The following is a 142,121-nucleotide window of genomic DNA, read 5'->3' as shown; positions in this document are numbered from 1 at the left end:
GGTGTATTCTTTGGGGGTGCAGGGAAGCTAGCCAGGGGTCAGCAGCCACTGGGGCTCATTCGGATCACCAGATAAGCTGCTACTTGATAACAGGAGCTGCCAGAAAGAGCCTCCAGTTTTCCACCTTTTTGAAGTCTGGCTGGTGAAGTTTTGCAGAACTTTGTATTTTTGCCAAAGTAACCAACCTCCAGCCCAGGGTTTTTGCTTCCCTCATCCCCTCCCCTCTTCCTCCGGCTCCGCTCAGCACGCACCTCTGTGCGGGGCTGATACGGGTGTTGGGTCACACAGATGATGTCATCTATTTTTGGTGCTGTGGAGGAGAAGGCCCGGATTAGACACGTCTGCCTCTACCCAGCCCGGCGCCGGGAACAACTGCGAGCCTTCCTCTCACAGCCCCTTCTGTACCTTATCACGGTGGAGATGACATCTTCGGGCGTGCTGCGCAGATGAGACCGACCGGACGAGGGGGGTAGGCTGCCTGGGACGGGGGCTGACGCTGGGAACCCATGAATGGGATCCTTGTGAAAAACACACACGCATTTGCTGAGGCTCATTCCTGGCACAGAACAGAAAGGGGAATCTCGTCCAGCCGGATAAAGCCGGACGTCTGCCGGAGTGAAGGGGAAACTATGTGTATGCCAGAGCAAAGGAAAATCAATGTGCGTAAGGCTGGGGTGTGCTAAAGAGCATTGGCCTAACTCTGTTTCCATTGCATCAGCACCCTGCTATTGAACCCAGGTCCGTGAGGTCCCTATCCGGCATCCTGAGACTCAGTACCACCACTGCATGCTGAGGCACCAGCCCTGACCTACAGCCTTAGTGCTAAAGGCCTGCAGCCCCACTGCAGCCCCGCCCCAGGCCCCTGATTGGCTGGACAGCAGCTTTCTCATTGGGTACCTGGGCTATATAAAAACCGCAACAGGCAGAGGAAGCCATTGCCTGCTGGTTGCTGCCCAGGCTGCCCCGTCCGACCTTGGGCCCTGACCCACTGACTTGGCCCCTTAGATTGGCTCTTTCAGCTACTGGTCCCTGAGAGAACTCTGACCATTGCCTCGGACTGCCTCTGATCCCGATTGACCTCTTGGAGATCCCAACACCTGCACACGCTTGACCACTGCTCTGGACTGCCCCCAGCACGCCTTGGCTGCCGGGCATTACACATTGAAATCTATGGGAATTTCACTGTTAACGTCACCACGACAAGATGAAACAACAGCCTGGAAAGGGTTAAACAACAGCCTGGAAAGGGTTAGGGATGGCTGGGCAGAGCACGTCAGGAGGAGGAACCTAGGCCTAGGAGCAGAGGGGAGGGATGTGTCATGTCCCAGTCTCTCTCTCTTTTCTCCTGCTGCTGGCTGATGGGGATAAAGAAAAAGTCTGTACGGCAGGGCTGTGGAACCTGTGGAACTCATTGCCAGGGGATATTGTGAAGACCAAAAGTATAACGGTTCAAAAAACAATTAGATAAGTTCCTGGAGGATAGGTCCATCAACAGCTATTAGCCAAGATGATCAGGGATGCAACTCCATGCAGTATGTGTCCCTAAGCCTCTGACTGCCAGAAGCTGGGACTGGACAACAGGGGATGGACCACGGGATAATTGCCCTGTTCAGTTCATTTCCTCTGAAGCCTCTGGCATTGGCCACTGTGTATAGGAAGATAGTATAGGGGGCTAGATGGCCCATTGGTCTGATGCAGTATGGCCATTCTTATGTTCTTATGTAAATGCATGCTGCTGGGAAATGTTCAGACAACACTGTTTTTAGATAAAAAAAATTGGGTTTTGATTAAATGAAATTTTTGGTGAAAAGTGCCTGCTTTCCATGGAAAATATAAATTTCCCTCCCCCCCACACAGCAAAAAACTGAACACTCAAAAAACAAAAAAAAACAGGTTTTGGCCAAAAACAGAAATGAACCAGATTTCATCTCCCAGAATGCACCAGGGACATACAACTGCCATGAGGCAGTCTCCCCTCACTAAGAGGACAGACCATGGTGAACCATGGGAGATGTAGTCTGACCATGGAGTCCAGCCCATAGAGGAGAACAGGAGCATGCGGCATCAGAACTACAACTCCCATGAGGCACCCTGGACACATATCAGAATGGAAGTATTTCAGTTTTCAGATGAAAAACTTTTATTTTTGAATTTTTACTGAAAACTTTATCATTTTCCCATTTTCTCTAGTCTGGAGACTGTAGCCAGTATTGGCCAGCTGAGCTATTCTTTTATTCTGTATCTATCTATGCCGTTTGTGTTGAGACAATGGGCTTTGGAGCAAGGGCCTCTAAAGGGTTTGGGTGTGGTGTTTGCTTCCCTTCCCAGGCTGGAGAAGCTGCCGACCAGCTTACCCCTGCCTTTAAGCGCTATGGGAAATGGTTTGGAGCATCTGGGTAAAAGCACAGAGATCGTTGAAATGGATGCAACAATTGGATCAACTAAGGATTTTTGTTGGTTTGCAGGAACGAGGTCGTACATGGCTGGTGACACGCTTCAAACTATGGTGTCTCGTCTTTTTGTGGTAGATAATTGAATAATGATATTACAGGAAAGACATCGGACCCAATTGCAGTTTAGCTCCACTGACTTCAGTGTGATTATTCTAGATTTACACAGGCATCATGAACAGAATTTGGCTCGTTGTCTGGGATTTGTGAGGGAGTCTAATGGAGGTAGGTGCCCAAATTCCACTGAAATTGAGGATGCCTAACTCCCAGAGGCGCCTCTCTAGACTCACAGACATTATCTACTGATGGGCAAAACTCAAAAGGTTGAGAGTAGAAATGGGTTCAAGCAACAACCTTTGAATCAGGATCTGGACCGGGATGCTGGTACTCCTAAATTCAGGGATTTCAGATGCAGGGGGGGGTTTTTTGTTTGCTTCATTATAAAAAGAGGGGCTAGGTCTAAAATTTGGATCTGAATTTGGGTTCAGGGTTCACTCAGAAAAGTTCAAGCAAGCTTAGTGTCCTGTGGAATTAGATGTGCTCTGAGCCCAATTCGCAGGGAGAGTTGTTACAAATAATAATAATAAATAGTTATATTACCACAGCATCCGCAAGCCCTAGTCATGGGCCAGGACACTATGGTGCTAGCAGTGAACACAGGAGCTTACAATCTAAGTACTGGACAAGAAGTAACAGATGAATACAGACAGATGGGGGAGTGCAAGGAAACAGAGATACAATACTGGTCAGCATGATAGGCAGCTGTCTCTGCTCACCTGCAGACTGACCATTGTCAAGTTTTTTGTAGGCATCTCGGCAAAGGACAGTTTTGAGGAGGAATTCCAAGACGATCAGGGACGTCAGTTTGTGGGTCTTTTGGGAAGCTCTGCCCGAGCAGTAGGGGCAGCATGAGAGGAAGCATGACAATGCTTGGTGTAAAATGTAATCAGTGGGCAGTAGAGACTGGCCTCATGGGCCAATCGGAGGTGAGCATGGAGAGCAAACAAGACTTAGTGTCTGCCTCAAGCAATGAGCATCCTACTTGGGAATCTCAGCGGAGAAACCAAAGAAATGGCCCTGGAGACAGAACTAACCTCTCCCCAATGTAAGAAAGGAATTGGCGGCTGTGATTGCAGAGCCATTGGCCATTATCTTTGAAAACTCGTGGTGAACGGGGGAAGTCCCAGATGACTGGAAAAAGGCTAATGTAGTGCCAATCTTTAAAAAAGGGAAGAAGGAGGATCCTGGGAACTACAGGCTAGTCAGCCTCGCCTCAGTCCCCAGGAAAAATCATGGAGCAGGTCCTCAAGGAATCAATCCTGAAGCACTTACATGAGAGGAAAGTGATCAGGAACAGTCAGCATGGATTCACCAAGGGAAGGTCATGCCTGACTAATCTAATCGCCTTCTATGATGAGATTACTGGTTCTGTGGATGAAGGGAAAGCAGTGGATGTATTGTTTCTTGACTTTAGCAAAGCTTTTGACACGGTCTCCCACAGTATTCTTGTCAGCAAGTTAAAGAAGTATGGGCTGGATGAATGCACTATAAGGTGGGTAGAAAGTTGGCTAGATTGTCGGGATCAACGGGTAGTGATGAATGGCTCCATGTCTAGTTGGCAGCCAGTATCAAGTGGAGTGCCCCAAGGTCCTGGGGCCGGTTTTGTTCAATATCTTCATAAATGATCTGGAGGATGGTGTGGATTGCACTCTCAGCAAATTTGCGGACGATACTAAACTAGGAGGAGTGGTAGATATGGTGGCAGGTAGGGATAGGATACAGAGGGACCTAGACAAATTGGAGGATTGGTCCAAAAGAAATCTGTTGAGGTTCAACAAGGATAAGTGCAGTGTTCTGCACTTAGGACGGAAGAATCCAATGCACCGCTACAGACTAGGGACCGAATGGCTAGGCAGCAGTTCTGTGGAAAAGGACCTAGGGGTGACAGTGAACGAGAAGCTGGATATGAGTCAACAGTGTGCCTTGTTGCCAAGAAGGCCAATGGCATTTTGGGATGTATAAGTAGGGGCATACCCAGCAGATCGAGGGACGTGATCGTTCCCCTCTATTCAACATTGGTGAGGCCTCATCTGGAGTACTGTGTCCAGTTTTGGGCCCCACATTACAAGAAGGATGTGGATAAATTGGAGAGAGTCCAGCGAAGGGCAACAAAAATGATTAGGGGTCTGGAACACATGAGTTATGAGGAGAGGCTGAGGGAACTGGGATTGTTTAGTCTGCAGAAGAGAAGAATGAGGGGGGATTTGATAGCTGCTTTCAACTACCTGAGAGGTGGTTCCAAAGAGGATGGTTCTAGACTATTCTCAGTGGTAGAAGATGACAGGACAAGGAGTAATGGTCTCAAGTTGCAGTGGGGGAGGTTTAGGTTGCATATTAGGAAAAACTTTTTCACTAGGAGGGTGGTGAAACACTGGAATGCGTTACCTAGGGAGGTGGTAGAATCTCCTTCCTTAGAAGTTATTAAGGTCAGGCTTGACAAAGCCCTGGCTGGCATGATTTAATTGGGGATTGGTCCTGCTTTGAGCAGGGGTTTGGACTGGATGACCTCCTGAGGTCCCTTCCAACCCTGATATTCTATGATTCTATGACTCTATGATTAAGAGCATCAGTCCAGGTCAGAGAGAAGTCCCTCTGGTAGGTCACTGTGGGGAGAGTGGCAGGAATGCTGCACTGTGCTGCACCAATTCTATGCATAAATGAATGTCTCTGAACTCTTCCATGAACACTAAATGGACTAATAACAAAAATGTAGAGGAGAAAAATGTAGAGACATGTACCCCATGTCTCCTGGAATAACCACTCTGTGGGGAAGCATCCATTGCAAACCTGTGGGAAAGCAGATGCAGAAACGTCCCCTGAGGTGTCTGCAGAACTGGAGTGTCACTCACTGGTGATCGTTCAACTTCATTTTAAACACTGATCGTGAACACGTTACATTCCTAAGGAAGGGGATTTCATTCTGGTAGCAGTCTGTCCTGAGGGCCCCAGAGAACAAAATCTTGTACTCAGCGATATGTAGTGGGGTTTGCAGGTGAGGAGTAGGCTGGTGATAGATTTTGTGCCCCTCCCTGACTTCCAGCTCCACTGTAGAAGAGACACAGGGCCACTCTCTGAGATTCACAAATTGCTTAGGACATTCGTGGGAGTCCCCACGAAGAGCAAGGTGCCCAACTAGCTTCTTGTTTTTCCTGTTGTGACCAGACCAGGCCACTGTATTGCACGGAGCAAGCCTAGGTCTGAGAAGGGACAATCCTGTCAATCAGCAGTTTTATAGCCCTTTCAAGTTCAACCCCAGGGTGCTTCTTAGCAGGAGCCTTCCTCAAGTACCTGCTCAGCACCCTGGATGCTTTGATCCTATGTCAGGCCGCTTACGCGCGGCCCCAGATCCCTGTGTCTGGGACTGACGTGAAAGCTGTCATGAGGTTTTATTGTCCAGATCTGCATCCTCTCCCCCTTTATCAGCGACTCCCACACACTGGAAATGAGATATGCGTGACAGCATTTTTTCCATTGGCTGACTTACGCTGTGAAGAAGAGAAGGGGCTAGAGAGTGGCACGTTGTTCGGGTGGGAAGGATGTACACCCATCACTTCCCCTCACCTGCTCTGAGGTCCCCTCCCCTGCCAAAGAAAAAGTAGTGAGAAGGGATCAGAGTAATTCCATGGTCATTTAGTGAGTTAGCTCAGACAGCTGGCCTGGTGGCTAACCAGACACAGATGCCTCTCTCCTGAACTGCTACGTGACTTAATGAGCTTCTAAAAACCAATCAGGAGCCCATGTAAATGAGGATAGCCTCTGCAAATTACAAGGCTGATCGACCCTCAAGCTTTGGGGCAGCAAGCTAACACCTGCTGGGGTCAGGAAGAAAGTTCTTGGCATGGCAGTGGGAGGAAGAAAACCTCTGCAGGATTGTGGAAGAAAAGGAGGTGATGGCAACAAAAACAACTGAATCAATGGCCCAAAAGCAATAGCATGCACAGCACACAGACACAATGCACAGCCATTTGCTGTTGTTAAAGTGGCCCGGCCTGTCTAGCAATTTATATTCCTCCTCATGCTTAGCATCATAGCATCTGAAGCAGGGGTCACCCAATGAAATTCATAGGCAGCAGATTCAAAACAAACAAAAGGAAGTACTTCTTCACATGACGTACAATCAACCTGTGGAACTCCTTGCCAGGGGATGTTGTGAAGGCCAAAATAGTAACAGCTCCATCAATGGCTATCAGCCAAGATGGTCAGGGATGCAACCCCATGCTCTGGGTCTCCCAAGCCTCTGACTGCCAGAAGCTGGGACTGGACGACAGGGGATGGATCACCCAATGATTGCCTGTTCTGTTCATTCCCTTTGAAGCACCTGGCATTGGCCACTGTCAAAAGACAGGATACGGGGCTAGATGGACCTTTGGTCTGACTCTGTATGGCCGTTCTTATGTTCTTATGAGCATCTTGCAGATGTCCATAAGTCTTTTCTCCACACCCCTGAGAAGTAGACAAGTGTTGTTATCCCCATTTTGCAGATGAGGATCAGATGCACACAGGGTAAGTGGGTTCTGCCTGCCTTTCTCTGAATAAATCTAGTCATCTACACCAGTCATGACGTCGTTTGAGGGTACACAGAACACAGAAGAAGACTCCCGTCAAGCCTAGCCTTAAGTCCTTCATGTGTGAAGTGCCTGATGCACTAAGCTCCAGCCACCAGAAGGTGTCACAATTCTCATGATTACCAACTGCACGTCGGCTGCAGTCTGGACTCAGTAATTTTAAGTCTGCTGCCTGGCAAAGAGAAGTCGTCCACTTTTGTGTAAAGTGTTACTGTAGCCTATGTCAGTCCCAGGATATTAGAGAGACAAGGTGGGTGAGGTAATTTTATTTATTGGACCAACTTCTGTCAGTGACAAGCTTTCGAGCTTGCACGGACCTGGAGAAGGAGCTCTGCGTGAGTTGAAAGTGTGTCTCTCTCCCTAGCAGAAGTTGGTCCAGTAAATGCTATTACCTCACCCACCTGGTCTCTCTAAAGAGAAGTCAGTCATGTCAGGGGTCCTGTGCAGTATTGCCAATCCTGAGTGTTCACATCTCACGAGTTAGCCCCCCACCCAAAACCATGAGACTGGCTTAAAAAGAATGAAATCATAATTATGATAACGATTAATAATGATAACAGAAGATCGACAGCTCACAATAGGAAAGATTTGCCTTTCTGCTGCATTTTTGGTGCCTCAATAGAAAACATTGCCTCCGGCGCTGTGAACCTTGTGTCGGAGCAAATCGTGGAGTGGGGGTTGAGAGGTGGTGGTTGTTTTTGTCGTAGCACCTCGAGGCTCCAGCCACATCCCCAGCGACTGGCACTGGACAAACACAATCCCTGCCCTGAGCAGCTTTTCATTTAAATACACCAGACAGACAAAGCATGGAGGGGAAACTGAGGCACAGAGAGCGTGAAGTGACTTGCCCAGGGTCACGCCGCAGAGCCAGGAATAGAACAATCTCCTGACCCGCAAACAAAAGCTCTAGCCACAGGACCATGCTGTGGTGGACACATTTGGATGGGTTCCCTACACTGCTGAATAACTGCAGCCATAATAGTGAAGTTGGGGGCATTTTCCGATATCTGTTCCCTTCCCTTCAGAGTGAGGGTGCAGCCAGCCTCGGGGCGAGAGCTTCAGATGGCTGACAGGAGTGTTTGAGGCCGCTATAACCGAGCCCCTTTCAAGCAAGCGATGGTTTCTAAATAAAGCAGAAATCCCAGCCCCAGAGGCTGCTTCTCACCAGGAAAGATAGCGAGGAAGCCCCCCACCCCCTCTGGTTTACTTCACAGCAAGCGGTTTGGCTGCACTATCTCGGGGTAATTTGTGAGGGAATCACAGAAATAAATAACCTCTTTGAGAGCAGAGGGGAGAGCTGGGATGCTCCCTGCTGGAATGTTAAGAGGCTTATCTCCCTCAGGAGGACAGTTATGAATATGCTGCCCTGGGAATCCTGAAGCGGGCTAGCTGGAGAGAGGGCTATGCATAGGGCCTGCCTGGGTTTGTAAGGACAGGGGCATGTGCTGGTGGGTGGGGGATGCAGGCTGGGCTCCTCTGACAAGGCAATCGCTCACATATTACCCACAGTCAAAGGGCATCTGAACCTGAGCAGCAGACATCTCCTCGCTCCAAGCACATGGGAGGGGAGGTCCTTTGTGCAGGCCAATAGGATGACTTGGTTATTTCTAGTGGCGAGTGTGGGGAGGGCTAATGGCTGGGGAAGGCGGCAGGGGTCACGCCTGTGCTTCGGTGATGGATGGGTGGTTTGCTCCACATGCCGCAACGCAGCTCCAGGGACTGCACAGGGACAGCGCCTGGGCCCCTGCTATCTGCTGGGAGCTGATGGACTTCAGGCACAGTTCATTAACAGTGTCTCCTGCGGGTGACTGCCTGCCTGAGGGTTGAGCACAGCTGTACAGTGGTAGTTAATCACCTGACCTAGATTTAAGGTTAGAACAGGGGCGCATTTCACACTTAAGACAAACAGCAGGGAAACGTGTATGCATGTGGGTATCTTCATGTGGTGGCCACCAGCTTGGCTGACACTGTGGGGTTTGCACTGGGGACCTCCAGAGCTAAAAGCATGAGAAGTTATAGCTTGAGCTAACACTTCGTACTGGTGTAGGTTGACGTTTTTCACATGCTGCACCCAACTGTTTGCAAGAAGCTGGGAATGGGCTACAGGGGATGAATCACTTGATGATTCCCTGTTCTGTTCATTCCCTCTGGGGCACCTGGCACTGGCCACTGTCGGAAGACAGGAGTCTGGGCTTGATGGCCCTTTGGTCTGACCCAGTATGGCCATTCTTACGTTCTTATGAACCATTCTCACTTTAACTTAACATGGCACCACTCAGGCTTGGCCTGCCAGCTCCTCTGTCATGATGGCCCATCCACCAGGCCAAATTTCAGTGTGTGGGCCTGTGACCAGGTGTGCCAGATTGCAATTCTATTCGGTGGGGGACCCTCTCAAACAGGGGGCCCCGGGCACTGACTAATACCAGTGGTATGCAGTGTGCATGACGTGCATAGGGCTGCAGGTCTACAAGACTCATATCTTCAGTGGATCAGGCACAGAAGGGTGGACCTGTAACACACACTGACCAGTGGGCTAGGTATGCACCCATGTGTGATAGAGATTCTAAGACCAGAAGGGACCATTTTGATCATCGAGTCTGGCCTCCTGCATAGCACAGGCCATAGGGCTGCGTGCAGATGTGCATGTATTCCATGCCATTCTTTGAGAGTGAAGGTAAGAAAAAGAGCCTGCAAGCTGGACTAGGCCTATGGAAATAATACATTGCTTAGCTGGTACCACAAGCATAGGCAGTGTAATGGGTAAAGAGTCCCCATTCACTCCAAAGGAATGCCATTTGGCCTGCCTGATTGACAGGCCAGATTTGAGCTCTGATATCTAAGATCATTAGATAAAAGGCACCAAGTCTAGCAGTGCAAAGCACTCTAATATTATTACAAATCATGGAATCATAGAAATGTAGGGCTGAAAGGGACGTCGAGAAGTTAGCTAGTTCAGACCCCCCATGCCGAGGCAAGACCAAGTAAACTTAGACCACCCCTGATGGGTGTTTGTCCAACCCGTTCTTTAAAATCGCCAATGACAGGGATTCCACCACCACCCTTGGTAACTAATTCCAGTACTTAACTATCCTTACAGTTACAAAGTTTCTCCAAATAGCTAACTGAAATCTCCCTTGTTTCAGATTAAGCCAATACTTCTTGTCCTACCTTCAGTAGACCTGGAGAACAATTGTAAGAGCCCTGAACATATTTGATGAGTGTTATCTGGTCCCCAATCAGTCTCCTTTTCTCAAGACTAAACATGCCCCATTTTTTTAACCTTTCCTCATAGGTCATGTTTTCTAAACCTGTTATCCCTTACATTGCTCTCCTCTGGACTCTCTCCAGTTTGTCCACATTTTCCCAAAAGTGTGCCATCCAGAACTGGACACAGTACTCCAGCTGAGGCTTCACCAGTGCCAAGTACCGCTGGACAGTTACCTCACATGTCAAACCACACTCCTGTTAATACACCCCAAAATGATATTAGCCTTTTTCACAACTGCATAACCTTGTTGGCTCATATTCCGTTTGTGATCCTCCATAACCCCAAATCCTTTTCAGTAGTACTACGCCCTAGCCAGTTATTCCCCATTTCATAGCTGTATATTTTTAATTTTTCCTTCTTTAGTGAAGTACTTTGCACTTGTCTTTATTGACTTTCATTGTGTCGATTTCAGACCGATTCTCCAATTTGTCAAGGTCATTCTAATCTTATCTTCCAACTAGCAACCCCTTCTATCTTGGGGTCATCCTCAGACTTTATACACATACTGTCCACTCCATGATCCAAGTCATTAATGAAAATATTGACTAGTACAAAAGCCAGGATTGACCCCTGCAGGACCCCACTAGATCCGCCCTCCTAGTTTGACAGTGAACCATTGGGAACTACTCTTTGAGTACAGTCTTTCAACCAGTTGTGTGCCCGTCTTATAGTGATTTCATCTAGACCACATTTCCCTAGTTTAATTATGAGACTGTCATGTGGGACTGTGTCAAAAGCCTGACTAAAACCAAGATATATCATGTCTACTGCTTCCTCCCTCTCCACAAGGCCAGTAACCCTGTCAAAGAAGGAAATTAGGTTGGTCTGTCATGATTTGTTCTTGACAAATCCATGTTGGCTATTATTTATTACCTGTTCTCCTCTAGGTGCTTACAGATTGATTGTCATGGGATAGCAGGAGAACACGCCTGCTGACTGGAGGCAGCTTGCATTTGTTCTGCAGCAGCTCTCCCACCTTCCTGTGGAGAGGAGAGATTAATACAGAGATCATGGGCAGTTCGTGAACCACCGGTTGAGGGAGCCCCATCCCTTTCGCCCAAGGCTCCACCCCTTCCATGCCCCCTGCCCCCCCCGCCAGATCCCAGAGGCCCCCCCCGCACTGCAGCCGCTGGCCCCTACCTGAGGCTAGTGCCCCCAGTCCCAGAGCACCCCTAGCCTCTTCCCTCCGCCAGCCACAGAGCACAAGGAGAGCGGGTGGCACGGCCCAAGCCGGGGCCACCCCGGGAGACTGGAGCCACGCCAAGCGGAAGCAGGGGACGGGCTGTGGATGGAGCGTTGGCAGGGCCATGCCTGGCTGTTTGGGGTGGCACAGCCTTCCACAGCCTATGATACCTGCCGCCCATGCCAGAGATGCTGTAGAGTCACATGGCCCTACTTTAAAGAGTTTCCAGGATGTGATGTACAAGCTGGGATAAAATTCTCTTCAACACAAAGGAACCGCTGAGCCATAATGCGATATCTACGTTAGGGAAACACAGAGTGAGAAAAAGGTGGTGAACCTGTGGACCCCATGCTCTGAGCCATTTTCCAAAAGTCCTGGATCATATGAAATTCACTGGAAAGTGTTTGTTGCATCCCTCTTCAGTGGTTTGGCTTCTAGAGGATAACAGCCTACTACTGCTTGTGGCTAACAAAATTATTCCTTTAGTGCAAGAATAAGTATTGGTGCTGCAGTACTAAAGATCTCAGGTTCATATCTGACAACCCATCTCGTCTGGAGTGTTACAAATGTACTAGAGACATGCTGTGGGGAGAGAATTCTGGACTACAGGGGAATGGAATGGATGAGCGAAAAAGTCTTTCCCACCTCATACTTCTATTCCAACACAGAAAATTATGTTAAGGTTGAGAGTGTGTATCAGTGACTGAAGGATAAAAATCGTTACAAGGTGCTGTAATTATCCCAAAATCAAGCATTACAAAGCCAGAAAATTCACAGCTAAGGTTACACTTAAATAAAATCAAAACATATTAAGGGACGGAAATGCAGAGATAAGGCATCCAAACAACCTTAACTCTGCCCTGTCATGATGCCATGCAATGACCATACATTTTGGAGTATGGCATTCTAGTGTGTGGTCTTAGATTAGATTTCACTGATTTTGAAGGACCTTTTTACATACTTGTTCCCCTCTGAGCTTTCAGAGCTTCCCCTGTGCTCTTGTCTCAGGTCCCCTAGCAATGCTGACTTGGTGGGCTTCGGAACAACGGCAGAGTGCCGCAGGGAGTCTTTCGAGAACGGATGCCCAAGCTAGCAAGCACCCCTGGAACCTCTAAACGCAGTGACAACTGGGGTCAGTCATCTACCGTTGAGAACTCGTGACATGTGTCCAGTCCCCCTCATATCACTGACTCATCACAGCCAATAATATTGTTGCATGCAAATTAGTTATACAGGAGGTGTGGTGATTGGTTGAGTTGCCTCTCATATCAGAATGGCTCCATTTAAGAGTTACATGAGCTGTTGACATGACCCTCTCTATAGCCTGTTTAATACAATTAAAACAATTAGATACAACCATAACTTAATTGCAACTGTATTTCTTCAGATGTAGACTGCGGACAAGATTTCAGTTACTTTTTGCTATGTGAAAAAATCGGAAGAGTTTGTGTTATTCTGTTATTGAGATCAATGAAATGCCCAATACAGATGCTCAGTTTCTTAAAGGGCCCATTAATAACATGAAAGGAACCACTAATATGAGCACATGAGCTAAGCAACAGATGTATTTGTACATTTTCAGAAAATTCATTCTGTTCTCAGAGAGTACTTGCTGCAAACTTGGGCAGGGGACCCTGTATTTTTCATGCATAACAAAGGGGTTGGATTCATGCTGGGGGTCCAAAGTGGAATTCGACACTAGCTATGGAACTGTGACTGGTGTCTCCCCAATGTTTCTAGCACAAATTATAGGAGATGCCTTTAGGCATGTTGTGTTCTCATGCCACATAGATGTGAAGAAGGTGGGTTCTCTCTTTATCCACCAGACTCCTTGGAGCAGCAAAACTATCCTCCTGTGTCCCAGAACAGTATTATTAATTATAACCAGGGCTTAAATTCAGCTGGAGCAGTCTGGAGCGGAGCTCTGGTAAATATTTTCAAACGCCCTGGAGTTTTTATAGCATGTTGGGGGCGTCTGGGGTGCATGGAGTGCTCCGGGAAATACTCTGTAAGAATTTAAGCCCTGATTATAATTACAGTAGCACCTAGAGGCCCCAGCTGAGATCCAGCCCTAGAGACATGCCCTGTCCCTCACAATTTAAATAGACAGGACAGATAAAGGGTGGGAGACAGGGAGTATGATCCTCTCTTTACTAGAGGAAAACTGAGCGGTTAGGGCCCAGATCCTCAAAAGTATTTAGGCACCTAACTCCCACTGAAATTAATAGGAGTTAGGTGCCTAAATACCTACAGGGAGTGTGCATCCTATCTGAGAATTTAATCCAGGTTGCCTAAATCCCAGGCCTTAATCACAAACACCTCCCTTTTAAAATAATCCCATCCATTCACTCAACACTAGTGCAAACTAGCTGTGGATAATACGTGCTTTCCACATAGACCCTTCAGCTTTGGGAACACAATGGGTGACTTTACTACATGAGCAGACCAGGAATACCCCAGGGTAATGCGTGTGGCCCAGAAAATGATCCTAACACTAGAGGCAGATTTGCTCAGTTCATTCCTGCCTGGGCTGAGCCTGTCTGAGTGGACTGTGCATAACAGGAACACAACGGGACAATCAGTGCCAGCTGTGTGATCGCAATGGTAAAGGATCAAACAGCCTGGACAACTTTTTTTTAAATGTACGACATGGATTCAGAATTATTTGCTAGTTGGGGGGAGTAAAGATGTTCTTAAAGCACAGGGCCAGGAGTGACTCTATTCCAAGCTCTGTCACTGATCTGCAGCGTGATCTTTGGCAAGCCACCTAATTACTCTGTGACTCCACTCAGCCATCTCTCAGACAAGGCTCATGAGCTTCCACTCCACACAGAGATGAGGCGAAGCTAAATTCACTAATGTTTGGGGAAAGCTTTAAGATCCTCTGATGGAAGGTTGCAACAAAAATGCCAAATGGTTTTATTATTTGCACTCCCCAGCAGTTTGGCCTGATCTACCGCTATATGAGGAATTAGGCTGGTCGAAACATTTGCTGTCAAAAGATTTTGTCGACAGAAAACTGGGCTTTCAACCAAACAGACGTCTCTGCTTTTGTCAGAAAACTGAAACCTGGGGTGGGGGAAACGTTGGCTGAAAATTTGACAGCTCCTGGCCAAAAGTCAAAAGTTTTCAGTTTTCATGGCAAAAAAAAAAGGGGGGGGAGTGGGAGGGGGAGGTTGAGCTTTCATTTGCTACTGAAAATGTTAATGAAAATCAAATAATATTAATTTACAGCAACATTTGCCAGTGGATTAAACACCTGTTTTCTAAGCAGTCCTAACTAGGAGGTACCTTCCCTCCCCACCAGGCATGGAAGCCCTTTGGAAGATAAATAGGTAGACTAGAATTAGCAGGTCTGGGACAGGATCTGTAATGACAGCACCCATAGACTGGCTGCCTGGCGCTCCCCCTCTCCTTTCCCTCATCTCTAATGGGCCTGAGCGATGCCTGAAGGGGCCGTGGGAGTTTGACTACCGTTATCCGGCCCTTATCACCACTAATGTGCAGCTGGTCACTGATCCCACTTTGCTCAATGACCAAGATGTGACCCCGAGGTCAGGCCCGTCTCCAGAGAACCAGCGCTATCTCCGTGACCGGCTGAAACCTTGGCAGGAGCTCAAGTTTTCTGACGACAGAGAGCTTCCCACCGCCACCCGCTTTATTCCCCCCGACTCCTCTCCGGTGTCTGGCACGGACCTGGGGAAGGCTCCACTCATACCTACTGAAATAGCAACACAGATAACTGCCCCAGACAGAAACACGCTGACAAATGTCCATTCAGAAAACAGCCCTCCCCCACCCCCGGTCTGCTCACGCCAGAGTTTGACTCGTCCCAGCTGTCTGTCAACCTCCTGAAGGAAAACACGGCTGGCTGTGTGATCTGGATGTCACTGCCGTCCCCCACCATTGACTCCAGGGAGGCAGGATCAAGCCCATGCTGCAACCTTTATTCATCACAAACATCCACCCTTGGCATCCCTGCAGGGAAGGCTCATCATCACATGGGGAAACTGAGGCACAGCAATTTCGCCAAGCTGGGAAGAAAACCAGAGACTCCATGGCCCCCTGCTATAACAATGAGGCCACCCAGCCTCGTGTGGCTTTCCATAGGGATAAGACACTCTCCCAGAAAGCCAGCCTGCCATTCGCAATCCTTCCCTGTGGCAACTAGAGTCAGGTGACATTAAAACAGAGGCAGCATTGAAAGAGAGAGGAAGAAAGCCAACCTGCTTTAGTGAACAGGATGTTTCATCTGGGATTCACCCCAACACGGTGCCTCAGCTGGTTATTTCCTGCCTCTGGGTGACATTCACCCCTCTGCCGAGGGCCTGCTTGCACAAGGCTATACACTACCTACATCCACACAGAGGGATAGAAACCTCGCCTGCTTCAGGGCATCACACTTAGCGGTAAACTTCCCTGGGGGCAGTTTATCTCAACACTGGGCCACAAACCAGCATGCCAGAGCTCCCAAACTAAGCAAGTGCATGCACCACCCTTGGAGGCCAGGCTGGGGCTGGGGTGTGGTGTGGTGAAGGCTTCCTGTTTTTTGCTGTGAGTCAAGAGCTGGGTGCCAGGCAGAGCGGAGCCCAGGCAGACTGCTTCTCTGTCAAGCCTGAGGCCTGCTGTTAGCCCAAGGGCTCAGTGAGAGCTCACTAAGAACGTGCTTGGATCCAGCTACCCCGTGCGCAAGCGTACTGTCCCTGAGCGCTGCGGAGCCAGCGAATCGGCCGGGTTCACGGATCTCTGCCCTGCCGACTCCGCTGTCTGTGTTTGCCGTATTGCCAACCCCAAATGTTCAAAAAATCATCAGGCCCTAAAACTCATGAGATTGCCTTAAAAATACTGAGATTTACTTACAGAATGAAGGTTCCTTTCCTTTGCCGTCTGGTTTTTGAGCTTTCAGGGTGCACCCTGGTCACATTTTCAAGCTTTTCTCCATAGCCGTGCGGAGCATAGGCGCCAACTCTGTGGGTGTTCTGATCAGCTGTTTGGTGGCGGGTGAGAGGCATTGGTGGGCGGGGCAAAGCGGGGGCGGGAAGAGGTGGAGTGAGGGTGGGACGTTGGGGGGAAGGGGCAAAGTGGGGGTGGGGCCTTGGGGTAAAGTGAGGGTGGCGCACCCACCCGGAAAGAAGAAAGTCAGAGCCTGTGAGAGGAGTAGAAATTTTTTTTTTAATTAATGTTTTCATTTATTGACACATCCGCAGCCGCTGGGACTTCGAGTAACATGTTGCATATCTTGAAAGTTGGCAATACGGTAACCACCATGGAGCTTGCCGATCTGTCACAGCTAGACAGCCAGCTCAGGGGTGTTTCACAGCTCACTGTGTCGCTCCCGGAGCACACAACTTCACCAGAGCGCACCCTTCCTTCCTGACAGCCCTCTAGTTCTGAGCCGTGTATACTGCAGTGCGCTTAAGGTGGGGATCCTGCCCTACTGCAGCCAATGGGCGTGTTGCTAGTGTTTCAGTGTGCGCAGGTTCAAGCCCTCAGTATGCCTGCAGGATGTTATGTGGAGCCAGGGAGTCTGCATCCACCCCAGTTCCCTCTATCATGAAACTGGGCAGCACTAGGTGTGACCACAATCCACTCAAGCAGTAATGGGGACCCCACTGGCACAGTGTTTGAGCACCTCACAAATTGTAATTAAGTTTAAATACATGGGAAACTGAGGCACAGACCAACTTGTGTCACAAAAGACGTCTCTGGTAGAGCTAGGAATTGAACCCAAGGTTTCCAATCCTAGGTCAGCACCCTAACCACACAGACCATGTGCCACAGGGTAAGTGGCCTCTTTAAGGGGGAGATAAGGCCAGCCACACTTGTGCTATTATTAATTAGCTGCTTCCAGCCTGACGGGTCAGGACTAAGGAGGGTTAGGTGCTAGCTCTCAAAGGTAGCCACAGCACAGGCTAGGAAGAGGACCCCAAGGGTGGGCTGAAGAAAAGCTCTGAAGGGCAGAGGAACCGCTTTGTTTGTTTGAGATGCTTTAACTGGGCATTTTCTACTCTGGAAGGGGTTACATTTTTTTAACAGTTAGCCAGAGGGGGACCAACTTCATGGAGGAAAACTGAGTCAGGGGGCCAGCTGTGCCACACCTGGCCTGCAGGAGGTGCTGTGGGGCAGCCATGTCCTAGGACACCATCCTTCCTCTTCTCCAGAAAACCTAGAGTAATGTCATGGTGGCTGGGTAATGAAAAAAGGTCCGTTCACTCCTGGAGCTTCCAGTGTGATTCGTTTAAATTTTTGGACACTTATTAATCAGGATGGGCCCCTATCAAAATCTGGGATTGCAATACCCCAATTTGGGGAAAGTTCAGACCCAGAGCTGGGTCCAAACTTTGAGCATCAGGACCATCTCCACTGCTTAAGCCGGCATTTGGATTTAATATTAGTACCTTACAATTGCATGCAGGTAAAGCTTGATTCTGGGTCTGACGTTTTTGGGAGCCTTTTACAAGCATCCCAGGGGAACCTCCAAATATCTGTAAAAGCAAGGTGTTGATTTTTCATATGAATTTTGGAGGATGTGGGTATTTGGGGTTCATAGATCCATATTTACCAAACACCCATTGAGTGCGGTGGCTTCTCTCAGTGTTTCCCATCCAGAAAGACACCGACGCGCACAGGTGCCAACTTTTCCCAGAGCCGGTGGGTGCTCAAGCCCCCCTACTCCCCCACCGCACCCCCTGCACGCGGCCCTACCCCTGCCCCGACTCCACCCCTTCCCGCTCCCATTCCACCCTCTTTCCTAAAGTCCCCACCCCAACTCCACCCCCACCCTGCCCCTATTGGACCCCTTCCCCAAAATGCCACCCCGGCCCCGCCTCTTCCCCACCTCCTCCTCTGAGCGCACCGCGTTCCTACTCCTTCCCCTTCCCTCCTAGCGCTTGCTGCGTGAAACAGCTGTTTTGCGGCAGCAAGCACTGGGAGGGAGGTGGGAGAAGAGGGTTGCGGCGTGCTCAGGGGAGGAGGCGGAGGTGAGCTGGGGTGGGGCAGGGAGCTGCCGGTGGGTGCTCCAGAGAGTTTACACTTGATGACAAGAGACGACAGAGGGATACAGACAGAGGGGAGGGGCACATGGAAACAATGGGACAACAGTGGTCAGCATGACAGGCTGTGGTCTCGGCACACCGCCGGCTGTCCTCAAGGGTTTCGTAGGTGTCTGGGCAAAGGAGAGTTTTAACAAGGGCTTTGGGGTGACTGGTTATGGGGAGGTCCCCCAAGCATGAGGGGCAGCCTGGGAGAAAGCATAAAGATGGAGGCTGGCATCATGGGCCAGTTGGAGGTGGGAGTCGACATCTTGATAGTGAATGAGAGGTGGCAGCTAGGGTGGGCAGCCGCCGTGAAGGGCCTTCAAAGTGACGACAAATAGCTTAGGTTTGAAGCAGGGGCAGCACCAGCTTCTTCCCAGTGGGGAGGCTTAGGTGGGCCAGACAGAAAAATGGGGAAGCTGCACTTCCCCCGGCCGTAAGGCCCTGCCCCCTCTGTGGCCCAGTCCCCCTCCATAGCCAGACCAGAAGCCGGAGCCAGCTAATGCAGGGTGCTGGCTGCTCACAGTCGGTAAGAGCTGCCTAGGTGGGGGAACCTGGCTCCGGGAATGGCAGAGCCCTCAGGGAGCAGCGTTTGCGAGAGGTGAGGCTTAGGAGCCTGGGCTGAAGTGGGTCAGTCCAGACTGCTGTGGGGAGCCCTGGACCTTTCACCTGCCCTGGGCAGGGCACCCCGGTGAGCGGGGACACGAGCTGGGGACTGCTCTCAGGCCCCCCACCCTCCTGTCTGGACTTACTTCTCCACTACTGCTGGATCTAGGCACCCAGCCAGCAGCTGCCCCTCTCTCCGCTCTGCCTTCACAGCTGGGTGGCTGGAGAGCGGCAGCTGCTATGGGGTGGCTACGGGCGGGCGGGGGGGTTAAGACAAATTTCGGGGTGGCTATAACCCCTGCAATCCCCCTACAGCCATCCCTGGTTTGATGTGAGAGAGAAGGGAGAGCCTGTGGAGGGATGCAGAGAGAGGGGTGACATGGTCAGAGCAACGGGCCAGGAACACGATCTTGGCAGCCGTATTCTGAACGGAGATGAGCAGGGCAAGGCTGTGTTTGTCGAGGCCAGAGAGAAGGACGTGGCAGTAACTGAGACGCAAGCTGACGAGGGCCCGGACGAGAGTTTTAGCTGTGTGGATGGACAGGAAAAGCCATATCTTAGAGAGGTCATGCAGCAAGAACCTGCAAGATTTAGAGAGAGCTGGGTTGTGAGGACCTAGAGAGAGGAATAGATTGAAAATGACGCCCAGCTTACAGGTCTGAGCAACAGGCAGGATGCTGGTGTTGCCCACGGCGATGGAGAAATGAGGCAGGTAATTCAAATAATCTGGGGACTTGCAGCAGGAACAGTGGAAGGCAGAGTAGAGTTACCCAGGATGGAAGATGGAAGTTACCAAGAGCCCCTGGGATATTTAATTAGCACAAGCAGGGAGGCCCTGGGGTTTACACACCGTCTCATGCACCCAATGGCACCTCCATGGAATGATCGCCATGCTGTGGCCATGGCTCGGTGCAAAGGGCACCACCTACTGACTCATCACCACCATTTCACCCCAGGCTATTCTCTGAGGTCTCTTCTCCAAGCACCGTGGGTGCTGACGAGATCCCAACCGCGGGGGGGCTGCCTCAGCATCCCCAGACCCCCTCCCGTGCCATGGAAGTAGAGCCCTGAGCACTTTGTTGTTTGGGGTTTGTTGTTCTGACCCGCCAAGGAAGACGGTTTTGGAGCTGTCTTTGTCTTGGCTGCTTCCTCCAGCGGCACGATGTCTGCTGTGCAAGAAGCCAGGATTTCCATTGCCCCTTTTCCCCTTTATTCTTATACATTCTCTTCCCTGTGCTTTTCCTTATCTCCTGCCATTTTCCTGTTTTCCCTCCTGACCTGACACCCTCCGGTCTCCCAGGCAGCTCCACCATTGGCCACTGTCGAAATGTTTCCTCCTCGGACAAATGGCTTCCCTGATATAGCTACAAACGGCGTCTCAGGACAGGCGTTCAGGGGTAGCTCTGGCCCTCCACTGTGCAAGAATGCAACCAACCGGACCCCCTAGGAAGAAGTGACCCACCTCACTCAGAAGCCAAGACTGAGGAGGTCAAAGGCTTTTGAGTCCTAGAATATCTCTGCAAAGAGAGGCTACACTGTGTCTACATATATGCGGAGATAAGCAAAAATCCTGACATGTTGGGCAGGGTCAGGGCTGCTCCTTTCAGATGTGTATTCATTTTCTGGCATAAACAACTTGCCTTTCTTTCCCGGCACGTCCCAGTGTCTTCGTCTGGTTCTCTCACATTGTTTTTCAGGCTGTGATCACCTTTGTCTGGGAAGGTTAGTGGGGCAGAGCAGGGGAAAGGGAGCTATGTTACTAAAGTGCCTTGCAAACAGTCAGGGATAAGATTCTGCAACCTTCCCTCCTACTAATTAGCACTTTGCCATACATATCAGTGGGACCACATATGAAGTAAAGTAATCCTTGGTGGAAGTGAGGGAGGAAGGGGAAATCTGGGCCTTAATAGTTAATCTGACTCCACCTGTGAGGTATGCAAGATTCATTTTACAATTTTTTCTTGACAAAATGAAAAACAAACAAAAGCATCCGTTCAAATTGAAAAAAAACCCCACAAAATGAAAAACCAAAACTTTTTTTTTTCCAGTTTTTGTTCATTTAGTCTTTGGGCAGTTTCACCTTTTAGGCTTTTGGGGGGGGGGGGTTAAAGAAATGTAGCTAAATGTCTAAACGAATCATCAACTTGAAATGAAAAGTCAAAGCATTTCATTTTAAAAGGGTGAAAACGAACCTTTTTGACTTTTTCAAGGGAAAAAAATCCATTTTTTGGCTGAAACTTTTCACCGAATACGCAAATTGTTTGGTTGCCCTCAAAAATGCATTTTTCAACTAATATACTATTGCTGAAAAAAAATCGTCCACGTCTGCTTGCTACCCACATGCCTAAAGTTAAGCACATGCTTAAGTGCTTTGCTGAATCAGTGATTGATTCAGCCTTTCTTTTCAAGTCTCATCTGAATGCCTCTTAATTTTTCTTTCCTTATCCTAATATAAGATATAATATATCCTTAACAGAGCTGCAGAGTATTTAAGGTTTCAGAGTAGCAGCCGTGTTAGTCTGTATTCGCAAAAAGAACAGGAGGACTTGTGGCACCTTAGAGACTAAGAAATTTATTTGAGCACAAGCTTTCGTGAGCTACAGCCCACTTCATCGGATGCATCTGATGTAGCTCACGAAAGCTTTTGCTCAAATAAATTTCTTAGTCTCTAAGGTGCCACAAGTCCTCCTGTTCTTTTTGAGAGTATTTCAGGATGCGGTTGGGAAACCACAACATAAAATCAAACCTATGAAAGTACCTTATCTTGAACTGGCTCCCTCTGCTGACCAAATCTAGCAGTTGCAGACCTCCATTATTTCTTCCTAGCCAGTTCCACATGGAAGCAGTTTTTGGCTGTCTGTGTTTACACTTATTCATTGAATGAATCATTTCTTCTTTGCAGGTGACGTTGAATTTTTTGGCACCTAGGAAAGGGATGGGAGTATTTGCATGATCGGGGTAGGGTATTTTTCTGTGTGCAAGTGACTTATTCCACTATCAAGGCTGCAGGTATCTTGGTACTGAGGGCCTAAAAACGAAACAAGTCCCGTCAGGCTGAGTTGGTGCCACTCTTTCTGCTTGGTGGAATTGACTCCAGTTGCTCCTGGCACCTCACGGTGCAGAACTCCGAGTTAGACGTCCTTTCCCTGCACAGACGTGTAGGCATCACACCTTCAGTTGCACTTGTAGGGGATCTCATCAAAACATAGGGTATGTCTGCACTGCAAAGAAAAACCCCTGGTACCCTGTCTGAGAGCCCAAGTCAATTGACTCAGGTTTGCGGATCTCAGGCTGCAGGGCTAAGAATAGCAGTGTAGATATTCAGGCTCTGGCTAGAGCCTGCACTCTGAAACCCAACGGGCTGGTGGGGAGAGTCTTGTAGCCCGGGCTCCAGCCCGAGCCAAAACATCTGTACTGCTATTTTTAGCCCTGCAGCCTGAGCCCTGCAAGCCCACGTCAGTTGCCCTGAGCTCTGAGGGGGGGTTTCTTTGCAGTGTAGGCATACCCATAGAAATTGTGGTCCTTCTAGCCCAGCATCTGATCTCTGACAGTGACCAGCACTAGATACTAAAGAGGAAGTCATACTTCCCCCCCCATCCCATGCCCAAGTGCTCTGAACTGTGGAGTACTGGACTACAGGGGAAATTTGTTCCTGACCCCAGAAGGACTCCAGCTTGTGCCAAACAATGAAATGGATTGCCCTTGTAAATGGAGTCCTGGCTAATGAAATTTCAGACGTTATTCTCGTTCATTTAAATGTCTAATACTTTTTTGAAACTGCCTAACTGAGCTGCCTCCTGTGGCAATGAGTTCCACAGGTTAGTTACATAATAAATATATCACTAATTACACATATTTCTATGGAAGGAAGCCACCCTATGGGAGAAGGAAACCTGATCATAGAATCATAGAATATCAGGGTTGGAAGGGACCCCAGAAGGTCATCTAGTCCAACCCCCTGCTCAAAGCAGGACCAATTCCCAGTTAAATCATCCCAGCCAGGGCTTTGTCAAGCCTGACCTTAAAAACCTCTAAGGAAGGAGATTCTACCACCTCCCTAGGTAACGCATTCCAGTGTTTCACCACCCTCTTAGTGAAAAAGTTTTTCCTAATATCCAATCTAAACCTCCCCCACTGCAACTTGAGACCATTACTCCTCGTTCTGTCATCTGCTACCATTGAGAACAGTCTAGAGCCATCCTCTTTGGAACCCCCTTTCAGGTAGTTGAAAGCAGCTATCAAATCCCCCCTCATTCTTCTCTTCTGCAGGCTAAACAAGCCCAGCTCCCTCAGCCTCTCCTCATAACTCATGTGTTCCAGTCCCCTAATCATTTTTGTTGCCCTTCGCTGGACTCTCTCCAATTTATCCACATCCTTCTTGAAGTGTGGGGCCCAAAACTGGACACAGTACTCCAGATGAGGCCTCACCAATGTCGAATAGAGGGGAACGATCACGTCCCTCGATCTGCTCGCTATGCCCCTACTTATACATCCCAAAATGCCATTGGCCTTCTTGGCAACAAGGGCACACTGCTGACTCATATCCAGCTTCTCGTCCACTGTCACCCCTAGGTCCTTTTCCGCAGAACTGCTGCCTAGCCATTCGGTCCCTAGTCTGTAGCTGTGCATTGGGTTCTTCCGTCCTAAGTGCAGGACCCTGCACTTATCCTTATTGAACCTCATCAGATTCCTTTTGGCCCAATCTTCCAATTGGTCTAGGTCCTTCTGTATCCTATCCCTCCCCTCCAGCGTATCTACCACTCCTCCCAGTTTAGTATCATCCGCAAATTTGCTGAGAGTGCAATCCACACCATCCTCCAGATCATTTATGAAGATATTGAATAAAACCGGCCCCAGGACTGACCCTTGGGGCACTCCACTTGATACTGGCTGCCAACTAGACATGGAGCCATTGAGCCCGACAATCTAGCCAGCTTTCTACCCACCTTATAGTGCATTCATCCAGCCCATACTTCTTTAACTTGCTGACAAGAATACTATGGGAGACCGTGTCAAAAGCTTTGCTAAAGTCAAGAAACAATACATCCACTGCTTTCCCTTCATCCACAGAACCAGTAATCTCATCATAAAAGGCGATTAGATTAGTCAGGCATGACCTTCCCTTGGTGAATCCATGCTGGCTGTTCCTGATCACTTTCCTCTCATGCAAGTGCTTCAGGATTGATTCTTTGAGGACCTGCTCCATGATTTTTCCAGGGACTGAGGTGAGGCTGACTGGCCTGTAGTTCCCAGGATCTTCCTTCTTCCCTTTTTTAAAGATTGGCACTACATTAGCCATGATGACCCCTTGCTGCAGGTATTTCTCTGCTACCTCCGCACAGACCTTTTCTCAGCAGGAAACCCTGATTTCATTGGCTGATCGGTAACAGGAGCACCACTTGTCCGTTACTGATGCCTTGCGCACTGTAACTAAAAGTGAACTGGCTTTGCAAGCAATTAGGTCTTCCACTCCACATGCACTGGGACCATTGCTACCTCCAAGTAATGCACCATGTGCAGCACCCCTGCAGGAACTCCCTCAGATACACGAGCTCTGGCACCATGCTGAGAGGGTGGCTGATCCTGTGAATGGGAGGATGGTCCAATATTTAGAGCATTAGCCTGGGACTTGGGGGGACGCGGGATCAGCTCCCTACTATACCACAGACTTCCTGTGTGATGTTGGACAAGTCACCTAGGTCCAGATTGTCAAAGGTAATTAGGAAATCAGTGGGAGTTAGGCACCGAGGACCCCTTTGAGGATCTGTGCCTCAGTTTCCCTTTAGTAAAATGGGAATAGTCACACTTCCCTACCTCCCTGGGGTGTTGGGAGGACAAATCCAGTACAGACTGTGAGATGCACAGATACAAAAGGGCCATATTAGTACCTTAGGTTAAATCAAAACTTTGTTTCGTGACTCCATTCTCATAATGAGGGCTTTAACTCGGTCGGGAATGTGCTTGCAGCATGGTTCCTCAAGCACACTGGGTGAAATCCTGGCATCACTGAACCTCGGAACATCACGTGGAAACAAGCCACGCTAGCTGGTTTCAAACCAGCCGGGCTGGATTCCGATTCCACTTACATTAGTAAAAAGAAAAGGAGTACTTGTGGCACCTTAGAGACTAAATAAATGGGTTAGTCTCTAAGGTGCCACAAGTACTCCTTTTCTTTTTGCGAATACAGACTAACACGGCTGTTACTCTGAAACTTACATTAGTGTAAATCAGGAGTAACTGCATGGAAGTCACTGGTGTGAGAGTGGGGTGAATCTGCTCTGGTGTAAGCGAGAGCACAGTGAGGTCTGCAGTGTAAACTAAGGTTTCTCTGGGGTTTGTTTTCCATCCAGGCAAGAGGGATTCATTCTATTATAGTACTGGAAATCCCAGCCTGGCCACCAGATGGTGCAATGTAATTCCTGAGAGCTCTTTTCTCTAGTACTGGCTGAACACATGATGCAACCAGCATCAAGAAAAAGCTTCCAGAGCAGATGCTACCTTCCCTTTTACCCTGTGGTATCCCAATGGGTATATGTCAGAGCAGAATCATTCCCTGGATGTCTTTCTTTGCGCCTGCGGAAGATTTCTCGTTCATTTTCACCTCTATCAATGTCACTTACAAAAAAAAAAGAACCCTCTGGATAGTCCATGAAACCTGCTTGGGGTATCCCACGGAGTGTGGAGCCTTGCCCACCTTTTTAAAGGGACAGGGCATTAATGCTTGAATGGACAGTGCTTTATGATTGGAAAATATTTGGCAAGCAATTCCTGGCAGAGTAAAAGGATCAAGGGACAGGAGCAGTAGTTAGTTTCTGTTTGTCACTCACCTAACTCAGAGCACGGACAGGCGAGAACATTCTTACCCCAGCCTTCCCTGTGTCTGCTGACGTCCCTGCTTCTGTCTTTCGTTTCCTCTTCTCACTTGATTTTCTCCTCCAGCGCTGGCCTGAGGTTTTATTTTTAACCACAGCAGCGAACTTTCTGCTTTTGTGTTGTTTTCTCATGTTAGCATATGGCTTTTGTTACACAACTTTGTCACCTGAGCAGGGGCTGACTGTGATGGAGCAAGAGGAGAAGAGCTTTTAACCACAAGTGCAGAGATAAAGACAGTGATTTCAGGCCACAGCATCTGCTACAGAACTGGAAGTTGAATCAACAAGCTCTGTGAATGGGAAGGTGGGGGCCAGAGAGAAGGTGAACCATGCATTTGACTGAACTGCATCTCGGGCTCAGCAAATTATCATCGCTATTCTCTGCTAAGGCACAGGACCTGATTTTCCTCTTACACGGGTGTAAATCAGGAGTACAAGTCAGCGGCGTAAAGCTGGTGTCTGTGGGACTAAGATCAGGCCCTGAGTCTCTGCCCCGAGGATTGTACAGTCTAACGCCGACGTACAGAAACATGCCAGACGCAGAGGCCCAGATCCCCAGAGGTATTTAGGCATCTAACTCTCATGAGCATCAGCAAGGGAGATCCTCAAAGGTCGCTGGGGGGCCTAACTCCCAGGGACATGGATGGGAGTTAGGCACTTCAATGCCTTTGAGGATCTGGGCCAAATCGAGCGTGGGTGGCACTGTGAGGGGGATGTCAGAGCAAGGTGTCGGCTTTGTGGAAGGAACGTGCTTTTATTAGAGGGAGGCACTGCAGCTCCTGGATGCAGGAGTTGGGGATTGTCCCCAAAGGAAGCAGCGGCAAGGGGAAAGATGCGACTGGAGTGGGAGAAGGATACAAAGGGGGCTGGGTAGAGGGTGGCTTGGTTGGGGGGCACATTTCAGGCCAAGTCCCTACCATTTTTCGAGTCACATAGGCCTCGGAGGTCCCGTCTGTGGTGGGAATGCAGCGTAGATGGAGTGAGGAGAGCAAGAGAGGGAGCAGGCAGGGCCGAGAGCAGAGAAGGGAAGCCAGTGAAGGGGTCCTGGTGGGCGGGATGTGGTGAGGGGGACGAGGGAGTCAGCAGCAGCATTTTGGACACTCTACAGGGGAGTGAGGTAGGTGTCTGGGAAGCCAGAGTGGAGGGGATGGACATCAAGGGTTATGATGACCAAAAACCAGTCGGAGAACACTTCAACCTCCCTGGTCACTCAATAACAGACTTAAAAGTGGCAATTCTTCAACAAAAAAACTTCAGAAACACACTCCAACATGAAATTGCAGAACTGGAATTAATTTGCAAGCTGGACACCATCAAATTAGGCCTGAATAAAGACTGGGAGTGAATGGGTCATTACAAAAACTAATTTTACCATACTAATTTCTCCCTACTGTTACTCACACCTTCTTGTCAACTGTTTGAAATGGGCCACCCTCATTACCACTACAAAAGTGATTTTTCCTCCCTTGGTATTCTACTGTTAATTGAATTGTCTCATTAGACTGACCCCCCGACTTGGTAAGGCAACTCCCATCTTTTCATGTACTGTGTATATATATACCTGCTACTGTATTTTCCACTCCATGCATCTGATGAAGTGGGTTCTAGCCCATGAAAGCTTATGCCCAAATAAATTTGTTAGTCTCTAAGGTGCCACAAGGACTCCTTGTTGTTTTCACACTGGGGACAGCACTTTTAGCCAGAGCAATGGGGAGGGAAGGACAGAGGCACCAACCTGCTCTGGAGGGAGAAAGAGAGAGAGGAGCCCCCAGGGACAGGTGACGGGGGAGTGGGAGGGGAGAGCTGTTGTCAGCAGTGATGGAGAAGGGAAGGCTGGAGGGGGCAGAGGAGAGGTCCTGGCTTTGCCCCGTTGAGTTCAAGCTGGTAGCAGGGCATCCATGGCTTGATGCCATGGAGACAGTCAGAGGTGGGAGAAGGAACAGGCTGGGGTTGGAGGGGCAGATCTGGGATTCGCACTGCGGAGATGACAGCTGAAGTCCTGAGAGCAGACGAGATGACCCAGAGAGGAAAGAGAGAAGACGGCCCAGGGGAGATGCCAGCAGGAGAGAAGAGGATGAGCAGCCACTGAAGGAGCAGCTGGAGAGGATGGAGGAGAATGAAAAGAGACAGAACCAGGAAAGCTCCAGGAGGGAGGAGATCAGAGGAAGAAGGGCCATCCGACGAGCCCTGGAGTTTGGCCATGTGGAGATCACTGGTGACCATGGCAAGAGCTGGTGTCCGAGAAGAGAAGGCGGGAGCAAAAACAGTACAGTAAGGGAGCTCAGAGCACATCGAGCAGTGGAAGGAAGGCCGCCAGGAAGAGCAGGTCTCAGGGAGGGAGGAAAGTGGAGCATGGTCCAGACTGACTACATCTGCAGGGCCCCACACCCACTGGTTGATGGAGTCTCAAGACGCAGGGTCTCCACTGAGCGATGCATGGTCCCCGCTGGATAATTGTGGGTCCCTTTGAAAAGCCGAGGTCCCCTACAGAAGACCGGGGAGCCCCTTTGAGAATATATGGCAGAGGCCCCTTTGGAGTATATGGCCAGGCTCAGCTGATCTGTTCTCTCCTGTCCTGCCCAACCTGAGACACGTGCTGTCTGTTAAGTTAACAACATGCTCCCTGGATCACTGCACTTCGTAGCACTGGAAGAAAGAAGGCATCCCCGTTTGGAAACAGACAGGGCGCTCCATTTCCCGGCTTAGGGACGTCAGTTCCATTGACCAGGCAACTTGTACTTAGAAGTAACTTGAAGCCGGTCTCCGCTGGCCACAATGCTCACTAAGCCAAGCCAAGCCCTGAGAATCCAGCTAACCTGGCTGCCTGTCCTTGTATTTACATTGTGCTGTCAGTGCCGTATCAGAAGGCCTGATCCAATGCCCGCTGAAGAAAAATGACAGGCTCCCATTGATGGATCTAGCTCTGAGCAAGCACACGAAGGACTTCAGGAGAGGATCCTTGCAGATAAGGGCATGGATGGCGCTCGTGGTGTCTCTCACTGCATCTGACCTGGAACAGGAAGCTTCCTCTGTGCGGCTGTAACCCACAGACCTTCTGGGTGTGGTGCTCTGTCCCATCTAGGGGCACCAAGACCATTCAGCGAGCAATTAATAAGTCTGCTCTACAGCCTTAGCTAACAGCAAGTTGGCTTTTAGCTCATGCAGTAGAAGCTCATGCACTAAGCTCCAGAGAGGTCCCAGGTTCGATCCCGGCAACTGGAGTCTGTTGGCATTACAGGGTCAGCCTGTAAAGTTGACATCACAGCGTGTGAAGGCACATAACAAACACCCACCTGTTTCACACACACGACTGCATAGAGAGAGCAGAAACTTATAACGTACATTTTTTGCTTTTAATTTCCCAGGGAATGAGAAATGAGGGAATTTACCTTCCAGAAGCTATTTCCAATCCGTGCCTATATGGAACAGGGTTTCATATTCAGTGGAACGTGGGTTCAGTGCTTGCCACCTGTCGTTCTTTCAGCTATGGATCAGCCAGGTCTTGGATGGACTGATTAAATATGTCAAACAGTGACAATAAGACCGCACCATTAGCCTGTCTAATTTGGTTCAGTCACAGAACACATTTGCTTTCCCTTTCTTCTGCTGACAGTGGAATTCTTGCTATAAGGACTGAGTTGATTATTCTGTGCGACCCCTTGTAACACCTCCCCCCACCCACCCCTCACCCCTCCACACACACATTAGGCACAGACTACATCTGAAGGGTGGCAAAATCTGCCCTCAAGTTATTTCTTGGGCATCTGCTCCAGAGTGAAGTTGTACCAATAACCGCCGAGCAACTTTGGACAGTGCTGTGGAGATGGCCCTTGTCAATACTACAAAAGCAAGAAAGGGCTGAAAGGTTTCTGCCCCGGAGGAGAAAATAACGTTTGGACTTTGAGGTTTTAAAGTTATTTTTCAAACCAGAGGGGGCCAAATGTTGCTCGCAGCTGCACGGACGCAGCCCTTCTCCTGTCCTTGAGGTTTCACCAGCTGAGCTGAGAAAAGAATTTGGCTCATGGACTTTTGTACAGCTCAGACGTGGAGTGGCTGACTGCATTGGCTCTAAGTCTGAGATGCTCCAGAGAAGGGGAGTAGCCTGTGAGGAAAATTAGATTGGATGGACCAAAAAGATCCCTCATCTGGTACAATGAATGATGCAAAGGTACTAAAAAGAGCTTTTGTGGAAAAGAGAGAAAATACCATCATGGATGGAAAAGAGCCTAACTGAAGCAAGCTGAGGCCCTGATTCCACAACTGATCCACATTTGTACCTGCATGGAAACCCATGGACTTTGGTGATGCTCCGCACAGGTGTAGCGGTTTATCTGAGCAGATCAGACTGCAGGAGCGTGACCTTGAATGTTATTCCTATAAAGAATTTGCATTGCCAACTGTTGTGTTTTTCCACCCACGCAGAGCAAAGCATCTGCTTTCAGTTTGATTTCCTTTTATTTCAGAGTCAGGAAAACAGCCAGGAAAGAAAGAACAAAAGTAAATCTCCAGGAGCGGGCACAAGGGGTGTGTCTCCTCTGTGACAGGGCTGCAGTGACTGGAAGGACAAAATGGAAGCTGCCTGTGCACACAGAAAGAGCTGGTAGGAAAAGAGAGACTGTGATTTCATAGCTGCACAGACTGTCTGAAGTGCATGAGGGTAATTATAATAGTAATTAGAAATGGGCTTCAGTTTCCAGAGGCGGTATCATTTCCAGCACCCCCTTGTACCTACTGAGTAGAGGCTGTGTGGGCTAGTGGACAGGACACTGGCCTGGAACTCAAGAGACCTGGTTCTATTCCCAGCTCGGCCACTAGCCTGCTGGGTGATGTGGGGCAAGCCACATCACTGCTCTGTGCCTCAGTTTCCCCATCTGTAAAATGGGAATAATGCAGCTGCCCTCCTTTGGAGAGCACTTTCAGATCTCCCGATGAACCCCTCTTTGAGGTAATGGAGTGGGAGCCAAAGGAGGCCAGAGCTACTGTGGAAGCACAGAGCCTCCACACAGCTGGCCCTGTGGATCCCCGAGATATCTCAGGCTATCTACAGGGCTTGTGGGCCAGACCCTCACTTTCTTCTTCAGGGGGCAAACCTTGCCTTCTAACAGAAGAATGCAGGGGGACCTTGTGCCACCTTCTGCCCTCAGTAGCACCACTTTGTACAGGTACAATCTGCCCTCGCCTGTAGAGACCATCAGAGACAAGGGGCTCGGGCTCTGCCGCATGCGGTAAGGAGGGCCTGGCGAATGCATGCTGATCTCGGGCTGAGCCCAGCGGCTGGTAGAGACTGAAGTGGTGCCTTCTGTTGCTGAGGATATCGGAGAGCTCTGGGCTGAGATGATGCAGGGAAGTCGCTGCTGTGAGCGGCCCCAAGAGGAGATCCCAGGAGACCATGCAGTACAGAGGCCACTAGAGTAACAAGGTTAGCGCGTCACTGAGTGCTTTCCTCCTGTGCCCCCTTCCCGCCCCGGAGCTGGCGCTTGTATTAAAACAGAGGAAAAGTTGGTGATGCCGTGGTGAACGTCACCACAATACACGACTGGTATTTTTGACCACCAGAGCTTTGCCCTCCCTGCCCTTCTGCTGATCTGAAGCCGGAGCCAAACGCTTAGCTGCTCTTTTCCCGTCCATGCTTGTTGGAGCAGATTCTTGCTTCGGTCATCGGTTCCTCATTCGTCTTCTCATAAAATAGCCAACTTCCCTGAATCATGTGAGTGTCACCAGAGAGCTGCCCAGCCAGTTCCCTGTACACAGCAAATCAGGGACAAAGGCAGCTGATCAGCTTCCTGAATTATGAAGGGGTCCCCAAATTTCCCCAAGAGGGGGTCCCGCTTGGCACCTGTCTACTACAGTGATAGGCACAGCTCAGATACTTCTTCTCAGGTCTCTCCTCAGACGGGAAGCGTCTCTGTCCCTCTCCTGCCTGCTTGCTCAGCACGCTTTCTCTTTTCTGCAACAAAGCAAAACAACCAACCCCAAATCCTAGCTGAATTTTGTAGCTTCCACTTTCTACCTGTTGCTCAGCTTGTGCAGAGAAGCTGATTTTCTGACTGGACAGCAGGGGTTAGTTAGTCAATAATACGGTGGCTGTTACTGGGCAAGCCCAAATTCTGAGGCTTTTGCCATTGTCCGGTAGGAAATATTACATCATTGGCTAGTTTCTTAAAGGTACAGGGGCAGCATGGGCTCTAGTAATAATACTTAGCGCTTATATAGAGTTTTCCTAATCAATTCCCTCAAGAAGGTATTTCCTTCATTTCACAGACAGAGAAACTGAGGCAGGGTGACTTGGCCAAAGTCAGCATCAGAGGCAGGACTTGAACTCGGGATTTCCCAGCACTGCACTGGGATAACTAGGCCCCTGTAAAGTTATTATAGTGCTGGATCATCAGACAGATTAACAGGCTTGCAAAATTCTCCTTTTACGTTGCCCATGGCAAGGACATTTTGTGTTGGCAGGTGTTTAAATCATAATTACTGTTAATGTTGGCGTTAATCAGCATGGGACTAGACAGGGAGGTGTTTCGCCAAGGCTGGAAAATGTCCGTGACAGTTTTGCAAGATGCAGATAAATGAGAGACAGATTATGACCTGTCTAAGGTACTTGTGTAGCCCACATTGCCATAGTATTTGAATGCTGCACAATCACTTAATGTGTTAATTCTTGCCACACCCTAGTGAAGCACAGATCTTCCTGGGTGGGCTCATGTAGCCTGTCCTTAAGCAGCGTCAGTGCTACTAATGTCCAAGCTTGCTAGGGAATATGTCTACATGCTGCAGTCACTCCCTCCCAACTGCAGTGTAGACATACCCAAATCACAGTGGGAGCTCGTGGTAGAGCAGGGAATTGAATCTGGGTTTTCCAAGTCTCAGGCTTGTACCCGGGCCACTAGTCTGCTCTTCCTTCGGTGCTGAGCTGCGTTAGCCCACTGCTTTGGGGCTGCGGTAATCACTGCATTTTTGCCTTGGGATCAAGTTCTTGCATTTAATGTGTCAGCAAGTCCCATGATAAGCCCTGATCCTGCAACCTGTCTACACAGGCAGCTACGTGGACCCACCCAGAACCCCACTGAAATCAGCAGGGTTCTGCCCAGGAAGAGGGGGTCTGCTGGTGCCGTACAAATTGCAGGATCATGAGGCTTTGTGGCTTGTCTAGATGAACAGTTAGTGTCTGGCAAGCTGGGGTGTCTATCTCACACTAGCCTGCTGCACACTGGAAGTTCCCTGGTGCGCTTTGATCTGCTCCCGTTTCAAAGCAGGCAGCGCAAAGTGCACTAAGGGAACTTCTAATGCACAGCAGAGGGGTCCACACACCTCGTTCAGTGCACAGAATGGTCCTGCCGTGGAGATGAATCAGTGTTGTGCGGTAAGGAGACTTGTTTCCGATGGGCTCCAGGAGGTCCCTCTGTTTTCTACAGCACTCATCACTGTTGTATCTGAGCACCTCACAGACATGAAGAAATTCAGCCTCCCAAGATCCCGGTGAGGAATGGGAGTATTACTGTCCCAACTTTAAAGAGGGGGTAACTGCGGCACCGAAAGGCTAAGGCCAAAATGTCATGGTTCTGCTGCGTTTGGACGCCCCTGTTTCAACACCAAAATCCAACACTTCAAAAGAGTCACTGCGAGTGGCTGTCCAAGTTGAAAATATGTGGGGGCTGCAGTTCAGAGGCACTGAGCCCCCACAGCTCCCCCTGACTTCAGCTGGAGATTGGGATGCTCAGTGGTTCTTAAAAGCAAACCCAGAGGTCTCAAAGCTGAGGCATCCTGAACCAGTGCCCACTTTTGACCCGCACGACTTGTCCACAATTATATAGCAGCTCAGCTGGGAAGAGAGCCCAGGTGTTCTGACCTGCGAGACCAGTGACCCCAGTGGTGGTGGTCAGCCATTATACGGGAACTCCACACTTAACGTTGTCATTCTGTTCCTGAAAAATGAGACCTTAAGCGAAACGATGTGAAGCGAATCCAATTTCCCCATAAGAATTAATGTAAATGGGGATCAGATTTCAGAGGAACAGCCGTGTTAGTCTGTATTCGCAAAAAGAAAAGGAGTACTTGTGGCACCTTAGAGACTAACCAATTTATTTGAGCATGAGCTTTCGTGAGCTACAGCTCACTTCATCAGATGTTTACCGTGGAAACTGCAGCAGACTTTATATACACACAGAAATCATGAAACAATACCTCCTCCCACCCCACGGAGGTTAGAGTCCAGGGAAATTTTTTTTTGCCGGACAAAAGGCATTATATACATTGTAAACAATTTTAAACAAGCAATTTAATATAGGTATTAAACAGGCTGGCAGCCCCCCTATCAGCTCTCCTACGCCCCCCCCCAGCGCCTCCCACCCACCAGCGGAGCCCACGGATCGGCGCCTTCCCCCTGCTCCTCCCGCCTCCTGCCCACGGCAATCAGCTGGTTTGCGGCGTTCAGGAGGCGGGGGGGGAGGGGGACCTTGCGCACCACGTCCTCGCTCCTTCCCCTCCCCCCCGCCTCCTGAACACCGCAAACCAGCTGATTGCCGTGGGCAGGAGGCGGGGGGAGCAGGGGGAAGGTGCCGATCCGTGGGGTCCGCTGGCGGGCTGGAGGCGATGGCGGGGGGCGTAGGGGAGCTGATAGAGGGGCTGCTAACCATGGACAAAGCAGGCCCCCAAATGATGTTATAACAGAGCATTGCACAACTTTAAACGAGCATGTTCTGTAAGGGAGCAGGGATGTAAGATCGAAACAATGTTAAGTGAGAGGACATTAAGTGGGGAGTTACTGTACAGTGCTTAAGATACTTGCAAGAGCTCTGCTTTATTCCATGTCTGTTCAAACTGGCTGTGCATAGCAACAAGAGCTTCACAGTGTCCTGTCCAGACTCTCTTTCTGGGAAGATCAGCCCTCAAAGGCCAGGACATCATTTGCTGCTGAGCAGCTAACCTCCCCCCAACTTTTTCTAGGTCTGTATGCTCCATTATGTCTTCCACTCCTCTGGCCCCAACTTTGCCGGTTATGCTATGATCACTGTACTGTACATATGCTGATACATTCTTGCCTCCTACACCCCCTCAATTTTCCTGTGCTTAAAGGCAGAGTCCCCACTACCCCCTCTTCCCTGCCAAGCCAAAAATTAATAATAGTAACACTTTAAAAACCACACCATTAATATAACACAATTACAAATACCTATAAACAAGACTGTGAGTGAAAACAAACATTCGAGGTAAATATCAGTTATGAGCAAACAGCTGTTACTGAGTTTTGTATCTGGCAGGATTCCTGTTGCTTTGTCCACACCAGATAAGCAATCGTCTAGCTGGTTTTCTTCATGGGCCCCTTTACTCCCACTTCATCAGACCCTGCATTCTGCCTGGCGTGTGTAGAATTTTAAAGTGAGATATATACATTTAGAAGACCGACTTTGATTGTTTTACATGTATAGATTGCTTTTCTTTTCTGGGTGTTTCTAACACATGTACCTACACACATAATTACCTTTTTTAATAACTAAAACAAGTTGAGTTAAAAATGTTAGTTTCAAAAGTGACATCCTTGCTTAGAGAGACAAGGGGGGGCGAGGTAATATTTTTTATTGGCCCAGCTTCTGTTGGTGAAAGAGACAAGCACAGGCCCAGATCCTCCAAAGTATTTAGGTGCCTAAATCCATTTGAGTATCCGAGCCAGCCCCTAATACCGCATTCTACACATTGAGCGGCCTCAGGGGTGGGCCACCCGGACGACCGCCCAGGGTGCCGTGATCAGGGGGCACCATGCAGCAGCGCAGAGGTGTATGCTGCCAGTTGTGTGAGAAACTGCTTCCAGCTCCGGGGGGTGGGGGTGGGGGGCAGATTTCTCCCTGCTTCTCCCTGCCTGGGGCAGAGCACGAGCAGTGATGCATAGATACTGCTTGTTTTCCCCCCCTCCCCCAATGTTCCTCCACGTCCCTGTATGGGGCTGTGAGGGCAGGAGCAAGGAGCAACGCCAGGGCTCCCTGCATCCAGGTCCCTTTCCCCACCTGGGCTGTGCTGTGAGGTGAGCATCAGGAGCTGCTGCTCTCCGGTCCTGCCCTCCCCTTAAATAGCCTAGGTGGGGAAAGTGACCTGGATGAAGGGAGCCCTGAGGTTGCTCCTCACTCCCCCACCCCGCACAGCCCTCTAGGATCCAGGTGTTATGCAGACAAAACCACACAGGATCGTTTCAGGGGACAAGACAAGATGTCACGTTTATTATAACACAATTTGATTTATGACCAAGAACTAATATTTAATACCTATGTATACATACACACACACATCAAATGTTGTACAGCTGCTTGAGTTAGTGGCCTGGGTTCGTAGCTTGTGGCAGCTAACTGGCCAGGAAAGCCGGGCACAAGGAAAAGCTGGGTCTCTGTTGGGCATGCACCGATGTCCTTCCATGTTGACACCATAACGTTACTCTCCAAAGTCTTCCATCTCCCCCATCCTTTTTGTAGGGTTGAGTTTGAATCCAGAGTCTATCGGTCTTGCAGTGTCACGCTGCCTCTGGGTTCGGTGTGACTGATCACCCGTCAATTGCAGACATGACTTTCAGCCTAGGACCTGGCTTTGATGTTTCTTCAATTGTACTTTTGTTCTTTTCTTTTGAGGGTGGACTCCTCTTACTTTGTCAGGGCTGTTATCTGCATCTTCAGCTGTTGGGTGTTTACACTTTATTTCAAAAGGACAGGCCGGGGCTGGAGGCTGATTCCATCATCCATACAAACCTCATTCACACATCTAAACTAAACGAATAAGATTACAGCAGGGATTTGCAAAAATGAAGGTTGCAGCAAGCTTTTACAAAATGGAGTGAGCATTTTAAAATGGAGTTTGAGTTAAAATATGGACAAGTGTAAGGAATGGCAAACTGTGAGCAGAAGTTACAATATCGCAGCACGATAAGCTATTACCAGCAGGAGAGTGAGTGTGTGCGTGGTTTTTGGAAAAAAAAAAAAGGGGGGGGGGTGCGAGAAAACCTGGATTTGTGCTGGAAATGGCCACCTTGATTATCATACACATGTCTCTAAGGTGCCACAAGTACTCCTTTTCTTATTGTAAGGAGAGTGATCACTTTACATAAGCTATTACCAGCAGGAGAGTGGGGTGGGAGGAGGTATTGTTTCATGGTCTCTGTGTATATAATGTTTTCTGCAGTTTCCACAGTATGCATCCGATGAAGTGAGCTGTAGCTCACGAAAGCTCATGCTCAAATAAATTGGTTAGTCTCTAAGGTGCCACAAGTCCTCCTTTTCTTTTTGCGAATGCAGACTAACACGGCTGTTACTCTGAAACCTGTCTTTTTGCAGAGATGCATCCTTGCAATGCCTGGCAGGGGAGGGGGGCACGGCTCTGCAGGGATGCATCCTTGCAATGCCCAGAGAAGGGGGGCGGCTCGGCAGGGATGCACCCTCGCAATGCCTGGCAGGGGAGGGGGGCGGCTCAGCAGGGATGCATCCTTGCAATGCCTGGAGAAGGGGGGCCGCTCTGCAGGGATGCACCCTCGCAATGCCTGGCAGGGGAGGGGGGCGGCTCTGCAGGGGTGCATCTTTGCAATGCCTGGAGAAGGGGGGCGCCTCGGCAGTGATGCACCCTCGCAATGCCTGGCAGGGGAGGGGGGCGGCTCTGCAGGGGTGCATCTTTGCAATGCCTGGAGAAGGGGGGCGCCTCGGCAGCGATGCACCCTCGCAATGCCTGGCAGGGGAGGGGGGCGGCTCTGCAGGGGTGCATCTTTGCAATGCCTGGAGAAGGGGGGCGCCTCGGCAGCGATGCACCCTCGCAATGCCTGGCAGGGGAGGGGGGCGGCTCAGCAGGGATGCATCCTTGCAATGCCTGGAGAAGGGGGGCGGCTCTGCAGGGATGCACCCTCGCAATGCCTGGCAGGGGAGGGGGGCGGCTCAGCAGGGGTGCATCTTTGCAATGCCTGGAGAAGGGGGGCGCCTCGGCAGCGATGCACCCTCGCAATGCCTGGCAGGGGAGGGGGGCGGCTCAGCAGGGGTGCATCTTTGCAATGCCTGGAGAAGGGGGGCGCCTCGGCAGCGATGCACCCTCGCAATGCCTGGCAGGGGAGGGGGGCGGCTCAGCAGGGGTGCATCTTTGCAATGCCCGGAGAAGGGGGGGGCTTTGCGGGCCCCAGAAGGGACGCTGGGAGCTGGGGCTGTGCTGCCAGCAGGGGTGCAGGATCCCCTAGATGCCAGGCCGGGGTGAGGCACCCGGGAAAGGCCTAGCTGAGCTTGACTGCCCGCCCGCTCCCCCCAGCCCCAGCCCCAGCCCCAGCCCCAGCCCCAGGGCGGCACGCGCCGCGGCGAGGGGCGGGACAGTGCCGTCACCGGGTGGTTGCCCAACGCAGTCACATGACGCGCCCCCCCCCCGCGGGCGCAGTCACGTGACGCGTGAGCAGGGTCAGGCGCTGCTGTTGCGGGCCGCCTCGGGGGAGCCACGTGGGGTGAGTCAGCGCCGGGCGGGGGCCGCCGGCAGATAAAGAGGGAGGCGCCGCGGGGGTGCGGCGCTTGCGCGCAGGGGCCGGCGGAGCGAGGGGTTCCTCGGGTAAGTGTGGGGCGGCCGCTGTGCCGGGGAGAGGGAGAGCTGGGGCAGGACGGGTGGGGCAGGGGGCAGTTTGTCTGGGGCCTGGGGGGGAAGAGCTGGGGCAGGACGGGTGGGGGGAGGGGCAGTTTATATGGGGCTGGGGGGGAAGAGCTGGGGCAGGGTGGATGGGGGGAGGGGCAGTTTATATGGGGCTGGGGGGGAAGAGCTGGGGCAGGGTGGATGGGGGGAGGGGCAGTTTATATGGGGCTGGGGGGGAGAGCTGGGGCAGGGTGGATGGGGGAGGGGCAGTTTATATGGGGCTGGGGGGGAAGAGCTGGGGCAGGATGGATGGGGGGAGGGGCAGTTTATATGGGGCTGGGGGGGAAGAGCTGGGGCAGGACGGGTGAGGGAGGGGGCAGTTTGTATGGGGCCTGGGGGGGAAGAGATGGGGCAGGATGGATGGGGGGAGGGGCAGTTTGTATGGGGCCTGGGGGGGGAGAGCTGGGGCAGGACGGGTGAGGGAGGGGGCAGTTTGTATGGGGCCTGGGGGGGAAGAGCTGGGGCAGGATGGATGGGGGGAGGGGCAGTTTGTATGGGGCCTGGGGGGGAAGAGCTGGGGCAGGACGAGTGAGGGAGGGGGCAGTTTGTCTGGGGGGGGAGAGCTGGGGCAGGACGCCTGGGGGAGGGGGCAGTTTGTCTGGGGGGGGGAGAGCTGGGGCAGGATGGATGAGGGAGGGGGCAGTTTGTATGGGGCTGGGGGAGGGAGAGCTGGGGCAGGACACATGGGGGAGGGGGCAGTTTGGCACGGGGGGGGGGGGGTAGGAGCCGGGGCAGCTCATTGAGGGAGGTTTTGCAGGGATTCCCTTGCAGGCTGTGGACAGGATTTCTGGGTGGTGATGGTGGTGAGGGGAAGTCTCTGGGCAGCCAGGCATGTAGGATGGGGGGTGCTGGGGGATGTGGAGGGAGGGATGGTTGGCTGTTGTCCCATGCCATAGAGAGCTGTTGGGGGCTGGGAGCAGGGAGGAGCATGTTTGGAAGGTGCAGGGGGATGGGTAAGGGCTCTCCCTGTCCCCAAGCAGGGGACTGTCCTTTCCCGGGTGGGTAAGGGAAGCAAGGAGACTGGGGGGAGTTGGCTCAAATTGTGCAACCATCTTGAAGTGCTAGGAAATGTAAAGCGGGATTTTCTTGCCCTGTTTAATCTTCCCCGCAAGGGCACAGGTCTAGCCTCTCAGAGGTGTCTGTATTAGCAAATGGACACTGTATCCCATGAACACACCGCGTCTGCTACTGCCTCTTCCCCTTCCAGCTTCTGATCTGTGAGTCCAGATTCCTGCTGGTGGCCGGGTAGTGACTGCGGACCTGGGGTAGCCCCTCTGCTTCAGAGCTTGCATCTGACATTGACAGCCATTTCCCTTTGCTGGCAGCTGAGCTGCCTTCTGTGTGCTGAGGCATAGCCAAGGTCCATGTTGTGTTGTTTACAGGAGGTGACTTTCTAGCTGCAGGCTTGATCGGTGGCAGTGAACATGTAACCGGGTACCTCTGAGGATGTGTGAACAAGTCAGGGCTTCTAGGGAGCCCCAAATGAGTGATCTTGTTTCTGGGGAGACCATTCCCCTTGTGAATTCTGTGTTGGCCTGTTGCATCTTTTTTTCTTTAGGTGCAGCTGTCAGCAAAAAGAGAGATTCTGTAGATTTGACCCGTGAACTGCAGAATTTAAGTATCTTGATCCTTGTCTGGAGGGGATGAGGATTGTACAGTTGCTATGCAGCTACAATTCTGGGCCTCAGTAAGATCTCTGCTAATGCTGGGGTTTTGCAGAAATTTTGCACCCTGTGGTATTGTTGGTAATATCTATGGTGTAGTGCAGGGATCTCAAACTCAGATCACCACGAGGGCCACATAAGCACTAGTATATTGGCCCGAGGGCCACATCACTGAAACCTTTACATACAGCGGTACGAAAGGATAGTCAAAAATGAAAAAAACGGAAGAGTAAGAGAGTATGCTATTAAAAGTCAAAGTATTAACTTTTTTAAAACTGTAATGCGAAGAGGGGCTTTAATAAAATATAAACACTCAGTAATGCGCCTCACTCAAATGACAAAGCACACATTTACTTTTAGAATTACTTCAGTTAAAGCCCCCTCTGCCTCCGGCCCTGCCCCCACTCCATCCCCTCATGAGGCCCCGCCCCTGCCCTGCCCCCTTTCCAACCCCTTCCCCAAATCCCTGCCCCAGCCCCACCTCTTCTCCGCCTTGTCCCCGCTCCTTCACCCCCCCCCCCCAAAGTCCTGAGCACTGGGAGGTAGGCGGAGGAGTGGGAGGGGAGCTTGGCTGCCGGTGGAGTTGGCGCCTGTGGCGGGCCACGTGGTTGAGACCCCTAGTGTAGTGGATGGATAAACAGTCAGTACACAGGGAGGAAAGATGCTCTTGTGGTTAAGGCACTGAACTGGAATTCTGCAGATGTGGGTTTAATCCCTTTTTTCTGCTGGGAGCTTCTGGAGTGACCGTGGGCATGTCACCTTGAGCCTGCTTTCCAGAATTACTGAGCAGCCACCGCTCTTATTGAGTTCAGTAGGAACTTGAGGTGTTGAGCACCTCAGAAGATCAAGCCCTTAATCTCTGGCCAACATCTTCAAAGGTATTTAGGCATCTAACTGCCATTGACTTCAATGGGAGTTTGACACCTCAACACCTTTAGGGATCTTAGCCTCCACACCTCTGTGCCCCACTACTAAAATGGGCATAATACTTCCCTAGCTTACAGGGCGATTGTGAAGGTTAACTAATGTTTGTAAGGCACTCTGATGGGGACCGGGGCCATGTGAATAAGGTGTGGCTGAGGCAGGGAGGGGGTTTGATCCCTCTAAGTTTACGGAAGAGGAACTGCAAAGAGCGGAATCTGTGGTGTTTTTAATAAATGGACTTAAGTTAGGGCCATCTGTTACGAATATTGTGTTTTGGCAGCAAGATGGTGGGAAGATCAATAAAGAAACTAAATACAAAACCGGGAGGAGGAGGAGGAAGAACTTCCACTGTGAAGCTCTAGCAATGAATCACTTCTAGTGCTAGTCCTGAAAATCTTTAGCAGTTACCTGCAAAAGTGTTCTTTACTAATAGATGTAGCTCCTTGAGGCCGGTATTATCTGATGAGTTTTGTGAACACCAGCAGTTGACACTGGCCAAACTCCTTACTTATAAATACAACCAACTGGTGTTAGAACTAAAATGTAGGGTTGTCCTTTTGTAATGAGTACTGAGTCAGGTGATTCCTGTGACCGCTGAACATGGTCCCTGATTCTGCATGGTGGGGCTCTGTGCTTGCTGAGGAGGGTGCTGCTCCAGACTGAAGTCCCCTCTTGTTTGTGGTCACTTTATCTTGTTCTCCTTGCCCCTTATCCAAATCTACCTCCCTGATTGAATTGGCTGCCTCCCCCATTGGTAAATATCAGCGCTGGTTGTACAGAAGGTCTGAAGTCCACTTTCCAGTCCAGTGCAGTAAAATCCGATCCCAGTTTGGAGACCGCCACTCTTGAAGATGTTTCTTTCTCCTAGTTTGGCTGTTCACCTTTTCTGACTTGCCTGTTTTTAACCTCATGCTGGATGTTTTGTCACCTTAGTTTTAAGAGTTTCACTCATCAGGGGAGCCGCACAGGGACAGCTCCTCCCTCTCCTTCCTTCCCGCCACCCTCCTCCCCCGACTCCCCACCCCCAAACACACACACTGTGGTTCATTACCTTTACATGCCCATAGCTTTTGCATTGCTCCCATCTGTGTACAGGATAAAAACGGTGGCTGCTGCCTTATGCTCGAAGAATGATCAGACACAAGCTTTCTGCAGCCAGTGGGATGTGCCCGAGGGTAGCTCTCATACAGTTTATCTGCTCCTGATGTTGGTCCCACCCTTCAGCAGGAATCCGGCTGGATAAGTTGAGGCAATGTCCACATGAAAGCTTCAGTCACTGGTGTAATTACCCGGGTGCAGACCCCCTAGTGCATGTAGATGTGTTGCAACACACAGGTTACCCCCATTGTGGCGCTAATCCAGCTATCCCCTAATGTAGACAAGGCCTGAGGAAAGGGAGCGTTAACCCCTGAATGCGTGGTATGTTTTTAGATTGTGAAGGCATTTCAGAATTGATTGCCTAACATAGGAGCTGCTAAGAAGGATCCTTGGGGCAGGGACTGTCTTCCTCTGCCTCATGCAGTCCCAAACGGACTATGGAGAGCAAATCAGTACTGCAGCATATCTGAGGACTGGTGCACCCAAAACATGAGGAACTTATTGCACAGCTTTGGCCTGAAGTGCTGTTGAACGCATGAGACTGGGCTACTCCAGGCTAACTTTGCCAAAAATGCCAGTTGGTTTTTAAAGCTAAATCATGTTAGTGCTTCACTGATATAGGAATACTGGTATAGCATTACTGGCGACCTGCTTCTGGAGTGGACACGGATGTACTGGTATAGCTGTGTCTAACACTGGGGGCTTTTGCTAGCCCAGCTGTGGCTGTCAAGGATCACGCCTGCTTGACTTGGCTGTATCTGCAGCAATCTGCAGTGTAGATGCAGCCTAAGAACTGGGTCAGCTAATGATATTGTAACTGGTTCTATGGAAACTGTTCAGACCCCATGGAAGCCTTTTCTAGGCCAAGACTTCAACTGCTGATGAAACCAGTTTAGCTGAACTGGCTTTGAAACTAGTTAATTCTTGAGGGGGAGCAGGGAAGGTAGGCGGACTTCCAGTGTCACCAAGCATCTGGGACCCTGGCTATAGCCTGAAGATAGTCTCGTAAACCGCTGTTAACCAGAACTAACCTAAATGCTGCAGCAGGGTGGAATTTCTAGAGTCACATGCTTCAGTATTCAGGTTTTCTTAAGCTGCCCCCAAGATGTCAGTAATCAACAGACTGGAAAGGGCCAGTCTCCATTCTTACCTAAAGCACATCGCTTCAAGTAGCCGTGAGTTGTTGCATGAGTCTTTAATAGCAATTCTTCTGTAAGCTTTCCAGTCTGTTCTACTGGAATCTAGGTCTTGGGTAAGAATCTGGGTTTTAATTTGGTTCCTACAGAGCTTGATTTCATTCACAAGGGTTAATTTTAAAAAGAAGCAGCTTTTTAACATCAGTCTTACTCTGTTTAGACAAGATCTGTGAGTGGCATCCGGTTTTGCAAGCATAGAGTATTTTGCTAACTTTCTAGCCTCCATAACAGATTGTGTTTCACAAAGAATAATGGGGAGATATGGCTGATATGTGTTTAAAACAGTTAACCTTTGGTGATAATGCAGTAATAGATACAATACATCGAGTCTGCTAGCTGCTTTATAACCGTATGAGTTATCAAGTTAAGCTGGCAGTTCATCAAGCAAAGCAATATTACTTTGAGTATATGCTTGTTTTATCATGGCTTTAGTGTCATGTACAAAACATTAGCAGCTAATGCAACAGCCTTTTAACTGAGGGACAAAGTTCAGGTTTGTGTATCTGCAATAAATGAAGTAGTTACAGGGAGATGCCAGACTTTATTTTCAAGTTATTGTGTACATACAATCGTAGACCAACCTTTCTGGTTTATTACAGCTCAGACATTGAAATGATTTGTCTCCACCTCTTGCTCAAGGATATAAGTGTTTTATGAGTATTAAGCCCTTGTGAGGTAGACTATTGCGGCCGCTTACAGATGGGTAAACTGAAGCACTGAGGTGACTTCACCAGGTCAGAGGCAGAGAGAGAACCTGGGAGCCATGGTGTCCAGTTTCTCCTCCAACCGCTCCCACTCTATGATGTGGAAAGGCTTTCTGGCTATTGGCTTGTGAATGTATAGTTGCTAAAACTCCAGCATCTAGTGCTGCTGTGATAACCACTCCAGATGAGAGCTGGGTTCATTTTTGACTGGGTCTTGCAGTGGGAGGTAGAGGTAGGTCTCATCAGAGTGGTACAGCAGTAGGGGAGGGACAGATGCATTCTTCAGTCCTCTAAATCACACCAGCACAACATGCTGCCTGCGTTGGATCTCTCATTTCCACTGGCTAGTTAAGGGAAATAGACATGGATCTGTCTGCACCTTCCAAATCTGCTTGTCAGTTGGGGAAATAGTTGAAATATGGTTAGGTGGGTGGGAAGCACTACAGGGCTAGTCTCATGAGCTGAAGGCTAGTTTGAGTCCAAGTATCTGTTCCTGTTTTCAAGAGACCAGCTTCCTAGAGGCTTCTGGATTTCAAACTGGACGGTATGACATGAAATGAAACCATTGATCACATGTCTGAAGCATCCTTAACACAGCTGGAAGTGAAATAACCCCTTTGGAGGCTTCTGGCTCACATTAAACTTGTGACCAAGGATGAGAGAGCTGGGGGAACTTCCCCAGAGTCTGCAGAGTTCCTGGATTTTTTAAATCTCTGGATCCCACTGGGCCCTAATTGTGTCTTAATTTGAGATTATCACTTTGCCCCCTTCAAGCCAAGTGGTGAAATTCTCAACTCCGCATTATATTTTGACTCCCTTGCAGAATCAGACATCAGGGTATTGTTCTCCATTGTAAAGGTTACCTGTGCTATCAGATGAGCTAGACAGTTTAAATCTATGGAGGAACTCTCCTATATTCATATTATAGGAATTCATAGAGCTAGTAAAGCAGAGAGCATTGTGCTAGATGCTAATAGTAAAGCAGGGAGCATCTCCTGTAGAGCTTGCCATCTTAAGACCATGGTTACACTGTTCAGAAGCACCAAGACATAGGGCTTGTCTACACTACTGGCCAGGTGGATGGGCAGCGATCGATCCAGCAGGGGTCGATTTATCATGTCTAGTATAGTCGCGATAAATCGATTGCACTAGCGTCGACTACTGTACTCCACCTCAATGAGAAGCGCAAGGGGAATCGATGGGAGAGCGTCTCCTGCCGACTCACCGCAGTGAAGACGTCGTGGTAAGTAGATCGAAGTACGTCAACTTCAGCTACAAGAAAAGGAGTACTAGTGGCACCTTAGAGGCTAACCAATTTATTGGAGCATAAGCTCTCGTGAGCTACAGCTCACTTCATCGGATGCATCCAATGAAGTGAGCTGTAGCTCACGAGAGCTTATGCTCCAATAAATTGGTTAGCCTCTAAGGTGCCACTAGTACTCCTTTTTGCGAATACAGACTAACAGGGCTGCTACTCTGACTTCAGCTGCATTGTTCACGTAGCTGAAGTTGCGTAACTTAGATCGATTTCTCTCCCCCTGCCCTCCCCTCCCCACATAGTGTAGACCAGCCCTTGGGAGCCTAAATCCCATTTTCAAATATGATTTAGATGTTTCACCCCCATTTTCAAATGTGACATAGGCACTCTCCATGCTTTTATCCAAGATCTGTCTCTCTTCACCCTCCCCATGTGTTGCTCTTGTGGGTCAAGAGCTGGGACATACGCAGTTGCACAGAGACTTGCAAGTGATTGAACAGCCCGTCCATCACTTTCTTCTAACACTGTTTTGTTACAAAGAAACTTGCAGCAAAAATCCAATGCTGCCATGAGACTTGTGTTTGTAAAACCTCATGTGGATTCTGCTTCCACTTGCATTTGGCCTGAGCTAGGAGCGGGAGTGGGAAGCGGTGCAGGCCAAGGGACTTGCTGGCTTCCACTTCCTGCAGCTCCCATTGGCTGGGAACAGCAAACTGTGGCCAGTGGGAGCTGCGGGGCTCCATGCCTACGGACGCTCCCAGGTAAACAAAACCTCCCAGCCCGCCAGAGGCTTACTCTGACGGGCCGGGAGCCAAAGTTTGCCGACCCCTGAAATACAGGGTCAGCTTATGAAAGGGCCATACAGTTTTTGCCATTTTTACCTATTCATCTTGGGGAGTCGGCTTATAAACAAACGGGCTAACGAACAGGTATATACGGTAAGTATTTGTAGAACAGTCTAGTCCTGATCATTGTATAGGGCAAGCCTCAATAGCACTGTGCTTGGGACACCAGCAATCCTTCATCTAAGGGAGAAACCCTTCCATGCTCTGAATTTCCTACTCTTCAGAGTGTGATACCAGCTGATTAAAGAGGAACTGATCAAGTGCAACTAAAAAAGAAAACTGTGTGGAGAGAAGAGGAAGTGGTGGGAGCACGACAGAATACTAGCCAGTCACTTCAGTGTGTAATCCATCTGCACCCAGGGTGTGGGAACTGGGCACAAACTGGTGCTTAGCTGAGTCCTGTTTGCTGCTTTGCCTCTCACCTTGAACTAGACTTAAAGCCTCTTCAGAATCTTTATGCCCCAGGCTAGCGGGTCGAAAGCAGGCAGGAAGATGTCAGCAAACATTCAGCTTTTTGATTCTTGTGAGAAACTTAGCAGCAGCTTGTTCTGCCAGACTCACTCACTGATACACTGGGGCGGTCTCGTTGCATGTTGTGGTTTTTTTAAGTACTGAATTGCTTTGCTGAACAAATACAATAGAAGAATCAGGCTGCTTAAAAGCTATACATCTCTCTGGCTGCGGACCGAACTTAAATGCAGAGAGCGTGTATTTGTTTTCAATTTGGTTCTGGCTCACTGGAGAGCAACGGTCTCTACCTCAGTGTCTCAAATTGCGGAATCTGATATGAATTCACAACCTTCTCTGTCTCCGATTTTGTACAAACAAAGTGCTGTCAACTAATACTGAAACTCTGTAGAGCTGTCTTTGAGTCCCACTAGTTGCCCCACTGTCTAAAAACAAAACCCTGCAATTTACAAAGTGCTTTTAAATCTTAAATGCCGGACAAATGCCAGTTACGTATTCTGATCTTTCTGAGGTAGGAAAGTACGTGCATCCTCCTCTTACAGTAGCAGTTCAGTGACCTGCTCAAGACTGCAGAGGGAATATTAGATTAAGAACCGAGTTTTAGGCTAACACATATGCTTAGGGCTCTTGGGGCCAGTTTTTTCCAAAGAGCTCTGCACCCTTGGGAGATGGTGGATGATCGGCACTTGAAAATGTGGCCACTTCATTTAAGTGCCTAAAGTGGGAGTGGAGCTCTTGAAACTCTGGTCCAAGTTATGCTGTCTGAGCCCTGGGAAAATCTGGCCCTCAGACAGTGCCTCTCTCAACTAAAAGAACGAGGAGTACTAGTGGCACCTTAGAGACTAACAAATTTATTGGAGCATAAGCTTTCGTGAGCTAAAACCCACTTCATCAGATGGATGCCCCAACTAAGAATTTGGCAAAAGTTTGCCTGGGCCAGCAGTTCTTCCGTAGGATGGTGCTAAATCCTGCAGCACCAGAACTGAAGTATGGTCTGGTAGCCTACATCTGAAATGATAGCCTGTCTAAACGCTGCCTCCCAAGAAGACTGTTAAACACGTTCTCTCTGATCTAGAGCAGTCTGCTGGATGTTTTCATCTGACCCATCATAGAAGACTACAGTTCTGCAGAATTTAATATTATATTTAAGATTCTAGCCCTTGTGGCTGTGGAAAAAAGCCATTGGGATTTGACTCAGTACAGTGGTGGCTCACTTGGCTCTGCAGCCGCTCGAGGTCTGATTCAGCATTCCCCTGTGTGGCCTAGCCACTTACGTCAGTGGTGAGTGAGTGTAGAACGACTTGATAGTGAGTTACGCTTGCTTTCCACTGACATAAATGATTACTTGAGGCACAGGGTATTAGTGAATTGAGCCCTTAGCATGCTTGTTTTCAGCCCAGCTGTTGACTCTGAAACCTAATGACATTGCTGGCTTGCTGAATGTTTCTGCTAAAATAAAAGCAGTGAAATGCTTAATCCATTCTGTTGGCAGTGGCAGCTGATCTAGCATGTGAGGCAGCTTCTTCTCGGTGCCTTCTGAACCCCCTTGCCCAACTGTGAGTGGAGGTGGGTAGAAATGAGCCCTGTCTCTCTCACTAGCGAGTGATGCTGAATGCAATAGCTAAGGGATAGTATGGTGGTTATACAATGGCCAACTCTACCTCTGTGGGCTGGAGTGGTGGAAGGAAGAGGCAGATGAAGTAGAGAAGGGGATCTGAAAAGTGCAGTGTAGATGAGGCATTGTGCTTGTTATAGTTGGCATCGGTGGGCTCTGTAGTTGGGTGACCCTGGATCTAAGTTAATAGAAGTTTATTGTTTGGGAAATAGCGTCTAAGAAATCTATGAAAGATTTGGCCAAAGTATCCAACTGTAACTATCAGTGGCTTGACTCTTTGTATAAGGAGGCTCTCTGGGAGGTGCCAGGGGATGTAATTAAGCAAGTGTTGCACCTTTAATGGCTACTGGGAGCTATGGTTGGGTATAGAATTCCTGCATTTCCCTCCCCTGCAGCATAATCTAAAAGGGGAGGATGAGGATTGCTCAGTAATATGAATGACTCCTTTCTGGGCATTGGGTAGGACCAGTAAGGCTAGCCTATGTTTATCAGGTTGCCATGGGTAATTAGAGGATGTTTACAGTTTAAAAATCACACTTGTATTTGAAATATTCCTCCAAGTAACTCCCAAGTGTGACTAGAGGAAAACAGAATCTTTTTTTCTCTTGTCAGTATTTGTGCATTTGACAGTGTTTTGTGTATTTTCAGTTTCACAATCCATCCCCCTCCAGCCATGTTAGTCAGTTTCCTGTATTTCTGTAGGTCTTCTCACACAGCAACAGGGGAGAGAAACCTTAACCATACAGGAAACTGTGACTAAAACCCATAAACTAGAAGGGAGTCTGGGGGCAGTGTCTGAAACTACTAACTTCTTGGTGAAACAGAGTCTGGATTTCAAGTTGCATCCCACTGAAAGTGCTGATATAAGAAGGGTTAGGTTAAAAATAAATAACATTTACAAGGTCAGAAACTTTTCTTCCAGGGGAGTTCTTGTGGTTTCCCCTCTCAAAGAAAAAAGTACATGTAAACTCTGGAAATGGCCAGAATGACGTTAGCAGTAAAGATCACTCAGAGATGTGCTCTGGAAACTTAGCTCTGAGTGGGAGGAGGTAGCTGGTGGTCAGTGAGCGCCCTTCAGTTGAATTGATCTCTGCATAAAGGACTCCATCAGCACCACTAAAGCTGATGGTACTGGGTACTTGGCAGGCTGCTATTAAAAACTTGCAGCTGGCCCAGGCCAACTGGCTCGGGCTCAGGGGCTGTTGAATGCCAGTGTAGACGTTTGGACTTGCGGCTGGGGAGCCCGTGAGGTGAGAGGGTCCAACCGAGCTGCAACCTGATCCCAAACGTCTACATGGCAGGTAAACAGCCTCAAAGCCTGAGCCCCATGAGTCCAAGTCAGCTGACACAGGCTAACTGGGGATGTGATTGCAGTGTAGACGCACCCTTACGCTTAGTCTTTGCCCCAAAGAGCTTTCTGATTGTCGTCTGTGCAGGGCTGTGGTTTGACACCTTTGGCTCCCTTTCCCATCCTGAAGGGTGGATGCATGGGGGAGCAGTTGGTATGCATTCTCTTAGGACCTCAAGCATAACTGAATCGATAGCCACTAACTGCTCTGGGATGGAGTTCAGAATAGGGCTTTGCAGAAGTCCTGTTGTACCAAAAAGCCATAAAGAGAAGGTACAGGTCACTTGTGTCTTCATTGTACTCTTCCTCTTAGCAATGGAGAATATTTTTGTTTAAGCCATTTAAACCCACGGCCCAAGCCGTGGCGCTTCTGGGGTCTTCTCTGTTTTGGAAAAGTTGCATGAATGTAACTAAATCTTCAAAAGCAAACTTGAAAATTTTACCTTTTGTCTGCTCCATCCACAATGTGAGGTTTGATCACTATGTCCATTGGTCAGTGTAACGCTGTGCCTATGGATTGGTAGTCTTAAAGCATGAGCTTCTGTTGCCCATGCTAAAGGACCCAGCTCTTAGTCCCAAGACACACAGAGGTTGACCCCCCATCTCTCATGAGAAGGCCTGTGAGCCCGGCCTGCGCTAGGGGTTTTAGCAAAAGATTCCTGCTGCTGCTAAAATTCCCTAGGGTGGGCAGGGCCGTAATGACAGAATGTCAGGACTCAAAGGCCATCTCCAGCAGTACAGTGCCTCTTACCCATCCTGCTTGGGCACTGATTCAAAGGGGAGAGTGCCACCTACTGATTTGCCATGAGCACTTTGGGCTGCAGTTTGGGATTGAAGTTCGGGGGTGTGTGTGGGGGGGTAGTTCTCGTAAACTAATTTGCCTTGAAAACAGGAGGCCGGTCCTTTCACGAAGATCCTTTGGCATTATATAACAAATGAATAGCTTTGCACCGAGTTTTATTTAAGTTGTTGGCAGGGAAGAGGAATGGATTGGTGCAATTCTGGAGGTCTCTGCATGTGATCCTTTTGGCAACCAGTGCAGTACTGTGAGTCTAACAAAGCAGCACAGCCCCCTCCCTACAATATCCTTCTCTGCTCACTTGCAGTGTGTGTCATTACCCTGCTTATAATCACGTGACAGGCTCTGCCTAACAATAGCTGGCATCTGTTTCTACGAGTCCTTGCCAGGAAGAACACCAGTTAGGAAGGGGTTAGCTGTGCATGTAGGCAGATGCAGTGCATGGATTGACGTGTGGATCTGTTTCCAGGCAAAGAGTACTGCTCTGTGACCAAGATGTGGCAGTCTGTGTCTGCCCTGTGTATCCTGGTGACCCTCGTGAGTGCCCGCAGCGTCCCCTACTTTGCTCCCCTCTCACACGATTTGGTCAACTACATCAACAAACTCAACACTACATGGCAGGTGAGTAGCAGTGCTTTTCCTCCTGTGCGCTCGATGCCGGTGGCCAGGTTGCTGATGGAGAGCAGTGGTCCTGTGCACTGGTAGTGACTGGATGGATGGATGCGATTCCTGCCCCATAAGTGTGTTCCAGCCCTGACTCAGAGGGACCACCTTGCACAGCCTGGATAGCTGTGTCTAGGCAAACTTTGCCTCTCCTAAAGTTGCCTGCCATGTCTGGATTTTGCTGGCAGCTGTTCACTGGGATCTGAAATCCTGTTGCATAGGTCACTAAGCAGCCATTAATGTATGTTTTCACATAGCACCTCTTCCTTGCAGAAGATCTCAAAGCACTTTTCAAACTGTGTAAGAAACTCTGAACTGTCAGCCCCACAGCAAAGTTAGCAGGAAGTGACTGTCCTATAATGAGCGTCCTGCTGGCAGTGCCAGTTATGTAAACAGGATGTTAAAAGCACACCTGGAATTCATCCAGGTCGGATGTCTATTTGGGAAAGGGCAAGGGGGGCTTTAAGCATGTGGGCGCAGCTTGAGAATTCTCATCCTGGGAGCAGCACAGCGCCTCCTTTTGCCATGTTAGGGCACTGGCTTGCTGAACTGCCAGCCCCACTGCCTGCAGCATCTGGGTCATCTGTGAAAGTCAGCCAGCCAGACGCTGACCCGGTCTCTGTATTCTTGGCTGACAAGATTTGATGTAGTCGCAGCCAAAGGTGGGTGTGATGGCAGATGGTAACTACTCTTGGTCGCTGTCCTGAAATCCATTGGCTTTTGGGAGGCTGTGCGGCCTAGTGGATAGAGCACTGGAGTAGGGGACCCAAGAGACTTGGGTTCTATTCCCGGCTCTCCCACTGGATGATCTTAGGGAAGTCACTTCACTTATCTGCCTTCATTATTTCCATTGTACAGCTGGGGAAATGATACTGACCTCCTGTGTGAAGTGCTTTGAGACCCATGAGTGAAAAGCGCTATCTAAGAGCTAGGTATAATGATTAGATGTAAATCTGCATCCTGTTAACCCAGCCTGGATGTTGCTTTATGCACACCGGGTAGCTTGTCATTCGTATTTCTTGTATGCTGCCACACCATTTCCCATAGCTTGGATCAAAATCGCTTACTGCCAGCATAAAATACCTACATGCAACCATGAAGGCTGAAGGTCCGTGTATGCTAGGACAATAACCCATAGCTCACAATGGCTCTTACCCACCAACTGAGCTGCTACTGTCCATGAGGCTCATGTAGCCTCCATACTCCCAGTAACGATACCGGCTATGGGTTCAGCCTCATGTGGAAGGCCATGCCTACACTACAGGGACTATCGCAGCCTAGTTTGGGCACTGTAGCATAGCCCTGTAGTGCAGACACCATCTATAGCAAGGGAACTGGGTTTTCCATCACTATAGAAACACCACTCTCCAAGCTATGGTGGCTAGTAGACAGGACCTAGCTGTATCTGCTGACCTAGCCCCATAGCTTTGGCGCTCAGGAAGGGTGGATTTTTCACACCTCTGAGCACCGTAGCTATGTCGACCAGGCCAAAGCATGTTTGGGAATGAAGGAGATGGTGGTTGCTGCTGATAGAGCTGTCAGCGAAGAGGACTTTTCCTCCTTTGGAGGAATCCTGGCTAGCCCAGCCTTGAAATGCAAAATGGGTGTCTCCATGCATGATGGTTGGTTGTATGAGACCTGCTGTAGCCAGTGGGCTATTAAACACTCAGTAAAATGGTACTGAATGAGGCATGTTCCCAATTTACCAATCCAATCGTAGAGTATTTGGGTTGGAAGGGACCTCAGGAGGTCATCTAGTCCAACCCCCTGCTCAAAGCAGGACCAATCCCCAATTTTTGCCGCAGATCCCTAAATGGCCCCCTCAAGGATTGAACTCCCAAGCCTGGGTTTAGCAGGCCAATGCTCAAACCACTGAGCTATCCCTCCTACACAATGGCTGTATATGACTGCCATTGACCCTGATGAAAAGGCCATTAAGATAAGAGTGAGCAGTGCAGCATATTCGAGATGCTAATTGATTCTAACTGGGAGTAATGAATGGATGGGAAGACAACTGCTGGAGAGAGGGGGCTTTGCAAGGAAAAGACCCCCTGCGAAACATAGCAGCCGTAACGAGAGAGCTGGGCAAGCTGTCTGACCTATCCTGGAGTGCTGGGGAAACCCTGCTGAGGAGTAACCATCAGGCAAGACTTACCATGGCAGGCAGAGCGTGTTGACACCCAAAGCTCCGCGGGCAGTGAGTGGTATCCCTCCTTGCTGGAGTGCTGGGCACAGGTGGCTGTGTTTACCTGGTCAGTAGGCTAGCGTTGCTCTCATTTCACGTTGGCAGGTCATGCTGCGTCCTGATCTACCAGTATAGAAGGACAAATGCGTAGTAGCAGAATGAAAGGGACCCAACTGATGATCACTTGTGTGTCTGAATCTTACCTGCTTGTGTTACCAGTCAGGCTTTAGCTCTGTCTCCATGATGAGCTGGCGGTGTGACTCCCAGCAGAGCCGTCCCTAGGGTATGGCGAATCAGGGCGATTGCTCCAGGCCCTGCGCTTCGATTAAAATCGTGATGAGGCGGGTGGGTGAGCGGGCTGAGGAGGTGAGCGGCAGACAGGTGTGGGGAGGAGCCCCCTTACCAGAGCCTCCCTCTCCCCACAGCGCCTCCTGCCTGCTGGCGTGCCCTGCCAATCAGTGCTTCCCCCTCCCTCTCAGCACCTGCAACCTGCTGCGGATCAGATGTTTCACAGGGTCAGGAAGTGCGAGGGGGGAAGAGGCAGGGGTGGGAAGAAGTGGGGTGGGGTCTTGGGTGGGGTGGGGTGGGGGCAGCCCCCCCCCCGGCAGTTCAGAAACTCTGCACCTATGTCCTGGGCCCCACACCCCCCCTAGGGAAGGCCCAGCTTACGTACATGTACTCGCACTCGCTTGAGGAGACTAGCACGAGTATAGAGATCAGAGTAGCCTGGTCAGTTTGTCCTTGGTATTCAGGCAGGTTTGTACTTGGCGCAGCTACGGTGTGATAATCGGCAGCAGATGTGTACCGGAACCGGGAGTCGCGCCCCTAGCTCACATTTACAGCCTGCGTGTGAGACAACTAAAAGGAGGGAGAGAGGGGAAGGGTGATCCAGTGGTTAGGGCACTTCCCTCAGGCTTGCGGGGCCTGGATTCAATGTTGTTCTCAGCTGCAGACTTAGCCTCTCCCCAGCTAAGTACCCTCGAGGATCTGGGCCTTAGTCTCTTAGCCCATCTGTAGAGTGGTGGGTAGCACTTCCCTATTTCCATGGAGTGTTGAAATACACTGAAGACTGAGGTGCTCAGCTGCAGTGAGGCTAGAGAAGTACCTTGGGTAGATCAGAGACTCATTTCTTTCTGTCCAGGTGCCATGGTGTCTGGTTTTGGGGTCTATCTTTCACTGGCAAGAGCAGAAGGACACTTCAGAAACTTGGCAATTGTGACTAAAACCCACAAGAATTGGCAGAGGGAGGCTCTAAGGGGCAGGCGTTGCCCCTGAAAATGCCTGGGTGTTCCTCCTTGGAACAGGCCGGGTGATGGTCATTGCTGGTATTGAGGTTCAGTGTTCTCTCTCTTCTCTCCCCCCGCCCCAGGCTGGGCACAATTTCCACAATACTGACATGAGTTATGTGAAGAAACTGTGTGGTACATTCCTGCACGGGCCCAAACTGCCGGTGAGGTGAGTGCTGTGGGGTGTAACACATGGGGCTCCTTCGAAGGGTGGGAGAGGAGAGGTGTTTCCAAGCTAGGAAACCCCTACAACGCTTCATATCCTTCTTTCCCCCTCCACCGTACCTCTGCCAGCCTTTCCCTGTACAGGAGCCTAGTGTTGTGGAGATCCCTTGCTGGGGTACTGAACAGAACTCCCTCCAGAACTTGGCTAAAGCTCACTTGTGAATTGCCAGCACTTGGCATTTTTTTTTTTTTTTTTTTTTTTGAGGCTTTGTGCAACTCAAACTTGGGACCAACTTAGGACCACCTTGTCCAAGCCTCCACACCTTTCCCCCACCTGTCTCTTAATAATGCAGTGTGCTTCGATAGCTCCTTCATTCGAAGGTCTGTGCTGTGCTCCCAGACACCACCCGGTATCTTATAGACATGGGGTTGGGGGAAAGTGACTCATCCAGCATCCTACCGGAAGTTTGGAAGTGCTGGGAATGGAACCTAGACCTGACACCCAGTCCTGCGCTTTCCGAACCCTGCTTGTATTTACACAGCCAATGTCCGTCTAGCTCAGCTGGAAGCTATGGGCTGGATGCAGAAATCGCATGATAGAATTTTCCAGCCTTATTTTGCAGGAGGCCAGATGAGAACTGCAGTGGACCCTTCTGGCCTTAATCTGTGACTAGAACTACAGTAAAACCCTGTTTGTCCAGCTCTCCGCAAACAACCAGCGCACGCAGGTCCAGAAGTGGGCCATCTCTCCTGTGACCACGAGAGGGTGCTGCAGCCTTGCACTTCCCATTCTCTGGATTATCTGTTTTTGATTATCAGATCTGGCCCTGTTCCCATCTAGAGCGGATAAACAGGGCTGTGCCATACTGTAGAGTTTAACACGTGGGGCTCTTTTGAAGGGTGGGAGAGGAGAGGTGTTTCCAGGCAAGGAAACCCCTACAACGCTTCATATCCTCCTCTTCCCCCTGCACCATACCTCTGTTCTGGGCCCAGAGCAGTGCGGTGGGGTCTACTATACCCTGAGCCCACCTAGTCATGGGGTATCTAACTGCTCAACCTTGAGACATTTGTCTTGGGTCTCTTCTAAAGCGAGTCAGTGTAGAAATGTCAATTTCTGTTAACTTGGTCTCACAACATGAATCCTTCATGTAACTTGGATGGCTGCCTTCCATTACAGGGCCGGGTTTGCTGGAGAGATGAACTTGCCGGACAGCTTTGACTCCCGGGACCAGTGGCCAAATTGTCCAACCATTAATGAGATCAGAGACCAGGGCTCCTGTGGCTCTTGTTGGGTAAGAGGATCATACTGCCAACAGGGAGCAATCCGCTGTGGCTGCAGTCATGCAGATGTACCTGAACGAGCTAGATCAAAGCAAGCTCCAGTAACAATAGCCATAAAGCTGTAGCATGCCACTCAAGGATGTACCCAGAGTCCTGGGCAGGCAGGGCTAGCTCATGCCACCACCTATGCGTCTGCAGCTTCACTGCCGTTGTTCCTGGTGGCTTAATTAGCTCTGCGTGCACAGAATGTGCTGCTCAGAATTACTCCGGGGATGTGCGGGTTTGCCATTAAACTGCAGAGAAGCTGTCTCAACACATGGCATAACCACTGTGGTGCAAGGTATCATGCCTCACAAAAGGAGGAGGGGACCTGACAGTCTGTGTAGTGAGAGGTGAGTGTGTGTGGTCTATGCTGCCTTATCTTCCAAGAGAATCCAAGCCTCCATGGGCTGCAGTAGCATCTCTGTCTCCAAACAGCTGGACTGGGACATGCACTCATAAAAACTCCATCTTAGAGGAGCCCTGCGCAGTGATCCGGGGTACACCTGGTGAGGTGGGAAACATTGCTGCTATTAGAACTTAACAGCCACCTGCCGTTGGCTCTCTAAAGACACAGGGCTCTATTTGCAGACTGGCTGAAATGTCCATCAGTCCAATAGGTGCAGCCTTGCCCACACGACCCTCCGGCCCAGACAGCAGTCCCACACAGTCAGAACAAATTCCCTTGGGACTGGAGCCACCTTAGTGCATGGTCCAGTCGTGTCTCTCCTTGGTAGCAAACACTCCAGGCCCTCCCCTTCCCCTTGGAGGGTGCATGATGCTCTTCCCTCTGTGTTTTGTAGGCGTTTGGTGCGGTGGAGGCCATTTCGGACAGAGTCTGCGTGCACACCAACAGCAAGATCAATGTGGAAATCTCGGCAGAAGATCTGCTGTCTTGTTGTGGCTTCAAGTGTGGGATGGGGTGAGCAATTCTCATGCTTCAAAGAAATGGCTAGCAGGACCTTTGTGCCAGCCCAGAATATAGACCAGTGAGCCAGACTGTGTATTGCACTGACCTCCCCCTGACTTTCCAGTCTAGGATCAATAAATATTAATATTTTGTGTAGTGCCTAGGGTGTAAAAGGGTGACCTTGTGTTCTCCGCTCTGTGGTGGGGGTTCCTACACACTCTGCTGCCAAGGACCTTTGGTAATGCTCTTCTGGCACCTCTCTGGGTTCGAGGGGAAACAAATGGTATTGGGGGGTGGGGGGAAGACTCCCATCATTTTGATCCATCTTCATGCTGGTCATTGAAGACCTTACAGCTGTGTAAAGTCCTAGATCTAACTTGCAACCTCCAGGCCATCTCCCTAAACTGAGGCTTTGACAGAAATGGAATGAGTTTATACTCTCCCTTTTGAGTTGGGACTGAAAGCTTCAGTGTTGTGGCCACACTTTTCTGTGGCTTCTCTCCAAACTGGAACGTTGGCAGAAATACTAAATCGTGCAGGAGTAGAACTCCAGGGTGTCAGATTAGCTTACCCTTTAACTGGTTGGTAGAAGACCCCACATGAGAGCGAGTTAGTGTAAAGCTTTGACCTGCAAGCAGATTATGCCTGGTCTTAACTGCAAGCATGTGTGGACTCTTTTGCTGCATTGGGACCACTCATGTTCTTTGAGTTAAGCAAGTGCGTAAGTGTCTGTCTGCAGGATCGGAGTCTGTGACCATCTGGACCCTGTGCTAACCCCAGTGTTGCTGTATTTCCCTGTCTCACGTCATGCACAAACTGAAAAGTTACACTTGGCGAGTGCAGAGCAGGCCCTGCCTTTTAGACCAGGAGCTTGGGAGTCAGGACTCCTGGGTTCTCTTTCTGCTGCTACTGGCTGTATGGCTTTGGGCACACCTGGTTCCAGTTATCCTTCAGTCGAGTGGGCACAGTGTTCCTTGGGGGCAGAGGCCTGCAAAGCAGCTGATGAAAAGGACGCAGGCAGCAAATATTGCTTGTAACCAAAGAGGAGGCAGTGTGTCCTAATGGCCAGAGTATTGACTGGGATTTGGGAGACCTAGGCTCTGTCCTCAGCTCTTCCATTAGCCTGCTGCAGGACCATGAGCAAGTCCCTTCACCACTCTGTGCCTCAGTTTCCCCATCTGTAAAGAGGAACTATGTATTGCTACCCTGCAACCCTCCTTTAAGCACTGAGATCTAGAGAGGCAAACCAGCTAGGAATAAGCCTCTCCCCCACCTGGCTGCTCCAAGCTGTAACAGTTCTATTGTAGTGGGATCCTGACCATCAACGATCCGCTTCCATACTCCGAGCATCTTAATTCTCTAGTGCGTGTGCTCGAGTGTTACTAGATGAACTGGCTTGTGTCAAAAGTGGCCCTCTGGCTGTGCCAGACCCCTTCACCCAAAGACCAATGTGGAAGCTGAGCTAAGGGCTAGGCCTGGGATTTGTGACTGACATGCCCATGGTGGTTCTTGCAGGTGTAATGGCGGCTATCCTTCTGGAGCGTGGGGGTACTGGACTGAGAAAGGCCTGGTGTCTGGCGGGCTCTATGACTCCCACATAGGTAAGCCAGAAGCCATGCAGGCTGTCAATGCTAACCAAGGGAGTTGGACTATGTGGGTGTCACAGTTACAGGGCTAGCTGCACCTCTGACCCCTTCTCTGGTCTGCATGCACACACCCTGAAACCAGTATGAGGCCTTAGGCCGTCTCCTTCCTTGGGGTAGAATCCCACAATCTTCCCGCTCCTAGACAGGGTCCTGGGCTGCCGTCCCCTGTGCGTGACCCCCGCTTACCCCAGCAGCCCTTTCCCTTTGTGACCAATGGTGAGCCCAGTGACCCAAAACAGCCAAATTTTGTTTGTGTAGCTACTGAAACAAGCATAGGAGAGAAGAGGTTTTTAAACCAGAAGGTGTCTGTCTCACCTAGACCTGTTGGGCTTACTCCCACCCCTCCTGACCCCTCGAGGTCTGGGTTCAACTTGGCGCTCCTTCTGCCCTTGGGAGACTGACTTTTAAATGCAGCCAGAGGCTTGCTCTCTCCCTGTCCTGAGCTTGGCCCTGCTGCCAGTTAGAGCTCGGCAGGATGTTGGAGAGGGCTCTAGTGTTGTGTTTTTAAAGCGTCCTGGGAAAGATCTACGTACACCCAGACACCCACTCTTCCTTCCTCTTCGCGTTATCAGACAATCGCGCCGTATGTATGCACATGGTAAGCATCCTTACAACAGCCACAGCATTCATAAACGACTGCCAGGCAGCTCCAGATCTCTCTCACTGGGGACCAGCGACTAGTTCGTCTTTTATAGATGACGAATGGCTCTCATGTAAGGAATGTGGGGATGCAAGGTTTGGCTTTAACAGACATTTCTCTTATGGTAGCTCAGGCAAGTCACCATGTGTCATTCTCTTCCCTGTGCACTGGAAGGTTTGTGGTGCATAATTGCCAGGCCCCCATGATAAACTGGACCTAAATTCCTACAGTCCCTGGATTCTGCAGCAGGCTGGGATCTCTGCAGCAGTGTTAAACATTTGAATTACGAAAGCTAATATGTCCGTTGTCATGCTAATATTTGTGTCAAGTTTGATGATGCTGCAGACGCTCGTACTGACAACACAGTTAAACATTGGGGAGAGGGGATGGAAGCACTAGTAACTGGGGTGGGGACACTTGGCCCTAAGGAAGCATGAAGGGGGTTGTTTGAGGATATGGGCTGAGTGCATTTGCTGGCTGTTCATTTCTATCCATCAGCAGTGGAGGTATCGGAGATGTGACTTAGTTTATCGTTAGGTTTCAGAGAACTCCCTGAGATGCATGGGTAGGTTATGTATCTGCAGAAGGAGCTGTTTCAGGCCGACTCTGGAAGATATCACCACATCACTTAGGGATTTGAGTGCGTTGGGGCAAGGGGCTGTGGGGTGGTGGGGTCCATGGGGCCCTGCAGCACTCTGGGAGAGCAGCCTCTGTTCTAAAGAGGCTGGTGTGGGAGAAGCTGTATGACCTCTTCTGTCTAACCCAACAGGCTGCAGACCATATTCCATCCCTCCATGCGAGCACCACGTCAATGGGTCACGCCCCCCGTGCACTGGGGAGCAAGGGGACACCCCCAGGTGCGACACACACTGTGAAGCAGGCTACTCGCCTTCATATGAGAATGACAAGCACTTCGGTAAGAGGAAGCCACTTGCCCCGGCCTACACTAGACCCATGCACGTCTCTTGCCTTTAGATTCTGAAAGGCCTAATGGCCTGCCTGCGCCGGCGGTCGACACCATGGCCTTGGCTCATAGCTGTGAGCATTACGTGAACAGGGGTACTCGGGGCCCCTAGCATGGCTCATATCTTAATGGAAAGTGTGTCTCACCCACCGGCCTTCCTGCGCGGGGTGGAATGTCCCTCTGGCCACCATGGCACTTGGGTGTCCAGTGTATTTTGAGCTGTTGCTTTTTAATGTGCTGCATTAGAAACAAGGAGAGCCAGCGCCCTGGGGGCCACCAGCTAGTGTCCCCAGTCCAGCGTGAGACCCTCTGGCTGCGGGTGGACGGGTGACTGTGCTTAGAACCACAGTAAAAACATGCCCCTGCTGAGAGAAGAGGCACCGCATGGGAGCCCTCTATCGTGTCCCTTCACAGGCAAGCCATTCAGAGTGCATGGGCTCTGTGCTCCCAAGCTCTGCCTCTGGTGTCCGCAGGCCCAAGCCCTTGTCGTGCCCTAGCCGTGGTGCTGTGCAGGTGTAGAAACCAGCACGGTGGGCACTCTGGTAGAACTTCCACTGGCTCTAGGGGGGTCTCTGTTCCTGGACTATGCACGTTCCCAAGGAGCTCTTGCCTTGAATCCTCCTTCCCCTTCTGAATTAAAACATAGAAAGGGTTTGTTGCTTGTCAGCTGAGGTTAGGGTCCTTCGTGCCAGAGTGAACCCCATATTGGAAGTTCCCTGAACTCTCCATGGGTTTCCTGTACTGGGGCTTAGCCAGATGGTGAAACTGAGGCACACTCTGCTCTCACTTGTGCTGGGCACTCTAGGTCTGACAGGAGGCTCTGTCTAGCTGCATCCCTGCAAAAAAGCCAAATATCCAACATCTCATAAGTGTCTGTAAACTGCACTGGCAAATCGGGTGACATGATGCTGCATGATGAGCCTTCTCCTGCTATAGCTGACTGCAGCTTTCATTGATTACGTAGGAAAGTTAAATCTGTAAGATGGAGGAAACTCGTCCCCTGCCATGAGGGGTAGTGAAGTGTGGCTCAACCAGCTTGACTGACTATTGTCATCTTTTTGTTTTGTTTTTGACTGGGAGCCAAGTCAATTAGTGGCTTCTAATTTCACATCCTCCAGTGCTCAGGAGTAGACTCCCGCCTCCATGGCAGAGTCCTGCATGGACCTCAGAGCAGACTGGCTCCCAGTGAAGATACTGGAGGCTAACCACTGCAGCTTGCACTGAGTCTGGGTGGGTTGACGTAGGTGCCCACAACTTCTGCTGAGCTGTATCTGCTTCTGCTCCGCAGGAGCTACGTCGTACAACGTCCCTTCCAGTGAGAAGGAGATAATGGCCGAGATCTACAAGAACGGCCCAGTAGAGGGAGCGTTTGCCGTGTATGAGGACTTCCTCATGTACAAGTCAGGTAAGCATGACAACTAGGCTGTGGTGTGGTAGCTGAGCAGATGCTTCACGGACCATGACCGAGGGGGTGGGCATTACCCTACCACAAGTTACTGGCCAGGAGCCAGGGGGACGCTCTCTGGGTTGGGTTAGAAGGAATGTCAGACTGATCACAAGCAGCCTCTCTCGGCCTTCAAAATCACCATGCTGGGCAAGCGTAAAGCTTCATACCCAGTAAGGCAGATGCGGTTATGTTTGGGTACATGCCTGACCCCCCTCATTGTAGTTTATAGTGTACTGGGGAAACTCAGACAGAAGTTTAGCCAAATTTTAAAGCATTAATAGAATTGATGTCCTTTCATTAGTTTAAGTCCCCCTAAGTGGAGTCCACGGTTGGAAAACTGGGGCCCTTGACTGGTTGTGGGGTCTAGTGTCTCCTCGTTTCCTCTTGCCCCCTGCAGGTGTTTACCAGCATGTCTCTGGGGGAGAGGTTGGTGGCCATGCTATCAGAATCCTTGGCTGGGGCGTAGAAAATGCAACGCCCTACTGGCTGGCTGCGAACTCCTGGAACACTGACTGGGGTGACAATGGTAAGCAGCCAGGATGTACTTTGGGGCAGACCAGAATTGTGGATTTGTTTTTCTTTCTACAGGGTTAATCTCCCTATCTTTAAATCCTGATATAACTGGTGCTCTTAGGAAGCAGGAGTTGAGAAGACCCTCTCTTGGCTGGGTAGGAATAGCCAGATTCTGTTTGTTCAGCAGGAACGTACTGACCTAGCCTGGTAGAGCTAAACCCTGCAGTCAGTGAGCTTAGACACCACCGCCCATGAAATGCCCATTGCACATCTGGTTGTATGACTCTCTGTAGGATATGGGTGATGGGGTTTCTCCAGCAGGGCCCTCCTGATACTGACTGAGCCTGCCTTTGTAGGCTTTTCTACGGCTTTCCTCACCCTGGTACTCAGAGCATCTCCCATCTGCCCTCACAACACCCCTTTGAAACATGGAAGCCTTCCCCTCCACTCTGAGGGGGAACTGAGAGCGAAAGGGACTTGCCCAGGGTCAGCTAGGAAGTTACTCTCAGTGCCAGTGGCATTTGGGACCCATGGGAAATCCCCTGGGTTTGGGTTTTGGTGAGCCTTACCTGCCCCATGGCTTCAGACCAGGAAGTGAGATGAGAGGGAAGTAGTTTATCAGTAGCCTTCATGCCCTTAATTGTGTGACACCAGAGAGGAAACACAGTGGCAGAAGCAATTCTGCTGGGGAAGGGAAGGTGGTGTGGTGGGATAGTTCACTGGGCAGGGTGGCAGGAGACATGGGTTCAGTTCCTGGCTTAGCCAGACACCCTGTGTGATCCGGGGCTAAGTCATTCTCTACCCTGTACCTCAGTTCCCTCTGTCAGAGCTCCCTCCAGGGGTGGGGAGGGGATAAATCCATTGGTTGAGGCACTCTGTGGCCCTCAAAGTGTAATAAAAGGACCTCACCTGTGTGGGGAGCTGACCTGTGAGTATTTACACAGATGTTGTAATTGGGTGTAACAGGGAGTCTCAGCAGAAGTGCAGTAACTAAGCATATATCATCTAACTAGTCTAGAGGGGTGCCTGGGGCTCTACCTAGAAGGAACTTGAGGAGTCATGCCCCAGGGAGAGTTTGATGCCAGTCTGGAAAGTAAGAATGCCCCAGGTTTTAAGTGACTCTTTTCTCTCCCATGTGGGATTAGTGACTCTCTTTAAAACCTCTCCAGGTTTCTTTAAAATCCTCCGAGGGCAGGACCACTGTGGAATTGAATCCGAGATAGTGGCTGGCATCCCCAAAACAGAACTGTACTGGAAGAGGATCTAACTCCCTGGCTTGGGTGCAGCTGAAGAGATCAAATCACACCTCTGATTCTTATAACCAGGTGCAGGCTGGGCACAGAGCCTGCACTCTTGAGACTATGGTTGAAGCTACGTATTAAAGCCTTTTATCTTTAGTTGTGTGGTGGGGATGAAGGAGGTGGCTTCTGTATTCATGCGCTAGCTGCCTTCTCTGCTGGAGCTCTCCGCTCCCAAGCCAGTTTGTGTGGCATCGGCCCCCCCAAGCATTCCCTTCTCAAAGGATGGAGCTAGAAGTGACATTGCTAATCTCTCACCACAGTACAGGGGTGACTGAGCCACTCTGGCCTTTACCTGCCTAATTCAGAGAACCCTGTCATCCAAGCATGGGTGAAGCAATCACTTCATTTTGGAAACGCAACAGGACTGGCCAAAGTACATGCAGGGTCAGGGAGGCCGGACTGGATGACCTAGGGGGTCTCTTCCATCTCTGATGTGATGCATGCTACTGCAGCAGCAGCCTTGCTGGCTGCTGTCCCCGAGTTTGACTTCTGCACTGCAGTGTGCCCAGAGGCCTAGCTTCTCAGAAGTGGGTATGTGCAAACCCTTGTCTGTACATAGTGGACATTGCACATGCACTTTTGAAAACTCATACCTAGGTTTATTTGCTAACCTTGTTTCCTGAGTGGAGGAGCCTCTTAATGGCACAATACTGGCTCTAGTTGGAGTAGAACAAGGCTCTTCGACAGCTTAAGCTTTTCATAAATATCTTCCTCTGCTGCTGTTTAGTTTTTTTATTTTTGTGTAAACCACTTGGCTCCTCGACCATTTATTACAGCTCGGGGATCAAGCAGCCTGTTACAGTGGCCCATGGATGCTAAGAACATGTAACTGAACTAAAGCGACTGGTGTTCAGATGAAGGCCAGTCTGGGGCTTGCAGATAAAATAAATGGGGCAGAATTGTGTCCTCTCTTCCAGGCAGCTGCTTATCTCAGAGGGCAGGTCAGCAGATTGGTTGAAAGCGGACTTTGGGCAGCATGCAGCCTCTGCAATGGGGATTTTCTCCTAGGGTGCTTTAGTGACTGCAGATTTGAATTTAGGCTGGGTAGAAAACATAGAAATGGAACTAGGTTAAAGTGCACAGGGGAACCTAGAGCATGCACCAGCAGGGTCTACATAAACCAATTAATGCACATGTTAAAATGCTTTAGAAATCACACCCCCATGGTGCTACTGGTTGGTGTGAGCAAGCTGTAATTTACTTAGCTCACTTAGCACACATGCAGCTGGAGAGGACTGATCTAGCTTTTTTGCACACAACCACCTTCATTAGTTGAGTGTTTTTAAATAGGGAATCCTCTTACTGCAGACATTTTAGCTGAAGATAGGTGGGGAAAAGGAGACATATGTAGGAGGAACCATTTGTGGGAGGTGATGGCACTAACTCAGTTAACTGCTGTTAGTGTAACAAGCTGGAATAGGGTGTTTAAAGCACAGGGCAGGTCTTGCTTACTGGAGAGATGCCCGGCTCCTGCAGTGAGTAACACTGCATCACCTGTGGTGTAGGAGACTTGCATTTTGTTTAAATGGGGACTCTTAACTTCTGTTGTAATCACTTATCCAATATTAACATGGCTTCAGTGTAGCTGAATGGAACAATTGTGCCAATAAAAGATTTCTCCAAGCTCTTGTAGTGTGTTCTTGGAAATAGGAACAGGAGAGAGTCCACAATGGGCCTAACAGGCACCAAGGTCTGATTTCATCTCTGCAGGTAGGTGATGCCTCTCACAAGGGGGTTCTCCTACCCTGTGGAAGCTGTAAGGTACTTGTGGCCCCTAGTACTATACTGAGCACCTCTCATGTTCAGTGTTTGTCCTCACAACACCCCCCTAGAGTAGGGAGTACCACTCTCCCCCTTTTACAGAGGGAGAGGGGAGGCCCACAGACTAGGGGCTAGCTTTGCCAAGGGGATTTAGACTGCAATACCTAACTCCTGCTTGCCCTGTGGAATTCAGTCTTGAATTAAGCAGCCAGGATTCCCCCACCAGTGCCTGGTCAGAGTTAAGTAAGCCAACTGGATTTATCCCAGCCAGTGTGCTGAGGTGGGGCAGGACCTAACTAGCCTACAGGAAATGAGGCACTAGGCAGCAGGGACTGAGGGAGCTTTGAGCTGCCACCAGCAGGAATTTAGGGTTAGGCACCAGCTGATTAGGTGGTTGAACCCTCACTGTTCAAGAGCCTGTAGTGTAGCAGGGAACTGAAGTGAGAGACAACCCCAGGCTCCTGTGCTAAGCATTGCCTCATCCTTCCATACCTCAGATGTACCTCAAACACTTCTGGCACTAAGCCCCCTTAACAGATACCTCTCTGTCTTTAAATGCTTGACCTGGGGCAATCAGTGGGGAAGTGATTTATGACAGCAGCCCCTCTCAGTGCACAACTTCTTTCGCTAGCCCAGCAGCTGCCTCGTGGTTTTAACAAGCACAGTGAACAAACAGCCTCAGCTTCTCCAAGTTAGCTCAGCAGGATGTTGGAGGCAGCGCCAGTGTTTTTAAAGCATCCTGGCCATAAGACTTCCACATGCTTCCTGCTTGAATTAGTCTTTCAGAAAAACATTGATTTAAAAGTTGCAGCAAGAGGGAATCCATCCCATCCTTAAGTAAGCTGTTTCAATGATTAATTACCCTCACTGTTAAACTCAGACCAGCCTCAAGGCATAATTTTATCTAGCTTCAGCTTCCAGCCATTGCATCTTGGTCTGCTAGACTGAAGAACTCATTGCAGACATTCCCCTTATGCCTACTGATTAAGTCACTGCTTAACATTTTGTAACCTAACTAGCTTAAGATCCCTGAGTCTACCACCATCAGGCATGTAATTTATTGTGCTGCTTTTGCTTTAAATGTAGAAATGTTCACACAGGAAAGCTTTGCATAACAGATCAGTCTTCCTACATAGAGTAGCTTCTTCCCACCTGTCAAATAAGATTTCACAACATGTCATCATTAGCCAGCTGAATAATGGTACCCAAGGACTTCTAGGCAAATAAATTTATTGTTAAGGGAAGCTGAGAACTGAAGCCCAGACCTCTCTACATAAAGAACAAAACAATATTTGCATCAACATTTAATTAGGCTAAGTATGTACACAGATAACCAGGGAGTAGAGCTTGCCTTGTAATAGTGCTGTAGTGGTCTTACACCCAACCACAAGACATTTCCCAGCAGAGATCCCAACTCCTAAACATCAAGTGACTAGACTAAGTCACCTTTCCCACCATGGGTGCACATCTACAACACCAGATGCTGCTGCTGTTTGAAAGCAGCCAGATGGAGCTTGCTTTGGGGAACAGAAGGTTTAACAGGGAGAGAGTTGCTTCCTGTAACAGCACTGATAATAGCTCCTCAGCCCTCTCCTCCAGGGCCATGCTCCACTAGATGTTCATGAAAAGCTGGGGAGTTGCTCACAGCAAGGACAGCACAGTAGTACACAATGTAACAGGGGGGTGAGTTAGAGCAGCAGCAAGCACCTGTCCTCAAACATACTCACCTCTATTCAAAGACACTGCTTTAAAACATGAGCTGTGCTAGCTTAAAGACCAAGGGGGGAAAAGAGGGTTAGGAGTATTGCAGACACCCATCCCCTCTGAACAGAAAGTGAACACAGCTAACCCAACGGCTTTTAAGCAGACTTCCTGGTGCCAGCCCTACTACTTCGACTTTTAAAGGCTCTTCCTACGATGACGGCAGGTTTCAGAGCTGGTGGGAGAGTGTTCTTGAGTCCAGAGAGAAGTGTCTGTTTCCTTCATGAAGGTTGTTCTTCAAGACAGATCTATGAAGACTGCCACCTGCTGAAATCGGCAGGACAAGGCTATGTTCAGAGCTGCTGTCCCTGGAACTCCACCCATGCAGCTGAAAGCAGCCCATAAAAGTCTTAAGCTGAAGCATTTCCATTCTTGTCTCCAGCACAGACATTGAGTTTTACAGAAGCTGGAAGCAATGGACAACTAGCAGATGATAATACTCACACTGTGGACTACTTCATCTGAACAGCCAGCGTCCCGAAGGGCACAGCCAGAAGGTGTCAAACCAGCATTGTGTGTATCTTTATTGCTGACAGTCCCGCAGGGAAGGCAGAGCAGGCTGTACCCCTGCACCACCAAGAGGCCATGGGTGAAAGGAACACTGCTCCAGCCACAGAAAATAATGGTATGTGATTAGAGAGTCCTGTTTCCAAAGGGAGTTTGAATGCATGAGCAGCAGCTATGCAACCACCCTCCTTCCAGAGCCAATTAGTGACCAGTCCAAAGAGGTACCTGTGCTTCTCTAGGCCATACTGTCAGCCTGGGTGGGGCACAAAGACAGGAGAGAGACCACAGGAGAAAGACTCCAACATTCCCCTCCTTCTCGCCAGGTCAGGAAGGTTTGCTGACTCAAGACCTGCCTCCTTGGCTTCCCTACAGCTCAGCTAGCAGCTTTTCCGTCTCCCACGCTCACTGCTACAGCTGTTCCCTTACTATTCCCTTACTACAGTGCACCTCCTTAGCCCAGGAAGGGGATCCTCACTGCATGGTTTGATGAAAACCATCCTCAAGGGATGGAACAGGAGCTACCTTTTATATCCCAAGACACCCACTGGATGGCGTGTTACTCACAAGCAGTACAGCTGTATCCTACCAGACTTAGCAGTCATTACCCACCTCTGAGCCCTTCAGCCTGCCCCCACACATCCCGCACCTTAACTTTTGCAGAGAAATAAGCTTTGCATGTACTGCCATCTACTCAGCTTTCGGAAGACAGAGCTGCTTTCAGCCTCTGAGCTCTTTAAACTGTACAAAACAATCTCACCAGAAAGCTACATCCAAGTTATCGCAATAGCTCTAATATTTAAGGCTAGTATCTCTTCACAATTCTTTAGTACAAGGATGGGGAGGCCCAGAACTTACGCACTCATCTCTGTCCTGTAAGATCCACAGCTATTTAGAGAAACGGTCAGAAAACAGTCAGACATTGCCCCAGTGAGTTGAAGATTTCATCCATCTGAGGGAATGGTGGCTTCCAAGATAGCTGACTTGCTGGAAACATTCAGTTGCTGAGCAATGAAGGTACTGAGGTAAGAACACACCCAGGGCAGACGAGGGAGAACGCAAAGGCTCACGTCATGCAACTTTTTACTGGAGGGAGGTGTCAAAATCACAAGTGACAGAGGCAATTAAAAAATATCCTGGCCAGAATTCAGGTAAAACAGTCTCCCACAAAGAGGAAAAGTGAGACTCGACCAGTCTTACTTGTAACCTGTTCATCCAAACAGTGAAAACAGCCAAATCCAGCTGCTAGCTAGTGGCTGCAACACACAATACTGCAGGCCAACCAACACCTTCAGATTTGCCATTCCATTCACAGCTTTAAGGATCCACACCAGTCTGGCATCCCGCAGGGCAGCAAATCCAACAGGGAAGAGACAAGAACCTGTTCCCAACCTTATCCATCCACTGACCTTCGCTCTCCCCACCACCCTCAGTTCTCGCTGGCTTGTACATACTCCTCTGATGCCTTCGACATCGCTCTCAGATACTGCCAGCTCAGTGCTGCCAGAAGCATGGCGCACGAGAGGTATATGGGGGAGTAATGGTTACGGGATACCTCGACGCCATTGGGCAAACTCATTGTCCGGATTGAGACGATGATCTGCTGGGTCTTGTTAGAAGAAGGGTCTGTGCTTGGGACCTTCTGATAGATCTGGAGAGAGAGAAACCCACACAAGGTTAGGGAGTAACCCTGAAAACCACACCCACAATTCCTATGACAATATATGGCTTCTGTGGAGGAGGTGCTAGGCATATTCCAAAACAGAACAACACTCATTACCAGCAATTCACCCATCTTTTAAACCAACGGGGGATCAGAACCGCACTAACTTCTCTCCAGTCAGGGAAACTGGGAGCTAAGAGGGAATATTTTACCTGAGCACTGTGCTAACTGAACTGAGTTTAGAGGATACGCCCCCAGGGGTCAGTCTGTCAGTTCAAGCCACATTAGCCAGAACTTAGTTTAATATTTATTAATCCTGATGTGATTTTGTTGTAATGGTGATTGTTAGGGCACTTACAGCCTTGTACAGGAGTCTATTACATAAATAGGGCCCTACCAATTTCACATGAAAAACATGTCATGGACTGTGAAATAAACCTCTCCCCATGAAAATCAGATTCCCCAAAATCTGCTAGTCCAGCCAGGCTGGGGAGGGACAGAACTTGTCCTTCCCTTGCATGGCCATTATCAGGGGGAGATCAGACCCACTTCCACAGGCAGCACAGAAGTGAGGGTGGTACACTTCCACCCCCTGCCGCTCCTGCCGGGGACCAGGATGCTCAGGGTCAGTGCTTCCCACCCCCTGCAACTCTTGCTTGGGCTCCAGGCATCTGAGCTCAGGGCTTCTGTCCCCCGCAGCATGTGCCCAGGCTCCGGGGTTCTGTCATCACAGCTCCACCTGGGGCTTGAGGCACCTGGGCTCAGGGCTTCCATACCCTCGCAGCTCCTGCCCAGGCATCAAGGCATGGAGCTTCAGTCCCCTCGATTCCTGCTGATGCTCGGGGCTTCAGCTACCCCCTCTCCCCCCACATGGCTCCTGACAGGGTTCGGGGCATCCTTTTTTCAAATGGCCCTGGGCACAGGCCCGTAGGCCTGTGCGTTAATCCATCACTGGCCATGATTAGTGGCTAGGAGCCCCTGGCTGGGGCACTCCCAGGAGCATTGGGGAGATCGGACCCACCTCCACAAGCCTCCTCCAGCTGCAGGAAGCCCAGCGACTGCTGACTTCAGAACCCAGCTCTGAAAGCAGCACAGAAGTGAGGGTGGCAATCCTGCAACCTCCCTCTTCCGTCTCCCCTTCCCCCCCATCCAAAACAGCTTTGGGACCCCCCACAATCCCTTTTTGGGTCAGGACACCTGCAGTTACAACACTGAAATTTCAAATGTAAACATCTGAAATCATGAAATTGACCAATTTTAAAACCCTCTGGCTGTGAAACTGACCAAAATGGACCATGAATTTGGTAAGGCCCTATATAGAATCTAAGTAAACAAACATTAAAATGGTTTTTGCTTTGAAACCCTTGCTAGCTGCTCCAAATCCCAAAGACGACAGGACCTAAACATGTTGTCATAAGACATGTTATTCCCATGGTTAGGTCAGGTTAGGCTACGAGGAATGTGTACAGCCACTAAGAGCTGTCTGACTCAAGGATTTGGAACAGTATTTGCACCTTGCTAGCAAGGTCTATTAGACAGGTAACTGACTGACAGAACACCAAGGTACTCCCTGGCATGGACTGACAATACTGTTCTTCAACAAGAGTCCTATCCACACAATGCAGGGAAAACATGATCGAAAGCTGTCAGCAGCAGCCATAGACACGACCGTAGCTGACCCTGCCTGGGGTGGATGTGACACCACCCTAAGCACTTTCTTCCAACAATCACGTTTAAACAGAATTCTCAGTTTCAGCCTTCGTATGGAGGACGACAAAGGGTGAAATCTGGGCCCTGGAAGGGAGTTTTGCCCTGGACTGTAACTGAGGCAGGATTCTACCCCAAAGTCCCCAAATGTAAATACTAACAAAGGGATTATTTAAAGAGATTCCCCAGCAGAGAAGGGGCTATTAAAAAACCCAGCTGATTTTGTCAGGCTTGTACCAGCCCTTCCTACACCCCCATTTCCATCCAGCAGGGGAAAGCCACAGAAAGCTTTATTCCAACCTATTCTCTATTGAGCTGCACAACAAAAGGTAACTCCAGGCACCGGAAAAGGCTGCTTGGCTTGTACAACAGACACTGTGGTTTTTCAGTCTAGATAAGTATGTGAGGACACCAGGGACATGGCATACAGCGATTGTGATCGGTTCATTCATGCGCTGCACAGCCATATCAATGGCTTGGCAAGATTGGGGAGCTAGCCTATTTTTGTAACCCCTCCCTTACCTTTCCTTTCACCATCTTCTGCCTACTCATTGATTCCATATAAAATCTGAAAATTATAAGTGAGGGCAGAGGTTTCTACTGGCAGTTAGTCTGTCATCTCAGCTGTGGCTTTCACTTCTGCAACAGCTATAATTATATCCCCTGAAAACAGAAGAGTGGCTTTTATAATAAATTGGGGAAATGCTATACTTCTGGAGAATACACTTTGGACTATAAGGATTTACAGCATCAGAGAAGAAGAAAAAAGCCACGTTCCAGACTTTACTACTTCAAGCTTTTTCATGCTGATGTCCTTGTTCCTAGAACATCTTCAACAATTTTAGCTAAAGCAAAATGGCAGTTGCTAAACTGCTGAATCGGGGGATAGAGTGGAAACCCCAGCTTAGCCTTTAATCCTCAGTGTTCTGCTGTTTAAGAGGGAACAGCTACATCTGAATATGAGTCTTTCAAAGCAAGACACCAAACCTACCTCTTCCACATACTGGTACATTATAGCCTTGACAGCTTGTATGTTTGTGGCATCCATCATTAAAGTGACAGCTTGTCCTTTCCGAATCTTCACCACCCCCCTAAACACCTGTTTGTTATTGTAACAGGCCGCCAGAGTGGCGATGGCCATCACCTGGGGAGAAATGACAAGCAGCATTTATTCTGTACTCACAGGCCCCCCTGAAGTTAGTGAGAATAGCATGTATATCTGAAAGTAGTCATTCCTCTGGGGAAAGACCCAATCTCTCAAGATGAGGCAACAACTCAAAATGTTTGGCGATCTCCATGTTGAATGTATTTAATATCGGACAGAAAAAAAAGAGGGGTAGTATTAAATACTGTGTCTGGACCGGAGAAGACACCCAGCCTCAAAGGGGTTAATGTGGGAGGGGGGGAAGGCAATGAAAATATCTGGTTCAAACATCTGGAAACATTAACCTACCTGTGGAATAGCACAGAAGTTGAAGACACTTTGGTTTTTCAGTCTAGATAAGTAGGTGAGAACATCAGGGACATGGTGCAATGCATTTGTGATCAGTTCATTCATACACTGGACGGCCATGTCAATGTGCTCTGGCTTGGTCAGATCCGACAGCTTCTTGGCATACCTGCTCCAAACCTAGGAATGCCGACAGTACATAGGAACACCACTCAGCAGTTAACACTTTTCAGACATTCATGTTCATAAGGGGGCCAATATCGAACTGTCAAATACAAAGATCTTATTTTACTGCACCTAATTCTTGTAATCAGACTTTGTTACAGTCAGAAGCAAGACCCTTAACACACAGTTCACTCTGACCTACTATTCCATTCAGTCCCATTACAGCAACCCTTTTGATAAGGCACACTGGGAAAGAGAGAGACCAACTGCTAGAAGGAAGTCTTACTCAATGGTGAAGTTTTGGACAGACATAGATCCCATTCTCCTGAGAAGAACTGGACCCAGCTGGTAGCTCTGAAGTTAAGCGTCCCTGCCTCTGATTCAGAACAGCACTTACACACACTTTAAAGCATGAGTAACTGCACTGACCTCAGTGGGACTACTCACGTGCTTACGTGTGTGTGTAAATGCTTTGCTGGACTGGGGCTGGTGCAGAAGAGTCCCCATGTTATAAAGATGGTCTCTCAATCTGAGTTGGGCCAACTCTTCTTAGATTACAGGAACCCTGTCCCATCCTGCGAACAGGGCAGGTGCATGGAGCAGAGCAACTGCATCCAAGATTGTCTGGAGAAACCTCTGCTGTCACAGACACTCTGCTGAACAGATTTTATCCATGGGACAGGCATGCTGACAATTGACCTTTCAGCTATACCACTGTAAGATCTCTCTGACAGAAGAGTTTTGCCTAACTCCCTACAGACAGATTTGTGCAACTTCATTGGGGACGGACACACACACACCAGAAACCGACATCTGAAAAAGAACCAAAAAAAAAAAAAAAAAAAAGATAAATTCTGCAAAATGAGTCTCCTAACAAGTAGTCCTGACTAACTCAGTATCAAAGCAGAAACAGTTGCTCCAGAGTTCATCAGAAAGGAATAGGAGTCTGCATCACCACTCTAACACTTCCTAATAAACCGTATCTAGCTGAAGTTGTCATCTGAAAAGTGCTGGTTTCCCTTTACCTCTCTGGGCCAGAATTCTCTTCCCTCCAGCTGGTCCTCCAGATAATCACGAATGATGTTGGTTTTCTGAAGAAAGAGGCCCATGGAATTTGCAAGCTCTGTGTCCTGTCCTACAACAGGGTCTTCTAGCTCTGATGCAGAGAACAGACGGGAAAGGCCAATCCCCACCAGCCCAGCAACATAGTGACAATACTGCAAGGTTTGGAAAGAACAAAATGAGTTGTGAAACGTCTCTCCCCTAGTCCATGTGGCTACATCAAAATTACTCCTGTAGGTTATTTAACGTGCCTGTTTGTGTCTTTAGGGAGACTTTCGCAAGATAGTTCCCATGCAGTTCAACTTGCTGCATATCAAACCCATTTTGATGGATGTGTCAGTGGTATTTGGGTTTGGGCTTTGAATACAGAGCGACACTGAGCGAGGGCTCTCTGCCATGTGTCTTCATGCCAGTGCTCAACAGCCAACATCCACATACCAAAAATATACTTCTACAGTGTGGATTCTACCACCGGACCATTGCTTCACCCAGGAAAAATGGCAAGTGTGTCATTCACAGCTGTTACTGGCACCAGACTTCCATCACCCAGATGAAAGACCCAAATGAGAGCAGATGGTCATGTGACCCATTTTATACAGTGCACGTTCTAAGAAAACCACCCAAAACCAGCATCAAGGCTTTATCGTGCGTACTTGCATTTCAATGAATAGCCTGGCAGCTAAAGCAGGGGACAGAGTACTTTGTGTTCTTCTTAGTCAAGGAGTTAAGTGGGCAGGGAGTAAGATGGCCCACCTTAAATTTCTGCACTACAGCTGTACTATGCTTTACCTATCAATAATACACAAAGCCACTGTCCTCCACAAGGTCAGTGACAAAAATAGCTAATCAATGCCTTGGGAAATGTACGCAGGGATCTCATCGCTCAGATAAATCTTTACATTCACATGGAAGCAGGCTGCCCACCAAACAGCAAGACTCAGAGTTAACACTTTGTCCTTTACTCATCTTGGGTACCTATGTATGACCAGGATGAGCATTACAATAAGAAATTGTAATCAATCATCATCATCATGATGAAGCAGCAAATGAAGAATGCCAGACCTCCAGCAGGGGTTGTGCGCATTGCCCTGAGCATAGAATCATAGGACTGGAAGGGACCTTGAGAGGTCATCTAGTCCAGTCCCCTGCCCTCATGGCAGGACTAAGTATTATCTTGACGATTCCTGACAGGTGTTTGTCTAACCTGCTCTTAAAAATCTCCAATGATGGGAGATTCCACAACGTCCCTTGGCAACTTATGCCAGTGCTTAACCACCCTGACAGTTAGGAAGTATTTCCTAATGTCCAATCTAAATCTCCCTTGCTGCAATTTAAGCCCATTGCTTCTTGTCCTAACCTCAGAGGTTAAGAACAACAATTTTTCTCCCTTCTCCTTGTAACAACCTTTTACGTACTGGAGAGGATGCGCGCTCAATGCTCGCTTACCTTATCCCACTCATGCTGGGTGTCAACCTTCTTTTCCAAGAACTCTGCCATTCCGGCTCCCATCTTGTGACAAATATCTGCAATCACATCTCGATACACCTCTGCCAGGTTTCTGAACTCCAAGGAGATCTACAGCAGAAACCACAAAGAAATATACATTGTGCTGAAAGTGGCATTTGTCAACAGACTAAGAATGGGGGGCGAGGGGGGAGGAGGGGAAGAAGAGAAGAGGGGGAAAGGTTATAGGCTACTGGGGTCTAATCCTGCTCCCACTGAAGGGGCTGGCAAAATTCCCACTGGCTTCAATGGGAGCAGATTCAAGCCACTCAGCAGTAAACACAAATTCAGCATGTGCAGAAACAAGAATTCCTATGATCTCTGGCCACAGCTCAAATGCAGTATGTAATTTCTTGAAGGCGATATGGCCTTGGACAGCATCACTTGTGAGCTGGGGCATGAAGGAGTTACAAAACAAACTCTGTACACCAAGTGTAACTTTATGAAAGAGTTCCACCAAGTGAACAGCTGCTAGAATGATTTCCAGGGTTTTATTGCAGCTCTGTTCTCTATGGGCTCCCCAAGGCCCAGCTCTCCCAGACTTCAGCATGTGCAATATTTCACAGTTTAAAGGCCAGAAGGGACCATTATGATCCTCTAGGCCAGTGTCCTGTACAACACAGGCCAGACAATTCCAACCAGCGTTTCCTGCTGCCAGCGCAACCATTACTGGTTGAACTAGGACACCTGTTTTAGAGCCCAGTCTTGATTTAAAGGCTCCAAATGACGGAGAATCACTCTATCACTGGGCAATCTATCCTCACCGTTAATAATGTGCATCTTATTTCCAGTTTGAACTTTGGTGACATCCACTTCCAGCCATTTCATTTATTTCTTCCTTTGCTACATTAAAGAGTACTCCAGCATCAGACCTCTCCTCCCTGTGTGGGTAATTATAGGCAGCCTCGTAGCATTCTCTTTAAGATAAATAAATTGAGAGATTAAAGGAGCTCAGAGGAACTCAACTGTGGACAGAAAGAACACTGGGCTGGGACAGAGGAAACCTGGACTCTATTCCCAACTCTGCCACTGGCCTGTTGGGTGACCTCAGCAAGTCACTTCCTTCCATGCCTCAGTTTCCCAGTCTGTAAAATGGGGATGATGATTCCGATCTCCTTTGTAAAGTGTTGTGAGATATACTGATGAACAGTGCCATGTAACTGTCTGAGACTGTTATTCAGCAGTTTCTGAGACCTTCTATATCAAAGTTGTATTGTAATATAGGTTGAACAGGAGTGGATGTGTTAGAAGAGCAGGCCAGTTACATGAATGCAGCAAACAAAGATACTTCATGGAACAATGTAGCCCCCGTAAATATCACTTACGAGGACAGATCTTCTAAATTAACAAGTTGCTTGTATCCCAAGTGCACATATTAAACTCTTTTGTACTGTAGTAACATTTCTGAACACTGGAGCAATTCTCCGACAAGCAGCTGTTTGCTGTGAATGGCCAGAAGGCATCCATGCTATCACTGGACTTCCCAAATATTCTTTTGGGCTGGGATTATCAGAGGGGAGTTAGGTGCTCAAATCACACTGAAATTCAATGGGATTTGGGCACTGAACTACTCAAAGGCTCTCATGAAAATCTGAGCCTTAATATCAAGTTACCATAAAATCAGCAACAACTCACCCCACCTAAAAACATCACCTCCCTCACACTCTGATTTTAATGGAAGTAGAATCCAACCTTCAATTAAAATTCAAAATATTTACAAATCCTATCAGTTACCTAAATTTCTTCAGAAACTGTACTGCTCCTGTTCTTGTGAGAATTATTATGCCACAGGTTAAGTGCACTCCTTGGAACGCTAACCTAAAATCTACTAGAGAACAGCCCCATTCAGAGAGTGAATCCCAGCCTCGTCCCCAGCACTGGTTGCTCGCCAAATCCCAGCAGGGCTCTCAGCTGGAGCACTGAAATAATGCTGCATCTAGAGGGCAACTACTCCAGTGTGAAGCATGCATCTTGTTCCCATGCACATTCCCAGCTGGTGTTTGGGTGGCAGAGCAGGGAGAAGAGGAATTTTACACCAACAGAAATAAGAAGAGGGAGGGTGGAGTTAATAGACACCAATAAAATATAAAAGTTAGTTTATTAAATTACATTTCAGTTATGCACAAAGCTTTTTGTTAAATTACTGGTAAATAGCTCAGGAACCTAGAGCTACAGCTCTATTTATACAGCCCTTTCACCACCTGGCATCTGAATGCCTCAGCAGCATACAGTGCAATGGAAGTGTAAATGTGTGCTCTTGCAAATCAGTTTAAAGTTGTGATTACTTTCATATTAAGAGATCTTGGGTGAAAATTTCAAAAGCACCAAAGTGACTTGGCATCTAAATGATCTACTCTTTGTCTGGTTTTTGCATTTCTTGACTTTGCAGTTTTTATGAGGCTTAGTGTTGAATACAACACAGCTTTTTGCATTTCATTCCCTAGGTTTGGTTTTATTATGACGCTGGTCAGGCATATCATCAGAATTATAAACTCGTCCTTAAAAAGAAAAAGCAAGCGGTAGAAGCTGACAATGGTATATTAAACTATGGAGAATATAAACAAAGTTTGTAAGAGCTGCTGCCCTGTTCCTTTACTTTTAATGTATTCTGCATGATGCTCACTCAAAAAAAATTTCAGCTACTGTTTCTGCAAAAGATCTAAGTGTTTACTAGTTAAGACAGTAGAGCTGACCTCTTGCTGTCAGCCATAAATAGTAACATAGTGAAACATTCTGGGACTAACATTTTCCCCTCTGTGCTTACACATTTTAGACTGAAATGATTAGTAGGTTCAACTGCTGGCTCAGCAAGGATTGGGGCCCTCATCAATTCTGAGGCTTGTGGGTGGACCACTATGATCATCTCATCTGACCTCCCATGTAGCACAGGCCCAAGGATTTCACTCAGGAATTCCACATCAAGCCCAGTAACTCTTGGTTGAACAAGATCACAAGACATCCTATCTCGATGTAGAGACTTCAAGTAACAGAGTCCACCACAGAGTAACAGAGTCCACGGGTTAATTTGTTCCAAAGGTTAATTCCCCCCACTGTTAGAAGTGTGCATCTTATTTCCGGTCTACATTTGTCTAGCTTTCCCTTTTAGTCATTGGTTCTTGTTATGCCTTTGTTTGCTAGATCGCCCTCCACAGTATCAGGTATCTTCTCTCTACAGGTACTTACTGACTGTGATCAAGTCACCTCCCAACCTTCTCTTTGATAACGAGGTCATTCTATTTAGCTTAAGCCCCTTGTAAGAAAGGAACAGATTCTCCAAAGCTATCACCCACATTACTCCCTCCATTAACTGAGCAACTTGCTCTCTGACCTCCTGCCATCATCCTCCTTTCCTCCAGTGGGCAGGACCTATCAATCCCAGGACACACCTGAACTCTTCCGACATGGAAAACAAGAGTTTGTAAGTCTGCCATTCTGCTCTGTGAAGCTGATCTGCTTTTTCAAAACCCAAGGGAACATATAATATTTAGAGCCAAGTCTTCCGAGAGTGGTGCCTCATTTGCATACATGCAAAGTTTATCAACATTCAGTGTTCCCAATTGTGCATGCAATCTCATACGCAAGTGAGTAGCCCTCTGAACACCTAGTAGGGCACAGAACTGCAGTGAAACATACACAAATGCAGGTGAGTGAATGCGTAAGATCTTAGGCCTCTGTTCTTTAAAATGCAGCCCTCAATGTCAAAACTGAGAAGTGCCTGAAATTCTGGGACAGTTTAGATTACAAATGAGTTGGTTTTCCACATCCCTTTCTCATCTATTGAGCAATACAGACTAACAGCAAACCCAGTGACACGTCAACAGCCACCACCAATGTACAACCAGAGTTAAGAACCATCAAACCAGGTGTTTTGGCATAGATGGCAAAAGCCATTTATATCAGTACTGATCAGGAGAGCATCACAGTGTATCATACACAATGCTAATACTGTTCATGAAATATCCTACTTTATAGAGACAGTTTTCCATGTTTTGAGCTCTGCCAGTAAGACCAGTAATGGAAATTCTATTATGAGTTCCACATCCGCTGTTACTGCTAATGATAAAAAAATTTGAGACTGGGATAGTAAACCTTTTGCTTTGAGACTTGAATCAATCTCTAGCTGTTAAAGATCATGTTGGGTTGCCTCCTGGGCACAGATTATCCCACATCTGCTTAATGCAACGTTCCTGCACATTCCTCTGAAACAGATTCATAGATTATAATGCCAAAAGGGACCACTGTGATCATCTAGTCTGGCCTGCATAACACTGGCCATTGGACTTCCCTGAACAGCTTCCTGTTTGAACCAGAGCAGATCTTTTAGAAAAACATCAAACCTAGATTTAAGAACTGCCAGTGATGGAGAATCCACCACTACCTTTGGTTAAATTGGTTCCAATTAATCTCACTATTAAAAATGTACACCTTATTTCTAGTCTGACTTTGTCTAGCGTTGACTTCCAGCCATTGGAACTTGTTATACCGCTGCCTGTTAGGTTGACAAGCCCATTAACAAAGTTTTATTCCCCAAGCAGGTACTTATAGGCTGTAATCAAATTACTCTTTTGCTTTCTCTCTGTTAAGATGGCTATAGATTGAGCTTCTTGAGTCTATTACTATAAGGTATGTTTTCTAGTCCTTTAATCATTATCATGGCTCTTCTCTGCACCCTCTCCAATTTAGCAACATCCTTCTTGAATTGTAGGCACCAGAACTGGACACAGTATATCAGGAGTGGTCGCACCAGTGCCAAATACAGCATCTGGTACTGGCCACTGTTGAAGTCAGGTTACCAGGTGGACTTTGGGTCTGATCCAGTCTAACAATTCTATGTATCAAGATGCAAAGAGGTTTAAAGTGGATACCTATATTATCAGCACATTATATTTCATAGATTGAATCAAGAAATCTAATGGCTCACCGTTGTGAAGTCCTCAAGCACCTGCTTGTCCTTCTCCTTGCTCTCCATGTATCTCCAGTCCGGCTGATACAGATAGGAGTGGAAGTCATGCAACATTGGGACCTTGGTTTCTAAGCTGATGGTCATATCATCTTCTACTGTGTCCAGAGCTCGGAGAACCAGATAGAATATGCACACAGCATGACTATGGAGGGAAGGAAGGAAGGATTTCCTATCAAGCAGGACTCCTTATGACACAGGCGAGTAGTTAAAAATAATCATGTGGCTTTTGTGAGAGACATTTGAAAATTAAACAAAGGTCTTTCCAATTCTGCACCCTGGAAAGTATTTCTAGTTCTGCATACAAATCAGAGATAGGCTCAAGCCATAAAATTCACGTCAATATTTCAAATACCCCCAGCATTTGGGCATGTCAGAACCAAGGCTCTGATTCAGGCCCAAATCTACCAGAAGGACATTTGCAACTAAAAAAACTATGAGGCAAAATGTAATTTCATACCATAATCTGTCTTTGTAGTAGCTATCCTAGTACCAGTGGTCATCATTAAAAAGTGGATACCTTTTTAATCCATTTAGTGGCAACCACTGAAGATACAATTCAAACATATTTAGATACTACATGTGCCTAGACGGAGAATCAAGAAAGGACCCACTACAGATGCTGGAAATTCCTTGGCCCCCCGATATGCCTGAGCTAGGCATTCAGATGCTAGAAATGAACGACAGTCCAGTATCTAGAGTGCCAGCCTGGACCATGGGAGACCTGGGTTCAATTCTCTGATCTGCCACAGGCTTCCTGTGTGACCTTGGGCCAGTTACTTAGGGAGCTGAAGCACAGAGAGACTACTAAATGGGGATGACAGCACTGTCCTACCTCACACAGGTGTTTTAAGGATAACTACGCTGAAGGTCATGAGCTGCTCAGATACAACAGTAAGGGCGGCCATGTAAGTATCTTTGATACCCACACATCATGTGAGTATTTTCATGTGACTGAGGCTGATCATTCCACTGCAAATCTATCGTTCGCCTCAGCACGAATCACAAAGGAAAGTGCCTTGAATCTTTACACTGCGGGTTTTATGTGCTTACAAGTGGAATCTTAGCGCTATCAGGCAGACAACTAAGTGACTTGCAATGTGCAACAGTTTCTTTAGACGCCAGAGCAGTTCCTCTTTCAAACCAAGTTGTTGTTGTTTTGGGGGTGGGGAGAGGGCCTTTTTCTTTTTGCTGGGGTGGTGGAAATGAAAAGCAGAGCTGTCATGAAACTATTCATGTTAATGATACAGTAACAGACTAATGTAATACTGATCCAAAGTGCCAAGAGCAGCACAATCCATTGCTGTACTGAGAGATCCAAATTTGCAACAAGTCTTGGGAGGGCTTGCCAGAATAGTGGTAAAAGTTACTAAAACCCAGCAGCCACTAGGACCCAGGGGAAATAAGACTTTGTGAGGGGAAGGATAAACTCTTTTCTCTGTTCCCTTCTCTTCCAGCTGTCCCTCTGCTGCAGCAGCTTCTCTTTCCTCCCACTGTGTAGTAACCAAGTATTAGGATCAAAGCAAGAAATCATGGATGATCTGGGGGGCTCAAGCAGAAAAAGTCTGAAAAGACTGGAATAGTAGACTGATCCTGGAGCCAGGATCTATGCATTCAAGGGGCCATATTCCTAGTGTGTTTTTAAGCACTGGAATCTATGAGAGTTCTGCGAAAAATGGATGATTCAATACAGCTCCTGAATTTGAATCCTGTCTCTGCTCTGGCTTGCTGTGTAGTTTTGCTCAAGAAATCATCTCTCTGCTATGCTCAAAACTCATAAATCTTTGTGCCTTCAGAGGAAGTTTTGGGAGCGAGGAATGCAGGTTCCAGCCCTAGGATTATAAAAAATCCATATCTGTAAAGTTAGGATAATAACTACTTCAAAAGAGTTATTGCAAAGGCAAATTAGGTAGTGTGCGTCTAACACTTTGGCAATGTTTAAATGCTAATAAATAGAAAACAGCATAGATGAGCTAGGACAACAATGAGCAATGAAAGATTATATGGTAATGGGAAAGTGAGTGGATCATTTAGCTGTTCACTACTACACTTAACCTTGGGTTTGTTTTATTAAAGGAGAATTATTTTTTTTTTTGTAAATAAATTATAATTAAGGCTACGTTTTAGTCATGGGTATTTTTAGTAAAAGTCATGGGCAGGTCACGGGCAGTAAACTACAATTCATGGCCCATGACCCGTCCATAACTTTTACTATATACCCCTGACTAAAACTTGGGTGCTCTGAGGCAGCCCGGGGTGCTGCAGGTGCTCAGGGGGCAGAAGGGGGTGCTGCAAGTGCTCTGACAGGGGAGGGGGAAAGGGGGCAGCACGTGGCCTGAGACACCGCTGGTGCTGGGGGAGCTGGCAGGCTCCCTACCTGGCTCTGTGTGGTTCCCAGAAGCAGCCAGCATGTCCCTGAGGCCCCTAGGTGGAGGTGTGACCAGATGGGCTCCATGTGCTGCCCCCACCCCAAGCCCCCACTCCACAGCTCCCATTGGCTGGGAACCAAGGGACATGTCACTGGGAACCAAGGGACATGTCACTGCTTCCAGAGAGCCCCCTCCCCAAAGTAAGCACCGCCCAGAGCCCTCGCCTCCTCCCACACCCAAACTCATGCTGCTGCTGGGGTGGGAGGAGCGCTGTGGCTCAAGGCTGCCCCAGCAGCAGTCAGTGCAGTCTGGCCCAGGGGCTGCCCGAGCTGCTCAGGAAGCTGCTGGGCCAGCCACACTGGCCACTGCAGAAGTCACGGAGGTCCCAGAAAGTCACAGAACCCATGAATCTATGCCACCTCTGTAAAACAGAAGCAATACATCCTTGCCTCACAGGGGCACTGTAGTGTGCTTAGTTAGTGATTACAGGGATGAGGGACAACACAGACATACCAAGGCAGAACCTGGGATGAAAATTACTGAACACAATGGATACGTTTTACTAGTGTACTTTGTACACTGTTTTGGGGATCCAATTAAATAAATGCTACATATTAAAATACATGGACGCCTGTGTAAACATAAGCCCTGTCTGTATCCATCTGTTGCTTCTTGTCCTACACTTAGACTGTAAACTCTTTGGGGCAGGGACAATCTTTTTCTTCCATGTTTGTACAGCACCTAGAACATGGGGTCATGGTCCATGACTAGGGTTCCTGGGTGATATGGTAATACAAATAATAACTAATCTGCACTCAAGATCATAGACAAGGCCTGTTAACATAAACATATCTTGTGTCACCAACAACACCTGCAGTATCTCTTACATAGGATGTTCTATTGATATTTGTAAAGTGCTCCATGATGATTACGTGAAAGGCACTAGAGAAATGCAGGGGATTTTTACACTTAATTAGTATGTTTTCAAACAGCTCTGGTGAGCTATTTGCATGGAAGGTGCTGAATAGGAATGCATGACTGAGAGGCAGACCCCAACCCACCTCGCACTCTGAAGAAGTTCCGATAAGAATCGGACTCCACAGCCAGGCCTCATTCCCAATGATCATATCAAAATCCAGAGCCTGAATCACGATGGGTAAGAAGCGCTGAGGTATAGATCTCAGACAACCCCCTGCTACCAGCAGACTGTGAGAACAAGCACGTACCTTGCCTATAGCCAGTAACACATGGGCGGTCTACGGGCTGATGTTTAACCCTCTCCGGGCCACAGCAGCCAGGGGATCGTGCTGGGCTCCTGCTCCGTGGATAACCCTCTGCCGGCCAGGGAGCTAGCGGCTCATGCAGTAGGGCTGCATGGCCACGAGTTCGGGCCCGGGGAGGCTCCCTGCTCCCCTGTGCAAGGCTGGCTCCGGCACGAGGTCGCCCCGCTGACCCTCTCCTAGCCCGGCCAGTCTGTGGCGGGCTCCCGCTGCAGGGACAGGGGCTAATTAGCCCCTGCGAGCCCACAGCCCCCCCGGCGGGCACTCACCGCAGCTCCCCGTCCAGGGCCTGGATGACGGCGGCGAAGCTCCGGCTGGTCTGGTTCAGGTACCGGTAGCAGGTCTTGAGGCCGTCGCTGAGCACGTCCTGCGGGCAGAGCAGAGGGGACACGGGCTGCTGGAAGCGGGGCGAGGCCGGGCAGGCCCCCGGCGGGGAGCCCTGGTGCAGGAGCCGGCTGCCCCCGCGGCGCCGGCCCCCCGGCAGGGACAGCGGCGAGGACGAGCAGCGCTGGCCGCCGCCGGGGCAGCGCGGGGGAGACAGCGCCAGGGTCCGCTTGAAGAGGGCCACGGCCTTGGTGCTGGCGGCCATGGGGCCGGGCCGCTGCCCAGCCGGAGCCCGCGGCCGCGATGGGGCCAAGCGGAACCAGGAGCGCGGGACTCGCTAGGCCACGCAGGCGGCGGCCGACACACCCACGGCCGGCCCGGGAGCCCCGCCCCGCCCCGCCCCGCTCCCCCGGCGCCGCCCCGCCCCGTTAACCCCGCGCGGCCCGGAGAGACCGAGACCCTCCCCCGTTAACCCCGCGCGGCCCGGAGAGACCGAGACCCTCCCCCGTTAACCCCGCGCGGCCCGGAGAGACCGAGACCCCACCTCCCCCCACCCCCCGTTAACCCCGCGCGGCCCGGAGAGACCGAGACCCTCCCCCGTTAACCCCGCGCGGCCCGGAGAGACCGAGACCCCACCTCCCCCCACCCCCCGTTAACCCCGCGCGGCCCGGAGAGACCGAGACCCCACCTCCCCCCACCCCCCGTTAACCCCGCGCGGCCCGGAGAGACCGAGACCCCCCCTCCCCCCGTTAACCCCGCGCGGCCCGGAGAGACCGAGACCCCCCCTCCCCCCACCCCCCGTTAACCCCGCGCGGCCCGGAGAGACCGAGACCCCCCCTCCCCCCACCCCCCGTTAACCCCGCGCGGCCCGGAGAGACCGAGACCCCCCCCTCCCCCCCCCGCTGTTAACCCCGCGCGGCCCGGAGAGACCGAGACCCCCCCCCTCCCCCCCCCGCTGTTAACCCCGCGCGGCCCGGAGAGACCGAGACCCCCCCCACCCCCCGTTAACCCCGCGCGGCCCGGAGAGACCGAGACCCCCCCCTCCCCCCACCCCCCGTTAACCCCGCGCGGCCCGGAGAGACCGAGACCCCCCCCGCCCCGAGCGCCCTGCAGAGACCCAGCCACCCCCGTGCTCCGGGCCTCGGAGAGCCCCTCCGGCCCGCCCTAGCGCACCTCTTCCGTATTCACCGGGAGAGAGCCGCCCTCTGCCCCTTCCTCGCCTCAGCTGGGAGCCGCCCTCCTTCTGTTAACCCTGCGTGCCCTGGAGAGCCCCCCCCCCCGACACTGGGGAGAACTCCCCCTAAGAGACAAGGGCTCAGGCACGAACAACCAAGCTGCTCTGTGGCAGGTTTCAGAGTAGCAGCCGTGTTAGTCTGTACCCTAAAAAGAACAGGAGGACGTGTGGCACCTTAGAGACTAACCAATTTATTAAGAGCATAAGCTTTCCTGAGCTACGGCTGCTCTAGGTACTCGCCGACACCCCCACCACCCTTAGCATTTAAAGAAAAACCGGTTTCCAGCGGCTCCTCTGTTAATCCTATAGACTAGCTCCTCCCATGTCCCTTCATAGTCTCCTGCAACCTCAACACCGCTGTTAAATGCAATTGCACCTGCTCTGTGCTCTACTGCAAGTAAAGGCTTCATGAAATAGAAGCATAAATAGCTAACAAAGGAATGCAGTCACCTTGAAATCTAGCTGATTTTTTTGTTTAAGTTAAAGTTAATTTCAAGTACTAGACTTCCCTGGGGTCTGCTCATTTTTAGTTTCACAATCACATTTTCATTCCTTTCCCCACATTTTCCAGTAGCCTAATCTTATGTGGAAAGCCACCCACTAAGGGGAAATGCTGAAACTGACTACACATAAATGTTGTCCTAGGCAAAGAGTAAAACTAAGAGGAGGGAACAAAAAACAGAATAATCGTTTTCCTCTTTAATCTGTTACTGTAATCTTTATCATTTATAACAAAAGTGGGTAAAATTACTGAGATTGCAAGCAGGGACCAGTGTTTTGTCTTGTGTCTGTACACTGCCTAGCACAATGGGGCCCTGGTTCATGACTGGGGAATCCTAGCTGCTATGGCAATACAAATAGTTAATAGTGAAATATTTTCAGACCGATTCATGATGTTTTAGGATAATGGTGCCAGTTTAATATATTTTACTTAACCAGTAATGAATTTTACAATACAGAATCTTTCTGAGCAAATGTAGGCCTTTATATACTGAATTCTCTGTGTCCCCACATAATTTAGACAGGCCGTTCACTGTCTCATCTCAGCATTATCTCCCCTAGATTTAACTGGATGAAGACTTGAGGCTTGTTTGGAAAGAGCGGGAACATTTTTAAAGATATTTTTCCCAAGGTGAAGGACTCACCTCCAATTAATTTCTCATAGGAAGTGGTATACATGTGAAGATAATTGCTTAATTAAAATTAGCACTTATGGTCTTACCACCCTTCTGAAGAGTAACTGCTACCAGTCACCAGTTTGGGAACACCAAATAAGGTCTAGATCCTGCTAGCTGATCAGCATAGGTGGAACCCCACTTAAGTCAGCACAGCTGGCCACAGGCACAGAGATCTACCTGCAGCTAGCCCCATTGACCCACACTGATCACACCCACACCAGTGAGTTTGACATTTCCACAATCAATGTCTTAAGCTTAACTGGTTCTGCAAGTCACTCTGCCTAGGCAGATGCCTGCATCCATACAGGGCGACAGGCCATATCAGGATCTTAAGTAAAACTAGTTTCAAGAATAACTATGAGATTAATACAGCATTGAATTCTGTATTCTTTAGGACCAGGGTTCAGTTCTGGTCAGTAGTGACCAAGGACCTAATCCTGTTCCTACTGAAGTCAATGGAGTTTTGCCACTGAATTTTATAGGCGCAGGATTGGACTTCAGTGGCTGTTACCCTCTGACAGTTATTCATGGCCTATGTGAAAGTACTAACTGAAAGAGGAATTGATGAAGCTCATGTCCATCCACCCATTTTCTTTCATTGATCCTGAGTCCTACACTCTGACCTTAATGAAGACTTTGTGCCACAGGCTTCAGTTCAGAGCCTGGTCTTGGCCAACAGTCGGGTGTCAAGATCCATTCCATTTAGTTGATAATATTCTATAGACTTTTACTGGCCAAGACACATCATCAAGCAACCAGGGAAATCAAAAAGGAAACAGGACCAAGCTTTCAGAATAAGGAAGGGGGCATACTATAAAAACCCACAGGGTTTTGGCCAGAAAGGGAGTTAATTATGAAACAGTGCCTGATTCTGGCTATTTGACTGACATCCTAAGCCGCCCCCCTGCAAAAAGAGTCGGTGGCTACGGACATCAATGAGGCTCTGCACATGGGCGCGTTTGTGCGTGCCAGAGGCGGCACAATTCTGATTTTTCCAAAACGCGCTGCAGAAGATCAGTGCTGGAGACAAATGCACAGAACAGGCTGCTTTCCAGGGGGACACGACTGATCTTTCAATTAATCCCGATTTGTGGTTAACCAGAGGTCAGATAATCACGGCGCAGGATTGGGTTTTAAACGTCGGGGTGACAGCCCCAGGCGTACCATGAGCCCTGTGGGCAGCACCCTGTACCCACAGAGGGCCCCCCCCCCTTGATTTCAGCGGGGCAGGGCGCTCCGCTTGCAGGGGGGCGATTATAGGATCGAGGCCCAGGTGGGTTATTAGGGGGCTGGGAAGTGAGTGGGCCACGTCCCCCGGAGCCCGTACGACACAGAGAGAGGCTGGGGAGAGGCGCTGGCTGGGCGGGACGCGGAGACGAGACCCCCCGGGGCTGGCACCCCCCGCCCCGCCCCGCCCCCTGCTCACCTGGTCCAGCGGGGGCATCACCGCCGCGCCGCCGCCCATCTTAAAGCGCAGCAGGTTGTAGAGCTCCCGCGGGCGGCCCAGCCACTTCCCCACCCGCTCCATGGCTGCGGAGCTCACCGGGGCTGGGCGTCCTCGCGCACTGGAAAGCTCCCGCCGCCCGCTCTGCCCAGCAACCGGCCCCCTCCGCAGCTGGCCGGCCGCAGCATCTTCCCTTGCGCCGCGCGGAGAGACGCGGCCCCGCCCCCGCCCGCTGACGCCGGCCAATCCGCGTGCGGCGCTCGTGCCTCCGCGGCTGGACGGGGCGCTCATTGGCCGCCCCTTTCTCGCACCAGAAGGACGCTGGCCAACAGGCCGGCTCCGGGGCTGGTGTGACGGATGTCGAATTGTTCTGATTGGCTGAGAGGGGAGGGTACCGCCCACCCAGCCCTCGCGAGGGGAGCAGGCGAGGAGCAGGCGCCGGGTTTCTTAAAGGGGCCGCGGCTCATCCCGGAGACCGGGAGGCTGCGGTGTGGCGGCCTTACCGGGGTCGTCCGACAGCCCCAGCGAAACCCACCCCAGGGGCAGCGCGTCCTGCCCCAGCCCAGCCCGACCTAGGCCCACCCCCGTCCCCTGCCAGACACTCCCCTCCCCCCCCAGATCCAGCCCCTATGGACCAGCTGCTTGCATTACCCACCACCAGCCCAGCTGCTGCCAGCTGCGACGGTCCCTGAGCCTGGCACCGCCGCTGTGTCACCCATCGCCGGGTGCGTGCCCTGGAGAGCCCCCTCCTTGCTCTGCGTGGACCCCGCGCGGGTCCCGGTCCCGCCGCCCTCTTCCCCTCCTCGGAGCAGCAGCCCCAGGGGTCAACCCCACTGTCCCCGGAGGATGGCTAGTGGCCACGCAAGGGCAATGGGTGGGGGCCCATGCAACTGCCTGCAATAGCAAGGGGGGGGGGGGACGGAGGGATAGCTCAGGGGTTTGAGCATTGGCCTGCTAAACTCAGGGTTGTGAGTTCAATCCTTGAGGGGGCCAGTTAGGGAGCTAGGCCAAAAATTGGGGATTGGTCCTGCTTTGAGCAGCAGGTTAGACTAGATGACTTCCTGATGTCCCTGCCAACCGTGATAGTCTATGATTAGATCATCTGACACCCTCGCCCCAGAGGTATTTCTCCATTGCTTCTTTCTAAGCCTGGCATTTCAAACACCCTTTTGATTTGGCGTTCACTGCGAAAGCCTAAAGGGACAAGTGACCGGCTGCTGGTCACAATGTCAGGCTGGTTCAGGTTCAGTTGCACTTTTAAGTCATGAAAAAGCAGCTTTTATGGATCCACACTAACACGGCTACCCCTCTGATACTTTAAGTTATGAAGATTTGCATTGCTCATGTATCATTTCCTCTTACCAGTGTTTCTGCTCTGTACTAAATATGAATTATTAATAGAAGAGAGTGTCACTTTTGGAGCCTTCTTTGTTCCAGGAGTCCCGGGTGGCTTCAGTGGCCTGTTGTGCTTTTCTCCATCTGTGGGACAGCGTGACCACTGGGACCATGCTTCTCAGATGCAGATCAAGCCCCAGCTATTCAGGTTATTTTGACCTCCAGGTTGCATTCCTGCAACATGTCCTACAAGGAGCTATCTCTGAAGAACACTCAGAAGCTGTAGCAGGTGCAGAATTCAATGAGCCTACTTGGTAGGGCAGATGGAGGAGGCCCATTAAGTGCTCCACAGACCGCATTGGCTTCCCCGTCACTTCCCAGTGCAATTTGGGTTGTTGCTTTTGGTTCATACAGCTGTACATGTTTAGGGTCTAGCTAAGGCCTGATCCAAAACCCGTTGGATTCACTGGGCTTTGGATCAGGGTTTAAGCGAAAGAGAGCCTTTTTCCCTGTGTGCTGCCACAGCAGTCCCAGTCAGCAAATATGGAATGGCTGGAGGCCTGTTCCCAGTGGAGTCCTTTGACTACTCTGACACTCTCTCCACCCTATTAGTCTGACCCAGGCCAAGTTTATTAATGTCTAGTTGCAAAGTGTAAAGACCATGGGCCAAGATCAGCCCTGGTGTTACCCCATTGAAGTCAAGTTACACCAGGGTGGAATGTAGCCTCTTCTGTTCATTCAAACTTTTGCCTGAGGCAGGCTAGCAGGTGATGCAGTTTGCAAGTTTAGGGAGTGTCTTACCTACCTGTTAGGAAATCGGGATTATTTCTTATAAACCGAGTCAAAGTCTTCGGGAATGGACACAGCCTCTTAAAAATAATTGACGCAGCAGCGTCAGCACCTGGTGAGCACATACGTAGGTCAGATCTAAGCCGCGATGCAAATGAGGGGATTGTAACATCTTAAAGCTGATCAAGATCGTGATTTCTTTCTCCCAAAAGCACAGGCTGGTGTTGGAAGGAAAGTGTTTCTCATTGAATTGCGAGAGCTCCACAGCCCTGTGTCAGAAGTTGGCACAGGCAGTTGTAGTAAAAGCTTTCCCCTCTCTGCCCTGTGCTGGAAGGACCACTTCTATCTGTGGGCTCTCGGCTGAGAGTGCCAATAAAACTGCCAGTGGTTTTGGGATGTGAACACGTGTCCACATGGAACTGAACCAAGAGCACCTTATTTCACACCGGATGCCAAGCTGTTAGGGTCAATAAGAATGCTTAAGCACCATCAAGCCGGCTGCATGTGAATCCCTGGCTTAGGGGAGAAAAGTTCCCCTTCCCATTACTTACTCCAGAGGTGGGCAAACTACGGCCCATGGGCCACATCCGGCCCGCGGCACCCTCCTGCCTGGCCCCTGAGCTCCTGGCCCAGGAGGCTCGCCCCCGGCCCCTCCCCCGCAGCCTCAACTCACTGCGCTGCCAGCACCATGCTCTGGGCGGCGGGGCTGCGAGCTCCTGGGGGCAGCGCAGCTGCAGGGTCCGGCCTGACCTGGTGCTCTGTGGTGTGCGGTGCGTGGCTGGCTCCAGCTGGGCGGCTCGGCTCTAACGCCGCCAGCCACCAGTGCTCCAGGCTGTGCGGTAAGGGGGCAGGGAGTGTAGGGGGGTCTTGGATAGAGGGCAGGGGAATTCAGGGGTGGTGGTCAGGAGGCAGGGGTGTGAATAGGGGTTGGGGCGGTCAGAGGATGGGGGGAGGCAGTCAGGGCAGAGGTTCCAGGGGCAGTCAGGGGACAGGGAGAAGGGGGGTTTGGATGGGGCAGGGGTCCTGGGGGGGCAGTCAGGAATGAGAGAAGGGGTTGGATGGGGCGGCGGGGGGCAGTCAGGGGTGGAGGTTCTGGAGGGGTTGGATGGGACAGGAGTCCTGGGGTGGGGGCATCGGGGTGAGAAGCAGGGGCCGGGTCATGCCTGGCTGTTTGGGGAGGCACAGCCTCCCCTAACCGGCCCCCCATACAATTTGCGAAACACAATGCGGTCCTCGGGCCAAAAAGTTTGCCTGCCCCTGACTTAATCTTCCCAGCCAATTGGTTTGGCCGGAGGTTTGTAAAACAGTCAAACAAACAAGACAATCACCCTGACGTTATTTATACAGCTTCACTGGCAGAAGAAAAATTGAACATATTAAACTTTTTACATCAGCAAATCTGAAGGTGCCAAATATTTCAGTGGCTACAACTCCTAACTTCTGGGGGAGATTTACACCTACTACCGTTTGCTTCATTTCTCTTCATAACGCAATATGGACTTGGGAGCGTCACAAAAACATCCCCTCTCTTTTTAACAAAGCTCTATTTTCTCTCCACATTTTGCCTTTCGGGATAAGTGATTTCTGCTCAGTACAACAGACGGCATGTCACAAAAAGACCAGAAGGCAATGTGCTGCAAAACAGGAGAGTGTGTTCATAATCCACATTAAGGCTGGCATATTTGTTCACTCAGTGTTTAAGCGATTTGGGGTCATTCCCTTCAGGAGGTACTCGAGGCTGGCACTGAGCACACCACCAGCTAAGCCTCTTAAACCCATCTTGGGGCCCAAAAATTCCCTGCATCACCTCATGCCCAAGAGGACATTTTTCTTTCAGGTAGATCTGGTAGTGTAATCCTTTTCCAGCCAGCTTCTTATGCAACCAGTCTGTGCTGAACTGAACAGCATGATCCAGCAAGGATTCAAGATCTGAGAGAGTCAAGAGTGAGCCTTGCGATAATGGGTGGATCCTTGCCAAATACAAGATCTCATTCTTAATGATGTTCCCTGGAACATGGGGCAAGAAGAGAAGTTCGTAAACACAGGTGCAACAGTGAGAACCGATCACATGAATAGAAGGTACAGTTTAGTGGTCTGAGTGCTTGTCTAGGAGGAAGAAGCTGTTGTCCTCTCTTTGTGCCTATGATACCAGCTCCCCCTGTGGCTTTGGGGAAGTCAGGGAACCTCGCTTTGCCTCTGATTCTCTGTCTGTACAGAGGATAATACTAATACTCATCTACCTCTCTGGAGGATTATGAAATTTAAGAGCCTGATTTCCAGAGGCGCTGAGCAATTACAGCTCCCATTAAAGTTGGCACTCATGAAAATTAAGTCCTAACAGGTTTGTTTTCATAAAGAGCTGAGATATCAGAAAATATCAAGAATAAGAAGCCATGTCTAAAGCTAACATTTAACATGCGGGGTTTGCAGCTAATAAATCTGAGACCCATCTCTAACTGGGCCAAAATATCACTATTCCTGGAGGGTATTCCCCTCTCTGGTGGAACATACCCAGACCGGAGAAATATCTCTGGTCCAGAAGGGTGTAGCAGATGGGCATTGGCTGGCGAAGGGCTGCCAAGGCCTGCCCCCGGTGGAACTCGGGAGACAGGATGTCAGAAGCAGGTTCCACAGCGGGAGAGGTGCACCAGTGGATCTGGCAGTTGTAAAAGACGAGGAAGCCACCGCTGTTGAAGTGCAGAACCAACCTACAATAAACAGGATGGAAATCAGAGTGAGAAAATCCTGGCTTTGCAGTGTCAATCCAGAAACATTACAAGAACAATCATGTTCCAATCTAGCCGAATGGGCGTGTAGAGATGGGAGGAAGGGGATCAAGGAAAACAGTAGGAATCGGGTGGAGAAATGGTGGAAGAGAAGGGGAAAGCACTATATATTTGCTAGCAGGGTCAATTGCTCAGCCTTTGTACCCCAGCCTCTGAAGTCAATGGGAGTTGAGGGCATTCAGCACTTGGCAGGATTGAACCCCCTTGTAAGCACTGCTGTGTTTTCCCATATCTACAACTCCAGACACAACACTGCATTCAGAGCGAGATGGGACAATATACTGTAGTGACCAGAAAAATACCTAGAATGTTGCAGAGGAGGAGAACCGGGGGTGGGTTGACTGGGAAAAGGAGCCTTGTCTTTCCTGATTTGCAGTCATGTGGATTTAGTCAGCATTTCCTGGGGCAGATCTTCTGATGTTGGTTACCGGGGAGATTACATCCCTATTTATATTTAAGTATAGCTTGTCTTATTGTTTCTTAGCTTGAGAAACCTGCCAGTTTCATGGGAACTTTCTGCAGGAACCAACACATGCAATGCCCAGGACTGTCATTTTGAGACATTAAACAAGCAAGCAATAACGAAGCCTCTTTTGCCTCTTTAGAAACTGGGCATTGGGGGTGGGAGGCGGGCAAGGGGAGAAGAAAGAGAATGGCGTTTGCCATGACAAAGGATTCAGTCAATACCTGGGCACAGGATCCTTCCAGTCCCCTCTTTTGTTTGCCTTATTAGCTCTCGAGAACTCATTAGCCCGGATGCTGCCAAACAAGCCAAAATGGAAGCGCAGCCATTTCCAAGTGTCCCCTGCTGCATCTGAGGCATCAGGCACTGAGCGTTCAGTTTCCTGCTTCCTCTGCATACTGTGTTCTTTGGGGCTTAGCTGAGAGACATCCTCCTCCTGTCCTTCCTGAGCAAGGGAAAGGGAGCATGCCCCGTTGTCAGCCTTTCCTCGGATGGTTGGAGATGGGCTTCCACCCACGGTCCATGCTTCCAGAGAGGCACCAAATGCCAGGAATAAATTCTTTCCAGAAGCCTAAAAATAAAAGTCAAGGGAAGCATTTGAGGACTTATTCATTTGCAAACAATGAACAATTTAAGGGAAGTAACCCTCAGCGCCTAAAGGCGAGGTTCAAAGTGAAGGGCGTGCAGTTAACATGAGGGAACTGGAGGACTCTCTGGGAGATATGAGCTAGCTACATTAGAGCAGGACCCACATCCCATGAAGTATTGTTCTCTTTGCCAGTCTAACTAAAGTGTCAATACGGCCATGATGAGCATCAGTGCATACCCGTCACGTAGTGTAATGAATACCAAACTGTATTATACGGATCAGCCACTAGGTGGTGAAAAGAAAAGGAGGACTTGTGGCACCTTAGAGACTAACCAATTTATTTGACCATAAGCTTTCATGAGCTACAGCTCACTTCATCGATGCATACTGTGGAAAGTGTAGAAGATCTTTTATACACACAAAGCATGAAAAAATACCTCCCCCCACCCCACTCTCCTGCTGGCAATAGCTTATCTAAAGTGATCACTCTCCTTACAATATGTATGATCATAGAATCATAGAATATCAGGGTTGGAAGGGACCCCAGAAGGTCTAGTCCAACCCCCTGCTCGAAGCAGGACCAATTCCCAGTTAAATCATCCCAGCCAGGGCTTTGTCAAGCCTGACCTTAAAAACCTCTAAGGAAGGAGATTCTACCACCTCCCTAGGTAACGCATTCCAGTGTTTCACCACCCTCTTAGTGAAAAAGTTTTTCCTAATATCCAATCTAAACCTCCCCCACTGCAACTTGAGACCATTACTCCTTGTTCTGTCATCTGCTACCATTGAGAACAGTCTAGAGCCATCCTCTTTGGAACCCCCTTTCAGGTAGTTGAAAGCAGCTATCAAAGTTGAAAGCAGCTATCAAATGATAATCAAGGTGGGCCATTTACAGCACAAATCCAGGGTTTAACAAGAACATCGGGGGTGGGGGGGAGGTTAGGAAAAAACAAGGGGAAATAGGTTACCTTGCATAATGACTTAGCCACTCCCAGTCTCTATTCAAGCCTAAGTTAATTGTATCCAATTTGCAAATGAATTCCAATTCAACAGTTTCTCGCTGGAGTCTGGATTTGAAGTTTTTTTGTTGAAGAATTGCAACTTTCATGTCTGTAATCGCGTGACCAGAGAGATTGAAGTGTTCTCCGACTGGTTTATGAATGTTATAATTCTTGACATCTGATTTGTGTCCATTTATTCTTTTACGTAGAGACTGTCCAGTTTGACCAATGTACATGGCAGAGGGGCATTGCTGGCACATGATGGCATATATCACATTGGTGGATGTGCAGGTGAACGAGCCTCTGATAGTGTGGCTGATATTATTAGGCCCTGTGATGGTGTCCCCTGAATAGATATGTGGGCACAGTTGGCAACGGGCTTTGTTGCAAGGATAGGTTCCTGGGTTAGTGGTTCTGTTATGTGGTATGTGGTTGCTGGTGAGTATTTGCTTCAGGTTGGGGGGCTGTCTGTAGGCAAGGACTGGCCTGTCTCCCAGGATTTGTGAGAGTGTTGGGTCATCCTTCAGCATAGGTTGTAGATCCTTAATAATGCGTTGGAGGGGTTTTAGTTTTAGTTGGGGGCTGAAGGTGACGGCTAGTGGCGTTCTGTTATTTTCTTTGTTAGGCCTGTCCTGTAGTAGGTGACTTCTGGGAACTCTTCTGGCTCTATCAATCTGTTTCTTCACTTCCGCAGGTGGGTATTGTAGTTGTAAGAATGCTTGATAGAGATCTTGTAGGTGTTTGTCTCTGTCTGAGGGGTTGGAGCAAATGCGGTTGTATCGCAGAGCTTGGCTATAGATGATGGATCGTGTGGTGTGGTCAGGGTGAAAGCTGGAGGCATGTAGGTAGGAATAGCGGTCAGTAGGTTTCCGGTATAGGGTGGTGTTTATGTGACCATCGTTTATTAGCACTGTAGTGTCCAGGAAGTGGATCTCTTGTGTGGACTGGACCAGGCTGAGGTTGATGGTGGGATGGAAATTGTTGAAATCATGGCGGAATTCCTCAAGGGCTTCTTTTCCATGGGTCCAGATGATGAAGATGTCATCAATATAGCACAAGTAGAGTAGGGGCGTTAGGGGACGAGAGCTGAGGAAGCGTTGTTCTAAGATCTTCTACACTTTCCACAGTATGCATCCGATGAAGTGAGCTGTAGCTCACGAAAGCTCATGCTCAAATAAATTGGTTAGTCTCTAAGGTGCCACAAGTCCTCCTTTTCTTTTTGCGAATACAGACTAACACGGCTGCTACTCTGAAACCTGTCACTAGGTGGTGGTGTATGTAACATACCTTATTTATGAACAGGAGAACTTGTGGCACCTTAGAGACTCAAACATTTATTTGAGCATAAGCTTTCGTGGGCTACAGCCCACTTCATCGGATGCATATAATGGAACATATAGTAAGAAGATATATACACATACGGAGAACATGAAAAGGTGGAAGTACCCATACCAACTCTAAGAGGCTAATTAATTAAGATGAGCTATTATCAGCAGGAGAAAAAAAAACTTTTGTAGTGATAATCAAGATGGCCCATTTCAGACAGTTGACAAGAAGGTGTGAGGATACTTAACATGGGGAAATAGATTCAATTTGTGTTTATGCTAACCCGAGCCATACCTGGGAAAGCATTAAAGGATCTTTTATAGTGAGCACCTCTGGTGTGTATCTCTCTGAGAAGTAAGCTCTGTAGTCAGTCTAGATCTGACACAGAAGCCTGACCTACTAAAAGCAGACCTGCAGCCTGCTGTGTGCAAGAAGAACATGACAGGTAGCTCTTTTAAAAGCTGAAGAGGTCCCTCAGCTTGGAACAGCTACCCTAGGAAGCCTAATGCAGACACAATGGAAGCAGTGACGTTGCCTCCAGGACTGGAGCAGCCATGGGAAAAAAATAGAGGGTGCTCAGCACCCGTTAGCCACCCGCTGATCAGCTGTTCAGTGGGCCCCGCCAATCAGCTCCTCCCCCTCAGCTCCTCCCTACCGCCACGAATCAGCTGTTTGATGACTGGCGGGAGGCGCTGGGGGGAGGAGGAGGAGGAGCGGGTCCGGGAAGAGGCGGAGCAAGGGCAGGGTGTGCTCAGGGGAGGGGGCAGAGCGAGCGGGGTGCCTTGGGAAAGGGGTGGGGCAGGGGTTTGGGGCGGAGTGCGGGTGGAGCACCACTGGGGAAAGCTGAAAGTCGGCATCTGTGAGTTGTGAAGTTGTGTTGACATAACAATGGATGACATAGACTCTGATGACCTAATGGTTCTCCAGCAGTTCCCCTCTTCCACTCGGCTGTGAGGAAAGGTCTCCTCTCTGTTCCCCTTATCCTTATTTACTGCAAAATGGGCTGAGGCCAAAGTAATCTCACGGGCTTAAACCATCAAACAGCTGCCAAGTGAAAGTTACTTTTGGTTACTAAGGGACCTGGCCAGGATGGGATAGAATCCCTATCCCCTATCCCCAAGCCCTGCTGGAAGTAATGTGAATATTCATTGTGGGCTTTGGTCTACATTCCTGGCAGCATGAATTTAAATGTGTGACAATTTCTTTAGGTCAAGTCCTGAACTTAGAGTAGCGTATAAATGTAAGCAGGGAAATCTCTGAAGGTTTGTGTGTTCCTTAATCGTTTGTAAGAGGATACAAAGGTGGTGGGGGGTTGTTCAGGGACTTCATTAACACTGAACTGGCTGCAGCAATTGCTAGATTGGGTCAGTTCTGCTAGTCTGAGCTGAGGAAAGGAGCCACCCGCAGCTGATGGAAGGAATGTCCAGCCAAGCCAATGAAGACTCATGCACCTGTACATATCTGTTAGCGTTCCAGGAAGATTGCCGGAATGGGCAGCAGACTTCAGTGATTTTGCCCAGAATGCCTGGTTTCTAATCCTGCTTCAGGGTCTTCCATGGAAGATCTGGGACTGTAAGAACCTGTCCAGATAGAACCTGGGGCCATGGGGGTGGTTCTAGACCTCTGATGTGTCAACGTTGCCACAGGCTGGGCTCCCACTGGAGAACACTGTGAAGCTAGGCTTGACAGGAAGTATCACCCAGCAAAGCCCGAGTGGTGGCCCCTCACAGCCCACTGATTGGCCAATACCAGTATTTAAACCCGGAAGTTAGCATGACGAGCTGCCTGGACAATAACACTGCCTACCAACTTGCCTGCAAAAGACCCAGGAGTCTGCCTTCTGACCCTGGTTTGTCTTTAACTTTGCTATTTGACCGCAGTCTGTAACCTGGTGCCTGACCCCGACTTCCTGGTATCCTGACCTGGCTGGACTCTGACCCTGCTAGAGTATCTACGCGCCGTCTACAGCTGGGTGCCCAACCCTGACTTCTTGGCATTCTGACCCGGCTCGCTCCTGACCCTACTACTTGTCTCCTGATTGCAACTTGCCAACTGACCAGGGCTCACCCAGCTGCCCATGGCCTGGCCCTGAGAGTAACACAGTGGCCAGAGTTAAATATTGCACTGAAATCTCATCCCTGTTTAATGCACCAGTGCTCAGCTTGTAGCTTTCAAGCTGCTTGTCAAGTACAGTCATCTATGGGTACGTCTACACTGCCAACAAAAAGGAAAACCTGCAGCACCGTGCCGGAGCCCATGTCAACTGAGTCGGTCTCGCAGGGCTCGTGCTATGGGGCTAACAATAGCAGTGTAGTCGTTCCTGCTTGGGCTGAGCCTGGGTTCTAAAACCCACCCCCTTCGCCAGGTTTCAGAGCCTGGGCTGCAGTCTGAGCGGCATGATCTACACTGCTACTTTTAGCCCAAACGTGCGAGCCCGCGTCGGTCAACCCGGTCTCACTGCGGCGGGTGGCGGTGGTTTTATGGCAATGCAGACGTACTCTGAATGTAGCTCTTGCAGGCCTGGTCCAGGTCAGCTCGCTTGGCCTCAGGTTTGGGTGGAGCACAGATCACAAGAGTAATTGCCTACTGATGGATACATACCAGGCAGAGCTGAGCACACTCACTGGGGGGAGTTGCATTTCCACCCCTCACCTCTGGGGCTTGGGGAAGGTACAAGGGAGGGAAAAAAAAACAACTGGTGAACCACTAGAATTCCCCCTGCTCCCCTTTCCCTTTCAGCAAAGAGGGAGGTAGAAGGAAAGAGTGACACTTTCCATCTCAGCAACCGAGGGTAGGAGAGAGAACGGAGACAGTATAACAGAGCCAACAACTTCAGAGTGTGCCCATCACGGGTCAGGTTGTCACAACACACATCAGTCGATGAGGTTGCCTGCCACAGCATGTAGCCGATCAGTGACTGCTCGTAGCAAATATCCCCAACAGCCAGTGATGGGACACTAGATGGGGAGGGCTCTGAGTTATAACAGAGAATTCTTTCCCAGGTGTTTGGGTCTTGCCAAAATGCTCAGGGTCCAACTGATCACCATATTTGGACTCATGAAAGGAATTTTCCCCTGAGTCAGATTGGCAAACAGAAGGGGAGGGGGTTGCCTTCCTCTGCAGCATGGGGCATGGGTTACTTGCAGGTTTAAACTAGTGTAAATGGTGGATTTTCCATAACTTAACATCTTTAAATCAAGATTTGAGAACTTCAGTAACTCAGGTTAGGGGTCTGTTATAGGAGTGCGTGAGTGAGGTTCTGTGATGTGCAGGAGGTCAGACTAGATGACCATGATGGTCCCTTCTGGCCTTAAAGTCTATGAGTCTGTGATTATTTGGTGGGCCTCTGCATGGCATTCAATGATGCTTTGGCCCTTGACAGTGAAGCCCTGTTGACTTAAATTCATCTAGGAAGTTAATTTATTCTGGGTTATGAACAGTAAAAAAGCAAAGCATTCTGGGTATTTTCCCTGTGCGAACCCTGGCTCCCCCATGTACCTCCCTTTCTGTAATTCTGACCCTGAGCTCAACCTTCTCGATATAGAGTGGCCACTGTTCACAGCTGAAGGTGTCTTCACATTAGTCCTGTAGCCATGTGGGTTGTGCCTAAGCCTGTCTATACAGCACCTGTTTAGAGCTGCAAACTAGGGACATGTTCCACACTGAGCATGAGAGGCTACCCTGATGTTGCTCATATGCCAACACCCTGCACCTTTGCAGCACCAGCCGTGCAGTAAGGGCAAGGAAAGGGAGGTTTGTGAGGCAGGACTGACATGTCCAGACAAGGCTGCCTTTTAGCATAGCTCACCTGAGAGTCCTGGAGCCTCATTGCTTTCAGATCCTTCAGGTTTCTCTGCCTGCTGCTTCCTCCCACCTTGGCCACTACCTGCCCCACAAAAGGAGCAGTCAGCAACTGGAACCTCTTCACAGACGGGCCTTCTGGCATCTCTGGCTGGTCAATGGGAGCTGCAGGTGCACACGCTGGGGGTCTCATGCAGGGCACCCTAGAGCTGAGATGCATAAACTCAGTGATTGCTTAGGGAAATGCGGTTGCACATAAACAGGCCATTGTCCCTGGTCCTCTCATTTTCCGTGATCATGCGCCTCGCCCATATGGGAAGGGTTACAGAAACACTCAGATCATTTCCCTTTCCCCACTCAAACTCCAGCTGCAACAGGAAAGTCTGCAGTGGGCTGAGCCTGGCCTGTGTTTCTCAAGGCGACAAGCAGCAATACTCTGGCTTAAGCTTATGCTCTCCCATTAGATTCAATGGAGGAGGCTTTGATCCTCAACTCCGCACGGTCATTATAAAAAAAATACAGTCCTGGTTCCCCTGCTATAATGTCCCTGCCTCCCTGTTCCCTCACCTTGGGATGCCATTGGGCATGCCCCCCGTTTAATACTTTGTGATGGGGGAACTGTGCTGAGACCATCAAACAGCCAGCAGATGGTAACAGCTTCCAGTCAGCAAGCTCAAGCCGGGAAACTAGAAGCGAAGTGCCCTATACATCATTCCCAGCCCCCTAGAGCCATCCGCTCCACCCTCCAAAACTATCCTCTATTTCTCCCTTAAAATTCATTGGCATGAGATAGTCCATAAGTCAGAGGGGTGGATTGTGCAGCCCATCTGAACAGTGACAGCAAGGAAGCAAAACCACGGCCTTGTTTGCAGAACTGCACAGTGTGAATAGTCCCTGCTTCTGTCACTTAAAAGGAGTCAGTGAGGGCTTGATCCTGGGACATCAGTGAGAGTTGGCAGAATGAGAAATAGGACCCAGGAGTCTTGACCCACCCGTTCCCTGCTCTAAGCATGAGGACATGCGGCCTCCCTCCAGATTAAATTATAAAATAAAGTTAGTGCCACGTGATTCTGAACAAACTAATGCAATGGTTCTCAAACTTTCGTGCTGGTGACCCCTTTCACATAGCACGCCTCTGCGTGCGACCCCCCCCCTTCTAAATTAAAAACTCTTTTTATATGTTTAACACAACGATAAATGCTGGAGGCAAAGCAGGGTTTGGGGTGGAGGCGGACAGCTCGCAACCCCCCATGTAATAACCTTGCGACCCCCTGAGGGGTTCTGACCACCAGTTTGAGAACCCCTGGAATACTATAACCACAGCCAGACAACGCATGAGAGGAGAGATCAGAAAACAGGTTTGTTTGCTTTATATCATTCTCAACCATTGCGTTCATCCCTCCCACAGACCTGGTTTCAAGGGGCAGCACTCATCTCACCCCCAAAACTCCCTACATTCCCCAAAAATCTAGTACTCCTCATTTTCACTGCTGAGAACAATTCACACCAGACATAGAGCCCCCCAGCACTGAGGTGAGAGCATTATTATCCCTGTAGGAAGAAATCCCACAACGCTGGGAGTTTCAAGCATGTCCCTCCCGTTGGGTCTTTGTCACACAAACCACACCCCGCATTTGGGCCTTCCTCAGCTGACAGCAGGGCTGCATCTATTACTGGCCAAGCAGCCTGGGGTCTTAAAAACCAAGGTTCTTTCTTTTTAATGGTCTTCAATTTGGTGATGTCACACGCAGTGAAGGCAAGAAGAGCCTCAGGTCCCCAGTGAGAAAATCCATCACTGATACTCACCTCTAATCCCAGCCTCCGCTCTGTCCCACGCCTGACCCCACCCCAGGACTGCCACTGTCTGATCTCTCCCTCCTGCCAGTTTCACACACCCCACCCTCTGGGAGCTTTGCACCCAAGTGTAAATCATTTCTCAGACCCACTCAGTCAAATACCTAATTACAGCTCTCCAGAGCAATCAAGCCCAGAGTTACTAATTGGGCCCTGCTTTTGGTCTGCATATTTCAGGGGGGCAGAGGGGAGTCAGATCCTGATGCTCCAGAAAATCATGGAATTAGCTGAAACATCGTGAGAGGTAGAAAAAAGTGTTGGGGTCTTTGTCTTCTGGTTTCTGAGCCTCTCAGGTTCTTGTTTTCAAGTTTTTCTGTGCAATTGTGAGGGCTAGAAACGTACATGTTTATTTAAAAATTAAACCTGATATTTGCACTTCAGAATTATTATGATCATGATCAGGGTGATGATGTTTCTTAGGGTAGTGCCAAAGGGCACTAGACTGAAGTGCAAACACAGAGTAATAAATTCCTGAATAGAGTCTCATGCAGTCACATCCCTCGGGTTTTAAGAAGCCTGCCAGCAACCATGAGATGCGTCGGCAACTCTGCCTCTAGGCTTTGATTGTGCCTGTGAAGCATTGGCCCATGTTGGGGGCTCTGCAGAGCGGCACTGCCCCAGGGGAGGTCCAGAAACCACTGAGGAGTCCTTGTGGCACCTTAGAGGCTAACAAATTTATCTGGGTGTAAGCTTTCATGGGCTAGAACCCACTTCATCAGATGTATGGAGTGGAAAATACAGGAGCAGGTATAAATACATGAAAAGATGGGAGTTGCCTTACCAAGTGTGACAAGAAGGAACAAGGCCTCCCAGAGCAATCAGTGTGCCAGGAAGCTTACCCACTCCTACTGCCTTTAAAGAGGCACTTGCCCGTCACAGCTCTGCTAGCCAGTGGGCAGGTGAAGAGGAAGGACAGGGCTGTCTTCCTGCCCCTCCCTGAACTTAGCTCTAGCCACTTCCCCTCCACGCTCTGGTGTACTCCCACCCCCATACTTCCTCCCTCCTTTGCTGTTGCAGGTTTTTGCCTTTCCCACCTTTTCAAAATGCAAAAATGGGACACATGCAGGAGCCTCCTGCTCCTCCTCTTCCCCCTGAGGCCACGCCCCTGGCCATCAGGCCGAAAGCTGGAGCTGAGTAGTGGTAGGGTTGCCAACTTTCTAATCGCACAAAACCCAATACCCCTGCCCCGCGCCTTCTGCGAGGCCCCACCTCTGGCTGGTTCCATCCCCCTCCCTCCATCGCTTACTCTCCCGCACCCTCACTCACTTTCACCGGGCTGTGTCAGGGGGTTGGGGTGCGGGAGTGGGACTCTGGGCTCCGGCTGGGGGTGCGGGCTGTGGGTGGGGCCAGAAATGAGGGGTTTAGGGTGCGGGAGAGGGCTCCAGACTGGGAGCAGGGGGTTAAGGTGCAGCAGGAAGGGGGAGGACTCCAGCTGCGGTGTGGACTCTGGGGTGGGGCCGGGGAGGAGGCGTTTGGGGTGAAGGAAGGAGCTTTGGGCTAGGGTAGGGGGTTGGAGTGCGGGGGTGAGGACTCCGGCTGGGGGTGCAGCCTCTGGGGTGGGACTGGGGATGAGGGGTTTGGAGTGCAGGAGGGGGTGCGGGCTCTGGGAGGGAGTTTGGGTGCGGCAGCGGGCTCAGGGCTCGAGCAGGGGGTTGGGGTGTGGGAGAGTGTTTGGGGTGCAGGCTCTGGGTGGTGCTTACCTCAGGTGGCTCCCGGAAGCAGCCAGCATGTCACTCCAGCTCCTAGGCGGAGGTGCAGCCAGGTCACTCCGCGCTCTGCCCTCACCCGTAGGCGCTGCCTCTGCAGCGCTCATTGGCCATGAACAACCCACCCACATCAATACATCCTCATATCCCATCAGCTCTCCCACTTCTCCAAAACTCTTTTCCCCCTCAATTCTGTCCCCCCTCCCCTGCCCCCCCCACATAGTCCATTGGTCCCCCCCCCCACACACACACTTACCATAGAATCATAGGACTGGAAGGGACCTTGAGAGGTCATCTAGTCCAGTCCACTTCCCATCCCAGGCCCTCTATTCTGGTTCACACGCAGCCTATCATGAGTATTGGGAACTGTGCCTTCAAGTGACTTAGCTTCAGAGTCCGGAGGTCTCAGCAGAAGCCCATGTGCTGTCATGCAGAAGCAGCTGGAACAGTTTCAAACTTGTCCAGGAAGTCTGGGCTGGAACAGGGAATTGAACCTGTGTCTCTGTAGAACTACGGACCAACATGGAACCAGGAGTACATAGAAATTAAATATAATAACCTGAGTTGAAGAACAGAGCAGCTAAAGACTCCACCAGAGATAAAACTCTGGAAATAGGGAAGACAACTGGAAGAGCTTTCAGCAGCGCTGCACTCTGTGTCTGTGAGCAGTGGGTCCCTGTGAAAAGGAAGACCTTCAGAAAGTAGCCTTATTCCTCCAGAGCAGGTTCCGATGCAAAATTGTATGTAAGAGTTGTCAGTTAACTCCGAGAAAGCTCACTGTGAACCTGTATTGCAGACTGAGGAGTACTGCACTCCATGTAACAACATACGAGAGAGGTTTTTAAACAGGGAGTACAAAAAGAAGGTGAAATCATAGGAGAGTTTGTGACTGATCACAGGCTGAAAACCAAGCTTGCAATTGTGGGGGGGCTAACCAAATCCCTGCTAAAAGTCCAGGTGGTGATTGGAATCTGGAACACAAAACTCAGAGGCTGCTGGGAGACTCAGAATTAACTCTTGACACGACACTAAAATTTGCGGAGCAATGGAAGTCACCCGGCCCAGAATGAAGCTGGTGCAGGACAGACAGTGCTCTGACACTGTAGACATGACTGAGGATCCCAAATGCCACAAGAAAAGAGACCTGAGGCTGAAAGACACACGGCGCTCAAACGCAGAGTCAAGTAAGGACAGCACATAGTGAGAGCCACACATTCTGTGACAAGCAGCAATGTGCCTTTTGGTTTCAGGTTGACAGTTCATTCGTCGGCTGCCCCAGGAGTGTCCATTGTTCCTATGAACAATTCATCTGAGCTACAGGTGATGTCATCACCCTCTTTGTCCATGCTTTGCTGGTGCTTGCAAAAATCTTGCATAATGATGTAATCATCTTTGAAAGATGCAAGAGCTGCAATAGATTACATCGCTTTGCAAGATTTTGCAAGCACCAGCAGAGCATGGACAAAGAGGGTGAAGCCATCACCTGTAGCTCAGATGAATTGTTCATAGGAACAATGGACACTCCTGGGGCAGCCGACGAATGAACTGTCAACCTGAAACCAAAAGGGACATAGATTCATTTTGGATTGGACACTGGTGCACAAGCCAATGTGTTGCCAGGAGCAGTGTTATTAACGCTAAAAGAAAGCCACAGTGTAAGATAAACAGATAAAACTCCAGGCTTAGAGTGGAGAGTTTATCCTCACTAAAGGAATATGCAAATTAGATATATGAGTAAATAACCTGGAGAAGATACAATTTGTAATAGTAGCAGGGTAAGGCTTATCACTTATTGGGTTAAAAGTGTGTCAAGCCCTTTGTCTGAAGAGGGTGCACTCATTGCGGGGCCAGTGGACCAAACCAATTGAGGAAGAGTTTGAGGATGTCTTCCATAGGATAGGGAAGCTCTCAACAGAGTACAGAATAGAGCTGAAAAAGCCCAAGTGCTGCACAATTCATGCCCCTAGAAGAACGGCCCTTGCCCTAAGGCAGAGGCTAAAGGGAGGGTTGCATAGGTTCTGGGAATCAGAGTGCAAACAGAAGAACCAAGAAAGTATGTTCACTTGTTGGTCACTGGAGTAAAAATAGACAGATCCCTTCACTTCTGTTTAGACCCAAAAGAATTCAATAAACATGAAAAAGGGACCATTTCCCACTATCTACAAGGGAAGAAATTTGGGACAATATGGCAGATGTCAAATATTTTTCTACACTGGGTACATCAGCAGGTTCTTGCAGGGACTCTTAAAAAAACAGCACATGAGGTTGCCCTGTGGTCTTATGAGGTGGTCACCCCAGATGGACATACAATGAAGAGCAACAGAGGGCAGAAGGGAGGGAGTTAAGGGGCACTGAGTCTGCCAGTTTGCTTGAGACGGTTTCAGTTACTCAACAACTGCAATAGAACAAAACCACAGACCCCCAGGCCACGACCCCTGCCCGAACAAATGGACTCACCCCCTCCTGTCAGCCGTAGTGGTGACTTTTCAAAGGGCAACCTGCTGATACAAGCGATTAGCGCTAGGCATCTCCGAGACGAATTGAGCCTTGCTAGTAAATGTAGTTAGTAGGCGGTGTAGCCTTTATTTTGGTAATCAACAGGTCTGTGTTAAACCACAGTGTCCCTAGTGAGGGAATCCATCACCCGGGCTGCTACAGTTTTAGAATCCGCAGGGGGCAAAAGTTACCCAGAGGGATTTCCTTCTCCAGACTGTAGGAGCACACAAAGAACAACTACAAGAACCAAAAACACAGTTACAAGTAAGGGATGTTGTTGTCTGCATTATAAATTTCACTAAGCGGATAATCAATATTACAGTCACGAACAGATGTATAAAACCCAAGCAAGCCCATGCAATAGCCAGCGTTGTTTTCATGACCACATTTCCAAAGCTATCATAGAGTCGGGTGGATCTCTCAACAGGTTGTCATCAGTGGGGGTGGGGCGGTCTCCTGATGCAGTCTTCCCTCCTGTAGCCAATTAGTTCATTTTACCCTTCATTTATTGCATGTTGTGTGATGTTATAATTAACTCATATGCTATGTCATATATAATCATTGTATGCCAAAGAGATTTAAGTTGTAGGATTATAGAAGTATACGATTGATAGGTGTTTAGAAGTGATAAGTATGCTGCAGTTTCCACGATATGCATCTGAGGAAGTGAGCTGTAGCTCACGAAAGCTTATGCTCTAATAAATTGGTTAGTCTCTAAGGTGCCACAAGTCCTCCTTTTCTTTTTGCGAATACAGACTAACACGGCTGTTACTCTGAAACCAGTAAAAGCTGTGTTATCTGGTCCTGTAGCAACTGGAAAGCTCTATAAACCGGCATTTCTAACCTTCATAGAAAGTCTGGTTTATAGTCCGGTTGGCGTGGGGCTGGCAGGCTCCCTACGTGGCTCCCTGGAGGCGGCAACATGTCCCTGCTGCTCCTAGGCGGAGGAACGGCCACGAGGGATTCGGAGTGCAGGGGTGGGGTGCGGGGAGTGGTGATGCGGGGCGCAGACTCTGAGAGGGAGTTTGGGTTCAGGAGGGGGCTCAGGGCAGGGGGTTGGGGCACAGGAGGGGTGAGGGATGCCAGATCTGGGGGGTGGTCACCTCAGGTGGCTCCCCGAAAGCGGCGACCAGTCCCTGCAGCCCCTAGCTGGAGGCACGGCCAGGCGTCTCTGCGCACTTCCCCCACCCGGAACCGCGGCCAATGGGAGCTGCGGAGGCAGTGCCCCCAGCGTGCGCAGAGCCACCAGCCCCGCCTCCACCTAGGGGCTGCAGGAACTGGTCGCCGCTTGCCGGGAGCCACCCAAGGTGAGTGCCCCTCGGATCCGGCACCCCGCACCCCCTCCCGCACCCCAACCCCCTGCCTCAGCCCAGAGCCCCCTCCTGCACCCAAACTCCCTCCCAGACCCCACACCCCCTCCTACACCCTAACCCCCTGCCCAGATCAGAATCCTCCTCCTGCACCCAAACTCCCTCCCAGACCCTGCACTCCCTCCTGCACCCCAATCCCCTGGCCCAGCCCAGAGCCCCCTCTTACACCAAACTCCCTCCCAGAGCCCACACCCCTCACCCTCTCCTGGACTCCAATGCTCTGCACCAGACCAGAACTCCCTCCTGCACCCAGACCCTGCACCCCAATCCTCTGCCCCAGCCCCCTCCTGCACCAAACTCCCTCTGACAAAAAAGACTTGTATACAGGGTCCCCGCTAAATCTAATAGCCCCAAGCCCACAGGAGTGTTAATGCGGCCCTGCCTAACCCCCACCCCCAACTCCCCGGGAGAGCCAGAAATGACTTTTCAGCCCAGTGGTGGTGCCGTATAGGCCTGACCTGACATTTGGGAGACAGGACTAGAGAGGTAAATGGATCAGCAGGCTGGAAGCAGAGTGTCTGTGCTAACTAACACAGGTAAATGGGTCAGTGAGCTGAGAGACACAATGTCCGTATCAGCTAAAATAAGGGGGAACACCCAGGGGACCATCTACAATGGACAAGATAACAATGGACAAGATAAGCCTGGAAGGTAAGTTGAGGTAAAGAGCAGGGCTTGAGCACCCACAGAAAAAAATTTGTGTGTGCTTAGCACGCACCAGCAGCCAGCTTCCCCCCTATCCCAGGGTCTCCCGCCCACCATGGATCAGCTGTTCCACGGCGTGCAGGAGGTGCTGGGAGGGAGGGGGAGGAGTGGGGACAGGACATGCTTGGGGAAAGGGGCAGAACTGGGTGGGAAGAGGTGGAGCGGGAGCGGGGCCTTGGGGGAAGAGGTGGAGTGGGAGCAGGGCCTGGGATGGCAGTGGGGTTGAGCTACCCCAGGGAAAGTTGGAAGCTGGTGCCTGTGAGCAATGTCATGTGTAAAGGAAGAGGGTTTCTATGTAACTTTGGATGTGTGGTATGCCCTACACCCACCCCCTACGCTTGAGTCTGATCCACTCGGTGTAGCGTTGCTGTCTGCCAGATAAAAATATGTGTGTGACACAAAATCTGGAGTTGAACTGAGTTCTTGGGAAGTCAAATGGAAAGAGGCCTCCGAGGGAATCGCAACATACTGGGGCCATGACTCAGCCCCGGTCTACACTATAAACTTACATCGATATAGCTACATCGCTCGGGGGTGTGAAAAATTCGCACCCCTCAGCCACACAAGTATACTGACCTAACCCCCGGCGTAGACAGGGCTTCTCCCATCACTTAGCTGCCGGCCGCCCTTTGTGCAGGTGGATTAGCTACGTCAATGGGAGAAGCTACAGCTAGGTTGCAGTTGCATTGCTGTAACATTTTACGTGTGGACTTGCCCTAAGATTCCATTCATCTGGAGCTGGCCACATAAAGTTTATTATACGTGTAGCTTTAAGGTCAAGGACTGTAGCCCAGCAGCGTAGTAATGGCATTTACAGTGTCTAGAAATTTTATCTCTGCATCCCAGCCTGAGGTGACATGTTCCCAGTCAAGATGAGGATAGTTGAAATCCCCCATTTTTGCTAGGATGTCTGGCTTTGTAGCCTCACTAATCTCTCTGAGCATTTCACAGTCACCATCCCCAGCTTAGTCAGGGCGTCCACAGAATTCTCCTACTGCTACACTCCTATTATTTAAGCATAGTTTCTGCCCAAAGAGATTCTATGGTACAGTTTGTTTCTTTTAAGTTTTTTACTACATTTTACTCGATGCTTTCTTTCACAGATACTGCCATAATCCTACCAGCACGACCAACTCTGTTATCCCTCTGTATTTTGTACCCAGGTATTACTGTGTCCCATTGATTATCATTTCTGATCTCTATTATATCAATATCCTCATTTAATGGTAGGTACTCAAGTTCACCCATCTTAGTATTTAGTCTCCTAGCGTTTGTATACAAGCACTTACAAAATCTGTCAATATTTAGTTGTCGGCCTTTATGTAATTGAATGGGAGTCTTTTTCATTTGATTGTTTCTCTTCAATTCCTACCTGTATTTTATCAACTTCTATCCTCTCCTCTTTATTAGGCTGTAGAATATCTCCTTAAGAAAACCTCCCCTAAGGAATGTCTCTGTACCATGTGCTCCTCCACACCTATCAGCTTTCCCCCAGCCCTTAGTTTAATAACTCCTCTATGATCTTTTTAATTTTAAGTCAGAAATCCAGTTCCATTTTGGTAGAGGCGGAGCTCATCCTTTCTCTACAGGCTCTTCCTTTCGCAAAAGGTTCCCCATTTCCTAATAAAACTAAATCCCTCCTACAAACACTGTTGCCTCATCCGTGCATTGAGACCCTGAAGTTCTGCCTGTCTAAGTGGTCCTGCGTGTGGGACGGGAAGCATTGCAGAGAATGCTACCATGGAGGTCCTGGACTTTAATCTCTTACCTAGCAGCCTAAATGTGGGCTCCAGGACCTCTCTCCTTTCCTTCCTTATGTCACTGATACCTACATGTACCACAACTATTCGCTCTTCCCCAGCACTGTACATAAGTCTGTCTAGATGTCTGGAGAGGTCCCCAACCCGCAGGCAATTGATTATGTGGTTCTCCCAGTCATCACAAACCCAACTATCTATAATTCTGGTAATCAAATCCCCCATTACTATTATCTGTCTCTTCCTAACAACTGGGGTCCCCTCCTCTAGAGGGATATCCTAAGTACGGAAGTGAAATACGGGCACTGAGGAAGGCAAAAAGAGGGGACGCTCGGGGAGGCCTCATCATCATTAGTATGTCAATTACAGCACCTGGTTGGCATTAGCATTGCTTTGTCTGCAGCACTGTATGCCACCTGCACACCAGTCTCAGACCTAGGCCAATCGGGCATACCAAGTTGCCGTTATTTTCTATAAGAAAGCATGATGCTGCCCCATTCCTATAACCCCTGCGCTATGAGGTGGGGGAGAAGGGGAAGAAGCACAGAATCATAGAATTGTAGGACTGGAAGGGACCTTCTTCTAGTCCAGTCCTCTGCACTAATGGCAGGACTAAGTATTATCTAGAGCAGTGGTTCCCAAACTTATTCCGCCGCTTGTGCAGGGAAAGCCCCTGGCGGGCCAGGCCGGTTTGTTTACCTGCCGCGTCTGCAGGTTCGGCCCATCGCGGCTCCCACTGGCCGCGGTTCGCTGCTCCAGGCCCGTGGGAGCTGCTGGAAGCGGCGCGAGCTGTGGGACGTACCGGCCGCCGCTTCCAGCAGCTCCCATTGGGCCTGGAGCAACGAACTGCGGCCACTGGGAGCCGCGATCGGCCGAACCTGCAGACGCGGCAGGTAAACAAACCGGCCCGGCCCGCCAGGGGCTTTCCCTGCACAAGTGGTGGAACAAGTTTGGGAACCACTGGTCTAGACCAACCCTGACAGCTGTTTGTCTAACCTGCTCTGAAAAGTCTCCAGTGATGGGGATTCCACAACCTCCCTAGGCACATAGTTCCAGTGTATGACCACCCTGACAATTAGGAAGTTTTTCCTAATGTCCATCCTAAACTTCCCTTGCTGCTCCTTGTCCTGTCCTCAGAGGTTAAGGAGAACCATTTTCCTCCCTCCTCCTTGTAACAACCTTTTATGTACTTGAAAACTGTTATCATGCCCCTCCCTCGGTTTTCTCTTCTCCAGACTAAACAAACCCATTTTTTTCAATTTTCCCTCATAGGTCCTGTTTTCTAGACCAGGGGTTCTCAAACCAGGGGGGGCATGGAATGTATTTGGGGGGGGTCTCAAACCAGGGGGGCGTGGAATGTATTCTGGGCAGGGGGGGGGTCTCAAACCAGGGGGCGTGGAATGTATTCTGGGCGGGGGGGGGGTTCTCAAACCAGGGGGGCATGGAATGTATTGGGGGGGGTCTCAAACCAGGGGTGTGTGGAATGTATTCTGGGTGGGGGGGAGGTTTCTCAAACCAGGGGGGCATGGAATGTATTCTGGGTGGGGGGGAGGTTTCTCAAACCAGGGGGCATGGAATGTATTCTGGACGGGGGGGGGGTTCTCAAACCAGGGGGGCATGGAATGTATTCTGGGCGGGGGGGGTTCTCAAACCAGGGGGCATGGAATGTATTCTGGACGGGGGGGGGGTTCTCAAACCAGGGGGGCATGGAATGTATTCTGGGTGGGGGGGATGTATTCGGGGAGGGAGGGTAATGAGAAGCGTTAGGCAAAATAAACTGTGCACATTTCACCCCCAGCAATGAATAACTAGCAACGCTGATTCCTCCGGAGATATCAGGTCCTCAGACGGTGCTGTGCCTTTTTCTCTAGATGACGCTTTCCATTCTGACAGATTTCTAAGCCTGCACGTCGTTATACAAAGTCGTTGCCATCTGTACGTTAATCCCTTTGCTACAATGCGGTGTGCACATTTCATTGTAAGATTGTACCACAGTCGCAGTTTGTTTTTTTGCTCTTGTTACAATGGATTGTTGGCTTTGTTTGAATCAATGCCTTACTGGTTTTAATATTTAGTGAGCATTGAATGTTGACTTTTTTTATGGGTATATATACTTGTATGGCTGGAAGGGGGGTAGGAATTACTGCAGACACAAAGAAGGGAGGTGCGATCAAATAAGTTTGAGAACCACTGTTCTAGATCTTTAATCATTTTTGTTGCTTTTCTCTGGACTTTCTCTGGTTTGTCTAGATCTTTCCTGAAATGTGGCACCCAGAACTGGACACAATACTCCAGCTGAGGCCTAATCAGCCAGTGCAGAGAAGAGAGGAAAAATTACTTCTCGTGTCTTGCTGACAACACTCCTGCTACTACATCCCAGAATGATGTTTGCTTTTTTTTGCAACAGTGTTACACTGTTAACTCATATTTAGCAGTAAGAGTTAAAAGTGAAATGGGGGGGAAGCAAGGACGAAAGGATGCAGGGAGAGGGAAAACGGGGCAGTGGAATATCAGAGGAAAGAAGCCAGGCAGGGCGAGAAATCCCCACATTTTGTTTATTGTTTCGAGGAAGCCAGTGTGTTCTGGTCAATAGGCACTTGCCCCTGTGCTGAATCATGAAGTTTGTAGCTTTAAAAGCACAGAAGATCTCTAGTAGTTTGACACCGATGGGTGTTGCTTTCTTCAGGTCATTCTGGTCCGATGTAAATTGAGATCAGATAACTGTGCCCATAGCTCCTGTGTTTCGGGTGCAATGTGGATTTGAAGGTGGCATAGTTTGGGTGGTAATGCTCACTTGCAGTTCTCCTTCTCTTAAAGCCAGGGAAGGGGCTTAAGTGACCCTGGTGAGCAGGTATGGGTAAGTCAAGTGGGGAATAAATTTCCCCAAGGTGTTAAATTTTCTTGCTGGGGATCCTTTATTTTGGTGGTGATGGGGGGCGGTATTTAAAAGTGGCAGACGAGGTGTTATGGCCAGATGGCATAAAGAGCTCAGCTTTCCTGCATCCAGACAGCTCTGCGGCACAACCTAGTCTCTCTCCCTGCAATCTGTAGTACAAGGATGGGATGCACAGCACGCACCCACTCATCACTGTCGTGGAAGGCCACCGCCTTTTTAGACAAGGGGTCAGAAAACAGATTCCTCCCCGCGTACTGAAGAGTTCCTCAGTCTTAGGAAAGGTTAGCTTCCAAGCCCAATGATGTGAGTTGGAACCACTACAATTGCTGAGCATTGAACACAGTGGGATAAGAATATGAAGCACAGGAAGAGGAGAGAGGAAAACCACAAACGCTGATGTCACATAGCCTTGCATTGGAAAAGGGTGTCAAAATCAAAGGAGGCAATCAAAAGCAAGGGAGGCAATCTGGATTTCTATTTAAAAATAGCACAGTCAGAATTCAGGTAAAACATCGTTTCCCACAAAGAGACTCCAACTGTCACATTCGTAACCTGTTCATCCGAACAACGAAAACATCCGACTCCCACTGCCAGCTACCAGCTAGTGGCTGCAATACACCCAATAGATGCAGGTCAACCAGCACCTTCCCATTCACAGCTTCAAGGGCTCATGCCACTCTGGAATCCCACAGGGCAGCAGACCCAATAGGAAAGAGACATGAACCCCTTCCCAACATTACCCAACCACTGCCTTCACTCTCCCAACCAACCCTCAGTTCTCATTGGCCTGTACATCCTCCTCCAACGCCTCTGACATTGCACTCAGATACTGCCAACTCAGCACTGCCAGAAGCACGGTGCACGAGAGGTAGATGGGGGAGTAATGGTTATGGGATACCACCGTGCCACTGGGCAAACACAGTGTCTGGATAGAGACGATGATCCGCTGGGTCTTGTTAGAAGATGGGTCAGCACTTGGGATCTTCCGATAGATCTGAAGAGAGAAAAAAAGCCCATGCAAGATTACGAAATAACCATGAGAACAACACACCATCTAGTAGCCCTCAAATGTGAAACGGGACCTCCCGCACAGGAGCTGTATCATTGCAGTGATGCCATGGATATCCAAACAGAACAGTACTCCCCAGGAATGGGAAACTGCCTAGTTTGAAAGCTGCATTGAGATCAGAATGGCACCAGCTTAGCAAGATTCAAGCCCCATTTCCCTGGGAACGTTTTGTCTGAGAACTGTGCTCACAGCTGAACTCTGTTTTAGCCCATACTCTTTAGGAGTCAGTCCGCAATGGCGTTTGAGCCATTAGTCTGAACGAGGCTTATCGGCTTTTAATGCTGCTGGAAATTGGTTGGACTTGCTGTTTCTGCGGTAGGGCACCTTCAGCCGTGTGCAGAAGTCTATTGTTTAAAACTAAGTAACAGTTCCTGCTTGGAAGTCCTTGCTAACACCGCCTGCACTGGGATTTTAAAAATATATTTAGGTGCCTAAATCCCATTGGTTTCAGAGGGATTTAGGAACATAAGTACCCTTGAAAAACTGGGCCACGGGTCTAAACGTTTTGTAGCCCATCATAAGCCCTGTTATTAATATGGTTAAGTCAGCTCAGCCCAGAGCTACTCGGAGGTCATACAACCACTACAAAGTGGCATCTAATTCAGGGACAGCATTTGCATCTTGCCAGCAAGAACTGTCTGTGAACCAGTTAGCTCTGATTTTAACAGGGCCAAGGTACTCCCTTGCATGAGCTCACAATACCGTTCTCAGACAATTTTCAGAGAGTTCCCATCTGCATGGTCCAGGGGAAACATGACAGAATGTTGCTAGGAACAACCATAGGCCCAAGTGTAGCTAGCAGTGTTCTACAGTGGCCCTGCCCATGCCTATGAGACATCCCCTGAGCAGTCTTCTTGCAAGAACCATTTTGTTTAATCAGAATTTGGTGGCCTGGTTTTCAATGGTAATTGATGCCAGTGGGGCCGTCAGCTTGTCACCAGCTCCTTAGAGATGAGGACCATGTCTTTATTTTTGTATAGCATCCAGTGCACTTCTGAGAAGTCCCATTGACTGGAGGGGTACCTGCATTAAGGGACTGTGGCTCTGTGAGATGACAGTTTTAGAAATAGGTGAGTCAAGCCACCAAAGTTTTGCCCTACATATCGGCTAATTTGCACAGTCATAGCAATTAAAGGCCTTTTGTTCTCCATGATGCTCTGGAAAGATACAAAAACTTTCCAGACAGGAACTGTGCAATTCCCCATTAAGTTGACTCACGAGGAAACTGTACAGTATTTAGACAAACAAATATGGGGTGTTTACACAAATTGTAGCACCCATGTTATACTATTGCATACAACTGTGTAATATTGGTGTTGCATTATGCTACAGTGTGTATAAAATCTGAATGAAACCTGAGACACAAATGAGTGAGGCCAGAGAATCTAAAGCACCAAGGAAAACAGCCGCATTCCAGACTTTACTATTTCAAGCTGTTTCATGCTATGCTCGTTTCTAGATCTTCAGCAATTTTGGCCAAAAGAAAATGAAAGTTACTAAATGGCTGAAACAGAGGGTTACAGTGGTACCCCCAGCTTAGCCCTAACTGCATAGACCTGAGGAGGAAAGAGGAACATCTACATTTGAAAGTTAGTCATTCAAAGCAAGCGATCCAACCCACCTCTTCCACATACTGGTACATTATAGACTTGACAGCCTGTATGTTCGTGGCATCCATCATTAAAGTGACAGCTTGTCCTTTCCGAATCTTCACCACCCCCCTAAACACCTGTTTGTTATTGTAACAGGCCGCCAGAGTGGCGATGGCCATCACCTAGGGAGAAATGACAAAAAAAGCATTTACTCTGTGCTGTAAGCTGTGCACCTGGGATGAAATCCTGGCTCCATTTGAAATCGATGGCAAATCACCCATGGTATAAAAGGCAGAGCTTAGCTTAAAGCAGAGAATAGAGAAATGATTTCTAAAGAAGCACTGCTCACAATGGATGACTAAAGCAAAGACAAGGAAGACAGAGGACAGAAAGGTTCCTAATATTTTCATTAACTATGTAGGATTGTCTTAGTTTAGGAGAAAAGAGAGTCCTGTTTATTTACATTCATCTTGCAGCAACCATTTCCGACTTCCCACACCATATCCAAAAGCAGAGCCATTCCCTTGCGGAAAGGAAACAGTTTCTCAGGACGAGGCAAACACTCAAAATGTTCCACATTGAATTTATTTATGTACCGTTATTAAATAATGCTACTATTAAACACTATGCATAGACCTCAAAGGACATCCAGTTCCAAGGGAGAGGATGAAGCAGCTAGAAGATCCTGTTTAAAACATCTGCAAATGTTAACCTACCTGCGGAATAGCGCAGAAGTTGAAGACACTTTGGGTTTTCAGTCTAGATAAGTAGGTGAGGACATGAGGGATATGGTGTAAAGCATTTGTGATCAGTTCATTCATACACTGGACAGCCACATCAATGTTCTCTGGCTTGGCGAGATCCGACAGCTTCTTGGCATACCTGCTCCAAACCTGGGAACACCGACAGTACATAGTAACACCACTCAGCAGTTAGCACTTTTCAGACATTCATATTCAAAGGGGGCCCGTATCAAACAAAAATCTTATTACTGAACGTCACCTCATTCTCATAATCAGACCTTGTTGCAGTCAGAAAAAGGACCTTTAAAACACTCGAGATTACTCTAGCCTCCAATTCCATTCAGCCCCATTACAGGGCCCCTCTCCATGAGACCTACTGGGATACAGAGACTAACTTCTAGAAGAGAGTCCTACCAAAGTGGTGAATTTCTAGACAGACACAAAACAAAGGCATTTGGATCCCACTCTGCTGAGAAGAATTTGACCCAGGTGGGAGCTCTGAAGCTGAACATCCATGCCTCTGATTCTACAATGCACTTACACACTTATTACAACAGTGATGTCATATCCTGCCAATGGTGCTGGTGAATGGAGCACAGCAATAGCATACTGGGTGTTCTCTGACAGTAGAGGTTTCTCTAAACCCTCTGCTGAACAGATGCATGACCAAGGACAATAAGCCTGGTCTCCTAGATCACAGCTTTGCTCCATGATCACAGGGAGACAAAAACACCGCAGACGTTCCAGCTTCTCCTCTGAGTTTTGCTTTAATGGACACATTAATGAGATGTTTGGATGTGAACCATGCACTTGCCATCCCTTCATATGACAGTTACTAGTATACAAATTTATCAATGTTAGCAATAGAGTTTAGCCCCTGTGGGACACACACACGGCTAAATGTGACTGCTCAGAGCTCTAAGGGCAGAAGTGTTTGGCCTAACTCCATGCAAACAGACTTGGGCAAGTTTTTTTTTTTGAAAAAGCCCAGAGATCTTCTATATCAGAATAGGAACTGAAAGTGAATTCTGTGAAATGAGTCTCCCAACTAGTTCTGACTAAACTGCATCAAAGCAGTACCAGTATCTTCAGTCCTGTCCCCTTCAGATGAGCTGTCTGAATCACAACACTAACACTTCCTAATGAGCCGTATCTAGCAGAAGTTCCATCTTAAAAAGGGCTGGTTTCCTTTACCTCTCTGGGCCAGAATTCTCTTCCTGCCAACTGGTCCTCCAGATAATCACGGATGATGATGGTTTTCTCAATGAAGACGCCCATGGAATTTGCAAGCTCTGTGTCCTGTCCTATGATAGGGTCTTCTAACTCCAGCACAGAGAACAGACGAGAAAGGCCAATGCCCACCAACCCAACAACGTAGTGACAATACTGCAAGGTTTGGAGAGAGGAAAAAATGTTTATCGATCTATATCCCCTAGTCCAAATGGCTACATCAAAATGACACCTGTAGGTTATTGCGTGTGCCGTGTGTGCCTTTTCTTGTTTTGATGACTATGTCAGTGGTATTTGATTTTGCCTCTGAATTCAGTTACATGGGCTGAGTTACATGGGCTGAGCATTCCTAAGCATGTCTCTTCATGCCCGTGCTTGACAGCCAACATCCCGACCCCAGGAATATGGTTCTGCAGCATGGATTCTACCACCAGAGCACTGCTCCACTCAGGAAAAATAGCAAATGTGTCACAGCTGTTAGCAGCTCAGGGCTTCCACTTTCCAGATGAAAGACCCATAGGAGAGCAGCTGCTTCAATAGCTGATTCTAGTCAAAGAGCTCCAAAACAGCATCTTAAGAACATAAAAATGGCCATACTGGGTCAGACCAAAGGTCCATCTAGCCCTGTATCCTGTCTTCCGACAGTGGCCAGTGCCAGGTGCCCCAGAGGGAATGAACAGAACAGGTCATCATCAAGTGATCCATCCCCTGTTGCCTATTTCCAGCTTCTGGCAAACAGAGGCTAGGGACACCATCCCTTCAAGGCTCTTTTGTGGACATTTACAAACACTGTCATTCACAAGGGTCAGTAACAACATACAGTAGCTTTTTGATGCCCAGTGAAATTTACATAGAGATCTCATTGCTAAGATAACTCTTTACATTCACATCGAAGGAGGCTGCCCAAGTAGCAAGACTCTGAGTTAACACTTTGTCCTTTGCTCATTTTGGGTACCTGTCTACGACTGGGTGAGCATCACCAGTCCCAGGGGAAAAGAAACTGTAACGATCTGCGGCAAGTGCAGAATGCCAGGCCCCCAGCAGGGACTGTGGGTGTTGCTCTGAGCATGCTCTCTCTATGATCACTTACAGATTCACTTACCTTATCCCACTCTTGCAGGGAATCAACCTTCTTTTGCAAGAACTCTGCCATACCAGCTCCCATCTTGTGACAAATATCTGCAATCATATCTCGATACACCTTTGCCAGGTTCCTGAACTCCAAGGAGATCTACAACAGAAACCACAAGGAAATATACATAGTGCTGAAAGTGAAGCAGAATTTGGCATTCATTAACAGACTAAGAGAATAATAGGTTACAGCTTAATGGGGTTTTATCCTGCTCCCCACTGAAGGGATTGGCAAAATTCCGCACTGGCTTCAATGGAAGCAGATTCAAGCCACTCAGCAGTAAACACAGATTCAGCAAGTTCTTCAACAAAAATTCCTCTGATCTTTGGCCACAGCTCAAATGCAATTTGTATCTTCATGAAGACAGTATAACCTTGGGCAGCACCACTTGGGAGTTTGTGAATGCTTGCTTACAACAATAAACTCTTCTGTGGGAAGAGTCCCAGCAAGTGAACAGCAGGTAAGCTGATGGGAACAATGAAAAGAAAAGATTTCCAGTGTTCTTTTGAAGCTCGGCTCGCTATATCGTCCCCAAGGCCCATCTCCCCAGATGTCAACATGTGTATTGCCACTGGATGCCTTTCTCCCAGGCAAAGCAGCATGCTCACATCACTCCTAGCCTCAAACTGCTCCCACAGCTCTCTATGTATTCCAGAGCCTAATTCAAAGCTGCCCTCCTTGTTCTTAAAGCAATCCATGGACTGGGTCTTTATCTTCCAGACCTCATCACTTTCTTTTCTCCACTCCCCGAATCCTATATTCACCTTGCATCAGCTTTTCTCTCTATCAATTCACATAAACCTCCTCTTCTGACAGCTGAAAGAGCCTCCTTATAGCACTATTCTTCAGGTCTATCCTTGGTACTGTGCCTTTCTCTATGATTGTAGTTTTCTTTTAATATTTCATAGACATATGGCTAGAAAGGACCACTAGGATCATCTGGTCTGACCTGCTGCATAACACAGGTCAGAAATTTTCACACAGCAATTCCATCATTGAGCTCTGTAACTCCTGGTTGAACTAGACCATACCTTTAAGAAAGTATCAATTTAAAGACTTCTGGTGACAGAGAATCCACCACATCCCTGGTTACCTTGCCCCGATGGGTAATTCCCCTCACTGTTCAAAGGCGCATCTTATTTCCAGTCTGAATGTGTCTAGCTGTACCTTTCAGTCACTGGATCTTGTTATGCCTTTGTCTGCTAGATTAAATCGCTCTCCACTAGAGTCTTAACCTTCTCTTTGATAAACTAAGTAGAACAAGTTCCTCAAGACTCTTGTAAGTAAGTAATATATTCTCCAAAACCTCCACCAAGGTAACTCCCTCCATAAACTGGGCATCAGGAGGTCACAGAGCGAGTTGCTATCATTCCCCTTCCTTCCAGGGGGCAGGGCATGTCACACCTGAGGTCTATTGACACGGAGAACAAGAATTACCAAGTCTGTCATTTCACAGTTTGAAGCTCATCTGCTTTTTCAACACCCAAGGGAACATATAATTTTTAGAGCCAAGTTTTCAGAGGGTGACCCTCACTTGCACACATGCAAAGTTTATCAGCATGTAGTTTTCCCCCAATTTTGAATGCAGTCACATGTGCAAGTGTGTAGACCCCCTAAATCACCACAATTACGCACAACTGCAGTGAAATGTACATGACCGTAGGTATGTGAATGGATATGATTTTGGGCCTCTAAAACATAGTCCTCAGTATCAAAGCTGGGAAGTGCCTGAAATTCTAGGGCAGTTTAGAGTTACAAATAAGTTGTTTTTGACATCTCTGATTCGTATATATTCCAACAGCAAACCCGGTGACACTCCAGCAGGCATTGCCAATAACCATGTCTTCAGTCATCTGGCAATTCCTACGTACCAAGTTGCAAAGATGTTTGAAGTGGATACCTGTACTCGTCAACATATGGGTTATATTATAGTTTGAAACATGGAAACTAATGGCTCACCGTTGGAAAGTCCTCAAGCACTTGCTTATACTTCTCCTTGCTCTCCATGTATCTCCAGTCCGGCTGATACAGATAGGAGTGGAAGTCATGCAACATTGGGACCTTGGTTTCTAAACTGATGGTCATATCATCTTCTACAGTGTCCAGAGCTCGGAGAACCAGGTACAATATGCACACAGCATGACTACGGAGGGAGAAAAGGATTCCCTATTACTTGGGATTCCCTATTACTCTGAAAAGTATTTTAAAATTATCACATGGCTTTTGTAACAGACATTCTCAAATTAAACAGTCCAGCAACAAAGTGGGGGCTATCCAATTTATTGCACCCAGTGCCGCATGTATGATTACCTGCCTTGTGGGCAGGTGACATATGTGTGCATTCAGTGAAAGAAGCTCAAGGCCCTCAGAGACCGAGTATGGGCTCTGGACACCAGAGTGGTTGAACTGGAGGAGCTAAGGGAGGCAGAGAGGTAGAATCATAGAATCAAAGAGTTAGTCTAACCCCCTGCCACGATGGAGGGTTTGTTGTGTCTAAACCATCCAAGACAGATGGCTATCCAGCCTCCTTTTGAAAACCTCCCATGAAGGAGCTTTCACAGCTTCCCTCGGCAGTCTGTTCCATTGTCCTGCTGTTCTTATAGTTAGTAAGTTTTTCCTGAGATTTAATCTAAATCTGCTATGCTATAGTTTGACCCCATTGCCTATGGTCCTGCCCTCTGTGGCAGGAGAGAACAACTTTTCTCCATCTTTTTTATGGCAGCCTTTCAAGTATTTGAAGACCGCTATCATATCTCCCTTAACTTCATCTTTTCCAGACTAAACATACCCAGTTCCTTCAGCCTTTGCTCGTATGGCTTGCATTCCATCCTTCTGATCATCTTTGTCCCTCACCTCTGGATCCTTTCCAGTTTCTCTACATCCTTTCTATATAGCGGTGACCAAAACTGGACACAGTACTCCAGCTGAGGTCTGACTAGTGCCGAGTAGAGTGGTACTATCACCTCCTGTAACTTGCCTATTTCTCTGTTAATGCAACCTAAAATGTATTTGCTTTTTTTGCAACAGAATCACATTGCTGACTCATGTTGAGGCTGTGATCCACCACAACTCCCAGATCCTTCTCAGCAATGCTGCTGCTAAGCCAGTTATCCCTCTTGTGTATTTGTGCATTTGGTTTTGCTTTTGTAAGTGTAGCACCTTGCATTTGTCTTTGTTGAATTTCATTTTGTTGTCTATAGCCCAGTTCTCCAATTTATCAAGATCCCACTGAATTGTAGTTCTATCCTCCAAAGCGTTGGCAACCCCCTGACCCAGTTTTGTGTCATCTGCAAATTTGGTCAGTACGCTCTCTATTCCTACATCCAGGTCATTAATAAAGATGTTCAACAACATCAGTCCCAGAACAGATCTCTGTGGAACCCCACTTGGGACCTACCTCCAATCCAACATCATGCCATTAATAGTTATTCTTTCTTTGTGTTTGTTTAACCAATTATGTATCAATTTAATGGTAGTTCTGCCAAGCCCACATTTCTCCATCTTATTTATCAGAATGTTTTGTGGGACTGTGTCAAAAGCCTTGCTGAAGTCCAGCTATATTCTGTCATAAGAACATAAGAATGGCCATACTGGGTCAGACCAAAGATCCATGTAGCCCAGTATCCTGTCTTCTGACAGTGGCCAGTGCCAGGTGCCCAGAGGGAATGAACAGAACAGCTAATCATCAAGTGGTCCATCCCCTGTCACCCATTCCCAGCTTTTGGCAAACAGCGGCTAGGAACACCATTCCCATCGTGGCTAATAGCCACTGATGGACCTAGCCTCCACAAATTTATCTGTTTCTTTTTTGAACCCTTTTATAGTCTTGGCCTTCACAACGTCAACTGGCAAGGAGTTCCACAGGTTGACTGTGCATTGTGTGAAAAAATACTTCCTTTTGTTTGTTTTAAACCTGCTGCCTATTAATTTCATTTGGTGGCCCCTAGTTCTTGTGGCATGAGAAGGAGTAAATAACACTTCCTTATTTACTTTCTCCACACCAGTCATGATTTTATAGACCGCTATCCCCCTTTGTCATCTCTTTTCCAAGCTGAAAAGTCCTATTAATCTCTCCTCATACGGCAACCGTTCTATACCCCTAATCATTTTTGTTGCCCTTCTCTGAACCTTTTCCAATTCCAATATATCTTTTTTGAGATGGGGCGACCACATCTGCACGCAGTATTCAAGGTGTGGGCCTACCATGGATTTATATAGAGGCAATAGGATATTTTCTGTCTTCTTATTTATCCCTTTCTTAATGATTCCCAACATTCTGTTCGCTTTTTTGACTGCCGTGGCACATTGAGTGGATATTTTCAGGGAACTGTCCACAATGACTCCAAGATCTCTTTGTTGAGTGGTAACAACTAATTTAGACCCCATCAGGTAAGGTTGAAGCTTTGGTGAAGGCTGAGGCCAAGGGGAAGTAGCCCAGGGAATTGAGGGCAGTTTTGCTAAAGGGACATGGCAGCATGTGGCTGCTATTCTTAGGGTTCCTGGGTTGGGACAGTGGGAGCAGTGGGCGGGCCTACAACTGGACAGCGAGAACCCCCCAGAAGGGGCTCTGAACTACTTAGTGGCCCAGCTGGAGAAAGGGCAAAACCATTGTCTCCAGCTAGGAAGCCCTGCGGGTACAGCCTGAAACCAGGGCCTGGACTGCTTAAAGACTCCAGACACACCTGACCAGAAGGGGGCACTCGTGAGAAGTGACTGCCACACCATTACACCTAGTAAATAGGAGAGGATACAAGTTGATAAAGTACACGTGGAAGCTGAAGAAAAACAGTCAAATGAAAAAGAGTCCCGTTCAATTACATCAGATGAAGGCCAACAACTAAAAAGGGACAGATTTTAAAAGTGCTCTTATACAAATGCAAGAAGTCTGAATACTAAGACGGGTGAACTTGTCTGCCTGATATTAAATGAGGATATTGATATAATAAGAATCACAGAAACTTGGTGGAACTGTGAAAAAAATGGCACACAGTAATACCAGTGTACAAAATATATAGGAATGACAGCGTAGGTTGTGCTGGTGGGGGATTGGCACTATGTGTGAAAGGAAACAAAGTATAGTAAAAATCTTTAAAGAATCAAACTGTACCATAGAATCTCTCTGGATAGAAACTCTATGCTTGAATAATAAGAGTGTATTAGGAATATTCTGCAGACCACCTGACTAGACTGGTTATGGTGACTGTGAAATGCTCAGAAAGATCAGAAAGGCTATAAAAATAGAAAACTCAATATTAATGGTGGATTAAACAGACATCCCAGCAATAATGGGGGATTTCAATTATCCCCATATTGACTGGGTACATGTCACCTCAGGACAGGATGCAGAGATAAAATTTCTAGACATTTTTAATGACTGCTTCTTGGAGCAGCTAGTCCTGGAACCCACAAGGGGAAAGGCAATTCTTGATTTAGTCCTAAATGGAGCACAGGATTGGTCCAAGAAGTGAATATAGCTGAACCGCTCAGTAATAGTGACCATAATATAATTAAAGTTAACATCCTTGTGAGAGGGAAAATACCAAAGAAGCCCAACACATTAGCATTTTACTTCAAAAGGGGGAGCTGCACAAAACTGAGGAGGCTAGTTAAACAGAAATTAAAAGGAACAGTCACGAGTGAAATGCCTGCAAGCTGCATGGAAACATTTAAAAACATCATAATAGAGGCTCAAATTAAATATATACCCCAAATTTTAAAAAAATAGTACAAGGATCAAAAAAGTCCCACCAGAGCTAAACAGAATAAAAAAGAAGGTTCGAATCAACAAGGCATTCTTTAAAAATCTGAGGTCAAATCCGACTGAAGAAAATAGAAAGGAGCATAAATTCTGGCATGTCAAGTGTCAATGTATAATTAGGCAAGCCAAAAAAGAATTTGAAGAGCAACTAACAAAACTAATAAAAAACAAACTAATAAAAAACAAAACTAAATAAAACTAATAAAAATAAAACTAATAAAAAACAAAATTAAGTACATGACAAGCAGGAAACCTGCCAAACAATCAGTGGAACACACTGGACTATCAAGGTGCTAAAGGTGCACTCAAGGAATACCAGGCCATTGCAGAGAAGCTAAATTAATTCTTTGCATCGATCTTCACTGCAGAGGATATGAGGGAGATTCCCACACCTTGAGCCATTCTTTTTAGGTGGCAAATGTGAGGAACAGTCCCAGACTGAGGTATCAGTAGAGGAAGTTTTGGAACAAATTGATCAGTTAAACAGTTACAAGCCACCAGGAGCAGATGGTATTCACTCAAGAGTTCTGAAGGAACTCAAATATGAAATTGCAGAACTACTAACTGTGGTACATAACCTATCACTTAAATCAGCTTCTGTACCAGATGACTGGTGGATAGCTAATGTGACACCAATTTTATTTAAAGGGCTCCAGAGGTGATCCTGGCAGTTACTAGCTGGTAAGCCTACCTTCAGTACCAGGCAAATTGGTTGAAACTATAGTAAAGAATGGAATTATCAGACACATAGATGAATGCGATTTGTTGGGGAAGAGTCAACATGGCTTTTGTAAAAGGAAAATCGTGTCTCACCAATCTACTAGAATTCTTTGACAGGGCATCAACAAATATGTGGACAAGGGTCATCCAGTGGATATAGTGTTCTTAGACTTTCAGAAATCCTTTGACTAGGTCCCTCACCAAAAGGCTCTTAAGCAAAGTAATCAGTTATGGGATAAGAGGGAAGGTCCTCTCATGGATCAGTAACTGGTGAAAAGATAGGAAACAAAGGATAGGATAAATGGTCAGTTTTCAGAATGGAGAGAGATAAATAACAGTGTCCTCCAGGGATCTGTACAGGGACCAGTGCTGTTCAAAATATTCATAAGTGATCTGGGGAAAAGCGGGTAAACAGTGAGGGGCAGAGTTTGCAGATGATACAAAATTGCTGAGAAGAATTACAAAGGGATCTCACAAAACTGGGTGAGTGAGTAACAAAATGGCAGATGAAATTAAGTCTTGATTAATGCAAGGTAATGCATACTGGAAAACATAATCCCAACTCTACATACAAAATGATGGTGTCTTAATTAGCTCTTACCACTCAAGAAAGAGCTCTTGGAGTTCTCTGAAAACATCTGATCAATGCACAGTGGCAGTCAGAAAAGCTAACAGAATGTTCAGAACCATTAGAAAAGGAATAGATAAGTCAGTGTCTATATTATGTTCAGTCTTTACAATGGAGCGAATCATGGTATTCAGTAAGTACAATCAGTTTCTATTGTGCAGAAAAGATTTTGCCTTAGGGCTTGTCTAAATCTGAAATGCCACAGCAGCATTTGCTGTACTGCTTCAGTGTAGACACTACCTACGCCAACAGGAGGGGTTCTCCTGTCAGGGTAGGTAATCCACTTCCCCAAGTGGCAGTAGCTAGGTTGAGGAAGAATTCTTCTGCGGTCTACACTGGGGGTTAGGTCGGCTTAACTACACCACTCTAGGGGGTGGATTTTTGACAACCCTAAGTGATGTTGCCGGGTCGACCTAACTTTTTAGTGTAGACCAAATCTTAGTTACTTTTGATTTCAGTTTAGCTAGAAGGTGCAGAGAGGGTATTTTCTTCATTTGGACTAGATCATTCAAAGAGGAGAAACCAAGCCAGAGCTGAAAAAACAGGAAAGCTGTTTTCTTCTTCCAATCTATGAATAAAACCCCAGAGTGAAAGGACGAGATCTCAAAATTCTACCAACATGAAGACCGTGGGGCCAGATTTTCAAAGGTATTTAGGCTCCTAATGATGCAGATAGGCACTTTTGAAAATGCCACCAGGCTCCAAAGCTTGTCAGGTACCTATCTCCCACTGACAATGCCTATTTATGGCCAGGACACTTGATTAAACCCCCCCCCTCCCACTCAGCCAGGTGCTTCTGCTGGGCTCTTGCTGCTTGCATAACCCTCTACTTGTTAACCCTCTACAGACCAGCTAAGCTAGGTGCTCCCCTGGTATGGATATATTTACATTAACCCTGTCCTGGCCAGCACAGTTGCCCTAGTGACCTTCCCATGTCCAATGTCCCCAGCCGGCTCCCACTGCATGGAACTTGCTTAATTAACCCTTTCCTATGATGTTAAGGTGAGGGAGTGACTGGCCCCTGCCTCACAGCCTATGCCTATGAACTCCCTCATGTCCAGCTCCCCGCTGTGGGCACTCACCGCAGCTCCCCATCCAGGGCCTGGATGACAGCAGCGAAGCTCCGGCTGGTCTGGTTCAGGTACCGGTAGCAGATCTTGAGTCTGTCGCTGAGCGCATCCTGTGGGCAGAGCAGAGGGGACACGGGCTGCTGGAAGTGGGCAAGGCCAGACAGATCCCAGAGGGGAAGCCTTGGTGCAAAAGCCGGCTGCCCCTCCAGAGCCGGCCCAGTGGCAAGGGGGAACACCCGCCGGAAACCCCACCGCCCTTGGCCACCCTCCCACAGGGGGAACAGCACGGTCTGCTGTGCCTCCTAGCAGAGCTTCGGGGGGCCTAGAGGGAGCACCCATCTGCTAACCCTGTGTGCCCCAGAGACACTGAACCCCAACCATTGATACTGGACCCCCAAGAAGAGTCCCTTCCCATCAATTCCATGCACCCTGGAGCAACCCGTGACTTAACTCTATGTGAAATGCCCCCCCCCAGTGTCACCCACCAGGATGTCTTGCAACCTCAATACATATGTTCAATGCATAGCACCTTCTCTGTACTGCTAGATGGTAAGTATTGATTTAAAATCTATAGGCTAGTTATTTGCCTGTCCACTAGTGCACTGCAAGGCTTTATGGAATATAAACATGCATCGCTAAGAAAAGAACACAGTCATTATAAAATCTAGTTGATTTTTTAAGTTTAAATTAGTTCCATGTACTACACTTTCCTGGGCTCTGGTGCTTTATGGTTTCACATTCACATTTTCCTTCTTTTCCCTGTATTTTTCACTCCCCTAACCTCATGTGGAAGCACAGTACAAACAGGGGCAAACTGATTGGCTAATGCAGGAGAAATGCTGAAAGTAATGTAACATCAACAAACCCGGTTGTCAGTGGGCAGGATTGAACCTGGGATCTCTGGAGGTTAGTGCATGAGCTTCTACCGCATGAGCTAAAAGCCAACTGGCTGCTAGCTAGGGCTGTAGAGCAGATTCATAATCTCTCTCTAAGTGGTCTCGGTGCCACTAGATGGGACAGAGCACCACACCCTGGAGGTGTGCGGGTTACAGTAACTCGATATGAAATGCTGTCATACGCAATGAGCACAGCTAGGGAGGAAACCCCCAGAATAAATGGGTTTTCCTCTGATCTCTGTCTGTTACAGTACTCTTTGGTATCACTTGTAATGCTAAATAGGTAAAACATTTTCAGACAGGAGCATGATATAAAGTGAAAGTGTTGGTTTAGTATCTTTTATTGAACCAACAGAGAATTTTATAATACAAAAACTTTCAGATCAAGAGGGATCTTTCCATATTGAATTCCCTATATTTATCCATATTTTTAGACAGACCATTCCCCATCTCATCTCAGCTGGAAACGGGATAATTAAACCCAGGGGAGATGATGAGCCCTAACTGTAATAGAGATTGTTTGGAGGGAGAGGGGGGACATATTTTGAAAGTGTTTTCTCCAAGTGGAATGACTTGCCTCACTAATGTGGTATCAATGTGAAAATAGTTGATTCAAAATGGCACTTACCATCCTTCTGAACAGTGACTGCTAGCAGTCACCAGCTTGGGAACACAAAGTGATGCCTCAGTCCTACTAGCTGATCAACACTGGTGTGCCCCATTGGGCTGCAAAACAGACAACATCTCTTCGCACTGAGCCCCATTGTCACTCACTGATCACACCCACATAGATCAACTTGCAGGACCTGGGTCTTAGGCCACAGCTACACGGCAAACTTTGACTGACACAAGTTACATCGGCGTACAGCTGCCGCAGTTAGTATATTGCTTGTGGTTGTGCATATGTAACACCAACAAACCTTGGTTGTCAGCAGGCGGGATTGAACCTGGGACCTCTGGAGCTAAATGCACGGGTCTCTACTGTATGAGCTAAAAGCCACATGGCCCTAGGGACGTAGCAGACTCATACAGCAGCCGTTCTATACCCCTAATCACTAGAGGGAACAGACCCCACACCCAGGAGTTACACATACTTGGCTCCTTGTGTTGGTGCTGCGGATATTCACCAGGAGCACTTGTGAGTGCAGTGCGCCATGGGTAGGTATATCAGTGTGTAACTCTCCACCTCCAGCCCACCGTCCTTTGGGAAGTGTTGGCAATGCATGATGGAGCAGAAACCAGGGGTGACGGGAGCAAGGGGTCAACTTCCCAGTGTGCCACTGTCTCCATTCCATAATGTCATCTCTATCGCATAATTCCCCCCCCTTTTTTTAAAATCCCACAAACCCGCATTGCCCTTCTCCTGGTCTGCCATCTCTGACGAAGCATAGAGCCTGCACAGTGCTGCACTTTTGTCACAGGCGTTACAAGCACAAGGGGCCTGATCCTCTGGGATTTGCAGAGCCATAAGAAGAATTGATTCAGTGGGAGACACGACAGTATCCCTTCTTCTGCATCCCCCGTGTAATATGCTCATAGATGTCCACCTTTCTCTGGCTGGTCTGGAGTTGTGTCTGCACAGCCTCTTCTCCCCGCAGGCCCAGGAGATCCAGTATCTCCTGTCCACTCCCAGCCAGAGCGCGTCTGGAGTGTGTAGCCGGCACGGTCAGCTGGGCAGTGGCACGCAACAAGGGAGAGCTGCTAGGTGTGCTTGCCGAGCTGGACCATGAGGAAAAGGCATTTCAAAAATTCGTGTAACTTTAAAGGAGAGGTTTCAGAGTAGCAACCATGTTAGTCTGTATCCGCAAAAAGAAAAGGAGGACTTGCGGCACCTTAGATGCATTCGATGAAGTGAGCTGTAGCTTATGCTCAAATAAATGTGTTAGTCTCCAAGGTGCCACAAGTCCTCCTTTTCTTTTTAAAGGAGAGGGGGGCCTTCCAGTCTCTGTGACCTGATGGCAGTAGAGTTCACAACTGTGACCAGAGCAGTCAGTGTCTGGCATTGTGGGACAGCTGCTGGAGGGCTGTTAGGGTTGACATAAGTCATGCAATGTCTACACTCACGCTCTGTCAACATTGGTATATCGACCCTGGCTCAGTGCCACTCGGGGAGATGGTGCTACTGGGTCACTGTAATGGGGCACTTACATTGGTGGGAGACAAATTTAAGTGTAGACACATGCCCAACTAGGTCAATGCAAGGTGGCTTAGGTGGCCCTAACTTTGTAGTGTCGGCCAGGCTACATACGCCACTGCTCCAGCAACTCACGGTGCCCAGGCAGACCTCTGCATCCAGTCAGGGTGACTCGCAGGATCGGTGTCTTAGCCAGTACAGCCAGCTTTACTGAGGGTGATTCATGGGATAAGTACAGTGGTGATGGAGTCTTTCACCTCTAGGACTTGAGTCTGATCCTGCCCCAGAAAGAAGTGACCTGTTCCCACTGAAGTCAGTGGGAGTTTTGGCACAGAATTCAATAGGGTTGGACTTCAGTAGCTGTTACCATGGGCCTATGTGAAATTAACTGCTGACCGAAGATTAACTTTGTGTCCCTCCACCCATTGTCTTACCTTCATCCAGTGCCCTTCACTCTGATCTCACAATAAATACTGCGCCACAGACTCCAGGTCAGGGTCTTGCCTTGGCCAGCTGGCACATGTCAAGACCTTTTCCATTCAGCTGGAAACATTCGATAAAACTTTGGTCTGGGAACAATAGTGTTGCCCTCAAGCAGCAAGTAGTCCCACTAAGGCCTCCACTTCAGGGAGATAGCGTTCGGCACACTGCCATAGGGCTAGCTGGGAGCTCCAAACATCTGTAGGCATGTACTTGTTAACAAGACAGTATCAAGGCTGGACACTGGTTTCACGGGTCAGATGAGATGCCCCGTGGCCAGCACCCTCAGCCCACACCCCGCCCACTCTGCTCACCTGGTCCAGCGGGGGCATCACCGTCGCGCCGCCGCCCATCTTAAACCACAGCAGGTTGTAGAGCTCCCGGGGGCGGCCCAGCCACTTCCCCACCCGCTCCATGGGCAGCCGCGCGCACCTGGGGACAAGTGACATGGCCATAGAATTTCTACCGGCTGCTCAAAGGGGCTGCAGCTCATTTCGGAGTCAGAGAGGCTGTAGGGTCCAGCCCTGTGTGCGGCCCCCCCAGGGACCCTGTGGGGGAGGGGGCATCCAACGGCCTGAGCAAAACCCACCCCAGGGGCAGCGCATCCTGCCCTGCCAGACACTGCCCTGCCCCCACTGCCTGACACTGCCCCCACCAGACAGGGACCCCCCCCCACATCTTAACTGCCCCACTGCCCTGCCCCCACTGCCTGACACTGCCCCATTGACCCCAACTGCCCCATTGTGCTCCCTGCCAAACACTGCCCCGCACCCATTGCACCCCCCGCCCGACACTGCCCCCTGCCAGACATTGACCCCATCCCACCCCAACTGCCTCTTCGCGCCCCCAGCCAAATACATCCTCACCAGCCCCTCTGCCTGACGGCGCCTGCCCTGACAGACACTGCCCTGGCCCCACTGCCTGACGCTGCCCCCACCAGACAGGGACCCCCCGACACATCCCAACTGCCCCACCCCCACTGCCGCACATTGCCCCCGTCAGACATTGACCCCCCTCACCCCAACTGCCTCATCGCTCCCCCAGCCAAATAAATCCTCACCAGCCCCTCTGCCTGACACTGCCCCCACCAGACAGGGACCCCCCAACACATCCCAACTACCCCACCCCCACTGCCGCACATTGCCCCCGTCAGACATTGACCCCCCTCACCCCAACTGCCTCATCGCTCCCGCAGCCAAATAAGTCCTCACCAGCCCCTCTGCCTGACACTGTCCCCACCAGACAGGGACCCCCCCCAACATCCCAACTGCCCCACCCCCACTGCCCCACACTGCCCCCATCAGACATTGACCCCCCTCATCCCAACTGCCTCATCGCTCCCCCAGCCAAATAAGTCCTCACCAGTCCCTCTGCCTGACACTGTCCCCACCAGACAGGGACCCCCCCACACACATCCCAACTGCCCCACTGCCCTGGCCCCACTGCCTGACACTGCCCCCACCAGACAGGGACCACCCCCACATCCCCACTGCCCTGGCCCCACTGCCTGACGCTGCCCCCACCAGACAGGGACCCCCCCACATCCCAACTGCCCCACCCCCACTGCCGCACATTGTCCCTGTCAGACATTGACCCCCCTCACCCCAACTGCCTCATTGCTCCCCCAGCCAAATACGTCCTCACCAGCCCCTCTGCCTGACACTGCCCCCACCAGACAGGGACCACCCCCACATCCCCACTGCCCCACCCCCACTGCCCCCACCAGACAGGGACCCCCCCCCCACATCCCAACTGCCCCACTGCCCTGGCCCCACTGCCTGACACTGCCTCCCCACATGACATGCCCCCCCACCCCTGCCACATACAGCCACGCCCAACACTGCCCCACCCCCACCAGACACCACCCCCACTGCCCAGGCACTGCCCCCCCCCAGGCACTGCCCCATCACCCTGTGCTTTTTCCTGCCCCTGTACAGACACACTGTCCTTCTACCCAATTCCCACTGCTGTTCCCGGCTCCTATACCGATAAACTGCTCTGACGACCCAGCGCCAGCCCTCAGAAGCCCAGTTTCCATGTAGGGATGGCACAGTCGCTGTGATGGTCCCTGTGCCTGGCACCGCCGCTGTCGCTTATTGTATCCCATCACCTTGTGTTACCTGCGTGTATCCTGGCGAGCTCCCTCCCTGCTCTGCGCCCTGCAGAGACCCCTCCCTGGCCCTGATCCTGCTGCTGGACCAACTGCCTGAACCCAACTGCCATCTCCCCGGTTCGATCAGCAACGTGGTGCGACCCAACGGATCCTCTGGGGGAAAACGCCGTTGTCTCTGCTTGTCACGCTTTCAGGTGTGGTTCACCACCGTGAGTCCCAGCTTCAGGGCAGACTGACAAAAGCAGGGCAGACCCCCCCGTTCGGGGGGAATATGTTCTATCATTACATTTCACCCACCCAGTAACAAATGTGAACTCCTGAGTCACTGTAGCAGTCTTACCATGGGTCTCCCCCTCCGTCTTTTGTCCTTCTTATTCAAGGGAAATGGAGTCTGGTCCGGCCCTATCATGACACAAAGGATAATGACTTTACCACACCCACTCTTTGCCACTGAATCCTTCTTCCTACTGCAGTATATCTGTGTCATGTTCTGTTTGCTGAAGAACGGAGAAATAAGGGTACATGTGGTGAAAGGGAAACAACTCAGGCATGTTGTTGACAGGCAGTGGGATGACAGTCATGGAGCAAGTATTCAAGCACACAATGGAGGGTTATTGTCACCCCTTTCTGTTGCCCCTGCGGCCTAACCAAGGTGCTTCAGACTCAGCAATACGCAGCTGCTGGGTCTATGACTCCCCTTGTGGCTTTCTCGCCTATTCTGATGGGAACTGTCTTTATTCCAGACTCACCTTTTACTCCGGCCAACCCACAGAGTTCCATGAACCTGCAGTCCATGTACGGGCAGTCTTGCTTTTTGTGTCCTTTGCTCCCACACTGGTAACAAATTACTGCGCCAGCACTTGTATTCGCCTCTTGCATCTCTTTCCTGGGTTTTGATGAAGGAAGATCCTTAATCTTCTTTCCTCCTTCCTGGCTTGTAGGGGGATGCAGTTCTCTCCATGGGAAATCTACTTCCACATACTCCTCCATTACTTTTACTGCAGCATCTAGTGACTCTGGCTGATGCCTCCAGACCCAGACCCTAGAAGCCTTCGGGAGGCTCTGCATAAACTGCTCAAGGATAATTGAGTCCGCCAAGGTCTCTATGTTCTGCCAATCTGGCCTCAACCACTGAGTGGCCCAGTCTAACCTCTTCCGTGAGAACACCCTGAGATGCATTCCACCATTCCACCTAGCCGCTCTACATTTCTGGTGGTACCTCTCCGCTGACAGGCCCACCCTGTCCAGAATAGTGGCTTTCAGAGGTCACAGTCTCTGGTTTGGGGTTCACTCAGGGCCGTATAGGCCGTTTGAGCCTTGCAGGTGAGATAAGGGGCCAGTCGTAGCACCCAACTACCCAAGTACCATCCAGCACGGGCAGCCACCCACTAAAAAGGCACTGGGGGCATCTCGCAGGGCCATTTTATGTCCCTGGCCCACTGCCCAGTTTCCAGTTCCCTCACTGAAAATTATTAACAGCTGCAGGAGCTACTGCTGTTTGAGACCTCTCTTTAATAAACTCCTGTAGCATCTGCTGCTGCTCTGCCTGCCAATTCAGGAGAGCTCATCTCTCCACCTGCTGGGTCTTCTGAATCTCCTCCACTGCGTCCAGAGCCCCCTGCCCTAGCTCAGGTCACCCTCCAGGCTCCTTCTCCAAACCAAGAGGGTTAGGATCTCGGACAAGACCCCAAGTGTCACAGGGTGCTCCCTCAGCTACCCTGTGTGTTGCATTGTCTTGCTGGTTTCCATGGCGCCTCAGTCATGAACATGCCTGAGTTGTTTCCCTTTCACCACATGTACCCTTATTTCTCCGTTCTTCAGCAAACAGACCATGACACAGATATACTGCAGGAGGAGCCTTCTACGTAGCTTCTCGCCTCTGCAGCACTCACCCTCTGAGCAACTCCTCCCTCCTTCCAGCAGAATCATAGAATCATAGAAGATTAGGGTTGGAAGAGACCTCAGGAGGTCATCTAGTCCAATCCCCTGCTCAAAGCAGGACCAACACCTACTAAATCATCCCAGCCAGGGCTTTGCCAAGACAGGCCTTAAAAACCTCTAAGGATGGAGATTCCACCACCTCCCTAGGTAACCCATTCCAGTGCTTCACCACCCTCCTAGTGAAATAGTGTTTCCTAATATCCAACCTAGACCTCCCCCATTGCAACTTTAGACCATTGCTCCTTGTTCTGTTATCTGCCACCACTGAGAACAGCCGAGCTCCATCCTCATTGGAACCCCCCTGCAGGTAGTTGAAGGCTGCTATCAAATCCCCCCTCATTCTTCTCTTCTGAAGACTAAATAACCCCAGTTCCCTCAGCCTCTCCTTGTAAGTCATGTGCCCCAGCCCCCTAATCATTTTCTTTGCCCTCTGCTGGACTCTCTCCAATTTGTCCACATACCTTCTATAGTGGAGGGACCAAAACTGGACACAATACTCCAGGTGTGGCCTCATCAGTGCCGAACAGAAGGGAATAGTCACTTCCCTCGATCTGCTGGCAATACTCCTACTAATGCAGCCCAATATGCCATGAGCCTTCTTGGCAACAAGGGCACAGTGCTGACTGATAACCTGCTTCTCATCCACTGTAAACCCCAGGTCCTTTTCTGCAGAACTGCTGCTTAGCCAGTCGGTCCCCAGCCAGTGAACCTTCAGCCTTCTCCAGGCTGCATCAAGCTCAATGACCAGGGTGCTCTGTCTCAGAGCCTTATGCCAGAGGTTCTCAAACTGGAGGGCAGGCCCCCTTGGGGGATGCGGAATGTATTGTGGGGGGGAGGCGGGAGAAGATTTACGGGAAAAAAACGTACTGCGCACATTTTACCCCCAGCAATGAATTACTAGCAAAGCTGATTCCTCCAGACAGATCAGGTCCTCGGATGGCGCTTGACTCTAGATGGGGATGTGCCTTTGACTCTAGATGGCACTCTGCATTTTGACAGATTTCTGTTAAGCTTGCCTCACATTATACAGCCTCGTTGCCATCTATACGTTAATCCGTTTGCTACGATGCGGTGTGCACATTTCATTGTAAGCACCTTTTGCTTTTGCCCTATTGTAATCAATCATTGGCTCACTCGCCGAACAAAACAAAAAACAACTCCAGTGAAAAACAAAGAAGCCAAAACTGATTCAAGGGAAGCACTGCTGTCGTATATATCAGTATATGTACTTGTGTGGTGGGACGGAGTGGGGAGTAAACTGCTACAGACACAAAGAAGGGGACATGATCAGATAAGTTTGAGAACCTCTGCCCTATGCTATTTAACATTTTTTTTATCAGTGACCTGGAAGAGACCACAACATCATCACTGATAAAGTTTGCAGATGACACAAAAATTGGAGGAGTGGTAAATCATGAAAAGGACACATCACTGATTTAGAGTAATCTGGATCGCTTGGTTCACTGGGCACAAGCAAACCATCTGCATTTTAATATTGCTAAATCTAGGAACAAAGAATGTGGGCCATACTTGCAGGATGGGGGATTCTATCCTGGGAAGCAGGGACTCTGAAAAACATTTGGGTCTCATGGTGGATAATCAGTTGAACATGAGATCCCAGTGTGATGCTCTGGCCAAAAGAGCTAATTGTCATCCTGGGATGCATAAACAGGGGAATCTTGAGTAGGAGCTGGTCACGGATACGTTTGTGACACACGGATATGGTCACACACTGCCCTTCCATGCTGTGGGCCAGTCTACCACCGGGGGTGGTGGGGGCGGGGGGCTACTGAAGCAGGAGATGTCCCCCAGGAGAGCTTGGTGGGAGGGAAGGGGGATGGAGCAATGATTAGGGCGCTAGCCTGGGTCTCGCTCTGCCACAAACATTGGATGACTTCGGGCAGGGCACTTTTTGCCTGTCTGGGCCTCATGTCCCCGCCTGTCAATGGGGATAATAGCACGTCTCCACCTCCCAGCGGTGTTGAGGCGAAATATGTTAGCACGGGAGGCACTCAGATACTACAGGAATGGGACACAGATAAGTACCTCAGAGAGCTTGCAGTATAGGCAGGGGTAACGCCAGCTCCCCCACGCTGCACCTGCAGCTGTGACAGCTCCAACGGGGGAGATGGAGAGAGACCCATCCCACAACAAGCAGTTGCCTGGGGGTTAAAGCTCTCACTCCCGTTGTGGGAGAGCTGTATTCAAACCCCTGCTCCAAAATAAGAAGAATAGGGATTTGAATTTGAGTCTCCCACATCCCAGGTAAGTGCCACCTGGCTACGGGCTGAGATAGGCAACCCCACCCCTGCTGTCTGGCGACAGGTCTTAGGTGTGCTCTGGGAAGCCTATGGGATCAGGGCCCCGCTGGTAAGCTAAGTGGCGGAACATCTGGTTTGAGAAGCCTGCTTTGGGGGCCCTGGGGCTTTGGCTTTAGCGAAGGCTCTGAGACGCTTCAGGGAACCCTCTGTACATGCCCGTGGGTGGAAACTGAGGCACCTATGGGAGTAGGCGGTGGTTTTGAGAATGTCATTGGCACCTAAATATTGGCTGTAGGTGCCTCAGAGGCAGTTAGGTAAACACCTTTGTCTAGCTGACCCTTGCACGCTGCCAGTGTCCGGTATCGAAAATAATTTGTTTGTGTGCGCACACCACTGCCCTCTGCTGGATGGAATCAGAATCGCTCACCTGTGTCAGAGGTGCTATTTGCAGGGAAATCTCCAGGGCTAAGGATCTGTGCTGGAGGGAGCAAGGGGCTCTGAATGGATATGGTGTGCAGCAGAAGAACTGTGCAGTGCTGGGCAGTCAGAGCGTTGCTGTAGCATTTGGAAACCCGAGATGCTAAGGAAAGCACTGATTTAAAAAGAACCCGTATTGTGACATTGTTAAAACCAGATCAGGGTCTGAATTGTTTATAAGCAAATACTGTATGTTTTGTCTTGTAACAGACCAAATAAATCACATGCCAGAGTCTGACGTGTCCAGTGCAAATGTGCCAAATGAGGGGGGGCACCGAGAGAAAGGTGGGCATTCAAACTCTAAAAATCATCATCAGCAGCAGTGTTTGTAACAGTGCATTTTATATGGGATTATTTCCCCACCTATTGACAGTTCTAAGCCAATCCCTGCTCTCCAGACTGCTGTGACTGGACCCAGCCTCTGGGTGCCTTAGCGTAGTGGTTCTCAACACCTGGGGGTACGCAGAGGTCTTCCAGGGGGTACATCAACTCATCTAGATGTTGATAGAATTTTTTTCTCCAGGAGGGTATGACAATGGAAGGTTTATTAGTGTCCCAAGGAGCCGTCCTCACTTAATATAGTTTTCCTCTACTCTAGAGGTACATAAGAATGGCCATACTGGGTCAGACCAAAGGTCCATTTAGCCCAGTATCCTGTTGTCCCACAGTGGCCAATGCCAGGTGCCCCACAGGGAATGAATAGAACAGGTAATCCTCAAGTTATCCATCCCCTGTCGCCCATTCCCACCTTCTGGCAAACAGAGGCTAGGGACACCATCCCTGCCCATCCTGGCTAACAGCCATTGATGGACCTCTCCTCCATGAATTTATCTAATTCTTTTTCTAACTAGTCCTCAAATTGCAGGGTTTGGGTCTGACTCTCTCCCAGATTTGGGGGGTCTTCCACTTTGTGGTTTTGGTGCAGCCAGTTGCAGAACAGAAGCCAGTCATAAAGTTTGGCTCTGGACCAGAAGCTAAGAAAGATGAATTTAACTTGGAACAGGTGCAGAGAAGGGCTACTGAAATGATCAGGGAATGGAGAACCGGTCTTGTGAGGGGAGACTGGAAGAGCTTGACTTGTTCAGTCTAGCAAAAAGAGGGCTGAGCAGGCATATGACAGCTCTCTGCAAATACATTAGGGGGGTAAACACCAGGGAGGGTGAAAAGCTACTTAAGCTAAAGGACAATGTTGGCACAAGAACAAATGGCTATAAACTGGCCATGAATAAATTCAGGTTGGAAATTAAAAGACAGTTTCTAACCATCAGAGGGGTGAGGTTCTACAAATTTATGAGAGTGATTGCATGACAGGGCTGCTTGTGCTGGTAAGGGGCAGGGCTCATCAGGCTTGTGGGGGGGTCACTTCTGGTTTATATTTCATGTTTCTAAATGCTCATGCTTCAGGGTTTCAGCCGGCCACCTGCAGGGATCAGGAAGGAATTAGCCCCTTCCCCTCAATGTATTCTGGGTTATGGGTATTTTTTTTTTTTAATTGCCTTCCTCTGAAGCATCAGGACTGGCCACAACTGGAGATTCAGCGGGAAGGGCCAGGGCTCTGAGGTAGTACAGAGCAGTCACTCTCAGGGGCTTGGCTGGCTGATTCTTCCTCACGTGCTCAGGCTGTAGCTGATCACAAAATGTGGGGTTAGGAATTTTCCCCCAGCTCAGACTTGCAGTGACCATGTGGTTTTTGGGGTTTTTTTTGCCTTCCTCTGCAGCTAATAGTTGCAGGTTATTTACCAGGATTATCTGAGTGTATTTTAATCATCTCCCTGCCATTGCAGGGTCCTCGGACACTGGTGCACCTTGGTTCATCCTGTTTTCTTCCTGTGGCACATTGTAGTCTCGTCTGCTGTGGGCTGAAATGCTTGGGTCTCATTTTGGTTGTTGGTTCTAGTGGGCAGGGGCTGGGTGGCCTGTGACAGACAGGAGGTCACACGAGATGATTTGGTGGTCCAGTCTGGCCTTAAACTCTCTGACTCTCCAGAGTTGAGGCATGTTCAGAGCCAGGAATTTGGTTGCCGGCTGGGGTGGTATTTTTGTGTGTGATGTGGACACTTAGGAACTGCACTGAGATACCAACCATTCAGCAGTCACGGCTTTCGGGCAATACATTCAGGCCAGGGAACTAGACGTGAAGTGCCCTATATACCATGCCCAGACCCCTGGAGCCGTCCAGTCCTTCCTCCTAAACTCGTCTGTGTTTCCCTCTTCAAACACATTGGCATGAGAAGGACGGATCATGCAGCTCATCTCAACAGTGACAGCAAGGAAGCAAACACGCAACCTTGTTTGCAGAGCTGTACCCTGTGAACTGCCCCTGCTTCGGTCACTCAGAGCCTCACTGGGGGCCCAATCTTGCGACATCAATGAGAGCTGAGAGTGCGCCACACTGCAGAAGATCAGATGTGCCTCTCAATCGGTTGCTGAGGTTGGGTTTGACATACAGCGACAGCTCTCGGAGAGCAGAGGGTGCCCTCCTGTGCTGAGTCTGTGCCAATTGCATTAGCCTTCATTTTGGTTTCAAGCCGTTGTGCTCCCACGAAGAGCAACACAAAACGGGGGAGAAACAAGGGAAAAGCTAACGGTCCAGATAATAAATGTAGTAATACCTGGCTCTTGTACAGGGTGTTTCATCAGTAGATGCTTTACAAAGGAAATAAATACCTTTCGCCTCATTTAAAAGATGGCGAAACAGATGTTGTCTGCATGTCCCTCTTGGTCCTGCATGAAAACAGTGGGTTTTTTTAAGCATCTAGCCACCTAACCCCCATTGAAATCAATGAGTTTTAGGCACTTAGATGCTTTTGAAAATCCCACTAGGCACCTAAATACCTTTACAAATCAGTTCCTGGGTGCATTAGATGATCCAGCCCTTTCAGGGAAATTGTGTGGCAGCCCAGCCTATGCTGGCCTTGCAAAAAGCATCTGCAAATTTTCCAGCTCCCAAGTGGGCACCTTACTGCACAGTCCCCTCAATCCATCACCCATCTGGAACACAAAAATCAGCCCACCCCCATATCCTATCACCTCTCCCCCTTCTCCATCTCTCTTCTCCTTCCCCAGTGCGGGACTCACTCTCCCTCCTTCCGTTCCCATCCCAGGTCCTCCCTTCTGATCCACACCCAGCCCATCAACTCCCCTTTCATATCCCAATTGTGCCCCTGTCCTTTAGTCCTTGTCCAAGTCTCTTCTGTTCTCCCCTGTCCTCCTCTTTCGTCTTTTTCACCCCCCTCCCACCCTAATCCCAGCCTGCTCTTCCATTGTTTTCCAACCTATCCTCATACTCCACCCTATTCTTCACCCCCAGCAGTTCTTTAGTCTTCCTCCTCCCCACACCTTCTCCCAGTCCCCTCAGTCCATTCTCCCCTTGCCTCATCCTCTCCCAGCTCCTCCTCCTCTTCCCCCAGCTTCCTCATCCCATCAGTTCCCTTGCTCTTTCTTCTCCCAACCCCCAGCCCTCCTCTGTGCCTCAGAGACTGGTTTGGGCTCCTTGATCAGCAGCTGAAGTACCATAGCTATGTCTCAGCCCATCTGCTTCTCCCTGCCAGCTGCTCACCACTGCCCCTGCTCCGGCCCATCAGTGGCTCTTTCATTGGAGCGGGGAGGAGCTAAATGTAGAGAGGCAGCCTAATTGGCTGGGTGGCGAAGGAAGGGTGGGATTTCACACACTGGCCACACCCACCGCAGCAGCTGATCACAATCCTGAGGCTCAGCTGGGGAGAATACAGGTCTGGCAGCTTGTGCCTCCAGCCAAAAGCTGGGGGTTACACAGGCCTGGTGTCACCAGAATAAAAGGCCCTGATCCTGCAAAATGACTCACACAGAAGCTTCACTTTGGGCATGTGAGTAGCCCATTGAGTTCCCAAAACTACTCAGGTGCTCGAACACGTGTGCAGCTTTGTTAAGTCCTTTGGTTTAAAAGTGGTTTGTTTCAGTTTAATTTAAAGCAGTTCCTGGTCAGCCTAAACTAAATCAATAGTATACAAAGAAAAATGTGAAAGAACATTAAGGCTGCAAAGTCAAGCACCCAACAGTTAGGAAATGTCAGAACCATAATTCAACCCCCTTGTACATACGCATTAAGTTGCAGTCTTACATGGTCACATGCTATTATTTTTCACAAGACATGCCAGGCTCAGGCTAATGGGTCATTGACACTCTACATAAACTGTACACTTATACATACGTCCAATCAATTCATTGCAAGAACTCAGCATGCAAATTCCCATAAGAAAGAAGCTTTATTATTATAAGTTTTATTACCATTGTTTTATTTCCATTAGTTCGAAAGGTGTAGAAGTTATGTGGATTGGTAGCCATACTAATTCATAATATATATTTTTTTACATCTTTAAATAATTACAGCTTGTTCATTCCCCCCCCCCCCACCCTTACAAATAAGTGTCTGTTTTCATGGGACCTTCCCGATGAGTTTGGAAAGCACCAAACTTTACCAAAGGAAAAAGAAAAACAAAAAACCCCACAACATAGTCACAGCTTCAGAGTTACATTAAGAATTGTTGATCAGCATTACAATTCCCCTTCAAATTTCCTTAATGTTTCCTGATCAGATACGTTCCAATCAGCCAGTAAGACTGCAATCTAAATACAGATCTTTTCTGATCAAAAAATGTATCAGTGATTAAAGATATTGCACTTTCACAAAGATGAAAGACAATCAGTACTGGTAAATGACCTTTCTAACCCACCAGTATCCACCATGGCTACCTTCTCCGCATGTCCCTATATTACCAAAGGACCCATAACGGAGGTCTGATTTTACTGGTATTTGCAGCTTAGACCCTGATCCTGCAAATATTTAAATACACGTATAAATTTACTCATGTGAGGAACCTAACTGATTTTTATGGGACTCCTCACATGACTGAATTTGTGCACATGCTTATGTGTTTGCAAGATCAGGGCCTTCAATTTTAAGCTCTTTAGGGCAGGACAGAATGCTCTGTTTTTGCACAGCGCCTAACACAATGGGGCCCTGATTGAGGCCACT

At 49.2% G+C, this 142,121-nt stretch overlaps 4 protein-coding genes across 9 annotated transcripts; 1 reads left to right on the top strand and 3 right to left on the bottom strand.

Annotated features, from left to right (window-relative positions):
- The first annotated feature begins 38,464 nt into the window (after positions 1–38,464).
- CTSB (cathepsin B) lies at positions 38,465–65,247 on the top strand. Of its 2 annotated transcripts, none has more exons than XM_073335687.2 (10): positions 38,465–38,486; positions 51,054–51,205; positions 54,802–54,887; positions 56,061–56,175; positions 57,007–57,125; positions 58,629–58,714; positions 60,169–60,315; positions 61,652–61,768; positions 62,208–62,336; positions 63,493–65,247. In XM_073335687.2, exons 2-10 carry the CDS (start codon positions 51,080–51,082, stop codon positions 63,588–63,590), a joined length of 1,023 nt encoding a protein of 340 aa, XP_073191788.1. In that variant the 5' UTR covers positions 38,465–38,486; positions 51,054–51,079; the 3' UTR covers positions 63,591–65,247. The 2 variants fall into 2 exon arrangements, with proteins under 2 accessions (XP_073191788.1, XP_073191787.1); XM_073335686.2 differs by lacking the exon at positions 38,465–38,486 and adding an exon at positions 38,493–38,587.
- A 1,351-nt stretch (positions 65,248–66,598) lies between these two features.
- LOC140908485 (squalene synthase) lies at positions 66,599–88,196 on the bottom strand. 5 transcript variants are annotated; one of them, XR_012157882.2, is made up of 8 exons: positions 84,079–84,504; positions 80,122–80,305; positions 75,144–75,272; positions 73,661–73,852; positions 72,474–72,650; positions 72,012–72,164; positions 68,509–69,301; positions 66,599–67,747 (listed from the first exon to the last, which is right to left on the bottom strand). XR_012157882.2 is itself a non-coding variant. In XM_073335683.2 (8 exons), exons 1-8 carry the CDS (start codon positions 88,071–88,073, stop codon positions 69,080–69,082), a joined length of 1,257 nt encoding a protein of 418 aa, XP_073191784.1. In that variant the 5' UTR covers positions 88,074–88,196; the 3' UTR covers positions 66,599–69,079. The 5 variants fall into 5 exon arrangements, 4 of the variants coding, with proteins under 4 accessions (XP_073191784.1, XP_078708161.1, XP_073191783.1 ...); XM_073335683.2 differs by adding an exon at positions 87,972–88,196 and having other exon boundaries at positions 66,599–69,301; positions 84,079–84,176; XM_078852035.1 differs by adding an exon at positions 85,307–85,462 and having other exon boundaries at positions 66,599–69,301; positions 84,079–84,176.
- Positions 88,197–91,803: 3,607 nt separating this feature from the next.
- Positions 91,804–100,224, bottom strand: NEIL2 (nei like DNA glycosylase 2). The gene is made up of 4 exons (XM_073335080.1): positions 100,087–100,224; positions 93,587–93,933; positions 92,625–92,821; positions 91,804–92,120 (listed from the first exon to the last, which is right to left on the bottom strand). Exons 1-4 carry the CDS (start codon positions 100,222–100,224, stop codon positions 91,804–91,806), a joined length of 999 nt encoding a protein of 332 aa, XP_073191181.1.
- Positions 100,225–113,635: 13,411 nt separating this feature from the next.
- Positions 113,636–130,731, bottom strand: FDFT1 (farnesyl-diphosphate farnesyltransferase 1). The gene is made up of 8 exons (XM_073335079.1): positions 130,630–130,731; positions 126,818–126,915; positions 120,589–120,772; positions 118,600–118,728; positions 117,462–117,653; positions 116,241–116,417; positions 115,554–115,706; positions 113,636–113,857 (listed from the first exon to the last, which is right to left on the bottom strand). Exons 1-8 carry the CDS (start codon positions 130,729–130,731, stop codon positions 113,636–113,638), a joined length of 1,257 nt encoding a protein of 418 aa, XP_073191180.1.
- Between the last annotated feature and the right edge of the window lie 11,390 nt (positions 130,732–142,121).

This window comes from Lepidochelys kempii, chromosome 3 (assembly GCF_965140285.1).
Source record: "Lepidochelys kempii isolate rLepKem1 chromosome 3, rLepKem1.hap1, whole genome shotgun sequence".
Lineage (NCBI taxonomy): Eukaryota > Metazoa > Chordata > Testudines > Cheloniidae > Lepidochelys > Lepidochelys kempii.
The sequence above is the reverse complement of the archived record's forward strand: the minus strand, read 5'-3'. Positions and strand labels throughout refer to the sequence as shown.

Coding starts and splice junctions, on each gene's coding strand:
- CTSB (XM_073335687.2), top strand. CDS start 51,080: ATGTGGCAGTCTGTGTCTGCCCTGTGTATCCTGGTGACCCTCGTGAGT. Junction 60,316..61,651: donor TGAGAATGACAAGCACTTCG/GTAAGAGGAAGC, acceptor TCTGCTCCGCAG/GAGCTACGTCGTACAACGTC. Junction 62,337..63,492: donor CACTGACTGGGGTGACAATG/GTAAGCAGCCAG, acceptor AAACCTCTCCAG/GTTTCTTTAAAATCCTCCGA.
- LOC140908485 (XM_073335682.2), bottom strand. CDS start 84,398: ATGGCCGCCAGCACCAAGGCCGTGGCCCTCTTCAAGCGGACCCTGGCG. Junction 73,853..75,143: donor CCCAGCATGAGTGGGATAAG/GTAAGCGAGCAT, acceptor CAAACCTTGCAG/TATTGTCACTATGTTGCTGG. Junction 72,165..72,473: donor ACTTCTGTGCTATTCCACAG/GTAGGTTAATGT, acceptor ATTTCTCCCCAG/GTGATGGCCATCGCCACTCT.
- NEIL2 (XM_073335080.1), bottom strand. CDS start 100,224: ATGCCAGAAGGCCCGTCTGTGAAGAGGTTCCAGTTGCTGACTGCTCCT. Junction 93,934..100,086: donor TGAGGCTCCAGGACTCTCAG/GTGAGCTATGCT, acceptor TTTTATTTTTAG/GCTTCTGGAAAGAATTTATT. Junction 92,121..92,624: donor GAGATATTTCTCCGGTCTGG/GTATGTTCCACC, acceptor CCCATGTTCCAG/GGAACATCATTAAGAATGAG.
- FDFT1 (XM_073335079.1), bottom strand. CDS start 130,731: ATGGAGCGGGTGGGGAAGTGGCTGGGCCGCCCCCGGGAGCTCTACAAC. Junction 118,729..120,588: donor TGCTTGAGGACTTTCCAACG/GTGAGCCATTAG, acceptor TTTCTGTTGTAG/ATCTCCTTGGAGTTCAGGAA. Junction 116,418..117,461: donor GAGAATTCTGGCCCAGAGAG/GTAAAGGAAACC, acceptor CGGTGTTCCCAG/GTTTGGAGCAGGTATGCCAA.